The sequence below is a fragment of the Melospiza georgiana genome, chromosome 8 (genome assembly GCF_028018845.1).
Source record: "Melospiza georgiana isolate bMelGeo1 chromosome 8, bMelGeo1.pri, whole genome shotgun sequence".
NCBI lineage: Eukaryota > Metazoa > Chordata > Aves > Passeriformes > Passerellidae > Melospiza > Melospiza georgiana.
In genome coordinates, this window is record NC_080437.1 from 36,859,879 (window position 1) to 36,982,840 (window position 122,962).

At 54.0% G+C, this 122,962-nt stretch overlaps 5 protein-coding genes across 27 annotated transcripts; 4 read left to right on the forward strand and 1 right to left on the reverse strand.

Annotated features, from left to right (window-relative positions):
• The first annotated feature begins 3,958 nt into the window (after window positions 1-3,958).
• On the forward strand, window positions 3,959-26,042 carry PPP2R2D (protein phosphatase 2 regulatory subunit Bdelta). 2 transcript variants are annotated; one of them, XM_058029429.1, is made up of 10 exons: window positions 3,959-4,074; window positions 4,301-4,399; window positions 14,842-14,939; window positions 17,104-17,269; window positions 17,739-17,851; window positions 20,000-20,177; window positions 21,330-21,494; window positions 22,825-22,994; window positions 23,072-23,163; window positions 24,086-26,042. In XM_058029429.1, exons 1-10 carry the CDS (start codon window positions 4,068-4,070, stop codon window positions 24,363-24,365), a joined length of 1,368 nt encoding a protein of 455 aa, XP_057885412.1. In that variant the 5' UTR covers window positions 3,959-4,067; the 3' UTR covers window positions 24,366-26,042. The 2 variants fall into 2 exon arrangements, with proteins under 2 accessions (XP_057885412.1, XP_057885413.1); XM_058029430.1 differs by having other exon boundaries at window positions 4,304-4,399.
• A 1,099-nt stretch (window positions 26,043-27,141) lies between these two features.
• On the reverse strand, window positions 27,142-38,441 carry BNIP3 (BCL2 interacting protein 3). Its single transcript, XM_058029095.1, has 6 exons — window positions 38,347-38,441; window positions 35,508-35,682; window positions 32,375-32,459; window positions 29,107-29,213; window positions 28,860-29,009; window positions 27,142-28,047 (listed from the first exon to the last, which is right to left on the reverse strand). The coding sequence occupies exons 1-6, from the start codon at window positions 38,381-38,383 to the stop codon at window positions 27,996-27,998; spliced, it is 606 nt and encodes a 201-aa protein (XP_057885078.1). The 5' UTR covers window positions 38,384-38,441; the 3' UTR covers window positions 27,142-27,995.
• Window positions 38,442-44,368: 5,927 nt separating this feature from the next.
• On the forward strand, window positions 44,369-93,344 carry JAKMIP3 (Janus kinase and microtubule interacting protein 3). Of its 21 annotated transcripts, none has more exons than XM_058028704.1 (24): window positions 44,369-44,518; window positions 65,619-65,755; window positions 67,145-67,325; window positions 69,434-69,931; window positions 74,283-74,498; window positions 76,051-76,170; window positions 76,993-77,139; window positions 77,544-77,675; window positions 78,157-78,192; window positions 79,534-79,593; window positions 80,616-80,744; window positions 82,583-82,711; window positions 84,418-84,501; window positions 85,121-85,183; window positions 85,843-85,941; window positions 86,173-86,271; window positions 86,356-86,415; window positions 88,042-88,107; window positions 88,443-88,511; window positions 88,588-88,665; window positions 90,523-90,726; window positions 91,307-91,372; window positions 92,221-92,293; window positions 93,030-93,344. In XM_058028704.1, the coding sequence occupies exons 3-23, from the start codon at window positions 67,191-67,193 to the stop codon at window positions 92,269-92,271; spliced, it is 2,541 nt and encodes an 846-aa protein (XP_057884687.1). In that variant the 5' UTR covers window positions 44,369-44,518; window positions 65,619-65,755; window positions 67,145-67,190; the 3' UTR covers window positions 92,272-92,293; window positions 93,030-93,344. The 21 variants fall into 21 exon arrangements, 20 of the variants coding, with proteins under 20 accessions (XP_057884687.1, XP_057884698.1, XP_057884691.1 ...); XM_058028715.1 differs by having other exon boundaries at window positions 90,565-90,726; XM_058028708.1 differs by having other exon boundaries at window positions 86,356-86,409.
• On the forward strand, window positions 93,343-105,051 carry LOC131086033 (uncharacterized). Of its 2 annotated transcripts, XM_058028725.1 has the most exons (4): window positions 94,485-94,635; window positions 94,679-94,753; window positions 102,966-103,845; window positions 103,888-105,051. In XM_058028725.1, the coding sequence occupies exons 3-4, from the start codon at window positions 103,590-103,592 to the stop codon at window positions 104,553-104,555; spliced, it is 924 nt and encodes a 307-aa protein (XP_057884708.1). In that variant the 5' UTR covers window positions 94,485-94,635; window positions 94,679-94,753; window positions 102,966-103,589; the 3' UTR covers window positions 104,556-105,051. The 2 variants fall into 2 exon arrangements, with proteins under 2 accessions (XP_057884709.1, XP_057884708.1); XM_058028726.1 differs by lacking the exons at window positions 94,485-94,635; window positions 94,679-94,753 and adding an exon at window positions 93,343-93,603.
• Window positions 105,052-106,063: 1,012 nt separating this feature from the next.
• DPYSL4 (dihydropyrimidinase like 4) lies at window positions 106,064-119,556 on the forward strand. Its single transcript, XM_058028897.1, has 14 exons — window positions 106,064-106,142; window positions 107,795-107,883; window positions 108,150-108,334; window positions 109,396-109,560; window positions 111,024-111,085; window positions 111,186-111,266; window positions 113,502-113,570; window positions 113,983-114,103; window positions 114,736-114,892; window positions 115,109-115,250; window positions 116,168-116,338; window positions 116,994-117,173; window positions 118,036-118,195; window positions 118,760-119,556. The coding sequence occupies exons 1-14, from the start codon at window positions 106,104-106,106 to the stop codon at window positions 118,849-118,851; spliced, it is 1,713 nt and encodes a 570-aa protein (XP_057884880.1). The 5' UTR covers window positions 106,064-106,103; the 3' UTR covers window positions 118,852-119,556.
• Window positions 119,557-122,962: the final 3,406 nt, after the last annotated feature.

The following is a 122,962-nucleotide window of genomic DNA, read 5'->3' on the forward strand; positions in this document are numbered from 1 at the left end:
TGGTTTTCATTACAGTAACAAGGTGACAAACATTTCGCTCCAAATTTAACCTGAAAGACGACAGTGGCACACCTGGCTCCTTCCAACAGCAATTCCCATTGGGAAGAAGTGCCCAGGACCTCTGCAATGGTGTGACCCAGCCCTGAAGCAAACTGGCAGGGACTGGGCAGAGCAACCAGCCACTCGTGTCAAAGGCAGTGATAACCTGCAAGGCTGTGGCTGCCACAAATCTGACTGGAAACAGGATGGAATTCCCAGCTCTCAGGGAAATAACCAGGGGGTGATCTCCAAAGTCACCCCAGCTCCTGCTCCATGGAACAGTGAGTCAGGCACCAGAGAGATGTGATCCCGGGCTTGGGCCCCAGGAGCAGGCAAAGCCTTCTCCAAATGCACACCAGTGCCACTCAGCCCGGGGCACGGAGCACCCATTGCCAGGATCCTCTGCAGGCAGCAGCATTTCTGACACGACTCCAACAGTGGTTCCTGCACAAGAGCTCCCAGAGTGCGGAGAAGCTGCCTGAAGCGTTGGGTTAGCTCTAGATCTTTCCTTATAAAGCCAGAGAGCAATTACTGGATCACAGCGCGAAGAACACAATAGAACAGACACTTTCTTCAGTCAGGAGGTGATTCAGCTATCAAAGAGGTTCTTTTGTTTCTATTCTGGGGGAAAAAACCCATCACTGCTTTCAGATGTCGAAAGCTGACGTTACCAGGGCTCTTCAGGGCTGTCAGCAGCTGAGAAGGGCTCTGAGATCCCTCCCTGCTCCTCACCCCCCAGCCTCTCTGACAGCCCTGTGGAACACCTGGGAACGCTACCTGAGGGTGAGCAGGACAGAACAGTGACTCACAGGGCACACCGTGCCTCTGCAGCCAGAAATAGAGGGCACAGCACATGGCCTGTCCCTTCCATCCCCTCCCCGCCAGCCAGGACACACACACAGAGCCAGGAAAAGGCTGTGCTGCCCCTTCCTGGAAGAGCTGCCCTCTGCAGGGCCGGGCTCAGCTGCTGCCAGGGCACAGGGACACTCTCTGCAGCCACAGGAGCCCTGCAGGACAGGCTGCTGACAGCCAGGGAGGTGATGGCCCTGCCTGGGACAGCAGAGAGGGAAACGCTGAACCAAAGCTGAGCCACGAGGTTTGGGGCGTTGGCCTGGGGGGGACAAAGGGACTGTCCTGAGGGGCTTGGGCACAAGGGCTCTTTGGAGCAGGAAAAGTGTCAGTGCCATGCACGCCCCGTACAACACCACTATTTCAGGGACAGAGGGGTCTGTGCTCAGCTGTGGGAGCAGGGACTGGGCAGGAGCCACCAGAGGTTAACCAGGACTGAAGCCCAGGGGATCTTCATGTACCATAGAGGTAAATGCAGAGTAAAAAACACCGGCAAAATTACTAAACACAGGGCTCATAAGGCAACCCACCAGCTGCCAAACCACAGCTTTGCTCCAAACTTTGGAACACTGACAAAAATTCCATGGGAAAAAAAATCTGTTGCGCTTCTCACCTAAGAATAATCAGGTGTTTTGCTGTCAATGAGCACATGATGTGCGTGTGGTTTCTATCTCTTACTGAAATCTGACTCCGTGTGCCCACCAGCTGTACTTCCCTTTAGGATAAACGCTCTTTCCACAGCTTGCCCTGTGTTTTCTGAAATCTGCCTTGCAGCAGGCTCTGTGTTCAGATTAGCAGCAGAGCTCTGTTATTCCTACCCAGAGGATGGAAAACGGGCTGAGGGACAGGGCTGCAGCGCTGGCAGCACCTCCACGGCACACGTGGGGGCATGGAGCAGCTGGCCAGCAGGATCTATTTCCAGAGCACATTTGGAAACTTTGCTCTCAGGAGCTTTTCTTGCTCAGAGCGGCCAGGGCAGAACGTCACCTTCCTGAGAGTGCAAGCCCTGAGTACACAGCAGTGACCCAGTGACTGGGAACAGCCGCTGCTGACACCCTGTGCCTCGGTTCTGGGAATTCTGCAAAAGCACCAGAGCCAGCCCTGTCCCCAGCTTGTGCAACACCTCTGCCCAGGCCCCACGCACACCCCGAGCTGAGCAGGGACAGCTTTGCCAGCACCCCCTCCCCAGAACCACCCCTGTGCTCAGCCTGGCAGCAGGAAAGGGGAATTGTGTGCCCAGGTGAGCCCCACCTGCAGAGCCCAGCCCAGGAGGGACCTGCAGCTGCTGCAGAATCCACAGGAGGCACCAAATGCTCAGGGGATGGAGCAGCTCTGCTGGGACACCTGGGGGGGCTCACCTGGACAGGGGAACCCCCTGGGTGACCTCAGAGTGGCCCCACAGCACCTGAAGGAGCCAACAAGAAACCAGAGAGAGATGATTTACAAGGGCCTGGAGTGGCAGGGCACAGGGAAGGACTTCCCACTGCCAAAGGGCAAGGTTTAAAGGCATTCTTTGCCCTTCAGGATGACTTTCCTACAGCTAGAGAGGAGACAGCCAAGAGACTAAGTAAAAAATTATTTTATTTAAACACTTGATGCACAACACACGGCATAAGGAATAAACACAAATCAAGTAATGAATTTATAAATGGGTACAGATGTCATAGCAAGAAATTAAATCTTGAGTCAAACGCATTTCTGTATCTAAATTACCAAGAACAGGCTGCAAGCCCAGAGCAGAAATGTCTCTGAGAGGAACCGTCCTGAACTCAGGCAAGCGCTAGACTTTAGTCCTTCCACAGGAAAATCCCAGAGAACCTCCAGGTAAAATTTCATTCAGTAAAATAAAGACTCCCACCAGAGAGATTTACTTGTCCCTAACAAGACTCTTACTCTGTAAGCTCTTCACTCATCTGGGTTCATGGGTTCAAGATCACAATTAACCACGTCTGTTTACCAACCACTTTCCTTGTGTTTCTTACAACCAAGAGGATTTAGGAAACCACCTCAGACTAAGAAACAACAATGCAGATCTGTCACCTTTCCTAGCACTTAGAGTTCTTTAAGTTGTACCACTTTCCAAGGGACTTAGGGACCAGGAATACATTAACAGAGGGGTTTGGGGGCAAACAGAGAATTCACTTTCATTTCTTTCTGTTCTCTCGGACTTAGGGGCAGAAATTTATCTTGACAACTTCCAGTATCTGTGCTTGGAAAAGAAGCAGATCCGGGCTTAGGCAATGCTGTCACTGAGACACCAGAGCTGAGCCGGGCTTAGGAAATGCTGTCAGAGACACCAGAGCTGAGCCGGGCTTAGGCAATGCTGTCACTGAGACACCAGAGCTGAGCCGGGCTCAGGAAACGCTGTCACTGAGAAGGTGCTCAGGCCTTGGCACTGCCCAGGGAGGGTTCAGTGCCCATCCCTGGAGGTGTCCAGGGAATCCCTGGAGGTGGCAGCCAGAGCTCTGGGCTGGGGACAAGGTGGGCACCGGGCACAGCTGGGACTCGGTGATCCTGGAGGCTTTTCCAGCCCCAGTGACTCTGGGATTCTGTGATAAATCTGTGCAAAATCCCGTAGCAGCGCTGACTCCCTGAGCCCCCGCCACCCTCCCTCCCCTCACCCCGCCTCTGGTGCTCGCTGAAGGCGGAAACGAGTCAGAGGCACGTTTGGGGTTTTTTATTGCTTTTGTTGGTTTTTTTTTCCCCTCATCACAATTAACCCTTCAGGGAGCGAGCAGGAATAAATCAGGAGGCACAGCATTATCTCCCCGCTGTGGCGGTCCCGCCCCGTCCCTTCACGTAAAGCCGCGTTTGGAGCAGCGCGCGTGGAGCCCCCGCTGCCGCCTGGGGAGCGCCTCCACAGCACCAAGACCACTTCATCTTCTTCCTCCTGCTGCTCATGCTCCCGCTCCGCCGCCCTGCTCGCCCCGCCGGGCCGTGCCGCGGCCGGTACCGGTAGCGGCGCTGGTGCCGGTGCCGGTACCGGTAGCGGCCGTGCCGCGATCACCACCCCGCTCGCTGCCCGGCCCGCCCTCCCTGAGGGGAGCCGGCGGTGACGTCACGGCCGGGCCGCCCGGCAATGGGCGCCATTTTGAAACCGCGAACCCTCCCGCGGCTCCGGGCGGCTCCGTCCCGCTCCCGGCCCCGCTCCCGGCCCCGCTCCCGCGGCTCCCCCCGCCATGGCAGGTCTGTGTCCGCGCCCCGCGCTCGGCTCCGCGCTCGGCTCCGCGTTCGCGCCGGGATGGGCCGCGGCTCGGCTCCGTGTGGCCGTGGGAGCCGGCCGCAGGCCGGGCCGCGCCGGGCGGCAGCGGCGGGTGATGCGGGAGCGCGGCGGCCCCGAGGGCTCCGGGCCGGGCTCGGCGCGGGGTCCCCTCTCTCCCTCCCTCTCTCACCGCCCTTTCTCCCTCCGCAGTAGTGGCGAGAGCTGGAGGCGACGGCAGCGGCAGCAACAACGAGGTGCAGTGGTGCTTCTTGCAGGTGAAGGGGGCGATCGACGAGGACGTGGCGGAAGGTGAGGGGAGCCCCTGCACGCCGAGCCCTCCCGGCGGCTGCGGGGCAGCGCCGCAGCATCCCCGGCCGTGCCGGGGGGTGTGGGCCATGACTAAGCGAGCTCCCACCCGTAGAGCATCGCAGAGCAGTCACGGCGCCTTCCTCCGGGTCTTTAGTGTGAATCCCTGAATCTCTGGGTAGTTGAGGTTGGAAGGCACCTCTGGGATCACGCAGCCCAGCCCCTGCCCAGGCAGGGCCACCTGCAGCAGGGACACAGGAGCGTGGCCAGCAGGGTTTGCAATGGCTCTGCAGAGGGAGACCCCAGCCCCTCCCTGGGCAGCTGCTCCAGGGCTCTGCCCCCCCAGGGGGAGAAGTTCTTCCCCACGTTGGGTGGAACTCGCTGTGGTTCAGCTCCTGGCCGGTGCTCCTTGTCCTGGCACCGGCCTCTGGCAGCCCTGGGCAGTCTGGAGGGGTTGGTGGGGTCCCCTCTCAGCCTTCCCTTCTCCAGCCTGGCCAGGCCCAGCTCCCACAGTCTCTCCTCACCTCAGGGATGCTCCATCCCAAAATGACCTCTGTGGCCTCTGCTGGACCCTCTCCTTGACTTTCCTGTCCTGAGGAGCCCAAACTGGGCACAGTTCTGGGCTTAGGATAACTGTCTACAGTTTTGGGCTTAGGATAAAAGGTAACAACAGTGATACGATACAGGGAGAGGAAAAAAAGAAACACCAGTGGAGTCTGTCAGGCTTGTCAAGTTTCGCTCTGACGCACAGAGAGTGCAGCTCTGTCATTTGTGCTGCATTGAAAAGTGCAGTTTAAAGGGTTCCTGCAGCTGTGGAGAGATTTGATTCCCACTTGTTAACGTTTGGGAGCTATAAATAGGGATATTAAGCAGGGAAAAAGGGCACACCTTCACATTTCTCTGAAACTTTCCAGGCGCTTCATGTTTTGGACAGAGTAGAAAACAAGAAATGTTTTAACTGGGAAAAGTGTTTTCTGTGGAGTGCAGAACCTGGGTGGAGTTTTGCTTGACTCTGATGAGAAAGTTCTTTTTTGGCCCCTAAATTTTCTGTGTTCCAGCTGCCCAGGCTGGCAGCACTCCTTTCTAAAGTGTGAATTAACTTGCAGGGCCGTGTGTGCTCAGCTTGGGTTTGGGATTTTATTTTTGTTACTGGATGCAGTAAATATTTTTCCTTGCCGCCTGCTACGGGGAAATTGTGCTGACAGTGTTTTCATTTTCATGCCACTTGTTTGGCATTCCATTTAAAATAATGGCCATTGGAGGGATGGACTGGAAACTGCTCAAGAAACTGGGCTCACTCAGTTGTTTTCTTCGTTTTTCTTCCCTCTGTGTGTTTGTAGCTTGCTCTACAGAAATCTTGTAGAAATGTATTTAAGTAGCTTGTATGTTTTTTAAATGGTTCTTTTCTCTCGGACCTGTCACTGTGTGACTAAAAGTCAGTTCTCCATGAGAAAAGGGTATATTCCTGGGGACATCTGGCTCCTGGGGGCATCTTGCTTCCCAGGTAACTCCTGAGCAGCCTGGATTTGCATAGAGCAGGAAAGCTCCAGGAATCATTCAGCACCTGCTTTTGCAAAACTACCACTAAAGTTTCATTTTCCTGTGGGAATACCAGAACTATTTACAGGCTTTGTTACTTCTTGATTTTTTGTTTTGATTTGTGGCCTTTCTCCTCCAGTTACATTTTGCCTTGAAATTGGAATTAAATATAAAAAATGCGCTATTTATTTGCTAATTACAGCCCAAATTTAATTTCCTAGTAAGAGTACAAATACGTAGCTAGATTCTGGGCTTCAGTTAGGGACATGTTTACTCATTACCATCTTTTACATCCTCTCTTTCCAAACTGCACATCTAAACCTGCTTGATGGACAGCTGTTGCCTTGAAATAGCCTTCGAATTGCACATAAATTTTTGTGATGTTGCAAACTTGCTACTGCTGTCAATTTTTGGTCTATTCTGTGAAAAATCAGCTCTCTAGAGGAGGACACCATGAGTTGCTGTCCAGCCTATTCCATGCAGAGTATTTTGCTGGATTTTCTTAGAGGTTTATTCAGGAGTCAGCCAGGCAACTTTACCAGAACATCCCTTCTTTTGCAGTGCAATTCTGCCATAGTTGTTTCTCAGGTGTCTGGCTTCATCACAAACCCGGGGACAAGTGGCTGTATCAGAGTGGCAGCTGGATTTTCCTGACTGGGGCATTAATACAGAAAATCACTGTCTCCTCTTTGTCCTGTCCGTGCCTTGCCTCTCCTCGGTGACTAATCCCTGACCTCTGTTCGGGCTCTGTGTCAGGAAAGAGAAGGGCACTGTTCAGTCTGACCGTTTCTGAGAGACCAGGGTAATCCATCACACACTGAATATGGATTTTGTAAAGGCTTGGATATGACTTTTCTAGAACAGAAAAGTTTAGTTGGACTCGGGAAGGAGGACTGGAGGATTAAACAGATTGAGTGAAAGAATTAATGTTAGGGATGGCAACAATCACAATTTGAAAACAAAGCTAATTAAAGATTGTGTGGTAATTTTGCTGTTAGAGTTAACCACGTGACTCCAGAACTTGCACTGATTGCCCATGGAACTTGTAATTCTTGGGCTGCTTTTTATTGTAGAAAGACCTTTCTAAATAGAGAATACAAATGCTGCCAGAGACTTTATCACTTCCATGATTTTTGTGTTGAATTTATTTTCCATGTTCAAATTTGTCCATTTTGGGAGGTTCTTTTTTTGGGGCAAGTAAAATGTAAATCTGTTTATTAAATGTACAGATATGCCCAAATTCCTGTCGGCCAGATGTTACTGCATCTAATCCATCACCCCTTGTGGATGCAGTGCTGTATCTCCAGTTAATGACCCAAGAAATAAATTTCTTTTTTTTTCTAAATTCTCCAGATAGGGACTGGTACTGATTGACTGTCCTGCCAAACTGAGGCATCCCTTGTTATCGTCACTTCAGCCAACTCTCCTGCTTTTGCTGCCTGTTAGGGGCTGGGTCAGACACCTCAGCAGTTTGCCAGGAAGCAGAACACAAGGAGCAAGGACAAGCACCATCTGATAAAAATATATTAGTCTGTAATCCTGAGTGCAGCTACAAGTGATTTAGAAATGTTCTTTAGAAATTGTTGTTACAAATCAGTGGTTTAAAACGTTCTCATGTGAGGTTCAGGAATTCACTGTGGCTATTCTGTTCTTAAAGGAAATTCAGGCACGGTTTTGTGCTTTAAAAAAAAACCCTTGCAGTAGAGGCGCAGCTCTGTGATGTCTGGTTCAGTTGCATGGAGGGAGGTGCAGAATTGGTTGCAAGCTTTAATGTTGTCTTTTTTCTGTAAGAGCTGGAAGGCAGGGAGCTAGTGACTCCAGAGCCACGTGCTGTGTGCTGTCACCCTGTCACTGGTCATGCCTGGAGGTGACACTTGCTGCAGAGGGGCAGAAGGTGGGCTGTAAGCTGGCTTTGGGCTGGGATTTTCTTCAAAAGCCAGTGCTTTGGCACGAGCAGGACCTCAGGTGCCTCTTTGCCCTCCCTGAGGCCTTCGTTAGATTTTGATGAAATGTGAAGTTTGGTAAGATGTAGCTTGTGAATGGTGAAGAGTTGGAATAAGCAGGGAGTATCAATTGCAGAGTTGTAAGTGGGAATGCACAACAAAGCAATTTGGGTAGTGGGAATACAGGAATGAGTGCAAGCCACTGGATTGGTGCCTGCAGACGGGCAGGCTGCATGCAGAGGGGAAAGCCTAATGAAAAATGACAAAACCCACTATTTTTTTAAAGGATGGAAGGTGGGAAAGCTTCAACTGAAATTTTCTTATCATGTTAAGACTTTTATGAACTCCTGATAGAAGTACACCCAAAACCATCACTATGAGCTACTTAAAAAAAACTAACAATAGCATGAATTAATTAAATACACTTCTAGCAGGAGAGGGCTTACTGGAATTAGTCTTCCAAAGGTTAAAAAATAATACCGAGGCAGTAGATTTGCACAAAGAGTACTGGATTATGTCACGAATCTGAGAAACAGCCTCCAGAATTTCTCATGGCTTGTGGGGAAGGCAGGGCAAGCTCTGCAGGCAGGAAAGGGGCACATCTGTGGAACTGAGCTCTGGCTTTGCTGCTCCTTTCCGTGCCATGCTGGTCTGGCTGTCCCTGCACTGACACAGCTCTGTGCACCCCACACTCAGCAGGCAGCTTTTTGGGGTGCCATGCAGAGACTGGACTCCCATTGTCAGGTCATGGTCTGGTTCCATTGATAGGAAACTCACACTGAGCTGCAGGAGGGGATGGCACTCACATCTGCCATGAGCTCTGGGGTGCTGTGCCATCCCTGGGGGCGCTGGCAGCCCCTGAGCAGGGTGCTGCTGGCTGTCTGTCTGTCCACGCTGTGCTCAGCATATCCCTTAGGGTGCCTGCAGCCCCTGAGCAGGGTGCTGCTGTCTGTCTGTCTGTCCACGCTGTGCTCAGCATATCCCTTAGGGTGCCTGCAGCCCCTGAGCAGGGTGCTGCTGTCTGTCTGTCTGTCTGTCCACGCTGTGTTCAGCATATCCCTGGGGGCGCTGGCAGCCCCTGAGCAGGGTGCTGCTGTCTGTCTGTCTGTCCACGCTGTGCTCAGCATATCCCTGGGGGTGCTGGCAGCCCCTGAGCAGGGTGCTGCTGTCTGTCTGTCTGTCCACGCTGTGTTCAGCACATCCCTGGGGGTGCTGGCAGCCCCTGAGCAGGGTGCTGCTGCTGGCTGCCTGTCTGTCTGTCCATCCACGCTCTGCTCCCAGCGGAGCAGCCTGCGTGCTCCTCCAGGAGCCAGGTGGCTCAGCTCCAGGCATCCAGGACGCCCAGGAGCTGGCAGGCTTTCCCACCCAGCTCCAAACAAGATGTTTGAAGTCTGCCATGGCCTGTCAGCAGCAGCACTGACCTCACAGAGCTTCTGCTTCCCGGCTGCCCGGTGCCCTGCTCTTGCTTTACCTTCAGTCTGTTCAAGGATTTCAGTTAGTCCCAAAAGCAGAGTTATTTTGGTTTAAGTTAAGCACTGCCAGGTGCCTCAAGGCAATTCAAGCCAATTTCACAAGTGAGGTGAGTATTAGGGCATAAAAAATTAGTTAGTCCTTACAAATACTTCAGGTTGGCAGAGTGTTTAGCGATGTAAGCTGAGGGAAGTTTGGTCTGAGCAAAACTATACCCCTTTGGCTTATTCTCCTGATTTCTGGTACACCTCAGTCCTGTGGTAACTCTTCAAAGAAATCCTGCAAGTGGAAGTGTACAAATTGAGTATATAAGGAGACATATTCCGATAACTTGGATGTGTGTGTATATTGTCAGGTGGTTATTGGCAGCTGTAGAGCTTGGCTGGTGTTTCAGTACAATTGTGATTTCCATCAGCTGTTAGGAAACAGCACTTGAGGAGCACTGACAGCAGGTCCCTCCCCACACAGGGTGGCCCCTCTGTTCCTCTGGCTGTCCTGGCTGCAGGGCACAGCCCTCCTTCACCTGGCAGCGAGTCAGTGACACCTCAGGGGCAGAGGTGGCTGCAATGGCAGCACTGCCCGCCTGCCCAGCACCAGGGTGCTGCCAGCAGCCATCCCAGCTGCAGAGCTGTCTGACCTCACACCCTGCTTCCCTCTGCCCACCCCAGAGCCCTCAGTGCAGCTGCACATCCCCGGGAGTGTTTGGGAAGTGCAGTTACTGCACATCAGTGACAAGCACTTCTGAGGCCCTGTGTGTCTGCAGCTTGTTAAGCTCCAATAGGATTTTGGTTTTTAAACGTTTTTGCTATGATTTGCTCTTTAGCAGCTGCTGGTCTCTACATTGCTTCATTTTCTTTGATAATCTCTTCCCTCTAAAGGGGCTCTTTTTTTTTTGACTGATCTTATTTGCTCCTATTATATTTTTTATTTGAAGAGTCTTTCCTGAGTTGCTCTGAAGTGGTGGCTCCTTGCTGTTCTCACTGCCCGTGTTTGTCACCTGTGGTCCCTCAGAATGGTCTGTTGTCCCTGTCTGCTGCAAAGAGAGTTGTGTTCCTTCTGATGTCGTGTCACACAGTTCAGCACAGTGTTCCAGGGGGATCCCAGTGCCTGCTCTCTGAGTTGGTGTAGGAGCACATAACCTGTGCTGATCCCTTCTGCACTCTGCTTGCTTCCCATTTGCTGTGGGAGACCACACAGTGCCTCCCACAGCCACAGATAACTCCAGCTTTGTAGGATAGCAGTGTTGGAGGGAAAGGTGTGTCACCTCTGAGCCTGATCACAGCCACAGAAATATTCCCTCTGTCCCCTGGCAGTCCAGGCCAGCCATTTCCTCTCAAAGCAGGAGCCTCTGCAGAGGTTTCCCTGGGCCTTACAGAAGTTCCTGCCTTGGTCCCAGGATGGGCCATGGGAAATGGGGCTGTGCATTGAGACTCCTCTCCGGGGAGCAGGACAGGAGCCAGGTGTGCAGGCAGGCATTGTTCAGGCTTTGTGCTGAAGTGGTATGTTGTCCATTACATATTTGGAAAATTCTAGGTTAGAATGCCCTGGAAGCTGGAACAGCCTCCTTTTCAGGTGCTGTTAGAGAGCTGTGAGTGTTTGGTTCCTTTTCACTCCATGTCTGAGGAGTGGGTTTGTGACAAAAGGCTCTGAGCAGCTCGGGAGGATGAGAGGCACTGGTGCTGACCATGTCTCATTAGTGTTGGTCCTGAGTGCAAGCTGCAGCTGCAAATTCCTTCTCTCCTGTGTGAGCCATCAGGTAATTCCATGTTTTCAGGTTTGGGTTTTAACCAGAGCAGCCATGCACAGGCAGCTTAGAGAGGAAAAGTTCACAGGAGCTAATTTTAGGCACCTGATGTAGATGTTGTGGATCTCTTTGCATTCTCCATTACCTCAGCTGAGAGCCCGGGCGTTGATAGCGGTGTCAGAAATACCCGGGATGAATCCTGGGGGGATTAAGTTAGTTTGCAGGTATAAGCTTGCTGTCATCTCCAAATCCTAACAAAAGCTGGTCTCTGCCACCCCAGCTCCCTGCTCCCAGCAGAGCTTGCCCAGGAGGCTCTGGAGGCTGTCAGCTCCCCCAGAATTCTGGCAGGAGTTGTTTATAGGGAGGTTTGCACTCAACAGGGATGGTGAAAGGCTCAGAGCACTCAAACTGAGCTTTGTCACATCTGTCAGGGCTTGCAGGGCTGTCCTGAGGCAGGCAGTGGGCTCCACCACATTACTGCAGAGCTGGATTTGTGGCCTCTGATGTGTTGGGATGGTGTTTCCTACCCATGGAAGTGATCAGTGCTCTTGTTTGGGGGTACAGAATCACGGTGTAGTTGCCAGCAATCCTTTTAATACACACTGTGAAAACAGCTCAGAGGTTCTCCTCTGGCTGCAGTGTAACCAAGTTGGAACTCATTTCCAGAAGTGAGGCTAAATGTGAATTTTTCTTGTCTGGAAAGAAACATGGCCAGCCTTGTATGTGAAGTCCCAGGGATTGCTGCCCTCCCTCTCTGGGTACATGAGGAGGATTTACATGGGTGCAGAGCAAGTCCCAGCCCCACAGGGACAGAACTGGAGGGACAGCTGGACAAACCTCTGTTTCTAGAAAAGCAGGACCTGGGAAGAGCCTTGGTGTGCTGTCCATGAGCAAATATCACACTGCTTTGGCTTTGCTCACCCTTCCCCACATTCCACTGGGAGTTACTCTGCTGGCATGGAGAAGAGGCTGAAGGTAAGGCAGGGGGATAAGACTGGTCCTTGTATACCTGAGAAGAAGTTATGACATCTAATAAAAAATCCTAGAAATCCCAGAGTTAATGCAATGATGAAGAGCCTGCAGAGGTTTGCTTTGTTCTTTCCTAAAAGTTTTAAGGTGACTTGGAAGTGAGGAGCAAATGTAGGTGGGTGAAGTGTTGAGCAGAACAGGAATGGTTTGGAATTCATTCTGTGCTTTACTTGGAGTCTTGGAATTTTTTTTTTTTTTTTATTTCACCTGCTTTGAGATGTTAGAGTGCTGAGGATAGTGGGTGGAATGATTTGGGAGATTGATCTGCTTCAATTAAACGTGCCAATAGGGAAAACTTTATAATTCATACATTTATGGATAAAACAAGTACAGGACTATTAAAGCAGGTATTTGCTCATTTTCCTAATTTTGTAACTTAGAAAATATTTGAAGGAAGCTTCTCTATTTTTGTCCTGCTGTGCCCCCCCAGTTCCCTGTTCCCTAGAGCATGTTGGTGACAGACTATTTCAGTGCATCTTCTTTCCCCTCCTCTCCCTGCATTTCTTGTTTCAAGCCATGGAATTTGGGTAGTGTCTGTGTTTTGGTGCGTTTCCAGCCAGGATTCTGTTTGTCTGGGTAGCACTGCTGGGGAATAATGGCTGTGGCAGCAGCTGGTTTGGGCATTTTTGGGAAACAAAAATGGTACACAGATCATTTTGACCAAATAATTGTGTGAATACTCCAGTAGAAAATGGGAGAAGCTAATAATAACTTCTTCTTTTTCTAAAATAAAATGGAAAAGTAGCTTTTGTGACTTTGAAAGAATTGTATGTGCCAAGGAGGCATTTATTCCTGCTGTTCATCCTGAATCTCCAAGGGTAAAAGGGATCCTTGCTAGAAGGGCTTGCAGGTGAGGGTAGTAGTGGAATATTAGTTTTGCTATTAATAAACTGCCATAACTCAAGGGCTTCTTCCTATCTGAGTACTGAAAATGTCATAAAATTCTCAGTGAAGTCACTTCACTGATTGTTTACCTTCTCAGTTTGTTTCTTTTTCCTTGGTTTCCTGCTTCTCCAGGGTGTCTTCTAAAATCCCTGTGTATAATTAATAATAACTGATAATTGACTAGTAATTCCTTTTAAAGAAAGGTGACTATAAAACTGGATGTGTCCAAAAGCTGGTTAGTAATGTGATATTGAAGGCTGGCATAAATCTGGCATATAATCTGTAGAAAGATTATATTTACTCATTTATTTAGTTGTTCTAAATATTTTTAATCCAGAAGGTAAATCATTATCTCTCCATACTAGGAAAAAACTTTTAAGGGCATCATTGATAAAAGATGAAAAATGAATTTATGTTGAGAAAACTTGTTAGTGTTTCTAATCTCCTTCCTCGTGAGAGTGGGGCATTATTGAAAGGAATTTCAAAGATAGCACATCAAGATCAATACAGGAAAGGAGTTTCCAGGGAGTCTCCAATTGCACACTCTGGAACTAATTGATATGATACACTTCAAACCTCAGAATTTTGCTATCTGCATCATAAATGCAATATTTGATGTGAGCAGGAGCAGTGTTTGCTGAGTGCTTTGTCGGGTTTGTTACCATCTGCCCCAGCCCCAGGACAGACATTTCCAGCTCCTTATCTCACCTCCCCTTGGCTGGGGTTGTTCAGCGGCAATGATTTCTTTACTGCCACCTCCCAGAGGGGCTGGGGCTGCTCTGGGGGATAGCACTGGCCTCTCTCCAGCCCCAGGGGGTTTTTTCCTTTGCCCTCCTGCTTCCATGTGTCCTGGCTGGTGCTTCTGCCGGGAGCCGGTTCAGGAAGCTCAGCTGAACAATTTTGTTTCTATTTTCCACCTTTGGCCAAGCAAAGCTGCCTGTTCCGGGCCCCTGAAGTTACTAACTCCCTGAGTGCTTGGCTTGGGAAGGCAGGTGTGCCTCAGCCTCACGTGGATCGGGGCACGCTGCAGGTGGGAGCAGCATGCACACACCTGGCAGGATGCACACACCAGGGTGGGATCCCTGAGGGGGCTCGGGGCAGGGATGTCCCCATGGACACTGCCCAGGGCAGCACACACACCTTGGGGAGCTCTGGGCAGGGATATCCCCATGGATAAAGCTCAGGGGGAGCACACACACCTTGGGGAGCTCAGGGCACGGATATCCCCATGGATAAAGCTCAGGGGGAGCACACACACCTTGGGGAGCTCAGGGGCAGGGATATCCCCATGGATAAAGCTCAGGGGCAGGGATATCCCCATGGATAAAGCTCAGGGCAGGGATATCCCCATGGATAAAGCTCAGGGCACGGATATCCCCATGGATAAAGCTCAGGGGGAGCACACACACCTGGGGGAGCTCAGGGCAGGCATATCCCCATGGATAAAGCTCAGGGCAGGCATATCCCCATGGATAAAGCTCAGGGGCAGGCATATCCCCATGGATAAAGCTCAGGGCACGGATATCCCCATGGATAAAGCTCAGGGGCAGGGATATCCCCATGGACACTGCCCACAGGCAGCACACACACCTTGGGTTCCTAAGCCAGTGTACTTCAGGTGACTAAAGGCCTGCACTGAGGAATGAGTAAGTGTTTTAGCTTGTCAGTAAAAGTGTGTCAGGCTTTGAAACGTGGCTACATTTGGGGATGTAAATGAAGAATTTTGTCCTTGCATTAATACAAGTTGTAATGCTTTTTTTTTTGTGCTCAAGTCTTGGAACTCCTTGATTTGCTTTCCACATTACAGTGCTGGTTTATTTCTGTTCTCTTTACAGCTGATATAATTTCAACAGTTGAATTTAATTACACTGGTGATCTTCTTGCAACAGGAGACAAAGGTGGCAGAGTGGTTATATTTCAAAGGGAACAAGAGGTCAGTGACTCAAAAAACAAAAGTGTTATTACTACACTGTTCTTGTGTTGCACAGTCTCACTTCATCTGTTCATGCCCCGATATTTAAATGGAGAGTTTTCTCAGAAAACCCCAAGTTAGACACTTTTGTAAGTATCTGCCCTGTGCTGTACTTGGTAAGTTGGTTTCGTGAGGGTTCCCCTCCCTCCTTCCAAAAAAAAAGTCCCCAAAATCCAAGTGAGCTCTTGATATTTACCTGGTGTCCTCAGTGTCGCTTTGCAGAATTTGGACTTTCTCCTGAATTTTTCCACTGGGTCAAGCTGACCTAAGATAAATCACAATGCTTTGGGAGAGAATGTAAAAGAAGTTGAGGAAATAAGCTGCAAGAACTACAGGATAAGGTAGTTAAAATTTGTTTGAGGATTTAAAAGCAGTGGAAACAGCCACTTCTCCAGAAACGCTTGAGCATTTCCCATCAGAGAGGGGGAGCACTGTCCCTCCTGCACTTCCACAGCTCCTCTTCATGAGTTCAGCTGTGTGACAGTGCTGTAATGTTCCTGTGTGTTCATCCTGAGCTGGGATATCCCGAGCAGCAGTGGGGATGGAAATGTACCCCAAGTGCTGAAAAGTAATTGTCATCTCTGGGAGGAGTCTGGGATTGTGTTCTTTAAAAAGTCAGTATTCCACATGGCAGTTCTCACCAAAGTGTCTGCATATTCTGTCCTTTGAGGAGTTGAAGGGAATTTGAGGGTTTGAGCATCTTCCTGGGTCAGAAATACCAGAATTAATAAAGGAATTTTAATTCAGCTTGTCCGTACATGAATATTAGAGATCTCCGGGTGCTGTGGGATTTCTCCAGCAGAACCCCTCTTCTCCCGGTGGGGCTCAGATGATGTTCTGTTAATGAACACCTGGCCAGTGTTGTGCTCAGTGTGCTGCTGGTCCCAGGCTGTCCCACAGGTGCCTCTCTGGTTGTTGTGGGAGGCTCTGGAGCAGTGAGGTGCCAGCAGCACTGAAATGTTACCTGGCTGCACCCACACGGCCCCAGGCTCATTCATCATTTACTGGGGTGGCCAGAGGCTTAACTAGGGCCAGAGATAAGGTCAGAGGTGCCTCAGGCACACCCTGCACTTCTCAGGACCTTGGCCTTGCCTGATCTGGAGGGGGGCTGTTATGGGTTGGCTCTCAGTTGTTCCGTAAGGCAAAACCTGCCTGTCGTGGCACTTCTCAGAGAGGGGAAAACAAAGCCCAGGTCAGGCTGTTCACACAGGAATGTTCAGCTGTCTCCCAGGGATCACAGGGAAACACACATGGAAACTGAGGAAGAGTTGGGAATGAGGGACGTTTCTTTTGTACTGTGCAAAACTGCAGGAAAGAATCTACAACAAGTGTATAAGGCTGGAACCTTAAAATAATAACCATATATTTTCCCCAGTTTGTATTTAAGATTCGGTTCACTAGGTGAGTGACAGCTAAGGGTGGTTGTACAGCTCCCCAGACACTTGGGATTTGGGAAAGCACCCTGGAATGCTCTGCATCATGCCCTGGGCTCATAGGGCTTGACTTCACTTGCCAGCAGCAGTTACTCCAGCCAAACGTGTGAGTAGAGAGGGAAAGCACCGGTGCCGAGGCAGCTCACCCTGAGTGCAGGGAACTTCTGGAGGGGGTCAGGTGAGAGGAACCTGCCCAAATTCTTACAAGTCAATGATGCATGGGGAGTAAAATCATGTAAAGTCTGAGAGTTCAGTGAGAGTGTGGAAACTCCACAGCTGTGAGACACTGCAGGGCAAACTGCACCCCTGGGGCTGTTCTGCACCACAAACCACTGACACCAACCTACTCAGAAAGCCTGATAACAGATTGCCTCAAACCTGATAATGCAAATCCGGGGAACCTTGGGACTTTGCTCTCTGTTCCTTGCTCCCACACCCACCACATGAGACTAGCAAAGCCTGAAGGGTGCACAGGTATTTATTTATACATAAACCTACATTTCTAAAGAGGAAGGGCTGTGTGCACTGTATTGATGCTAAACTGGGTACAATACCACAGACTGAAGATTCAAAATTCAAGAGCTGTTGTAAAAGCTGACATTCTGATTGACGGTTTCTAGTGGTTGTTTTGTGTGGGCCATTTCTGAGGGACCCAGTGCCACCAGCCTCAAGAAATGCTCTTTTTCTTGCAGACTAAAAGCCGTCCTCTCTCTCGGGGAGAATACAATGTTTACAGTACCTTCCAGAGTCATGAGCCTGAGTTTGACTACTTGAAAAGTCTAGAAATTGAGGAAAAAATTAATAAAATTAGGTGGTTACCACAACAGAATGCTGCTCACTTCCTGCTGTCTACAAATGGTAAGGGCCCTTTATTTTGCACAAAGAACTTTGTCTTTGGGATATTGTCTCACCTGTCATACACTTGGGGTTTTTTTCTGACATATTTTGGTGTTGTTTTAATGTCTTCTCTAATTACATGCAAAATATGTCTTGATTGTAATGTTGGCTTTGTGAATATTGGGTCTGTTTAGTTTTGGGGCATCATGGAGCATGTGTAAATGAAATTGTACAACTGGGTACATGGGTTAGTGGGAACAGTTAGACTCATGTCTTAAAGGTATTTTCCAGCCTAAACTATTCTGTGGCACAAACTGGGATCTTATTCAAACTGCACCTCACCTTGTGGGTAAAGAACTCGGTCAGGGTCCTTGTGCTGCAGGCAGGGGAAATGCAGACAGGTCACTCATGTCCTCTCTGCTGAGTGCACGTTTACTGATTTGATTTTGTATTCAATCTGTTCTCAAGCATGTGAATTTTCTGGTTTTAGATAAAACTATTAAACTATGGAAAATAAGTGAAAGGGATAAACGAGCTGAAGGTTATAATTTAAAAGATGAAGATGGAAGACTTAGGGAGCCTTGCCGAGTCACAGAACTACGGGTAGGTCTCTGCTCTTTGACTTTGTGTATCTCTCTGCATGCTCTTCTCTGTCTTTGTGCTACCAAACTGAAATGTGCAAATCACAAATGGTGTTTGTGTCAGGCTCATTGAAACCTTCAGAAAAAATGGAGACACTTCATGTTATTCTTATATAAAAACTATTTTAAAAAGTTCCTCTGGGAAGCTTGAGGAAAACTTCCATCATTATAATACTGTATTTCTAAGAGGATGAGTCAAAAATTGGAATAGGTTATTCTGTGACTGGATGAAGGTCTGTTTGTTAGAGCAAGTTCCAGGCATTTGTGTAACCTAATGTGCATTGGAATAGTCTTGGACATGCTGTAGTGGTAGGGTTGGGATCATTTGGAGCAGGAGCCCAAGAAATGAAAGGTGGGGTTGGAGGTTTTCCTGGGGTTTCATGTTGTTCCACCATCAGCAGGGGCAGAACTGAGGCTCTCGATGCTCTCAAAGCCCCCCTCCATGGTAGAGACTTCAGCTGGAGGCATTTCTTGAGGTTTGTCTTGCTTTTGCCAAAGCTGAATGTTGAGCAGAAGCTTTGGGTGTACAAAATGCATTGGGAAAGGATTTCCATTGCCTCAGTGTGTGCAAGCCAGGGTTGGATTGAGTGTTCCATGAGAGCAGCTACATCCCCTAGGATCCAGTGGTAGAAGGAGGTCCCAGTGGAGGTTTGGGTTCTGCTGCCTTGCCCTGCTGGAGCAGGCACCAGCTGGGGCTCTGGAGAGGCATTTTGGGCTCCTTAAGGCACTGTCCTGCACGGGGGGAGCAGCAGCAGCAGCAGAACCTCTCTGTCAGTCCCCTGCCCTTGCTGCTGCTCTGGCCTGCAGCCCTTGCAGCCTAGGAGAAGGGCTGATGGATGAGCCACATCTGAACAAGAGCTGGCTGGAGGAAAAACCTCACCTGGAGGTACCTTCATGTGTTAAAGTGCTCAGGGTTTGGAGAGCCGGAGTGTGCAGAGCTCTGGGGCTCTCTTGGCAGGTTTTGTTACAGAAACACAGTGCCCATGTTCATGGGGACGTGGCCATGGAGGAGAAGCAGCACTTCACACAGAGACCATGGCATTTCCAAGTCCCATTCCTGATCTTTCCCATTGGTGCACCTGTGCTGTCACAGCCAGGCTGGGAGCACTCTGCTGAGATAGGACAGTGGCCTGATAAAAAGTAATGGATTAATTGTAGTTGTCAGTTGGTGTAAACAGGCTGGGAGATACAGGCCAGGAAGGCAGGGAGGCAGCTCTGGGCTGGATCAGTCCTTGTTCCAGGAGCACAGGTTACCTTAGGCACCCCTGAGCTCAGCTGGCTGTGGGAGCAGGACATCCAGCTGTGCCTGAATTCCTGCTGACTGTTCATGAGCAAATTGGGAGTTTTCTTGGAGACTGCTCTTGCCAGTTTCCTGAGCAGCCATCCAAGGTCTGGGGACATTTCTAAGGGTTTGTTTACAAACACAGCCCATGTGCTGTTGGGTGAGGCACCAAGGGCTGGCTTTGGCGGGGAGGTTTCCTGTTGGCAGTGTCCAAAGTCAGCATCCATGTGCTCTCTCCGTATTTTTTGTGCTCAGTGGATTTCAGAAGTGTTTAGTCACCAAATCAATACAGAAATCTCTGCAGTGCAATTAATTAATTGCCATCAAACAAGCTGTGGGGTTCAGGGCTCAGTGTTGGCGCCAGTTCTGTTTAAGGTCTTTATTGATGACCTGGCTGAGGAGATCGAGGGCGGCCGCTGAGTTGACAGAGGATGGAACGTGAGTGGGATGTGCATCTGCTGGGGGGCAGGAAGCTCTGCAGGGGAAACTGGACAGGCTGGATTTGTGGGCCAGGGCAGAGGGGTAAAATCCCCATCTCTGGAGGGGTTTCACAGCTGTCTGTGGCACTTGGGACAGGGGATGGTGGCGGCCTCAGCTGGGCTGGGGGAATGGACTCAATCTGGAGGGTCCTTTCTAAGGCACTGACCCTGTGCTGGGTGATGTGAGGGGATCAGCAGTGACCCTGTGCTGGGTGATGTCTGGGGGTCAGCAGTGGCCCCATGGGGATCAGCAGTGACCCTGTGCTGGGTGATGTGTGGGGGTCAGCAGTGACCCCGTGGGGATCAGCAGTGACCCTGTGCCCAGCCCCTGTGCTCTGTGCCCGCCCAGGTGCCAACGCTGAAGCCCATGGACCTGATGGTGGAGGCCAGCCCACGCAGGACCTTCGCCAACGCCCACACCTACCACATCAACTCCATCTCTGTCAACAGCGACTACGCCACGTACCTGTCTGCCGACGACCTCCGCATCAACCTCTGGCACCTGGAGGTCACCAACAGGAGCTTCAGTATCCTTTGGTGCCCCCTGCACGGCAGGTGCAGCTCAGCTGCCTGTGATTGAGAATCACCTCACTGGTACTAATTAGAGTGGGTGTTTGAAGCCAGGGCTTCAAAGAGAATTTCTGAAGTCTGGAGGTGTAATGCAGTGAAAGCAGGCTCTGGGATGCTCAGTCTTTGCTGAGGGCAAGCATGCCTCCAGTGGAAAGCTGTCAGTAGAAACATCAGAGAGGGTTTGATTTCTAAGGAGAAATTGAGGAATTGTGGGAGCATCCCTAACTTGTGAAGTTCAGTCAGGTTAAATAACAGTTTTTGGATATGAACAGTAGATCCTCTGTTACTGTGAATACTTCCTTCAAAGTTTGTGGTTTCTTAACCAAGTGACTTCTCTTGAAACCAAATCTCAATATTTTTTCATGTCAAATGATACCATTAACTGCAGAAGTAATTTTCAGATCTTTCTGCAAACCTCTGCAACTAAAACTAACAGAGTGCTTTACATTGACAAATCTGCAGTAAAATAAAAGTTGCAGGAGTACTGATGCCTAAACAGATCAATTTCCAAAGTTTTAAATCAGGTTTTCCAAAGCTTTAGGTAAAGCGATGAGGTTTATTTGGTGTGCAATAGGAAGCATTAAGAAGGAGGCTTAGGGAGGCTTGCTGGACTTTGATTCTTGTGAGATTTTCTTTCACGCCAGGAGTCTGAAACTGCCCAGCATCTGTGGATTTGAGATGGAGAAAGCACTTTTTAAAAAGTGGAGAGGCACTCTTTTAAAAGAGTATGTAATGACAGGCCAAAGGGGAATGGCTTCCCAGAGCCAGAGGGCAGGGTTAGATGGGATATTGGGAATTGGGAATTGTTCCCTGGCAGGGTAGGCAGCCCTGGCACAGGTGCCCAGAGCAGCTGGGGCTGCCCCTGGATCCCTGGCAGTGCCCAAGGCCAGGCTGGACACTGGGGCTGGAGCAGCCTGGTCCCTTCCACCCCAGACCATTCTGGGATTCTGTGACCTGTCAAATGCAATTCTCCGGGCTGTTCCCCACTCTTGTACCTTACGCAGGGTGGAAAGGAAGCTCTTGCCCCGGTTTCCTGGGTGGCATTGTTAAGCTCTGTCACCGATGAGCTGCCGGTGTGAAGCGTTGCAGGCCTTGACCAGCTGTGGCAGACATCGTGGACATCAAGCCGGCCAACATGGAGGAGCTGACGGAGGTGATCACGGCGGCCGAGTTCCACCCGCACCACTGCAACGTGTTTGTGTACAGCAGCAGCAAGGGCACCATCCGCCTGTGCGACATGCGCTCGTCAGCGCTGTGCGACCAGCACTCCAAGTGTGAGTGCCCCCCTTCCTGCCTTCCTGCCCTTTCCTGCCCTTCCTCCCCTTCCTCCCCTCCAGCCCCGGGGGACCCGATCTCCCTGGGGAGCTCCAGAGCAGCAGTGCTGGGCATGTCTCAGTTGTCCTGTTCTTGCCACCCCTGGGCACACGTGTAGCATGAGGCACCTACCTGGCTGCTCTTTGCCTGTTTGTGCCTCATAAACTGATGGGGATGAGTGCTTTGGGCACAGTGAGGCCTGTCTGCTGGCCACACTCAGGCTGGCTGCCTCTCAAGGCATCTGCTCTCCCCGTGCCACTTCAGGGCAGCTCTTGCACCTCTGTGCATTGCAAACTGGGCTGCCAGAATCCCTGTCCCCTGTGACCAGTGCAGCTGCTAGGATAGGATAGGATGAATCCCTAGGAATACTTGATGCCCTAGGAATATGCCCTGGAAGTTTCCAGGGATGCAGGGTGGCTGCTCCCCTGGCTGCCGAGCCACCAAAGCATGAGCAGGTGAGGAAAGAAAGCTTTGCTATGGAAGCCATGAGGATCCTGCCCAGGCCTTGCACACAGGCACGTATTCCTGTTCCCTGCTGGCAGAGCTGAGCTCTAGCATTGCCCAGGCCAGCTTCCTGCAGTGCAGAGAGGGCTTTCTTGGGCTAAAAGGAAATACTTGTGCAATGGGAAGTGACTAATGCAAGGCCACCCCACTGATCTGGTTCAGTGTTGCATTAAATCACTTAAATGCACTTTATTTTTAACTGCTTGTGACTGAATCACATCCTGCTACAAGGGTTCTTTCAAAAATGAGTGAGATCTGGGTAGCCTGGATCAGGAATCTCTGATTTCAGAGGTTGACTTGTGGATTTAAACAACACATGTTGATCTGCTCTCTAAAGTCACACAAACCGTGTTGCAAATGTAGCTGCTCACATTTCAGGGTTTGTTTAGTACAGCTGCGGTTCAGAGCTAAAGGAAGGACATGGTCCAGTGGTCTCCTGGTGTTGGGGTCCCTGCTGTTCCCACCTGCTGCTGTTGTGGCTGATGTGTAGATCAGGTGTGATGGTTACAGTACCCACTGCAGTTTGCTGCTCTGGTTGATCCCCAAGACTGTGAGTTGTGGTTTGCTGGTGCTGTGCTCTGGTTGAGTGTTGGAGATGGACATCTGGCATTCTGGTGCCCCAGAGCACAACAGTGCTAAAAAAGAGATTATTTCTGAGAAGTGTCTGACAGCGACTTCCTTCAAAAAGAAACTAGTGACTGATTTAAAATTCTCCAGTACTGAAAACACGGAGGCCATGTAAGAGCCGGCGTTGGTTTCATGTGGAACTGTGTGTTCTCTCTGCAGTTTTTGAGGAACCTGAAGATCCTAGCAGCAGATCATTTTTTTCAGAAATAATATCCTCGATATCTGATGTGAAATTCAGCCACAGCGGGCGATACATGATGACAAGAGACTACCTGTCTGTCAAGGTGTGGGACCTCAACATGGAGAACAGGCCCGTGGAGACCTACCAGGTAGAGCAGGACGCGTGCCGAGCCGTCCCCTGTGTCCCCGTGGCCGCGTGCGCGTCCAACGCGTGTCCCTTCCCCAGGTGCACGAGTACCTGCGCAGCAAGCTGTGCTCCCTCTACGAGAACGACTGCATCTTCGACAAGTTCGAGTGCTGCTGGAACGGCTCCGACAGGTGAGCCTGAGGGCTGGGGGTGCGGGAGGGGCTCAGCCTGGCCAGGGCGCACCAACAGCATTGCCAGGGCTGCTCCTGGTGATCCCCAACCACAGAGCCCAGCACAGGAGGGACCTGCAGCTGCTGGGGAGAATCCAGAGGAGGCACCAGATGATCAGAGGATGGAGCAGCTCTGCTGGGAGGAAAGGCTGGGAGAGCCTATTCAGGCTCTTCCTGAAAGGCTGTTCACCTGGAGAGGGGAAGCTCCAGGGTGGCCTCACAGTACCTGAAGGAGGCAAGAAGCTGGAGAGTGTTTACAAGGGCCTGGAGTGCTGGGACACAGGGAATGGCTCCCAGTGCCAGAGGGCAGGGATGGATGGGACATTGGGAATTGGGAATTGTTCCCTGCAGGGCTGGATGGGAGATTGGGAATTGGGAATTGTTCCCTGGCAGGGTGGGCAGCCCTGGCACAGGTGCCCAGAGCAGCTGTGGCTGCCCCTGGATCCCTGGTAGTGCCCAGGGCCAGGCTGGACATTGGGGCTGGAGCACCTGGGACAGTGGGAGGTGTCCCTGCCATGGCTGGGGTGGCACTGGGGGGGATTTGGGGTCCCTTTTAGGCAAACCAGTCTGACTTCTGTTGTCAAGGGACAAAGGGATAGAGGAGCACCAGGAAAGCCTGCTTTGCTCACGTGCAGCTGAACCAAGTGTCACTGCAGCTGAGTGCCAGTGGCAGGAGGGGACAGCAGGGCAGCACCTGCTGAAAGTGAAGTGCTGCACTGGAAGCAGTGCTCAAGCCCCAAGGAATGGAGCAGGTGTCCAGTGGAGAGGAGAGCACTGGAATGCCGTGGCCTGGTGATGAGCATGGTCTGACGGTCACGTGTGAGACTGAGGAGGGGGTGGATTTTATCTCTTACGAGGTGTGCCTTCCTTTTCCTTGAACCAGTACAATCATGACTGGATCTTACAACAACTTCTTCCGGACGTTTGAGCGGAGCACGCAGCGGGACACCACCCTGGAGGCGTCCCGGGAGAGCAGCAAGCCTCGTGCCATCCTAAAGCCGCGCAAAGTGTGCACCACGGGCAAGAGGAAGAAGGACGAAATTACCGTTGACAGTCTGGACTTCAACAAGAAGATTCTGCACACGGCATGGCACCCCGCGGAGAACATCATCGCTGTAGCTGCCACCAATAACTTGTATTTATTCCAGGAAAAGATTAACTAAGGATGGCTGCCCGCGGACAGAGTCTCGTCTCACATAGTTCAGCTCAGTTGTTTATCTGTAACAGAAGGCCTTGTTGTCCTATCAGTGAGGATCATTGATGCACTTACTTCCCTTGAGCTATCGGAGAGCATCTGGCCTGGCTTTGAGTTCCTGGCGTGGTTCTGCCTTCGGTGGGGTGGGAGCATCCACGCGCCTTTCGGGGAGGACCCTCCGAGGCAGAACTGGTGGACGGTGCTCAATGAGGCCAACACTCAAAACAAATGTATTTATTGATGTCTGAGCCTTCCTTTCCAGTTTATAGACCAAAAAAATTTAACACCTGAGAAGAAAAAGTTGTCATAAAAGTGTAATTTCTCTCTCTCGCTCTCTGCTGTAAAATTTGGGCCTTTCAGAACATTTCTCGTGCTTGATGCCTGTCCATTCCTCCTCGGGCCCGGCCAGGGCCTGACCTCAGAGCACAGTGGCAGGGCTTGAGCTGGGGTCTAGGCAGGTGTCCATGGCTATTTACTCACCAACTGTACCTATAACCACACCTTCTGGTGGAAACCACTTAATAAATAACAGCCTATCAAACGTGTTCTTAGAGCTGGAGGGATGTATTCAGTCTTCTTTTTGTATTGCATGTCCTGAGCTGGTGCAGAACAGTTCTGGTGGCACCTCTGACAGGGTTTGCCCCAAAACACCGAGTTTTTGGCAGACTAATACAAACTTTTTTGTGTAGTATTTCAGATTCTGAATTTAGAGTTTCCATGGCATTGTCATAGAGTTGGAGTTGCACTGGATTTGTTGTCAAAGGCTCTGTGTGTGCCAATTAGGAGATGGAAAGGGTCCTAGAAACATCCACAGCCTTAACCAAGTGTCGGCCTTGCACGGAGGGAACCAAAACATCGACACCTTCTCTGCTCTGAGGATAAACATGCAGCTTCCCGGTGCATCTCACCCTCAGCCAGAGACAGACCTGACGTGCGTTAATGGTTTTTAACCTTTTTAGTATTTGTCACAAAGGGAACAGTTTATTTTAAGTATTTGGCGTAGAATCTTGCATTTCCCACTGCAGTTCCAGAGCCACTCTGGGCTGTGCTGCAGCAGGGCCGGGCTGGGCTGCCCAGGGTGAGCCCCGGCTGGCGGGACAGCAGCTGCTGGAGCTCTCTTGCTCACTTGTTTTAAGCCTTAGGTACTGTTTCTTTCTTTGTTCTTTTTTTCTTCCAAAGAGGCCTAAATCACATCCCCTTCCCCCGGATGAGCCCGGGGCCACGTCCAGCAGCCCTCAGCAGCCAGAGGCTGCGCTCTGCCAGGTGCCTGCAGCCTGGGAACTCCTTCCCAGAGCCCCAAGCTTTCCCCAGCCAGCCCCAAGTGTGGTTACACTCCGTTTTCCCTGGAACGAGGGCTTGTTCCAGCCCCAAGAGCAAACCGTGGCCGTCCCGCCCCTCCCGGTACCGCCCCCGAGCCGCTGGGTCCCAGCAAGGTGGGAAGGACAAAGCCTGAGGTTGTCCCGGGAAAGGCTCGGGCCTGTAGTTGGTTGTGACACTTTGGAACTCTGGAGATGTGGAACTGGGGGGTCGCTGAAGCGTTGATCCAACCGCGTTCCCAACGCCTGCTCGAGCCGATCCGTGGGGTTGTACATAATTGTTCAGTTCTTTTGACCAAAAAGTTTAATAAATTTTAAATGTTTACCTGGCCGTGCTCCCTGTGTTTTGCAACATTTCCTTCTGTGTGGGAGGGAGTTGGCTGGATGGGCCAGCCCAGGGGGTGTTTCCAGCTGGGATGGTTGGAGTGGCCTGGGCTGCTGGTTGTGGATCTGCTTTCTCAGCAAACACGAATGGAATATCCTATTCTGCAGTCCTGTTTGCTTGTACCACTTACAATTAGCTTTTGACTATTCTCATGGAATTTTTATCCTTTTATCTAAAGCCAGATTTTAGTGTCAAGTTTGGTAAAACTGCTGCCTAGTGGAGCACCTGGTCTAGTGAAAGGTTTTACCACCATGGCCAGGGGTGGAACTGGATGGGGCAGAGCTGGGTGGGCTTTCAGGTCCCTCCCAGCCCAAAGCCCTCTGGGCCTGTTCCTGCCCCAGGGCTTTGGGCAGGCCCACAGGGAAGCAGCCCCTGCAGGCCAAGGCTGTGGCTCGGCGAGCCCCTGGTGATGGCCATGCCATGAAATTGGGACTGAGGTCCCTGCAGTGAGGGGTGGGTGAACATTGCAGTGCCTCACTGGGACAGCCAGCACTGCCCCGGGGTGTCAGCTTTGGGGGCAGGAGCTGGGGGACAGTGGCAGTGAAAAAGGGACACCCTGGTTTAACCCCTTCCCTTCTCCAGCCAGAGCCCAGCCCTGTGCTCAGCAGGGACCTGCTGCTCCCAGTCCCACAGGAAAGGGAAACAGCACCAGGGCATTCAGAGCTTTGCTCTTGAGGGGGTAGGAAAAGTTCCTTCCTGGAAAGGGCTGCCCGGCCCTGGCACAGCTGCCCGGGGCAGGGCTGGAGCCCCCATCCCTGGGGTATTTCACAGCCCTGTGGATGTGGGGCAGTGCTGGCCATGGTGGGACTCCATGGGCTCACAGGGCTTTTCCAGCCTCACCCTTGCATGGTTTCCAGCTCCTCAGGAGCATCACACCCTGTGTGGGCACTGAGTGCAGGTTACCAGGGCCTGGCTGAGCTTTGCTTGATGCTGCTTCCAGGGAAACATCTCCATTCCGTGTCAGGAAGCGACCAGTGGGAAAGGGGCAGGCAGAGGCCAAGAGCCTCCCCAGCCCCTGGAGGAAAAGGAATGAGGAAACTGAGTTCACCAGGAACCTTTTTATTTAAATATATAAAACATGGTATTTTGGCAAACATTCATTTTCTCATTAAATAAGGTAAAATCACGGAAGGGAAAGGCATTGCATCAGTAAAAACCAAGGAGAAGCCCCCCTGTGGTTCATGTGCCCAGGGCTGGGGTCAGGTGCAGATTGAGGTGGGGCAGGAAAAGCCTGTAAGCGACAGCCTGCGGTAAGTACAGCAGAGAACCTGGAGTAACTGCTGGGGTTAAATAAATGTCCTGGCAAAAGCAGCGGTTAGTAGGCACTAAATCCAAATTCTACCTCTGAACTAGGACAAACTGACGGAGTTTTACCCACGTGCTCATCTCTTCCCACTGTGACTCCACACCTTACACTCCCACCGAGGTGAACTAAGCCACACCTACCAAGGAAAGGCTGCCCGGGGCTGTGAGAGCCCCCGGGATTCCCGGATCATCCCTAAGGCCGCTCCAGTCTGGGCTCGTCCCTCCTGTGCGGGCTGCAGAGCAGGGACATTGCCACCACAGGCACGGGAGGGCGGGATGGACACGGCCCAGCACAGGGGCTGCAGAAAGCTGGGGCTGATGGAAACACGGAGCTGCTCTAATGCTCAGGTACTTCACTACAAGCACTAAGGGACGTCACAGCATCTGCACGTGCTCGTGGGGTTATCCAGCGGGGATTGATCCAGAAGGCTCTATGTGACACGGGAGCTCCAGCGTCTCCCTTCCCATTTTTAGACTAAACTAAAACAGGACACGGACAGGACACACACACGACGGCCACGACCAGCTCCCCTCCTCGCACCTCCTGCGCTCCAGCTGCGGCTGCTCCGCTCCAGCTCCACCCCCGGTGCCTCTAGAAGGTGCTGCTGGAAGCCGTGGTGGTCAGGCGCCTCCCGATGTAAATCCTGCAGCAGGTCAGAGCACACGGTCACAGCCCGGCCGCTTCAGTGCTGGGAATGCCCTCCGTGCCAGGCCCTGCCTCTGCAACTCCCGGCAGGAGCAGCACTGCCAGCGGGAGCCAAGCAGCAGGAACAGAACTGCCCCGGAGCCCAGCCCAGGGACTGCCCCTGCTCTGGGGCCCCTCCACAGCTCCACAGCCCCGGGGACTGCCCCGGTCTGGTGCCCCTCCCAGCCCCAGGGACTGCCCCATGTCTGCCCCTGGTCTGGGGCCCCTCCCAGCCCCAGGGACTGCCCCATGTCTGCCCCTGGTCTGGTGCCCCTCCACAGCTCCACAGCCCCAGCCCCATGACTGCCCCGGTCTGGTGCCCCTCCCAGCCCCAGGGCCCAGCACCTGCCCCACACTCCTGTGGAAAGGAAACATCCCCCATCCCTCCCAGGAGGGAATTAAAACATCTGCTGAGTAATTTAAAATAATATTAAATACTTTTAAATTTATGTCAGTGAAACTTTAAAATCTATTCAATATTAGCTTTTTGCTTTGCTGGTCTCCTAGTTGTGAGATTAGGAGTCTCATCTCCAGTGGTGCTAAGTGTTGTGTGACTACAGTTCCAGTGTACAGAATTCCTCATTTCCCTGCCTCTTAATTGTTCTGAGAAATTCCCAAACAGACAAAATCAGAAACTTCAACCATCCACCAATACCACAGGCAGGAAGCACCTCCTAAATAACCATCTTGGACAAAGAGGGAATTGGGGAACCAAATCAGGCCTCAAATAAAGCAGGTAAAAAAAATCTTTTTTTTTCAATTGAACCTTACCCTAGTCCAATGGCCAGCAGGTGAGAGAGCAGCAGGGATGGGAGGAAAACCTTCAGGAACTCTGCAGAGAATATCCCCCCTTTCTTCATGACACTGGTGTTCCTCATGCTGAGCGTGGCTGTGCGCCGGGGGTGCTTGAAGAGGAACTCCCTGGGTGTGGGGAAGGAAGGTGAGGGAAGGTGAGCTGTGTGCTCAGGCAGCAGCAGGAGAAGCTGCAGCAGCTCTCAGCAGCTGGGGCAGCACTCACTTGGGCGGGATGTTCTCGGGCCGGCTGGACCAGTCCCAGATCCAATCCGCGTTCTTCCTCAGCAGCCGCTCCACCTCCCTCCTCCTCTCCAGGAAATCCTCCTCGGACTGCAACCGAGACCAGCAGCACTGAGCGGGGCAGCAGGGAGCTGCCAGAGCTCTGCCCGCAGCCAGCAGCACTGCCCAGCACTGAGCAGGGCAGCAGGGAGCTGCCAGAGCTCTGCCTGCACCCAGCACTGAGCAGGGCAGCTGGAGCTGCCAGAGCTCCTGCTCCAGCCAGCACCACTGCCCAGCACTGAGCAGGGCAGCAGGGAGCTGCCAGAGCTGCCAGAGCTCTGCCTGCAGCCAGCACCACTGCCCAGCACTGAGCAGGGCAGCAGGGAGCTGCCAGAGCCCCTGCTCCAGCCAGCAGCACTGCCCAGCACTGAGCAGGGCAGCAGGGAGCTGCCAGAGCCCCTGCTCCAGCCAGCAGCACTGCCCAGCACTGAGCAGGGCAGCTGGAGCTGCCAGAGCTGCCAGAGCTCCTGCTCCAGCCAGCACCACTGCCCAGCCCTGAGCAGGGCAGCAGGGAGCTGCCAGAGCTCTGCCTGCAGCCAGCACCACTGCCAGGCCAGCACTGACACTGAGCGGGGCAGCAGGGAGCTGCCAGAGCTGCCAGAGCCCCTGCTCCAGCCAGCAGCACTGCCCAACAATGAGCAGGGCAGCAGGGAGCTGCCAGAGCTGCCAGAGCTCTGCCTGCAGCCAGCACCACTGCCCAGCCCTGGCACCCCCCTTCCCAGCCCTTTCCATGCCCCTTCCAGGGAGTGTTCACATCCCAGACCAACAGCGGGAGCAGGGAGATCCATCCTCAGAGCGGGGTGAGAATGGCAAAGACCATATCCCATATCCAATATCCCATATCCAATATCCCATATCCAATATCCCATATGTGCCCGAGACAAGACTGCCCTGGCAGGGAAATCCCAGAGCCAAGCATTTCATCCTTAGGCACAGTCCCAAAATATCCCCAGTTCCCAGCCCTGATGGGCACTGGCACAGGGATTGCTGCCCTGTCCCTGATGGACACTGGCACAGGGATTGCTGCCCTGTCCCAGCCCTGATGGGCACTGGCACAGGGATTGGACACTGGCACAGGGATTGCTGCCCTACCCTATCCCCGATGGACACTGGCACAGGATTGCTGCCCTACCCCACCCTGATGGGCACTGGCACAGGGATTGCTGCCCTGTCCCAGCCCTGATGGACACTGGCACAGGGATTGCTGCCCTGTCCCCGATGGACACTGGCACAGGGATTGCTGCCCTATCCCAGCTCCCAGCCCCGATGGACACTGGCACAGGATTGCTGCCCTACCCCAGCCCTGATGGGCACTGGCACAGGGATTGGACACTGGCACAGGATTGCTGCCCTGTCCCCGATGGACACTGGCACAGGGATTGCTGCCCTATCCCAGCTCCCAGCCCCGATGGACACTGGCACAGGATTGCTGCCCTGTCCCAGCTCCGATGGACACTGGCACAGGATTGCTGCCCTGTCCCTGATGGACACTGGCACAGGGATTGCTGCCCTACCCCAGCCCTGATGGACACTGGCACAGGGATTGCTGCCCTGTCCCCAATGGACACTGGCACAGGGATTGCTGCCCTGTCCCCGATGGACACTGGCACAGGATTGCTGCCCTGTCCCAGCCCTGATGGACACTGGCACAGGGATTGCTGCCCTACCCCAGCCCCGATGGACACTGGCACAGGATTGCTGCCCTGTCCCTGATGGACACTGGCACAGGACTGCTGCCCTTCCCCAGCCCTGATGGACACTGGCACAGGGATTGCTGCCCTACCCCAGCCCCGATGGACACTGGCACAGGGATTGCTGCCCTGTCCCCAATGGACACTGGCACAGGGATTGCTGCCCTGTCCCCGATGGACACTGGCACAGGATTGCTGCCCTGTCCCCGATGGACACTGGCACAGGGATTGCTGCCCTACCCCAGCCCTGATGGGCACTGGCACAGGGATTGGACACTGGCACAGGGATTAGACACTGGCACAGGATTGCTGCCCTGTCCCCGATGGACACTGGCACAGGATTGCTGCCCTGTCCCAGCCCCGATGGACACTGGCACAGGATTGCTGGCAGGCTCAGAGCTGGCAGATGTCCCTGGCAGCCCTTGCCCAGCCCCTGGCAGGCAGCACTCCCATCCCTGGCCATGGTGGCAGGCCGGTGAGCCTGGCCAGGTGTGTGCTCACAGCAGAAGCCCCCCAGCCCCAGCTGTGGTGCAGTTACAGCACCAGTGCTGAGTCAGGGCAGAGCTCCTGGCTCAGCTCGGCTCCACTCCACACAGCCCAGGCCCTGGATAAAAATAGATCCTGCTCCCAGAATTCCAACAGCTCTGGATGCACCACACACGCAGGATGGAAATAAAACTGTCCAGGCAGCTGGAATTCTGATGGCTTTCTAACTTGGGGTTATTTGTTCTCAAAGTCTACATAATGATCTTTAAACAGCTGAAGGGTGTTTCTGACAATATAAAATAATCATTTCCACTAATAATTAACTTGCAGTACCACATTTACCTAACCTAAAGCTGAGTCCTTAGAGTCTGGCAGGAGTTGTAGAAATGATGCAGAAAAATTCACTTCCTTGAAATACTTCCTTCCTCAAAATGTTTTGTGAGTCATTTTTTTAATATTAAAAGCTAATTTATTACACTGGAGACTTCAGATTTCAGCCTGTCATCCTGCAATAAGCCCTGTATTGATTAAATATGGTCAATGTACATCATTTCCCCCACTCCTGTTGCAAATGTGTTTATTCATTTTCCTTGCAAGGTAAACAAACCTACAAAGTGAAATCAGAACAGGGAGTTTTCCAAAGCAGCACATATTCAGGTTTGGTATTAATTCTTAAAATACCTGGAATCAAAGCTATGTCAGGGCTTGGAAATTGTGTCTTTTTGGCTGCCATATTTAAGTGACTCTAGAAATTCTTGCTGCTGCCAAAATATCTTTTAAAATTCCTACTGAATTAGCGGAGGTGCATTTCAGCATTGGTGGGGGATGTAGGAAATGCACCCCATCAGCAGCCAAAGGGAGAGGGCAAATCCTTCTGAAAAATCTCAGTACAGATTGGAAAGACCAAACCAAAACATGCCCACGTGTCAGGAACAAACACAGCCAGGCTGGATCTGCCAGGGTTGCTGTGAGCTGTGCAAGCCTCTGCTTCAGCAGCTTCTGCTGCCCTCTGCCCCAGCACGGTGAGGACCTTACCTGGAAGCTGTTCTTCTCCCCACTGCTGTGGCTCTCTATCTCCAGAGCTCTGTGGCTGTCCTGGGGGGTCTGCGAGCGAGGAGGGCTGCACAGGACAGAGGCACCAGGAAAGGAGGAGGTGAGGCGTTCTGTGACCCCTGGCAGCTGGGCACGCTGCCCAGGAGTGCCCCAGGGGCTGCATGGGGCACTGCTGCCACCCCAGGCACTGCTCTGACCCCAGCCCTCTGCCCACGCCGCTGGGGAGCCCTGGCACTTGCACAGAAACAACAGGCAGCAAACGAGGAGCAGCAGCAGGGCTTGGTTTGAACCCCCACCTGCCAGGCCACGTCCTGCTGTGGAGCTGAGGCCTGGAGTTTGGGCTTTTCCAAACACCACTTAGGCTGGAGAGCTCACGGCCCATCCAAATGCAGCACACGCACTGATGGCACTGCCTGAGCACCTGGCTCAGGGCTGGGCTGCTCTGTGACCCCCTGGACACCTGCCCTGGCTTCCAGGCACACATGCACACACGTGTTCATGTGGCAGCACAGACCAAACACCCCCTGTGCACACCTGTGTTCACACAAAACACACCCCTGTGCACACCTGTGTTCATACGAAACACACCCCTGTGCACACCTGTGTTCATACAAAACACACCCTGTGCACACCCGTGTTCATACAAAACACAAACCCCCTGTGTTCATACAAAACACCCCCATGCACACCTGTGTTCATACAAAACACCCCCTGTGCACACCTGTGTTCATACAAAACACACACCCTGTGCACACCCGTGTTCATACAAAACACCCCCCTGTGCACCCCTGTGTTCATACAAAACACACCCCTGTGCACACCTGTGTTCATACCAAACACCCCCTGTGCACACCCGTGTTCATACAAAACACACCCTGTACACACCTGTGTTCATACCAAACACCCCCTGTGCACACCCGTGTTCATACAAAACACACCCTGTACACACCTGTGTTCATACCAAACACCCCCTGTGCACACCTGTGTTCATACAAAACACCCCCTGTGCACACCTGTGTTCATACAAAACACCCCCTGTGCACACCTGTGTTCATACAAAACACACCCTGTGCACACCCGTGTTCATACAAAACACCCCCCTGTGCACCCCTGTGTTCATACAAAACACACCCCTGTGCACACCCGTGTTCATACAAAACACACCCTGTACACACCTGTGTTCATGCAAAACACACCCTGTGCACACCTGTGTTCATACCAAACACCCCCTGTGCACACCTGTGTTCATACAAAACACCCCCTGTGCACACCTGTGTTCATACAAAACACACCCTGTGCACACCTGTGTTCATACAAAACACACCCTGTGCACACCCGTGTTCATACCAAACACCCCCTGTGCACACCCGTGTTCATACAAAACACACCCCCTGTGCACACCTGTGTTCATACAAAACACCCCCCTGTGCACACCTGTGTTCATACAAAACACACCCTGTGCACACCTGTGTTCATACAAAACACACACCCGTGTGCACACCCGTGTTCATACAAAACACACCCCTGTGCACACCTGTGTTCATACCAAACACACCCTGTGCACACCCGTGTTCATGCAAAACACACCCCTGTGTTGATACAAAACACACCCTGTGCACACCCGTGTTCATACAAAACACCCCCCTGTGCACCCCTGTGTTCATACAAAACACACCCCTGTGCACACCTGTGTTCATACCAAACACCCCCTGTGCACACCCGTGTTCATACAAAACACACCCTGTACACACCTGTGTTCATACCAAACACCCCCTGTGCACACCTGTGTTCATACAAAACACCCCCTGTGCACACCTGTGTTCATGCAAAACACACCCTGTGCACACCCGTGTTCATACAAAACACACCCCTGTGCACACCTGTGTTCATACAAAACACACACCCTGTGCACACCCGTGTTCATACAAAACACCCCCCTGTGCACCCCTGTGTTCATACAAAACACACCCCTGTGCACACCTGTGTTCATACCAAACACCCCCTGTGCACACCCGTGTTCATACAAAACACACCCTGTACACACCTGTGTTCATACCAAACACCCCCTGTGCACACCCGTGTTCATACAAAACACACCCTGTACACACCTGTGTTCATACCAAACACCCCCTGTGCACACCTGTGTTCATACAAAACACCCCCTGTGCACACCTGTGTTCATACAAAACACCCCCTGTGCACACCTGTGTTCATACAAAACACACCCTGTGCACACCCGTGTTCATACAAAACACCCCCCTGTGCACCCCTGTGTTCATACAAAACACACCCCTGTGCACACCTGTGTTCATACCAAACACCCCCTGTGCACACCCGTGTTCATACAAAACACACCCTGTACACACCTGTGTTCATACCAAACACCCCCTGTGCACACCCGTGTTCATACAAAACACACCCTGTACACACCTGTGTTCATACCAAACACCCCCTGTGCACACCCGTGTTCATACAAAACACCCCCTGTGCACACCTGTGTTCATGCAAAACACACCCTGTGCACACCTGTGTTCATACCAAACACCCCCTGTGCACACCTGTGTTCATACAAAACACCCCCTGTGCACACCTGTGTTCATACAAAACACACCCTGTGCACACCTGTGTTCATACAAAACACACCCTGTGCACACCCGTGTTCATACCAAACACCCCCTGTGCACACCCGTGTTCATACAAAACACACCCCCTGTGCACACCTGTGTTCATACAAAACACCCCCCTGTGCACACCTGTGTTCATACAAAACACACCCTGTGCACACCTGTGTTCATACAAAACACACACCCGTGTGCACACCCGTGTTCATACAAAACACACCCCTGTGCACACCTGTGTTCATACAAAACACACCCCCTGTGCACACCTGTGTTCATACCAAACACACCCTGTGCACACCCGTGTTCATGCAAAACACACCCCTGTGTTGATACAAAACACACCCTGTGCACACCCGTGTTCATACCAAACACCCCCTGTGCACACCCGTGCTCACACAAACAGCACATGACACTCACACAGCCATGCAGCGCTCCTGTCCCTGCCTCTGGCACACCCTGGGGAGCCCGTGGTGACCCGGCACAGCCCTGCTCACCTGTCGCAGTGGGAGCTCTCCCTGGAGCTGCTCCTGCCCGACTCGTGCTGGGCGTCCAGCAGGATCTTCTCCATGTCCCCGTTGTGGATGGACAGCGAGGCCGGCACCTGCTCCTGGCTGCCCGAGGACACGGAGCTGCCGCTGCCATTGCTGAAGTGCAGCTCCACCCAGGACCCTGCGGGCACAGAGCGGCGCTGAGCACGCGGCCCGGGGCTGCCAGTGACACTGCGGGGACACGGCCAGCCCTGCTGCCCAGCAATAAACAGCCCGGAATGCAAAGGGCAGGCAGCTGGGCCGGGAGGGCTCACGGGGCTGGGAGGCAGCTGCTCAGCAGTACGCTGTGTTTGTTTCTCTCTGCACACACACATCTTGGAGGGTATGTTCAAGTTTTATTGTTCAACATAGGTGGCAGTCAGGATAATCACAAGGACTTTTGCTGCCAAAGTTCAGTTGTTCGTTTGTTGAAATGACTTTGGGCTCAGGGACTGCTCAGTGCAGCCCTTCTCCAGTGCCATTTGTAGGTGCTGCTGTTAAGCAACTGCGGGAGTGTGGCAAGGCTGTCATGGGTTTGCTGCTAGCAGTATATTTAACACGGTCACATGGCCTTTGTTTTCCTAAGGGAGGCAATAACAACTCCCTCCCGGGCAGGGACGGCTCACTGCAGGGCCGGGAGCTGCTCCCTCCCTATGGAATCCTGCAATGCTTTGGGTGGGAGGGTCCCCAAATCCCCCACAGTGCCACCCTGCCATGGCAGGGACACCTCCCACTGTCCCAGGGTGCCCCAATGTCCAGCCTGGCCTTGGGCACTGCCAGGGATCCAGGGGCAGCCACAGCTGCTCTGGGCACCTGTGCCAGGGCTGCCCACCCTGCCAGGGAACAATTCCCAATTCCCAATATCCCATCCAGCCCTGCAGGGAACAATTCCCAATTCCCAATATCCCACCCAGCCCTGCCAGGGAACAATTCCCAATTCCCAATATCCCACCCAGCCCTGCCAGGGAACAATTCCTCATTCCCAATCTCCCACCCAGCCCTGCCAGGGAACAATTCCCAATTCCCAATCTCCCACCCAGCCCTGCCAGGGAACAATTCCCAATTCCCAATATCCCACCCAGCCCTACCAGGGAACAATTCCCAATTCCCAATCTCCCATCCATCCCTGCCAGGGAACAACTCCCAATATCCCACCCAGCCCTGCCTGGGAACAATTCCCCATTCCCAATCTCCCATCCAGCCCTGCCAGGGAACAATTCCCCATTCCCAATATCCCACCCAGCCCTGCCAGGGAACAATTCCCAATTCCCAATATCCCATCCAGCCCTGCCCTCTGGCAGTGGGGTGTCCTGTCCCTCCAGCCCCCCAGGAATGAGCTCAGGGAACAGAAAATTCCCCAGTTACACCAGAGGAACCCCAGTGTGGAGCAGATGTGGCCCAGCCCCAGCAGTGCCCAGGGAGCAGAGCAGCGAGGACAGGAGCAGGAGGGCAGTGGGAATTCCCTGGATTCCGGGCAGGGATGTCTAGGGAATCAGCAGGGAAAGGAGAGACAGGGCCAGAGGCGCTCGGGCTGCCCAGGGAACAAAGCAGAGCAGGAGCAGCTGGAGCTGCAGGCTCCCTTCCCAGGCACCCAGCAGCACAGGAACCAGGCGGGGAGAAGCCAGAGCAGGGGTTCAGTGTGGAGCAGGAACGCCAGACCAGCAAAGATATCCCAGATATCCTGGCTGGGAGGAGACCCAGGGCTCCAAAACCAAATGGAACAGCACAAAGCCAAACTGCCTCATGTGCATCAACAACACGAGTATCTCCATCCCAAATACACACACCTCCATCTGGACAGCTGAAGTACCACAAAACCTGCTGGATACAAACATTCCAGCCCACCGAGTTTGGAAGAGATGCTTTTCTTCTAATCCTCTTTTCCTTCACAGCTGGTTTGTGGTTGTTTGGGAATTTTCCCCTCCACGTGACAGTGCCTGGCATGTGGCAGGGAGCGTGTTCCCCTCCCTACCCTTTCCCCCGAAACCTGGGGAAGCCCAAGTTGTTACCAAAGAACCATCACAACCACTAGAGCTCAGATTAAGACTTTATCTGCTGAACTCTTACTGGGTACAGCCCTGGGAATGCGGGATAAAGCAGGGAGAGGATTGGGATTGCAGCACCAGGGACAGAATACGTGGTTTACAATTTTCCCCTCCTTTCCCTCTCCCTTCTTTTCTTTCCCCTCCTGAGAGAGGGGCTGTGCTGGAGCACATGAAACAGGCTGTGATATCACCAGTTAAAGATAAAAGCAGCTGTGTTTTTATGAGGCTGGAAACACAAACAGACCGAAGCCCAGGAGAGGCGAAGCAGCCCGGCCAGACAAGTCTCGGGGATGGCCTCGGGACAGAGGGGTCTGTCACGATATCCCAGCCCAGGACACATGTGCGAGCACAGACCAGCACCGCAAAGCACAGGATCAGCGCTGGGAAGCGTAATTTTCTTAAGATACAGCTTTCAACGCGGGGAATTAAGAAGCAGAATTCCGCAGAGCGATGAGGATGGCCCCTAAATCGCTACACCCCCGTGCCAGCCGCACTGTGTGTGGGATTTTCCCTTTCCCGGCCAATCCGGGGCTATCCAACACCCGATCCCCGCGACTGACCCAGCCCTGCTCACAGGCACCCCCACCGGGCCCGTTCCCCGGGACGATGGACACGCACTGCGGCGCGCACATCGGCCACGGCAATCACCCAATATCGCGACACGGAAGGGCCGCGCGCGGGCCCGCCCGCAGCGCCCGGGCAGTGCCCCCCACAGCCCGCAGTGCGGGGCCAGCCCTGCGCGGCGCTGCCCGCGGCCTTACCCTGCAGGTTCTCCTCCTGAGGGCTCTGTCGCGACATGGCTGGCGGGCGGCCGGGCACGCACTGACCGCGCGCCGCCCGCCTCAGCGCACGGCGACCGCCCCGCTGACGTCAGCGCCGCGCCGCCCGCCCATTGGCCAGCGCGGCGGGGCGGGACGGGGCGGGGCAGAGATGGAGCTGGGGCCGCGCGCTCCTTCAGCGCCCTCCGGGCCGCCATGATGGCGGGGAGGGAGCGGGGCCGGGCGGGGAAACGGGAGAGCGGGGATGGTTCCCGTGGGACATCGTCCCTCAGAATATCATCATCCCGCCAGACATCATCCCTCGTGGCTCCCGCTCTCTGCCTGCTGAGCGCTCCGCACGGCCCGCGGGCCTCTCGCACAGCGCTTCAGAGTCACACGGGGAAGGCGGACACGGGGGGGTTTCAAAAGATACACGGAGACATATCGAAGGATACACGGAGCGAGTTTCAAAGGATTCACGGAGGGGATTTCAAAGGATTCACGGAGGGGGTTTCAAAGCAGACACGTCTACTTGCAAAGTCACAGCTTGCGGCCGCTAAGCCAGCCCCGACGGCGAATGATACATGGCCCTAAAGTAGGTAATAGTCACAGAGTGGTTGGGTTGGAAAGGACCCACAAGCGTCATCGAGTGCAACTCTTAGGCCTGCACAAAACAGCCCCAAGAAAATTAATAAATAATAATAAATAAATAATAGATAATGAATCTTTTGGTCTTTAATTGACGTGATGCCATCAGGGCTCTCGACAGCGGGAACCACTGAACTCGTGTTGTTATTTGAAAGCAGATACTGATTTACTGCTGGGACGTTGTAAAGACAAACGCATAAAACCTGATTTTATTTAGCCAAAGTATTAACTCAATTAAAGCATGCAGGCTTTTCTGCCTCGTCTGGAATTGTTTTCACCTGCGCCTTTCTGCAGCCGAGTCCCAAAGCCCCAGTGAAATACATCAGAAATTGCGTGTGAGTTGTAAATATTGCCTTATAACCGTCCCAGAAGGACAAGGCTGGGTGTCAGGGGTGTGGGCACGGCACTCTGTGTAGCCGGTGGATAAGGAGGGGCAGTGGAGCGGTTCTGTTCCAGCAGGGAAGAGCGGTCCGTGGTAGGAGCAAAGGCCAGGTTTAACCGGATAACGAGGGCCGGGATCCCGGTGCCGGCGCTCGGGGCCGCTCCCGCTCCTCCCGCGGAGCTCTGCTGCTCCCTGCTGCCGGCAGCCTCGGGCACGGGGCACCGGGCCGGGCACGGCAGCCTCCCTCCCTGGGCACGGGTACCGGGCAAGGCAGCCGCTCCTCGGGAAGGAGGTTCTGCCTCTGGGACCAGCTCCTCTCCTGCAGCCAGCCCTGCCTCGGCTGTGAGGAACGGGAGGCGCAGCAAGTTCTGGCTCCAGGATCTGCCCCTCTCCTGCAGGCAGCACTGCCTGGAACGGGGGGGCACAGCAGGTTCTGCCTCTGGGACCGGCTCCTCTCCGGCAGCCAGCCCTGCCTCGGCTGTGAGGAACAGGGAGCTCAGCACTGCAGGCACACAGCAAGGGCTGCCTGCCTGCCTGCCTCGGGAGGGGTATGGGAATCACAGAATCCCAGAAGGGTTTGGGTTGGGAGGGACCCTAACTCAGTGCCACCCCTGCCGTGGCAGGGACACCTCCCACTGTCCCGGGTGCTCCCAGCCCCAATGTCCAGCCTGGCCTTGGTTGGCACTGCCGGGGATCCAGGGGCAGCCACAGCTGCTCTTTCATTGGTCATTGGGCAAATGCTTTTATTTTCATGTATAATTTGATGGCAGAAATTTTTGGGTTATTGGCAGAGACACACTGTGCTGTCATCAGGAGAAATTGTGAATTTTCCTGTTGTTGGATGAAGTCTTTGAAAGGTTATTGGTTTGTTGCACTGCGATCCTCTGCACAGCTGGGACTCGCCCTAATCTTATTTACTTGCATGTCACAGACCAATCATGTATTGACTAATTCCCTTCAAGCCACAAACAGTGACCATCTCCTCCACAGAATAACAAAGGCATTGATTTGGGTATGGAGTCACACTTGCTGCTCAGACAGCTTCAACTTTGTGTTTGGTTTTCAGCCTCTGGGCTGGGCCTGAAACGAGGGCTCAGCCCAGCTGTGAGGGATGGGTATTTCAGGCATTGCTTGTAAGAAGTTGCTTGTAATCCCAAACCCGTGATACACTTGCATTAGTTTAGAAATGGATAATATTTGCTGACATTTCTTTGGTTTCTTATTAATAAAAATCAAAGTAATCCACCCACTTCCTAGCAGTACAATGTGAGACAGTGGGAATTTCAGGACTGATTTGGGAAAATGTGCCTACAGCTCCTGCCAGGAGGGCACAGCTGAGGGGGTCGGGCTGTGCTCCAGGGAACAGGGACAGGAGCAGAGGGAACGGCCCCAGGCTGGGCCAGGGCAGCTCAGGGCGGGCACAGCAGGAATTGCCCCATGGAAAGGGGGCTCAGGCCCTGCCCAGGGAGGGTTGGAATGCCCATCTCTGCAGGTGGCACCTGGAGCTGGCACTCAGGGCTGGGGACAGGGCGGGGATGGGCACAGCTGGGACTCCAGGGCTGGGAGGGCTTTTCCAACCCAAATGATTTGGTGATTTCGTGACTGTTGCTGTCCTGTGCAGACACAGGCTCAAACCCCACTGGAATCTGAGCACTCCCCGTCTGCATCCCACCGAGGGTTGGTCATTAACCTCCCTGGCGGCCTCTGGAAATCCAGCCGTGTGTGTTTCATGCTGAGCATTTCTTGGAACCAGGTTCATCATTAACCACACAGCTGCTCTTGCATCCTTTCCAGCCCACTGCTGCTCACCCAGGCTGCTGATGTGGGACAGTGCAAGGTGTCCCTGCCCACCACGGGTGGAACACCATGAGCCTTAAGGTCCCTTGCAGCCCAAACCCTTGTGAGATTTGCTGGTTCTCTGATTTCATTCTATTTGGAGAGTTAATAAAAGCCTGTGTGTGGTGTGGCCGCTGCTGTGGCAGGGCTGTGCTGTGTCCTGGGCCATGTCTGTCACACTCCTCAGCAATCCCCACATGCTCTGTGTGACCGTGTTCACAGGGATCTGAGGATGAGGGGAGAGACGAGGATCTGGCTCCATGTTTCACAAGGCTGATTTCTTATTTTATGATATATATTACATTAAAACTATACGAAAAGAATAGAAGAAAAGGTTTCATCAGAAGGCTGGCTAAGAATGGAATAGCAAAGAATGATAACAAAGGTTTGTGGCTCAGCTCTCTGTCCGAGCCAGCTGACTGTGATTGGCCATTAATTAGAAACAACCCCATGAGACCAATCCCAGATGCACCTGTTGCATCCCACAGCAGCAGATAACCATTGTTTGCATTTTGTTCCTGAGGCCTCCCAGCTTCCCAGGAGGAAAACTCCTAAGGAAAGGATTTTCCATACAAGACGTGTGTGACACTCTGTGCCGTTCTGTGGTGGCTGCAGAGGGGCATTGATGCTGCTTGACCTGAGCTCGGTGTCACAGGGAGCTCACAACCTGTGCTGGCACAGCTGGACAGGGCACAAACCAGGGCTCAAACCAAGCCCAGAGCGCTGCTGGTTTGCTTTCAGTCTCACAATGGAAGAAACTGACCACTTCCAGCGTGAATCAGAAAAGCAGAGCATGAAAATGCCTTCAGCTCTTCTTTACTTCCTAACTTCAGGTTTTCAAAGCCCGTTCCCGTTTGTGTGCAGCTCAGCCCATGGAAGCTGCCGGAGGAATGCTCCTCCTGAGCGCTTGCCAGCTGAAAAACAAACCCCCATTCTGTGAGTGATGCAAGCCGCTGCTGGGCTCCTGTGCAGGTCACTTACAGCGCTGCCTGCGACGTGACTTGTTTTGCTTACAAACTCCCACAAAGTGTTGCAATTCAGCTCTGAAAATAGAAACCCGTTTCATTTGTCCCAGAGCCGTTGTTGTCACAGCTCCCAGAGGCACAGCCAGCCCTGCTGTCTCCAAGTGCCACTGCGTGTCCCTTTGGCAAAGGGTAATTGAACCACCGAGAGGGAACAGGCAGGGGAACACAGCGCTGGGATCCACAAAAACAGCAACAAGTTTCTAAGGAATCTGGTCAGCAGTCATGTGTTTGTTGTCCTGCACAGTTGTGAGCTTTGGATGGAGGGAAAATGAAGATTTTCCATGCAAAGTTCCAGATACACAGCTGTTGTTAAAGAGAGGAAAAACCCCAGACCCTCCTTTCTAAGACAGAAACTGTGTTCCCGGGTAGTTTTCTGCTTCCCAGCCCTGCACTCAGGTCACTCTGTCATTCCTGTCAGCAGGTCATGGACATGCACTGGAACAGCTCCCAGTCTTCTTCCCAGTCTTCACTATTTCTCATGTCAGGAAAACACAAAACCAAACAAATATATCCTATATCCTATTTGCTTGTAGAGAAATTTGTGGTGTGGGGCTGTTGGAAGTATCTTGTACCCAAAGGCATTTCCTTTATGCATATTTGTGATTAGTTTCTGATGGAAAGGGGAATTTCCAGTGAGTTACTATTGACTATGGATATTTCCTCAGGTATGAGGAGCAGTGGGATACAGCACACTGGGGGTTCCAGACCTGCTTTATATCCGTGTGTTTTAGTCCTCAGATCAAACCTTGCAACAACACCTGCCTTTTCCACCCTCCAGCACTGCCGGCTCACTGCAGAGCACGCTGGCACCCAGGAATGCCGTTCCTGTAGGGGATACACCCAGTTCCTGCCCTGCACTTCCACAGGGGTGGGCATCCATGGGACATGGACTGAGTCCAGAGTCCTCTGCCCTGGAGCCAGCCTGGGACACCTGGGGGGCTCACCTGGGCAGGAGCAGCTCCAGGGAGAGCTCAGAGCCCCTGGCAGGGCCTGGAGGGGCTCCAGGAGAGCTGGAGAGGAACTGGGGACAGGGATGGAGAGACAGGACACAGGGAATGGCTCCCAGTGCCAGGGGACAGGGATGGGTGGGAGATTGGGAATTGGGAATTGTTCCCTGGCAGGGATGGGTGGGAGATTGGGAATTGGGAATTGTTCCCTGGCAGGGTGGGCAGCCCTGGCACAGGTGCCCAGAGCAGCTGTGGCTGCCCCTGGATCCCTGGCAGTGCCCAGGGCCAGGCTGGACACTGGGGCTGGGAGCACCTGGGACAGTGGGAGGTGTCCCTGCCATGGCAGAGGTGGCACTGGGGGGGATTTGGGGTCCCTTCCAACCCAGAAGAGCCCATGATTCCATGAGTCTAGAACTTGATCCCACCTCTATTGCCAGGAGCAAGTACAAAGCCTGGCAGCTGTTTTTAAATCCAAGTGTCCTTCAATCCCCCCCTGCCCTTTCCAGCATGGCAGGAGGAGCAGCTCCGTGTGGGCTCCAGCTGTGCTGGATGCAGAGCTTTGGCTTCCTCATGGGGCTGGGAGTGCCGATGCTGGCCAGAGCATGGGGCCTGTTTGGGACAGCAGCCTCGGCTGGCTGGGAAGGGACAGCCACGGAACGGGGGAACGGAGGGAACGGGGGGAACGGAGGGTCTGGAGCGGGAGCGGGGCTGATCTGGGCATGGGAGGGCTCTGGAGCTGATCTCGGAGGCAGGGATGGATGGGATGGGAGGGCTCTGGAGCAGCAGCGCTGCTGATCTCGGGATGGGAGGGCTCTGGAGCTGATCCCGGCAGGCAGGGATGGATGGGATGGGAGGGCTCTGGAGCTGATCTCGGGATGGGAGGGCTCTGGAGCTGATCTCGGGATGGGAGGGCTCTGGAGCTGATCTCGCAGGCAGGCAGGGATGGGAGGGCTCTGGAGCTGATCTCGGGATGGGAGGGCTCTGGAGCTGATCTCGGGATGGGAGGGCTCTGGAGCTGATCTCGGGATGGGAGGGCTCTGGAGCTGATCTCGCAGGCAGGCAGGGATGGGAGGGCTCTGGAGCTGATCTCGGGATGGGAGGGCTCTGGAGCTGATCTCGCAGGCAGGGATAGATGGGGTGGGAGGGCTCTGGAGCTGATCTCGCAGGCAGGCAGGCAGGGATGGGAGGGCTCCGGAGCAGCCGCGATGCTGACGTGCTGCCGGAGCTGCAGTGACTCCGCAATGGCTGAGCCTGCCGGCGCTGAGCGCATCCCGCAGCCTGCCGGGGAAACCTGTCCTTAACTCCTCCGACTGCTCGCATCCGCGCTCGGCTACCTGGTGAGCACATTTCACTCTACGCTCGGGGGATTTGTAGCATTTTTTGGTTTATTTTCCTTCTCCGTCCTCTCGGTGCTTCCCTGGACCAGTCGATGCATCACTCCTCATCTGGTCCCACTGTTTAGAGGACAGAGAGGGAAAATAGAAGCATCAGCAGCAGGGATGGGTTATTTTTTTTTTTTAGCCTTTTGCAGTGGGAATCGTAAAAATCTCTTTAAATGTGACAGCACGAGCAGCCTACAGGTTTTATCTGGAGTGCACTGCAGGCAGGGACTCCCTCGGTGTGCAGCTACTGAGGTTTCTGCCTACCTGTGCTCCTTAATTAGCATCTACCTGTGCTCACTAATGAGTGCCTAACTATGCTCCTTAATTAGTGCCTGCCTGTGGTTATTAATCAGTGCTTACCTGTGTAATGTATCTGCAAATATGGACATAAAGTGTGATAGACAGACTGATAAATAGACAGATTTGCTGCACATGACCCATCTGCTGCCTGAAGGCTTTGCGGGCTCCATTTTCAGGTGTGCTGTTTGGCATTGTGTCTGAGGCTGTTTGCCGTGCTCCCTCCAGGGTGGTGGTACCATGGCTGTGATGTGCAGAGCTGTGTGATAACCATGGCTGTGATAACCACGGCTCTGATGTGCAGAGCTGTGTGATAACCATGGCTCCGATGTGCAGAGCTGTGTGTGATAACCATGGCTGTGATAACCATGGCTCCGATGTGCAGAGCTGTGCTCTGGGTGCCAGGAGGGGATGGCTCTGCCTGGCACTGGGGCCCAGCTGCACCTTCCTGCTCCGTCTGCTCCTCAGCATCCTATGGAGCCTCTGTCCGTGTGATGCAGTTGAAATGCCAGGCTCAGAGATTGCTGCTGAGCCTCCTGTGCAGCTGGAGGTGTTGGTGTTTGGGGTAATACACGCCCTGGTGAATTGCTGTGACAATAATCTGTGTCTGTGCTCGCCCAGGAGCTGATTCGGGCATTTCCTGTTAGCTGAACTCTGTGCACGGCGTGTCTCAGAACTGCTTCCATGGCAATGCTGTGCTCAGAGGAGAGCGGGCTCCCCATCCCTGGCAGTGCCCAAACTCCTTCCCATGGCAATCCTGTCCATAGGAGAGCAGGCTCCCCATCCCTGGCAGTGCCCAAACTCCCTCCCATGGCAATCCTGTCCATAGGAGAGCAGGCTCCCCATCCCTGCTTCCCATGGCAATGCTGTGCTCAGAGGAGAGCGGGCTCCCCATCCCTGGCAGTGCCCAAACTCCCTCCCATGGCAATCCTGTCCATAGGAGAGCAGGCTCCCCATCCCTGGCAGTGCCCAAACTCCTTCCCATGGCAATCCTGTCCATAGGAGAGCAGGCTCCCCATCCCTGGCAGTGCCCAAACTCCCTCCCATGGCAATCCTGTCCATAGGAGAGCAGGCTCCCCATCCCTGCTTCCCATGGCAATGCTGTGCTCAGAGGAGAGCGGGCTCCCCATCCCTGGCAGTGCCCAAACTCCCTCCCATGGCAATCCTGTCCTCATAGGAGAGAGGGCTCCCCATCCCTGGCAGTGCCCAAACTCCCTCCCATGGCAATCCTGTCCATAGGAGAGCAGGCTCCCCATCCCTGGCAGTGCCCAAACTCCCTCCCATGGCAATCCTGTCCATAGGAGAGCAGGCTCCCCATCCCTGGCATTGCCCAAACTCCCTCCCATGGCAATCCTGTCCATAGGAGAGCAGGCTCCCCATCCCTGGCAGTGCCCGAGGCCAGGCTGGCAGGGCCCTGACACAGCGTGACATTGGTGTCCCTGTCCATGGTAGGAGTGCTTTAAGGTCCCTCACAACCCAAACCATTCTGGACTTTTGATTCTGTTCTGTGCTATTTAATCTAACAAAAAGAACGGTCTTTTATTTTTCTTCCCAGCTGCTTGCTCTCTCAGTCATTTTAAATGAGATTTATCTCATCCAGATTCCTTTTCCTTTCAGTTCATGGGATGCCTCTAGTGACAATGCTAAAAATGGAGGCAGAGATTAGAAAACACATTGGAGTCCCGTTGACTTTTGCCTGTTATTTCACACATTGTGTGTGATACAGCCACAGAAATGTGTGTAGCACAAAATAATAATTTCTTGGCAGGAAAGACTCACAGCTGCCAGCCTGGGCCCTCTCTCTGGACATGCAGCATCCTTAACCTGCCACCCCTCTGCACCTGGGCTCCTCTCTCTGTGTAAGGGCTCACTGGGTGCTTAACACGTGCTCAAAACTGAACGTTTCTCAGGGCAGATTACTTTACCTTGCAGTGCGATTTCTGCCTGGTTTGCGTTGGCTCTTGGCGGCCTCCTGACCCATAACCCCTCGTTCTTCACGTGCAGATGCCAGACTGGTGGGAGTTTTGGTGTCTGCAGTGGTGATTAGGAGGACAGTGGGACCAGTAGGAGGCCACAGGAAAGTGCATTTGTCACCAGGGCCCTGATGGAGAAAATAACACCCCACTTGAATAGGCTTTAAAGAATGTGCTGAAGGCTCACGGGTTGTCTTGACAAATACCAGTCTGGGATGTATTTGTGGAACTGTGTGCCTGTAAATCCCTCCCTTGGTATGTGCTCGCTTGTCAACACCTCCCACGTGGTGAAGTTTCACCAAGTTTCCCAGTGCACTGTCAGTTTACATGAAGAGTAAAACTTTGGTTTTTTTCCCTTAAAGCGCATCTCTAAAATATTACTTTTTATTGCAGATGGCTTGAATTCAAAGTAGCATCAGCAAATGCATGTTAACAAGTGAAGGCCTTTAAATAATGATCTTTAACATTTTCCCCTAAAACTTGTGTTCTCAGCTTGTCACCTTCTGTGCTTCAGCTCTTCATGTATGATCAGGAACAGAGGCTTGGCTTAAATGGAAAAATGATTTCAAAAGCAAGTCCTAAAAATTTTACACATCCTGATTGACTGGGATGTAGGATTTGAACCCATCCAAGCACTCTGGGAGCGAGACTCTAACAGCACTGAGCAATTTTAAGACACATAAAAACATTTATATGAGTATATTTTATGGTAAAAGCAGACAAATACCAGCCAATACTTCAGCAATCCAAACAAAATCACTCATGGGATCCTGTTTGTTTGCCCACAGCGGGCCAGGAGCAGGCACCTGCATGCAGAGAGAAGTGAGCTCCCTTCTCCCAGAGCACTGGGTGCTGGCTGCTGTAGTGGCAAAGTGCTGATCCATTTCCAGCATCATTTCACTGGAAAGATAATTCCTGATTTTCCTTTGCCACCACAGCCCAACGTGCCGTGCCCAAACAGCGCCCCAAAGGTCTCAGAGTTGAACAGAATTCTGTAGAAGTGACCCTAATGGGGAATGACACGGTGGCAGATTTTTGAGAATCCCCTCATTGCTGTGCAGACCCGCAGCTCCTTGCAGGCACACGTGAGCAGGGTCTGTTATTCACTGCTGCTGTGCAATCCAGATGAGGGCTCCATGGGTTTCATGTGTGGAGCACAGGCACTGCCTGAGGACACGCAGCTGGGAGAGGCTTGGGAGCTGTCTGGGGGTGAGTGGGTGTCCTCAAACACACAGCCAGCAGCAGGGTGTGCAGCCCTGGCTGTCCTTAAATCCAGCAGAGATGCTGGAGCTATGGCATGGCTGCTGTGGTCGCTGACCTTGACAAGGTCAGTGCCACCAGGGACTCTTCCAAGGGTCACTTTAGGCTGCAGAAAGTGGCTTTGCTGTCCCCTCAGCTCACGTTCCAGGCTGTGCTGTCCCTGTTGGTGGCTCCAGCTCGGCTGCCCCAGCCCGCAGCCCCTCCCTGGGCGCTGGAAGGGAATCCCATCAGGTGTTATTCCCTCAGGACATGCTCAGGTGTAGCCGGAGTTAAAGGAACTGCTGCGTGCTGGTGCCCCTTGTTACCTGTCACTCACCCAGCACCTGACCTGCTTCCAGCCTCAGGGAGCTCTGCCAGCCAGCACTGCCCAGACAAAGGCCATTTTTTGCTTTCTTTGGTCAGGATTTTTTTTTTCTAAATTTCCCTCTTGCTAAAATATCAGTGTGTGCCCTAGGACTGACATGGCTTTGGCCTGATGAGGTTTTACAACCACAAATCGAGTAACAAAACGTAGTGGAGAAGCAAGGGATGCAGCAAATAGGATATATTGTGGGTATGAAGAGGAATGCAAAGCCAGGAATGCTTCAAGCCTTCCTAGAGCTGTGCTGCAGGAATAAGAGGTGGGAATGGATGCTGAGACAGGAGAAGCAGGGGCACAGGGATGCAGACAGTCGCCAAGGCTGCTGTCAGAGTTAGCATCAGGAGCAGGAGCAGACAAAGATAAACATGGTCTTTCCCCTCAAAGCTGTTTTTGGTGGTTTGGGAGTCTGGGGGGAGTGGGGTGGGTGGTTTACTGTGGGAGCAGTAACAGTTCCACGAGGGAAATGAGTTGTTGCTTAACTCGGTGTTCTGCACAAACACGTGAGACCAAGAGAAATAAATGCTCTGCTGAAAATATTGTTGCTGTTGTTTAAAAATAAGCCAGTCAACAACTGAATTTGAGAGTGAGGAGCATTACCCGGGCAGGAACATCTCCTCTCCTGCTTGTGTTCCCGTGTCAGTCAGCACAGGGCATCGGGGAGGGAGCAGACGTAGCTGCAGGCAGGGATGTCTGCACAGGCAGGGATGTACTCACACATCCCTGGGGTTATTAATTGAGGTGGTGCTGTTGTGAGGGCCTCCAGCACCCAGTGAGAGATGAGAATTGACCCCAAGTTCTCAGAAGGACTACATTAATTATATTTTATTATGTTATGTTTGTTATGTTATGTTTGTTATGTTATGTTTGTTATGTTAAGTTTGTTGTGTTATATTCTAAGACTATGCTAAAGGAAGTGAAAGGATACATCAGAAGGCTAGATAAGAATGATAAAATAAACTCATGACAGATGCAGAGAACCCAACACAGCTGGCTGTGATTGGTCATTAATTAAAAACAATTCACATGCTGGGTAAACAATTCTCCAAATCACATTCTAGAGGAGAAAATCATGGAGAAGCTGAAGCTTCCCACCTTCCCAGGAGAAGAAATCCTGGCAAAGGGATTTTTCAGAAAATATCACAGTGACATGTTCCCAAACTGGGAGTGAAGGGCAGGCAGCAAAGAGCCAGGGGCTTGTTAAAACAACAGCTTTGGGATGGAGTTTGGGGTGCTGTTGTACACCTGCACTCAGAGGCTCTGGTGAGCCCTGGCTGTGGGCAGGTGCAGCTTTGGGACAGGGTTTGGGGTGCTGTTGTACACCTGCACTCAGAGGCTCTGGTGGTTCAGTCCCTGGTGAGCCCTGGCTGTGGGCAGGGTGCTCTCCCCGAGGGGTGCTGTACTTGTGGCTTCAGGAACGTTATTCCATGGCTGCTTATTCCATATTAATGACACTCATCTGTCTAAAGTAACATGTGTGCCAACTCACGGCCTTCCACTTTCCCTGCAGTTCTGAATTCCGAGCTTGCCTCACAGAGTAAAATTTTCTGAGATGTTTTTTCATGTTCTTTATCACCCAGATCAGCTTTGTTACATCTAAACTGGGGCCATCAGCCATGCAGCCTGGCAGGAGCCATTTGTTGGGCCAGCTGTTATTTCATTGCTGCTGTGCTCCCATGCCCAAGCCCAGAGCTGGGTCTGCCCTGTGTCCTGCCCACTGCTGCCAGTGAAGTGCCCTGAGCCTCAGGAAGGTGCAGTGCACACCTGGCAGGGCCAAGCTTTCCCCTGGGGACCACAGCCCTGTGCCATTGGCTCTGCAGCCCCCCAGGTCCCTGAGTCCCACCCTGCCTTAGTGCAGTGAGCTCTGGAGCCAGCCTGCCCTCAGAAATGTGCCACTGCCAATGTGTCACTGTCTCAGTTGTTGTCTCCTCGTGAGCAGAGGGCTGGGAGGGTGCTCAGAGAGAAAATCTCTCTGTGAAATGCCACATTTGGCATCCCTGCAGCACCTCTTCAGAAAGCCTCATTTGGATCCTGAAATATTGGTAATATTCTTGCTGGGATATGGGATTTGTTTTGGTTTTTTTAAAAAAAACTGCAACACATCGACTTTGAAGATGAAGCATAAAAATTATTTTTAGCATTTGATGCTAAGTCATCAGAGATGATAAAGGAGAAAGAGCAACATTTATAGCTCCCTTCTCTTTGGCAACAGCAGAGAAACCCCATCCTCCTTCCTGGCTGAGTAAGGAGCTTCCCTCAAAACTGACCCCAAATCCCCCCAGTGCCACCCCTGCCATGGCAGGGACACCTCCCACTGTCCCAGGGTGTCCCAGTGTCCAGCCTGGCCTTGGGCACTGCCAGGGATCCAGGGGCAGCCACAGCTGCTCTGGGCACCTGTGCCAGGGCTGCCCACCCTGCCAGGGAACAATTCCCAATTCCCAATATCCCATCCAGCCCTGCCAGGGAACAATTCCCAATTCCCAATCTCCTATCCAGCCCTGCAGGGAACAATTCCCAATTCCCAATCTCCCACCCAGCCCTGCCAGGGAACAATTCCCAATTCCCAATATCCCACCCATCCCTGCCCTCTGGCACTGGGAGCCATTCCCTGTGTCCTGTCCCTCCATCCTTGTCCCCAGTCCCTCTCCAGCTCTCCTGGAGCCCCTTCAGGCCCTGCCAGGGGCTCTGAGCTCTCCCTGGAGCTGCTCCTGCCCAGGTGAGCACCCCAGGTGTCCCAGCCTGGCTCCAGAGGGGCTCCAGTCGCAAAACAGGGCTTTAAAATTCTTGATTTTATTAAACACAAGTGCTTCTAAAAATTCAAATGCCACTCTGAAACATTTCAGTTTCATTTTTGACAGCATCTCAATTTCTCATCTTCATGTTTCGACTAAAATGACTGAGAAATAAATCCATCACCAAAAAATGCTCCGGGCAGCAAAGTCCACCCCAGCAGCTGTGTGGGGTGGTGGGGTCCCCATCCCTGGAGGTGTCCCAGGAACGCTGGAGGTGACACCCAGAGCTCTGGGCTGGGGACAAGGTGGGCACAGCTGGGGCTCCGTGGGTTGGGACTCGTTTTGCAGGCTGAACAGTCCTGTGATGCTGTGTGTGAGACAGTGCCCTGTGCCTGCAGCCCGTGGGCTCGCTGTGGGCTCAGGCCCTGCTCTGCAGCAGTTATTGCCCTTTGCTCGCAGGAAGGCAAAGGGCAGAGGAGCAGCAGCTTCGGCCTCCATGGCAACATCGGCGGCTCCAGCCGTGCCCGGGCAAGCTGCTCCTGAGCACGGCTTGTTTTCAAAACCTGCTTGGCACCAGCCCGTGTGCCAGCAGAGCAAGCCGTGTTTCCAGCAATGCAGTGAGGAGAGGGACGTGTTCAGCCCCAAACAGGGCATTTCACTTCCATTCTCTCTGGTTTATTTCCTGCAGTAAACGGGCACAGGGCAGGGCAGACTGAGCACTGAAATCCCCAGCTCAGCCCCAAACAGGGCATTTCACTTCCATCCCCTCTGGTTTATGTCTTGCACTAAAGGGAGCAGGGCAGGGCAGACTCTGAGCACTGAAATCCCCAGCTCAGCCCCAAAAAGGGCATTTCACTTCCATCCCCTCCAGTTTATTTCCTACTCTGCTGGAAGGTCCCCAGCCCATGGCATGGGTTGGAAGTGCCCAAGGGCAGGTTGGACGTTCTGCCCGTGATGGTGGAGCTGTCCCTGCCATGGTGGGTGGGGTGAGAGGAGCTTTGAGCTCCTTTTCAACCCAAACCAGCCTGGGATTTTAAGGGTATAACACACACAGGGCTCAGACTGCTGAAGGAAATGGCTGAGTTTGAGATGGAGAGGCTACAGCCTTTCTGGGGGGAGACAGTCTCCCCCTCCCAGAGGTGTGTAATGAGGGGCAGCCTCCCCCCCAGGTGCTGGTGTGTCTGGGGCAGTAATTACAGGTCTGTAATTAGGGGCAGTGTGCAGGATTCTGGCCTGGGGGGTCGGGGCTGGTGCCCCCTTCCCTTTGAAGCCAGGCCAGTGCAGCAGGAGCACAGCCAGCCCTGCTCTGCTGGGGCTTTGGAGGCTCTTTTAAATTGGGATTCTCTTGTGCTTCGGGCTAATATTGATTTTTTTTCTTTTCTGGTTTTATTATTTTTTATTGAAGTTCACCTCATGTCTCCTGCATGACATGAAAATTTCATTCTTCTGCTTTCTTACTCATTCACTCATTGAATCCATTCTAAAACTATCAAGTGCACCTTGTATTTCTCTTTTTAAAGAAGATGCTGTTCATAGGGTCACACCTGAAAACTGTACCTGATGGTGACTAATATTTTAGTGGTTTGAACAGATTTATTTCTGCAGAGGTGTCAGAATTCTCTCTGTATCTCTTCTATATGTATGTCTTCTGTATCTCTTCTGCACCAACCTTTGGCTGCTGCTGGAGCCCCCTGTATCTCAAACCCTGGTGTTTAGAAGCTTTGTAACCTCGAGGACTTTGTTAAATCCATGGAAATGTGCAGGATGTGTTTGGGATTCCGTGGTGCCAGCACAGGAAGGAAAACAAGACAGTCCTTTTATGTAAATGGCATCTGCATTCTTGCTTCTAATTAAAAAATCGAAGGGAAAAGCTTTCTGTAATTAAAGGGTGTGTTTGCTAATTTGTCACAGGCTGCACTCTGAGCCGTTCTGGTTGGAATTGGATCATTCTGGAAGTAACTTGCAGCTCCCCTCTCCAGAGGAGCAGGCTGAGCATTCACCTTTCTCTGCTCACAAATGCCAGGGGCAGGGCAGGGCTGAGCAGGGACAGGACAGTGTCCGTGTGTCCGACAGGGCTGGGGCCTGCAGCTCTGTCCCTCCTGCAGACACCTGCCCAGGTGTGGGGCTGTGCCAGGGCTGGGATACCCTGCAGGGCTGGGCGTTTATGGGCTGTGCCAGCTGCTGCTGGGCTGTGCCAGGGCTGGGATACCCTGCAGGGCTGGGGGTTTATGGGCTGTGCCAGCTGCTGGGCTGCTGGGGCTGGGGCTGTGCCAGAGGCAGACACAGGTCACCCAGCTGGGCCATGCCCGGCTCCTGCCCACCAGGCAGGCTCAGCCTGGGGCACACAGGGATCCCAGCCTGGGGCAGACGGGTATGTCAGCCTGGGGCAGACGGGGATCTCAGCCTGGGGCAGACGGGGATCCCAGCCTGGGGCAGATGGGGATCCCAGCCTGGGGCAGATGGGGATCTCAGCCTGGGGCAGTCGGGGATCCCAGCCTGGGGCAGATGGGGATCCCAGCCTGGGGCAGATGGGGATCCCAGCCTGGGGCAGATGGGGATCTCAGCCTGGGGCAGACGGGATCCCAGCCTGGGGCAGGTGGGGATCCCAGCCTGGGGCACACAGGGATCTCAGCCTGGGGCAGACGGGATCCCAGCCTGGGGCAGATGGGATCCCAGCCTGGGGCACACAGGGATCCCAGCCTGGGGCACACAGGGATCCCAGCCTGGGGCAGATGGGGATCCCAGCCTGGGGCAGACGGGATCCCAGCCTGGGGCAGATGGGATCCCAGCCTGGGGCAGATGGGGATCTCAGTCTGGGGCAGATGGGGATCCCAGCCTGGGGCAGACGGGGATCCCAGCCTGGGGCAGACGGGGATCCCAGCCTGGGGCAGACGGGGATCCCAGCCTGGGGCAGACGGGGATCCCAGCCTGGGGCAGATGGGGATCTCAGCCTGGGGCACACAGGGATCCCAGCCTGGGGCAGATGGGGATCCCAGCCTGGGGCAGATGGGGATCCCAGCCGTTCCCAGCCCCCCTGAGACCCCGCTCAGGGACCCCCGGGCTGTCCCTCCCTGCTGTGGGCAGTGCAGAGCTCTGGGGCATGGTGGGCTCTGGCCCATGGCTCAGGGCTATGGCTGGGGTGAGCAGCTCTTGCCCTGCCTGGTCCCATCCAGGGGGATCCTGCAGCCTGTGGAAGGGCCTCAGGGATCCTCCCGGAGCCAGCCTCGCTCGTGGGGCACTTGCCATCGCTGCCAGCCTGCTGGGGCTCCTCGGGCAGGGGCTCCCTTCCCATCCCCGTTCCTGTTCCCTTCCCCTTCCCCATCCCCATCCCATCCCATCCCCATCCCCATCCCCATCCCCGTCCCCGTCCCCATCCCCGTTCCCGTCCGGCACGGGAACCCGCAGCTCCGGGCTGTCTGTCTGTCTGTCTGTCCGGCTCGCTCAGCCCCGGTCCCGGCTGGCAGTGACACACACACCTCCTTTGCTTTCCCCCCGCCGCAGGTAGAGCCTGGCAGTGACACAGATGCCACCTTTGCCTTTCCCCCGCCGCAGGTGGAGCCTGGCAGTGACACAGATGCCACCTTTGCGTTTCCCCCCGCCGCAGGTGGAGCCTGGCAGTGACACACACACCTCCTTTGCTTTCCCCCGCCGCAGGTGGAGCCTGGCAGTGACACACACACCTCCTTTGCTTTCCCCCGCCGCAGGTGGAGCCTGGCAGTCTCTCCCTGCTCGCTCGGCCCCGGTTCCCAGGCAGGCTTTGCATTTGATTTTTTTCCCCCAAGAAAGCGTTTCCTGTTGTCGTAACGTGGCCAGATGGGGAGGGTTCAGTGGAAATACCTCGGGAGAGGCTGGCAGAGCGGTGGATGCAGGAAGCAGATCCTCCCCGTAACGCTGGCACGGTTTGGTAAGTTCCATCTGAAAAATCCAAAGCGGCTCCTTTGCTGAGTCACAGCCCCTCGGAGCGGGAGCCGCCGCTGGAGCCGGGCTGCGGTGAGCGGGGGCTCCGGGATCCCGCCCGTGCTTTTCCGCCTGCAACGGGGCTCCAAGCTCAGTCAAGGGCCCCGTGAGCTGAACGCGTCCGCGGGAACGCGCGGCGGCCCTGGGGGCCCGCACGGTGGGGGTGGCACGGCTGTGCCGGGCAGATGCGGGGACAGCCCGGGGACAGCCTGGGGACAGCCCGGGGACATCCCGGGGACAGCCCGGGGACAGCCCGGCCACATCCCGGGGACATCCCGGGGACAGCCCGGGGACAGCCCGGCCACATTCCGGGGACATCTCGGCCACATCCCGGGGACAGCCCGGGGACATCCCGGGCTCATCCCGGCCACATCCCGGGGACATCTCGGCCACATCCCGGGGACAGCCCGGGGACATCCCGGGCTCATCCCGGCCACATCCCGGGGACAGCCCGGGGACAGCCCGGGGACAGCCCGGCCATATCCCGGGGACAGCCCGGGCAGCCCGGCCGGGCACGGGATGCGCGTCCCGGGCAGGACCGAGCCCTGTCCCGGGCTGGCAGCTCCCGGAGGGACCGGAGGGCCGTGCCCGGTGCCGCGGGCAGCTGTGCCGTGCCGTGCCGTGCCGTGCCGTGCCGCCCCGTGCCGTGCCGCGCCGTGCCGTGCCGTGCCGTGCCGCCCCGTGCCGCCCCGTGCCGTGCCGTGCCGTGCCGCCCCGTGCCGTGCCGTGCCGTGCCGCGCCGTGCCGTGCCGTGCCGCCCCGTGCCGCGCCGTGCCGTGCCGTGCCGTGCCGCCCCGTGCCGTGCCGCGCCGTGCCGTGCCGCGCCGTGCCGTGCCGTGCCGTGCCGCCCCGCCCCGTGCCGCCCCGTGCCGTGCCGCGCCGTGCCGTGCCGCGCCGTGCCGTGGCGGGGCAATCGGAGCTCCTCTCGCAGCCGTGCCGAGGCTGTGCCGGAGCCGCTGTCCCGTTCCGGGCTGTCCTCGCCGGACCAAGCCCTGCTCAGCCGGGGCCCGGGGCCGCTCCGGCCCTGCCTGGCACCGGGCTCTGGGTGCTGCGGGCTCGCGGCTCCGCCCGTGCCCCGGGCCGGTACCGGGGTGCCGATGCACGGTCCGGGGATGCCGATGCACGGTACCAGGTGTTTGTTTCCTGGAGTTTTTTCATCTCCTCGAGCCCACAGAACTGGGTGTCAAATCCAGAGGGATTTATTCAGGGAGGAGGGAGCTGGGATTGCTGAAGGAAAGACAGGAGGCTTCCCTTACAGCAGAGAACCTGCAGGTAGGACAGGGACACAGGAGCATTTCCCGAGCACCAGTGAAATGTGGCATCTGACGCTTGAAAGTAATTCTAGTTCTGTTGAAATGCTGCCAGGATATTATTACCTAGACAGAAAAATGCTCTCAGGCTGCTATTTCCAGCGTATCTGTGGTCATTTCAATCGCAGATTTGGTTTTTTAAAGTTGTTGTTATTGTTAGACATGTTTTCCTTGTACTTTTGAATAAGCTTTTAGAAGTTTTTAAAAGCTCAGCACCTTCAGGAGCTGTGGTGTTGCTGATCCGTGGGTGATCAGCCCACCTCCAGCTGCTGAGCACTGCAGGTCACCGTGGCCTGAGCTGGCATCCCAAGGGATGGAGCAGAATCATGGAATCATAGAGTCACAGAATTTATAAGGTTGAAAAAACCCTTGGTGATCATCAAATCCAGCTATTGACCCACGCCACCACCGTGTTCACCTCTAAGCCACATCCCCAAGTGCCACATCTGCATGTTTGGAACGCTTCCAGGGATGGTGACTCCATCACTGCCCTTGGCAGGACTGGACAACCCTTTCTGAGCAGAAATTTTCCCTGATCTCCAAGCTGAACCTCCCCTGGTGCAGCTTGAGGCTGCTGGCTCTCATCCTGAGGAATGGAGCTGGGGCCTCTCCTCCTGGCCCCTTGCCCCATTCCTGAGCTCTGGCCTCTCCCCTCTCCTCCTGGCCAGCAGGGCTCTCCCCAGGACTCTGTCCTGTTCCACCTTGCGCCAGGCAAGGGCAAAGCTGGAGCTGTGGTTTCAGCACAGGAACAATTAAATGAGGAGGACCATGCTCTCCCCCAGGGGCAGAGAGCAGGCACCAGGGTAGGCTGGGATGGGCTGGGATGGGATGGGATGGGATGGGATGGGATGGGATGGGATGGGCTGGGATGGGATGGGATGGGATGGGATGGGATGGGGTGGGATGGGATGGGATGGGATGGGATGGATGGGATGGGATGGGATGGGATGGGATGGGATGGGATGGGATGGGATGGGATGGGATGGGATGGGATGGGATGGGATGGGATGGGATGGGATGGGATGGGGTGGGATGGGATGGGATGGGATGGGATGGGATGGGATGGGATGGGATGGGGTGGGATGGGATGGGATGGATGGATGGGATGGGATGGGGTGGGATGGGATGGATGGATGGGATGGGATGGGATGGGATGGGATGGCATGGGATGGGATGGCATGGGATGGGATGGAAAGGCTGGGTTGGGCTGGAAGGGCTGGACTGGACTGGACTGGACTGGACTGGACTGGACTGGACTGGACTGGACTGGACTGGACTGGACTGGACTGGAAGGGCTGGGCTGACCTGACCCAACCTGCCCTGTGGTGGCTGCTCTGGTGCCAGCTCCAGGGACAGCTCCTGCCTTGTCCTGCCCAGGGATGGTTCGGCCCCAGCAGCAGCAGGACCATGGACAGCTGCTCCCAGGCTTTGTGGTGTGTGATCCCATCTTGCCACCGGATAAATAATTTCATTTCCTGCCAGTGCCCACAGGGTGGTTTCTTGTTCTTGCATTAGTACAGAAAAGTAGCTGAAGCATCCTTTTCCCCTACACAGTATCAATCATCCAATAACTTCCTGTTCAATGTCCTTCCAAAAATTCACAGAGCCTCACTCTTCTATTACCTGGTCACACCTATTATGTTTCATTTAGGAGAGTCTGAGTGGATTAATGAGCACCTGCCATTTAGCTTTCTGCAGCATCATAACGCTTTTCCTCTGATTTCACATCTCCTGCCTCTGTAAAACCTTATTTACATTGCTGTATGCACAGCAGATGTCCTCAGTGATGACTTGATCTTTTCCTCCTAAATCTCTGTGTGCGGGATATGTCAAATTGTATTTTTAAATGTAGATTATCTTGTACTTTCACAGATAGAATTTTGTGTTGCTAAGTTACCTATTTTTTCTACTTTGAGTTTATTGTTGTTTTTTTTTTTTTTTTCCTTTTGCCTGCCTTGTCCTCTTTCCTGATTGACCCACATAATCCTCTGTTATCAGCAGGTTTTCCTGCCCTGCCCTGTACCAGGTCAGCAGCACAGCCGGCAGTGCCAGCCCCAGCTGTGGGCTCCCAGCTGGAATCTCCTCCCTGGAGCAGCAGCCCCTGTGTTTGTGTGCCCCGTGCCTGCAGTTTGTCACACATCAGTCCCAGTGCTCAGGCTGGGCCAGGGGCTGGGCCCAGGGGTCCCTGTGCGCCACATCCAGCTCAGATATTCTGTGACAGCTCCTGAGCAGCTCCTCTCAGCAGTGTCTGACCCTGGAGTGTCCTTGTGCAACTGAGACCCAGATTTCCACCCTCGCCTCCCATCACCTTTGGGCTCCAGCGCTCACTGAGGCCACTGCTGCCCCAGCACAGCCCGGGTTCCTCAGCCCCTCTGCCTGCCCACGGGCTTCCCCCTGGATGTAATGAGCTGTAGGAATTTGCATCGTTTGGGTTAAAAACCTCCCCGGCTCCCCCGGAGCAGAGCAGGCACAGCCACTGCTGCTCCCAATGCTGCCCCTGCGGGTGCCCAGAGCTCTGCAGAGCCTCGGTGCTCGGGGGGCACAGGCTGGGCTGGGGGGACACATCCAGCAGGGAGCATCCCCTCGGAACTGGAGGCACACATTCCCTCGGGGCAGGGGGACACATCCAACAGGGAGCATCCCCTGTGGCATCCCCTCCGGGCTGGGGACACATCCAGCAGGGAGCATCCCCTCGGAACTGGAGGCACACATTCCCTCGGGGCAGGGGGACACATCCAGCAGGGAGCTTCCCCTGTGGCATCCCCCTGGGGCAGGGGGGACACATCCAGCAGGGAGCATCCCCTGGGGGCAGGGGGACACGGAGCATCCCCTCGGTGCTGAGGGGACACGGAGCATCCCCTGGGGGCTGAGGGGACACGGAGCATCCCCTGGGGGCAGGGGACACGGAGCATCCCCTGGGGGCAGGGGACTCGGAGCATCCCCTGGGGCCGCAGCCCGGCGGGGCCGAGCCCGGCGCTGCCGCTGCCGCTCCCGGAGCACGGTCAGAGCCGGCGCGCTCAGCAGCCGGACGGGCACAGCCCCTCCTCGGCGAGGATCGGCGCAGTGCCAGAGGCCACTTTCCCCCAGGGAGTGAATGCAGAAGGCCGAGAGAACTGCAGCCTCCAATCCCGGATTAGCCAGCTGCCACACTGACCCAGTGCAGGGAAGGGCTGCTCTGCAGCTCCTGCAGCCTGGAACTCTTCATGGGAATGCTTCCCTGCCCATGATGGAGCACATTGCACACCGGTGCTCTTCCTCATCATCTGCACTTCTGAGGGGAGATTCCTGCAGGGGAGGGTTCCCCAGAGGAGGCATCAGCCAGGAGAGGTGAACTGCAGCAGGTCACTTTAGTGACCCAGTGGAGAGCACAAGCAGAGGCAGCTGTTGAAGTTCCTCTTTTCCTTTTTTTTTTTTTTTTTTTGTTAGTCTTGGTAAAGAAAAGGTTATAGAGTCCCTGTGTTGAAAATAAGATTTTTCCCAGAGAAATGGATCAGAGAATCCCAGAACGGTTTGGGTGGGAAGGGACCCCAAATCCCCCCCAGTGCCACCCCAGCCATGTGGGACCCCTTCTCCTGTCCCAGGTGCCCCCAGCCCCAGGGTCCAGCCTGGCCTTGGGCACTTGGATGGGGCAGCCACAGCCCCATTCTGGCTGCACCACAGCACCACAGCCTGGGGTGCTTGCACTGGAAATGTCCAATGAGGATGAAGCCTTTTCTTCCCCGGGCTCTGGGTCTGCCAGGGTGCAGGGAGCCCTCACTCCCTCCTGCTGATTTATTCAGTGAAGCTGCAGGGCAGAGCTATCTGCACGCCAGGCAAGCTCACTCCAGCGGCCCCTGCAGCATTTCAGATCAAATCAGCTTTGAGCAATCAGATTAAAGCTGCAAAGTCCCCAGCCTGTGCAGGTGGTGCGTGCAGAGCCCTGCTGGCAGAGCTGCCCTGGCCAAGGGGGCAGCGCGGGGTCCCCTCTGGGCCCGGGGGGCTGGGGGGCTGGGGGCTATGCCTCCATCCATTCCCCCATGGGCACAGGCTTTGGCTGATGCCACACCAGTGCTTCCCACTGCTCTGAGCTCTTCCCGTGGGCCTGCAGCCTCTCCTTCCCACCTGTTGCTCAGTCCCTCCTCTGGAAACGGGAGCTGTGCTCTGCCAGGTTGGGCAGGGCTCCTGGCTCAGCAGCTGGGAGGACATTCTGCTTCCAGGGTTTTATTCAGTCATCTTCCAGGGGCTGCTTTTGGTATAAAATCCTTTTAATAACGGAACTTTTCTGTAGAGGTGGAAATGTTTATTTAGCCAGTGCCTAAAGGGGCTCCGAGAGAGCTGGAGAGGGACTTTGGACTGGAGAAGGGGGAATGGCTCCCCCAGCCACGCTGGGATGCTCCTGCTCTCCCCCTAAAGCACTGTTTGTGTTTATTCATGCTGTTCTGTTTGTGTTTATTCATGCTGTTGTTGCTCCGTGTTTACTGTTGTATTTCTGGGCTGAGTCAGTAACAGGGCAGAGAGGGGCTGGCATCGGGAGGAGACTGGCAGCAAGTGTCACACAAAGGTCATTTAAACCAGGATATTTAATAATGAAAAATCAGGTTTGAAATAATCTGATCCTCAGTTTTCCAGGCTGCAGGAACAGCTTTCCACTGATGGACATCTCCCAGCTGTTTGCATTTGGGAGATTAATCAACTTTCCATTCAAATTCTTATCTGTTGCTGGGAAATGTCAATTTTTATCTTGATTTAGAGCTGGGCACACACCTACTGAGGAGTAAAACACACTGTCAAATAGAAATGTAATTTTTGGATAGTCTGGGTCAGCCTAAAGAAAGGTTCCTACTCCCATCAGTGTCTTGTTCTGCTGCCCAGTTCCTCACAGCTGAATTGAATGATGATGAATCAGTCTGGAAATTAACCTTAATTCTGAAACCCAAAGCACAGTGGTTTTGTTGCCACTGTTGAGTCTGTTATTTTTCAAGCTCATTTATAAATTGAGTAAATCCAAGAACTGAAAATCTTTTATAAGAGTGTAGCAATTAAATACTGCCTTTTCCATCCCCAAATCCAGCTGTGTTGTGTGTTGGTGCCGAAGAGGGTTGGAGAGGTAGCATTAAATAGTTATTTAGGGATGTTAATAACATGCTTAAAATGTTTCCATCAAGTGCCTTTGGATGGTGCGATGCCATCTGTGTTACAGTTGATTTAGTTAATTACACAGGCATGGATTCCTCGGGAGAAGGGATGGCAGTGCTCTAACAGCTTGTTTGTGAGCAAGAGGAGGCAGTGACACGCTATTAAACTCGTGGAATTGGGTCTGAAATATATTCCTCACTAACAGCCCTCCCCAAATGACTGCTGCAGCTCAACAGATCGTTTGGATGGGTGTGTTATTGGAGCTAATTGCAGGAACTCCAACGGGTTTTTGTACCTTAAATATTGGGGGTTATCTGGGAGAAAGGGGAAATTGCTTTCCTGCCTAGTCACCTGTTTTAATTAATTATTGCTCTTTCTGCAAATTAGCCCTAAGAGCTGTACAACTGAGCAGGTGTCCTGCTCTAAAATGTACCTGCTGGGATTTACAGCAGCTGTGTCTGCCAGTGCTGTGTTCAGAGACTGAGCTGGGACCCTCAGGATCACCCAGTGCAGCCCCGGCCCTGCCCAGACACCCCAAACCCCACCTGGGCACACCTGGAGTGCTGTCCAAGCTCTCCTGGAGCTCTGGCAGCCCCTGGGCTGTGCCCATTCTCTGGGGATGAACCTTTCCCCAAAATCCATCCAAACCCCCTGGCACAGCTCCAGCTGCTCCCTGTGAACCATAATCAGCTTCATAATTGGCACCCACCTGTGGTTTGCACTGGGAACAAAACCCAAAAAGCTGTGTGAGGGTTATGCTGAGGAACCAGAGGGTGGGATTCCCATCCCTGGGTGTGGCACAAACAGGTAATCTCACACACAAGGAGAGGCTGCTCACAAAGGACACGATCCACCCATCAAGGAGTTAAAGCCAACAGCGGTGCGAGGATTAATCTTTGAGGAAAAATCCAGGTCAGGGGGGATTTGACATGTGTCTGTTGCAGCTGCTGCTGGAATCGATCTAATCCTCAGCCAAACTTTGGCCGGACCTCCATCTGCAGGGGTGGCAGGCCTGGGGGCGAGGGCAGGGTTATCTTCAATTTAAAGGAGATGTTATTTCATGAAAGATGGGTTTCAGAGCCCGCTTCACACTGGGAAGCGTTGGTTGGTGATTTATTTCCCCTCTGGAAATGGAGACTTGCTCCACAGCAGGCAGCTGTGGGTACCAGGGTGTGTTACCCTGGTGTGTGGGGAGCCTGCAGCTCTCTCAGCAGCCAGATGGGCCTCTGTGCAGGTCTGGCTCGGGTCACCAAAAATAATTTTAAAACTTATTTTAAATTTAAAATAACTTAAAAAATAATTCTATCGAATTAGTTTCAATCTAAACAGCACAGAGAAAGAAATCCTCATAGAATGTCCAGGGAAGGGAATGGAGCTGGGATCTGCATGTGAAGGAAATGCACAACAGAGCCCTCCCTGTGTGCAGGACAGGTCCTGTCTTGGTGTGCTCACTCCTTTTGCCATGAAATCCCAGCAGGTTTCCTTCTCACCTTGAGCTGAGTGAGTGATGCACTGGTTATATGGATAAATGACAAGTGTTTATATGGATATATGACAAATGTTTATGTGGATATATGACAAATGTTTACGTGGTTATATGATAAATGTTTAAATGGATACATGACAAATGTTTATATGGATAAAGCCCAAAGCACAGCTCCAGCATGGGGCAGGATTACATGGCTTAGCATGAAATTCCTTTTCAGAGGAAAACTCATTTTCTTGCGTTTGGATCTCTAGGCTGGTGCAATCCTAAATGGAACGTGGATATTACTCATATGAAAAATTGGGAACTCAACCATTACATTTTTCTATCATATATTTCAAGGTGCACCAGAGGCTCAAAAAGGTTTGTTTAAACTAATAAATCAGAACAATTTGTCAGGAACAGAGAACACCAGTGCTCACAGGGCTGAGCAGACGTTGGAAATGTTCCATATTTGTAAGAACAGTGTTCTGCTTTCAAATATTGGTGCCCTGGGTAGGGATTAATTCACTTATTTTTAAGCATGGTGAAACATTCATTTCTGCAACTACTACCTAGAAAACACATTTCCCAATTAGTCTTGATGTCTGAATTGCCAGTCAGGAGGCAAAGGGAGCGCTGAGCCCTGCTCAAGGCAGCTCTGATGCATTATTGATGCTGTTTTCAATATCAAACATGCCAGGAATCAGATGCATCATCTATTCTCCCAGCATCAGAAATATCATGGCCTTTCTGTTCTGTTTAGGTGATGTGTCTGATAGCTGCCCCTTCTATGTAACTCACTGGAAAAATGAAGGGAAAGTGTTGCTATAGGACACCAAAGAACACAAGCTCACACTGCTGCTCTCAAGGTGAAGAAAAGGGAAGTTTATTTTCTGACTCCAACATTTATAGATTTCCAAAAGTGACCCTGGATTGGAGGGTGACAGTGCCACCTCTCCAGTGACACTGGGCAAACCAACAGCCCATCAGATTTCTCCTCCTCCATAAAGGAGCCTCCTCCTGCCTGCTTGTGGCTCAGCGCAGTGCTGCTGGATTGGAAACCTTTCTGTGGCGTGTTTTTCTCCAGGATTTGTGATAAATACTGGCCTGGCAGCTGCCCTGGGTCCCAGCTGGTCCCTGTGCCCAGGGCCACACTGGTGGGAGCACAGGCCATCACTGTTGTGGCCCTGACAATGGCACTTGTCCCCCTGCACACACACACACACACACACACACACACACACACATATATATATATATCAATATAACACATACATATATATCAATATATAAAATATATAAAAATATATAAATAAATAAATATATGAAATAAATATATATATATATACACACACACACGCACACCTGGCTGCAGCGTCGCACCTGGGCTCTGCCATCCTTCACCACATCCCCACTGCTGTGCACACAGGGAAGGCTCCACCATCACCTCCTCGGGGCTGGACACTTGTGACATTTGTGACATTTGTGACATTTGTGACATTTGTGACATTTGTGACATTTGTGACAAGGTTTTGTGGGCACAGTGCTCGTTCCTGGGCTGCCCTGTGCAGGGCCAGCAGTTGCAGTTCAATGATCTGAGCAGCTGCTTGTCATGAAGTGTGTCAATTCACGCCATTAAACCTTCATAACATTTTAAAGAAAATTTAAAAGCTGCAACACTGTAAGTGTGAGGATCTGCGCTCTACAAATTGACCTCAGACACAATTCCCACCCAGCAAACTCTGCTCCCTGGTAGCAGCTCCTGAGTTTCTTTTCTGTAAGCACACAGATGTAAATTCTCACAGCTCTGTCAAAGGAATCCTGTTAGCAATTACTCTCTCAAATCCCTGTACCATTCAAATGATGATTTGTCTGCCATTCATGTGGAAGCAGTTTAGGCTTGTTGGTTGCTAACCTGGCTCACTCTGCCTCTGCCTTTGGAGGGAATCCTCTAAGAAAATAATTGTAATGTGCACAAAGGGCTCATTTGCTGCAGCAGGTACAGCTCTGTGCCTGTGGCTACAGGCTGCCCCATTTTTTATCAGTAAAGAAAGGGGGCTTTAAATCTCCATTGGGGTGTTGTGTCTGCTTTCACAAAGCAGCACGAATCTTAAATGCAAAGAGCATGTACTCATATTACAGATTTCTCAGGCAATATCTTTAAAATTTAATTAAATTCTATTTCTTTGCCCAATCAAGCATGTTTCTCTTTATAGAAACTTCCAGGCTACAAAGTCAGGCACCAGGCTGAGAAACAGCAGAACTGAGATGGTTTGTGCCACCTTGGTTTGGACAGTTAATACCAGGAGTGTTATTTCATTTCCCACTTGTGTCTCTAGGTCTCATCCTCCATCCTCCCCTCTGACCCAATGTCCTACACGATTTCTCTGGCTCTGCCCTCTCCCAGCCTTGTATCCCATTTTTGTAGCCCCAGAGCAGCTGCTTCTCTTGGCTCTTTTCTCCCTGGCAAATTCAGGATTTTGCTCCTAGAGTTCAAACCAGGCTTTTTAAAATTATGCTGTTGTTTGGAGGTTGGTTCTGTTGCTGCTTTGCTGCTGTAATTGATGGTTCCTCTCTCGTTGCAGGTGCCCTGCCCTGCTGAGCCTGCACAGGGACAGGGACAGTGCCTCTGCTGTGGCTGGACCATGAGGGACAGAGCGAGGCACTGAGGGTCACCAGCCAGGAGCACTGCCACCCACCTTAACAGGATTGCTTTCAAAAGGTTGGAGATGTTTTCCCAAATATGAGCACGTTTTGTGGTATGACCATCCCGTGGTTCCACGGTTCCGTGAAAATAGAATAGAAGTAAAATCTTCCCAGTGGTGGCTGCCTCTGAGCTGTGGCAGGGCCGGGGACTGGTGGGTGGATGTCCCTCCTGAATTCCACAGCCTCTGTGCTGTGTGGGTTCCACATCCTCTCCACTTTCTGAATTCCACGTCCTCTGTGCTGTGTGGGTTCCATATCCTCTCCACTTTCTGAATTCCACGTCCTCTGTGCTGTGTGGGTTCCACATCCTCTCCACTTTCTGAATTCCACATCCTCTGTGCTGTGTGGGTTCCATATCCTTTCCACTTTCTGAATTCCATGTCCTCTGTGCTGTGTGGGTTCCATATCCTTTCCACTTTCTGAATTCCACATCCCCTGCTCTGTGTGGGTTCCCTCTGCCCTGCGTGGGTTCCACATTCTCTGCTCTGTGTGTGGGTTCCCTCTGCTCTCTGTGGGTTCCCCTTTCTTTGCACTGTCTGAATTTCACATCCTCTGCTCTGTATCCATTCCACATCCTGTGCCCTGTCTGAATTCCCCATCCTGTGCCCTGTGTGGGCTCCCTGTGCCCTGTGTGGGTTCCCTGTGCCCTGTGTGGGCTCCAGGACAATAACTGTCCAGATGAAGGACCAGGACACTGCCTGGCACAGGCCCTGCTCCCAGGGCACAGGGATGGATGGGCCGAGGGGCTGCAGCAGAGCAGGTGCAGCCTGGATATTGGGCACACTGCTCCATGGAAGGGCTGTCCAGTCCAGATGGGATGGGATCCCTGGAGGGAGGTAAAGGCCGTGTAAAGGATGTGGCACCTGGGGACATGGGCGTTGGACTGAATGGTCTTAGAGGACTGTTCCACCCCAGCAAAGCCGTGATTGCACACTCACTCAGCCTGAGCAAAGCCGTGATTGCACGCTCAGCCTGAGCAAAGCTGTGATTGCACACTCATCCCGTGATTGCACGCTCAGCCCATGATTGCACGCTCATCCCGTGATTGCACACTCACCCCGTGATTGCACACTCATCCCGTGATTGCACGCTCAGCCCATGATTGCACGCTCAGCCCATGATTGCACGCTCATCCCGTGATTGCACGCTCATCCCGTGATTGCACGCTCAGCCCATGATTGCACGCTCAGCCCGTGATTGCACGCTCAGCCCATGATTGCACGCTCATCCCATGATTGCACGCTCATCCCGTGATTGCACACTCATCCCGTGATTGCACACTCATCCCGTGATTGCACGCTCAGCCCATGATTGCCCTCTCGTGCCAGGGACGCAGCCCCCCGGTGTCCCTGGGTGTGCTGGGCGCTGTGTCCCTGGCTGGCAGTGACCGCTGTCCCTCCTGCAGGCCCCAGAAGATGTGAGCAGCGAGCAGCAGCGAGGGCCCCCTCAGCATGGCCAAGAGGGGCTCCAGCAGCCGCGCCAGGGGGGACAAGCCCGACGCCCTGGCTGCCCTGCAGGCTGCCAACGAGGAGCTGCGGGCCAAGCTCACCGACATCCAGATCGAGCTCCAGCAGGAGAAGAGCAAGGTGGGCAGCTCCCCTCCCTGTGAGTGCATTCTGTGTGTCCAGAGGGGCCAGGGGTGCCGGGATCCTCCCTGCTGGTTCTTCTCTGTGACAGTGGTCACAGGGCTCTGAGGAAGGGAGGAGGATCTGACTCCATGTTTCACAAGGCTGGTTTATTATTTTATGATATATATTACATTAAAACTATACTAAAAGAATAGAAGAAAAGGATTTCATCAGAAGGCTGGCTAAGAATAGAATAGAATAGCAAAGAATGATAACAAAGGCAGTTGTCTCAGACTCTCTGTCCCAGCCAGCTGTGGTTGGCCATTAATTAGAAACAACCCCATGAGACCAATCCCAGATGCACCTGTTGCATCCCACAGCAGCAGATAACCATTGTTTTCATTTTGTTCCTGAGGCCTCGCAGCTTCCCAGGAAGAAAAAACCCCAAAGAAAAGATTTTCATAAAAAGATGTCTGCGACACTTCTCTTTCCCTTTTACACTCATTTCATTTGGGGTTTGCACTCAAGCTCCTCCAGACCCAGTGCTCACCCAGATGTGCAGTACTAACCCTCAGCTGTGCCCCCTGTGCTAATTCCCAGATTCCAGGCAGGCACAGCTTCTCCCTCAGCCTTTGGGAGAGGGACAGCAATGGGGCTGGAGCCTCAGCTCCAAGAGCTTCCAGCTGCTGCCCTCAGATCACTTCTCAGCAAGAGCATGGAACGTTCATTTGCTTTTCCCCAGTTCTCCAAATCAGTTTCCACTGATAGACTTTGGGGGTTTCAGTTCCAGAATAGAAATGTGTTACCGTGCAGGAACAAAATGATAATTTGAAATTTTCCATGAATTTGCATCACTATTAGGCATTTTAGACCATGAACCTGACACACAGATATAAATAAGTAGAACACCTATTGATCCTTTTGCTGTGCCACAGCATTTGCAGCTTTAAGGCTGAGGACTTTGTTTTCCTTCTCCCTGTCTGTGGGATCTCAGCACCTCAGGATGAGGGTGCAGAACGACCAAGACCACCCTTGGGGGGCTCGGGAGTCCTGGAATGTTGCCAGAAGTGTCTGGTGGCTGGACTTTGATCCTACACAGGAGATAACATCTGTATGAGGACTGGGAGGATTTCACTGGGGTGAATGGTGAAGGGATAAGTTAGTTAGAGTATAATACACAGGATTTAGGATTTCTGTACAGGGGGGTCTAGAGAAGTAAGATGGAGGAATTGGGGCGTGTCCTGTCCTTCTTCTTCTTCTTCTTGGCCTCCATCTTCTGTGGTGATGGTGGCACTTTGGGATTGGTCTTTACTAAAAGTGCACCGGTTAATAAGGGTAGAAGGTATTGGGGAAAAATCATAAATATTGTACACGTAACTTTAGGTATAAAGATAAGTGACCGCCCCGGGGGCTCTCAGTGTGCTCATGGCTGGCTGCTGTGCAGACCTCTGTTGGGCTGAAAGAAAATCTTTTAGATAAACAATTAATAAACACTGAGACCGAAACAAGATCAGAAGTCTCTCCTCGTCCTTTGAAGCGCCGGGCTGCCCAAGGTCACTCTGGGCCTTTCCAGGCCACCTAAACAGCCGAGAAACCGACACCTGTCCTTCACAGCCACTTCTGGCCATGGCCTCTCTAGAGTTTATGGCATGGTTTTAAATTGAAACATCACTTGAGCCTTGTGTGGTCAGGTACAGTCAGTTATTTCTGCTGAATAATGCATCACTTAAAAAAGCCATCTGGTAAAATGCAGCTGTTTGGGGCTTCACAGGAGCTTGCACAGAGATTTTTGTGCCCTGCCTGTGCATGGGCAGGTTTGGCCTGCCTGCCAGAGTGATGGCCTGGGCATCTGGTTTTTCCCTTATTTTGGGAGTAATGTGCTGTGAGAGCTTCTGCAGAATAAAGTAAGGAGTCAGACTGGCTCAGAAGGTACTGTCTGATTCCTGAATGTGTATTAAACATGAACCTGCAGTGAAAGGAAGGTCTTTGCTACCACCAGTTTGTAGGCACAGACATACCAGCACTGAGGTGTAATACTGTAAAGTCATCTGTACCATTTTTAAATAACATCATGATATCATGTTTGGTTGATTGAAAATACTATACTTTTTTGATTTTCCCTATAGGTCAGCAAGTTGGAAAGGGAGAAAAATCAGGAAGTGAAGCAGATCAAGGAGCACGAGCAGCATAAAAGCACAGTGGTGGTCACAGAGCTCAAAGTCAAACTCCACGAAGACAAAATGAAAGAGCTCCAGGCTGTCCGAGAAACTCTCCTGAGGCAGCACGAAGCCGAGCTGCTCAGAGTGATCAAAATCAAGGACAACGAGATCCAGAGGCTGCAGACCCTGCTGAACGCCGTGCGCGACGGGGCCCCCGACAAGGTGAAGACCGTGCTGCTGAGCGAGGCCAAGGAGGAGGCCAAGAAGGGCTTCGAGGTGGAGAAAATCAAAATGCAGCAGGAGATCTCCGAGCTGAAGGGCGCCAAGAAGCAGGTGGAGGAGGCCCTGACCATGGTGATCCAGGCTGACAAGATGAAGGCAGCAGAGATCCGGAGCGTGTACCACCTGCACCAGGAGGAGATCACGCGCATCAAGAGGGAGTGCGAGCGCGAGATCCGCAGGCTGGTACGTGCTGCTCCCTGCTCCTTTCCTCATGCTGCTGGGGGAATGATCATAGCTGGCCTCTCTGGGCGGCTGTGGGGGCTCTGGGCTTGCTCCAGGTCTGTTTGCATTTACTAGCAAAGGGCAAAGTGGTTTTTAAAAGTGTTAGGATGTTTTGTGAGAAACTTCTTTATCCGTGTGAGAGCCCGTGGATGTGTTCACATTAAAGGTTAGCAGGAAGAGCCCTCAGGCTCCTGGCTGGGCAGGGAAATGCTACAACGGCAATGTGTCTTGGGTTATGCCTCTATTTCCTCACCAAGCCTTCCCTCCTGATCCACCTTGGTCCCTCCCTTTCCCTGCCTTTGCTGGTTCCCATGAACATCCCATAGCGAGGCTCACACAACCCCAAATGCTCCTTTTCTGCACCCCTGGGTGCTGTCCACGCAGCAGGGCGTGCAGGGGCAGTTCTCTCCATGCCCACCATGGGAGGAGTTCTCTCCATGCCACCATGGTGGTTTTCCCCAGGACAGGGCTGGCTCTGCTCCTGTGTGGCTCCCACCTGAGCCGGTGGCTGGATCTCACCTGGCCCTGCTCACCTGGCCCTGCTCACCTGGCCCTGCTCACCTGGCCCTCGGGGACCATCTGTGTGTGGCTGCTCAGCCTGCCCTCTCTAACCCAGTGCCTCACCCTCAGCTGCAGCAGCTCCACTCTCAAGGGCAGCAGCGTCACCCCTGTGGCTTTGGGGATTTCTGCTGTGGGACCTGGCTGGGGAGGATGGAGGGGTGCTGGTGCTTGGGAAAGGGGGAAATCCCCGTGGGAAGGAGGGAGGGAGGGAGGTGTGTGACCCACACCTGAGCCCTGAGGGTGCTCCTTGCCCCTGGGGACACAGCCATGCCCTCAGGATGTGTGTTTGGGTCTTGTCTCAGTCTCTGTGTGGTGTCACCATCGTTCTGTGTCTGCCATGCTGCTTCACAGCCTCAGTGTCCCGGCACAGACCCATCCAGGCCTCTTCTAAGTCATCAGCTGTTACCCAAACCCCAAATAAATTCAAAATGCCCAGCCTGGCCCCAGATGAAGGGCTGGCAGTGTGACCAGGCTGCAGAGACCCCCGCGGGACCCCTGCCCTGGGGATGTGCACAGCATCACCTGAGCCCTGAGCCCCACAGGGCCTGGCAGGGACTGGCATGCCAGCCCTGCAGTGTCCCCTGCCTTTATTGAGCCTCCTCTTCTCTCAGACTTTGGGCTGTTAAGGCTTTTCAATAGAATATTTTATTTTTATGAAGAGGATATTGAAAATAATTTACAACCAACTGCTCTATTGATGCTGTTCAAATATCCTGCAGGGTAAGTAAATTCTCCTCCAGCCATGCCTCACTGGTGCATTGATTTCACCCAGCACAGTGAATGGGGAGCTAATGCACATCCTAAATAAACTTGCTGCATCACGTGGGAAGTCCCCACTAATGGCCTTTAATGTAGAAGCTGTTAAATAAATGTGGTCTTAGTTACAGGGAACAGAGTGGTTTAACAGGGTGTTATCTAAACTGCCTTTGAAAATCAAACTTTATAAAGTTCCTGCTTGAAGGAATCAGATTGGCTCACTGCACCAATGAAATGACCTGTTCCCATGGAGCAGGGCTGACAGCTCCCAGCTCTGCAGGCAGCACAGGAAGGCAGCTGGGTGGTTCTGGGGGTTTCTGGGTATTTCTGGTGGGTTTTGGGTGTGCCCAGGCTGCTCTGGCCCCAGTGCTGTGCTGGCCCTGTGGCTGCCGCTCTCTGTGCCTGGCTCAGCTGGCCCTGGCTCTCAGCCTCAGCAGTGGTGCAGGGAGATGAAATCCCCTGCGAAGGCCATTTTTGACAGCACCAGTCAGCTTGCAGGGCCCCAGGAAGATGGCAGGGACAGATGCCCCAGCCAGGACCCTCAGCCTGGGTCGGAACAGGATGGCAATAACAACTTCAATAACAGAGCCATGGCTCAAAGCCTGGAGCTGCGGGAGCAGCAGCGCAGCTCCCTGAGCACGGTGCTGCTGCTCTGTAATTGGCACCAGCTGTGCCGGGGCTGCCTCCAGCAGCAGACACATAAATATTCATCACTATTCCTGCAGCTCCGAGCGCAGCGGGCGCCTGCAGGTGCTGGGTGGGTGTGTGGGTGGGTGGGTGCTCCTGCGCTGCCGCCCCTTCCCCGCTCGGAGCACCAGGGTGGGAGCAGGGGCAGGAGCCAGAGCCTGGTCCAGCACCAGCACAGCCCAGCAGAGCCCAGCACAGCACCAGCAGAGCCCAGCATGAGGCCAGGCTGGCCCTGCCCAAGGGCAGCGTGCCCACGGACCCGCAGCACTGCCAGTGAGTTCTGGGCACCCCTTGCCCTGCCTTTCCTTCCTCTCCCCCCGTGCTGAGGCACACCTTCCCCTCCCATCCGTGCTGTCTCTGTCTGTCAGGGGCTGCAGGCACAAACTTGGGCGTGTGTCACGTATGGGGATTCGCTCAGGTGAGGGAAGATGTCAATGCTGAGGTTTGCTTGTGGTCTATGAAGGTTATGTTTAGGGATTTCTTTTTTTCTGGAAAACAAGGCATTAGTGAAATGCTGTGAAATGTTTTGTGTTTTCTCATCTCTTTGTTCCTCCCAATTTCATGTGTTGCCTTTGTTGTAATATGTCTTTGTTTCTATATGAATAAGAATCGACTACCCAATATGCTGCTTATTTTAAACAAATAATCATTCGATGATGTGTTATCTTTTCACCTGTGCATCCATGTAGATTTCTCCTCATGAGGCATTTAGCAGAAAGACCTCAGGTGCTCTGGAGCACCTCTGTTTTTGTTTCATTCAAAGTCAGCAGATGCAGCCTTCACTGACATTGTTGAAAGGGTTGTGAGTCAATGGCCCCCAAAATCCCTTTCATTTGCTCCATTTTGCTTTCCTGGTACCTGTCTGACCTGCCAGCACCTGCCCTGGGTGAGCTACATTGGCAATTACTGCAAGCAAAGTCCTTGCAGTGACTGTTGATCCCTGTGTCATTTTTTTCCAGGTTTATAGACAAAGCAGGGATAAAATTATTATCACAGCTCATGCAAGGCAAAATGTTCTTATTTGAAATTAGATGTCTGAAATCTCAAAAACTGATGGCAAAAATCTTGTGTTTCTGGAGTCTGAAAAAGCCTGAGGGATGGGGATGGGTGTGATTGCTGCCTTTCTGTGGAACCCCTGCCAGTCGGGCTGTGACTGGGGGGGTCCAGAGTGGGCAGCCCTCCTACCCAGCTGGGCCAGGATCAGAGATTTCCCTCACTGAGCCAGGATCAGGGATTCCCTCACTGGGCCAGGATCAGGGATTTCCCTCACTGAGCCGGGATCAGGGATTCCCTCACTGGGCCAGGATCAGGGATTCCCTCACTGGGCCGGGATCAGGGATTTCCCTCACTGGTCTGGGATCAGGGATTCCTTCACTGGACCCGGGATCAGGGATTTCCTTCACTGGGCTGGGATCAGGGATTCCTTCACTGGGCCGGGATCAGGGATTTCCCTCACTGGACTGGGATCAGGGATTCCCTTCACTGGGCTGGGATCAGGGATTCCTTCACTGGGCTGGGATCAGGGATTCCCTCACTGGGCTGGGATCAGGTGAGCTGGGATCAGGGATTCCCTCACTGGGCTGGGATCAGCTGGGCTGGGATCAGTGATTCCTTCACTGGCAGGACCCAGCTGCCCTGGTGAACTCCGGCCAGACCCCAGGGTTGGGATCCTGGCTGATCCCATGGGATGTGCACAGCCCCTTGGCACACGCAAACAGGGAAGGAGAGCGTTAGAGGTCACTGGGCATTTGTCATTTTAGCACTTTGTGATTTTGCATAATGTTTATTATGTGTAAAAAATCCTCTCATGGAAAAGGAATTGCTCACAAGGGAGACTTTTGATTAAAAAAAATTTTAAAACTCATATTTCTTCTAGGAATTTTCAAAATTTAAAGGATAGAGAGGTTTCAATATTTTTCTTTAAAAATTATTAATCCACATTTTCCAGAGGTGACATCTAAGCAAAATGCTGCAGAATCTTTAAAGTGTTTGAGTGAAGCAATCCAAGTGTGATGAGAATGTTTAATTTTGTTAAGATATTCTGATAGGATTTCAGGCTGTTTCCCAATATTTCACTGCCAGCTGCCTGCTGAAGGAGGGGTTTCCTGCTGGGTGGCCCTGGAGAGGGGCAGTGCTGTATCCCTGTCCCTGTGGTGGCGGGGCAGCAGTGCTGTGCCACCCTGGGGTGCTCATTGTCACTATGGGTAGCAGGGCAGTGTGCTGTGCCCAGTGCTCACTGCCACCGTGCCACCCTGGGGTGCTCGGGTGCCGCCGAGCCCTGTGTGACTGTGTTCTGTTCTCCTTGTAGATGGAGGAGATTAAGTTTAAGGACAGAGCAGTCTTCGTGCTGGAGAGAGAGTTAGGGGTGCGAGCCGGGCATGCTCAGAGACTGCAGCTCCAAAAGGAGGCTTTAGATGAACAACTGTCCCAGCTCAAAGAGTCTGACCGGCATCTGAGCAGCCCCAAGCGGGAACTTCCTTATGCAAGTGGTGCAGGAGACGCTTCAGATCATTCGGGAAGCCCCGTAAGCACTTCCACGTGGTTTCACCTAAACGAGCGGCAGAATCTTGATGAGTGCACCCTGGAGCAAGAGCTGTCCCATGGCTGTGCAGGGCTCCCGAGGCACCTGCTCGTGCTCTGGCTTTTGTGTGCCCAAACCCTTGAGATTTCCAATCTGTCCTCGCCATGGGAGAGCATTTGCTTTCTGTCCTTTTGTTTCCCGGTCGGTTTGGTTTGGTTTGGTTTTGTCAGCAGGGTGGAATTGCTCTGTCCTTTCTCTCCTTTTCCTCACTGTGCCATGCTCAGCCACCCGCCTTAGTTTGACAGTTTGACACGACTGTGCCAACAAACGATGCAAATGCATTTCTCACCAAGTGCTGTTTGTGTGCGAGCTCTCGGAGGCGCTGGGGCTTGGGGAGCAGATGTACGAGGCCAGTTCCAGAGGGGATGGAGGCACTGCAGGGCAGCAGTGCCACTGCCAGCAGGACACAAAGTGAGCCAAACACCTCCTAGCCTGTCCTCTGCTGTTTGTCCTCTGCAACGGCCAGAGCATTGGATTGGAATCACCCCTCAAAGTGGCTTTTGCAGTGTAACTCTGGCCCCTCCTGCTGGGGCCCCCTTTGCCCAGAAGAGCCCTCGGGTAACTGCCCTCGTGCCTCTGACGTGTGCAGGTCGTCCTCATTGCTGATCCTCATCAAGATTTCTTTTGCGACAGCCTCGATTGTCTCAGTACAAGTGTAAAACTTATACCTGAGCAAACCAATCTGTTTTATTCTTTGGGCCAAGCCTCTCCTGCACCTGTTGAATGAGGAACCCTAGAACTCCCAAAAGTGCCACCAGCACTTTTTTGTGGGCACTAATTTGCCTCTCTCTAGTTGTACTCAACTTCTGCCAAAGACCAGAACAAGTCTTAGAGAAGGGGAAAAGTCTGTCACGTTTGTCAGTAGCTGTAACTCCTCTGATTCTGAACGAGGACACATCTACCTACATCTCTATTAATTTCTAATTTGATTGAAGCATTTTCACTCAATAAAGTGCTACACCTGTAGCCTTACGAGTGACCCTTCAGGACCCCATAAGGGCCACAGCTTTCTGGAAGAAGAGCTTATTCAATGCACAATTGCGTGGATTTTCCCCATTCAGTAATTTTAATACCAGTTTCTTATGACCAAGTCCTCAGAGTGGGCAATATGTCTGAAGCTCTCAGTTCAACAGTGGCACCATTGGAACACGGCCTTCAGTTTTGATATTTTCTGTTGTTTCCAAGTTTACCATTTGTAAACTTTGTGTTTGCACATTTGTATTGTCACATTTGTGACCTTGAATTTGCATATGCATATCCACATACATATGCATATACACGCCTCTGCATTTGCATTCTTTGTTACATTTCCACTCCTGACTTTCCGTCGGTCTCACCCTGCAGCTTTCCATGGTCACTTGGGTTCCATGGGTTACACTCTGCGCAATAACGTTTTGAAGTGTTTGGATTCGGGATTAGGAAAAGTTTGAGCTTTGCCAACGTGCTCTTGCGTGCGCACTTACGAGCAGTTATTTGCAGTTGATCTTTGTTTTAGGAACAGCAGTTGGATGAAAAGGACGCGCGGCGCTTCCAGCTGAAAATCGCGGAGCTGAGCGGGATCATCCGCAAGCTGGAGGACAGGAACGCGCTGCTGTCGGAGGAGAGGAACGAGCTGGTGAGTGCAGCAGGGCCAGGGACGTGTGCCCTGCCCCAGGAACGCCCTGGGTTTGCTCCTGTGCTGCCTGGAAACGAGGGGCTGCCTCCTGCTGCCCCCGGCTCAGCTCGCTGCCCGGGCTGGGCTGTGTCACTCCCCTCTTGGCTTGTGCAGCAATGCATTTTTAAGATGTCATTAGCTGGAATTATATGTATTTCTTTTTAAAAACAAGTACATTCCCCACATTGAATGTTTGCTACACAGGCAGAATATCTCATTGTAGCCACAGCTCTCTTCACAGAGAGCAGCAGGCACAACTTTCCCAAGGATTTCTCCGAGGGAAAGGCAGAGAGAAACCTCAGAGAAAATAACTCTTATCTCTACTTGCTGCTCCTGTTGTTTGACACATGTGGAATGTGTTGCGGAGATTGTTTACCAAAAGTGATTCGTTAATTGGACTCTGGTGATGGTTGTTTAGATTGATTAGCCAATTAGGTCAAAGCTGTGTTGTGACTGTCTGGAGACAGTCACGAGTTTTTCTTTAGTAGCTTTTCAGTACAGTTTTAATATATAGTATTGGTGTAATATAATAAGGCTTAATAAAGCATTTGTTCAGCTTTCTAGAATCATTAGAGTCAAAGCATTTTATTCACACATTGGGGGCTCCCTACAACAATATCTTCTCGTGTGAGAATGCTCTCTTCCCAACGAAAAATCCCGAGAGTTTTTGATCAATTCTGCTTTGCATCAGGAGAAAATACTTCTAGCGTGACAGTTACAGAAAGTAGTTAATATATTTGATGAAAAAGCTCCAGAGGTGTTATTTTTCTCTTTATCTTTCAGCTGAAACGTCTCAGAGAAGCAGAAAGTCAGTATAAGCCCATTTTGGACAAAAACAAACGCCTCAGTAGGAAGAATGAGGAGTTGTCACACGCCTTACGTCGAATGGAAAACAAACTGAAATTTGTGACGCAGGAAAACATCGCCATGGTGAGTGCCTGTGCCCCTGGGAGAAGCTGGGGCGTGGTGGGGCTGGGGGAGTCAGGCGCTGGCCCACCCTCGCAGGTTCCATGGGAAGCTCTTCCATTCTGGCCACGTCCCTTCCAGCCCAAACTCACCTGGCACTCGATGGCTCACCTTCGCCTTTCCTGCCAGAATCACCTCACAGTCCCTGGGAATCTGCCCCTGTGACCCTGCCCCTTTCCAGCTGCAGGGGCAGCACCCTCTGGCACGTTTGGAGCTGGATGTGAGGCTCAGCAGAAAGGGAGCAGGAGAGCTGCCAGGGCAACCATTAGAGAGATGTTTTCTACTTGCTGTAAAGGGCAGGGCCAGACAAGTCCCTGGCAAAGCCTCCTGATCATTTCCTCCTCTGCCCTGTGGCTTTTGGGTTCTAGAGGCAAAGAAGTGGAGCAATAAGGAGACCAAGCTCCCTAAATGACCTCGACCACAGCCAGGAAGAAAGGGAAGTGGATTTCCTGAGACTACAAGTCATTGAGCAGCAGAACATCATTGATGAGCTCTCCAAGGTAAGATGGAAGGTGCTGCTCTCATGTGAGAGTGCCCAAGGGCAGAGCACAGGAAACCCAAGGAAGGGGTGCCTGAGGTTCTGGGAGTTGGTGGGCACAGGGGGCAGCAGGGGAACCTGGCAGGCATTTCTGTGCTTAGTAGTAATAGAAATTATCTGTGGTGTGGTGTTTGGGAAAACCCTTCCAGTCTGCACTGGCCTGGCCTGACAGAACCATGTCCTTGCATGTGCTGGTGGCCAGGTCTGGGAGGGAAACTGTCCGAGCTCCTTCAGCTGGACACACCACTAGGGCTGAAGATTCCTGTGTACAGGGAGGGGTCTGCAACCCTGGGCTGGGGGGTTGCTTCCTTCTTAATGTGCTCTGTGTCCTTGGAAACAGAAAACACCAAAGTCATGATACTCCTCTTGAAAATAACTTTTGTTTCTTCCCTTTCTTTTTAAGCCTGTCCAGTTACTGATATTATTTCATTCTCTTTCATTAGACCCTGGAGACTGCTGGCTATGTGAAGAGTGTCATGGTAAGAGTGACATTAGCTTCCTCCTCATCTACATATGCTTTAAATTGCTGTTCATGGAAAGCAGGCAGGGTACAATAATATTTATTCTCCTTTCCATCTGTGTTCAGCAGTGAGCTGACCCAGGAGTTTCCTCAGAGCAGATTTTTTATCAGCAGTTGTTCACCAGAGAAAAGCACAGTGATGGTGGGGAGGAAAGCTTTAATCCCACCACCTGCCAAGGTGGCCAAGGGCAAGTGTCCCCATCTCCAGGGCAGCTCTGTCCCCTTGGAATGGCATTGTTTCACTCTGGCTGCCCCTGGCTTTGTGTGACCCACAGCAGGGTGTGCTCAGCCCTGCCCTCACCCCATCCCTGTGCTGTGCTGGGCAGGGATGTTTGGGGTTCCAAACGGAAATGTTTGGGGCTCCCCACTGATGGGTATTGATGGGATGTGCTGTTCCCATTGCCAGGCAGCGAGAGTTCGATTGTCCCTGCCTGGGAGTGGCCACCAGGCTGAGCAGCAGCCGTGTCACTGTCCCCAAGGTCACCTCATCCCTGTGCCCAGGGAAATGGAGCAGCCGAGGGTTCCCCTGTGGAGCTTCCCTCTCTCCACTCCTGGGCTTTGCAAGAACAGAGACTTTTTGCTGAGTACTGTAAAAAATCAACCCAATACCACAAAGAGGAAGAAATCCTTCCCTGGCAGGGTGGGCAGCCCTGGCACAGGTGCCCAGAGCAGCTGTGGCTGCCCCTGGATCCCTGGCAGTGCCCAGGGCCAGGCTGGACACTGGGGCTGGAGCACCTGGGACAGTGGGAGGGGTCCCTGCCATGGCTGGGGTGAAAGGAGGTGACATTTAAGGTCCCTCCAACCTGGAATTTGATTATTCTGTTATTTCCTCCGATTGGAAAATTGTTGGCAGCAGTAAGGGCTCAAACCTTGCTCCAGAGGCAGAGGGAGCCTGCAGATCCCGAGGGAAGGAGCTGAGCCTGGCAGTGCACAGTTCCAAGGGGCCCTGCAGTGTGTGCAGCGTGTCGGGTGTGTGTCCCTTCCAGAGGCACCACAGGCACAGGGCTGCAGGGCCATGGTCACCCAGGGAGCAGCTCCACAGGGACACCCAAACTCTCAGCATAGAGCTTATCACCAGCTTTATTTTAGCTTGATTTCCATGGACAGAAAGAGCAATTTCCACTTGTCTGTGGCAAAGCTGAACGAGGTTGGAGTACATAACCCAGGCCTGGTGATGGTGTGGGACAGTGGCCAGCAGGGACATCCTGTCTGTTGTTTCCCCAGTGTCCCCTTGTACTGCCATGGGTAATTTCAGTAATTGCTCTCTGCAAACAGCTAACAGTGTCTCTGACTCCTGCAGGAACGTGATAAGCTGCTACGGTTCAGGAAGCAAAGGAAAAAAATGACAAGAATTCCTAAGGTAAAAAACAAACCCTTCCACGGTGACATGCTGATGGACAGGGTGCTCAGAGCACCCCAGGGCCATGGCAGTGCTCTCCTCAAGGGTCTGCAAATGGGTCCTGAACCTCAGTTTGGGTGATGTAGCTCAAGGACATGGACAGACTGCATTGGGATATTCAAGGGGACCTGTTTGCATCGAGCATTCTGAGCCTTTTCATGCTCTGCATTCACTGTATGGGACTCTGGTGGGATGTGGTTGTCTTAACAGCAGACAAATTTTATGAATTAACACATCTCCAAATGATCTTCTAATGGTGCTGCCTGAAAACATGTGTACGCAGTAAATAATTCATGATGAACTTTAGTAACATGCGGAAATTGCTGGTTGGGGAAGCAATGGTTAGAGCTCAGGGAAAAGGAGATGTTGGTTAATGAGGGCTTGGCAGGGTGTTAATGTAAATATTAACACTAAAATGTCAGAGGAAGGTTTAATGTCAGGGCTGCCAGTGTGCTGTGATCCACAGATGAACAATTAGAGTGAGGCTGGAGCTAATGAACCTATGAATAACTAATTGAGGTCGATGGGAGATAACTCCTGTCATCCTGAATAGCACATCCAGGCGTTCCAGGGAGGCACATTCTGTCTGAAAGCTGGGTGGGGCTGGAGGGACAGCACAAGGGAATGGCTCCCAGTGCCAGGGGCTGGGATGTATGGGATACTGGGAATTGGGAATTGTTCCCTGGCAGGGATGGATGGGATATTGGGAATTGGGAATTGTTCCCTGGCAGGGCTGGGTGGGATATTGGGAATTGGGAATTGTTCCCTGGCAGGGATGTATGGGATACTGGGAATTGGGAATTGTTCCCTGGCAGGGCTGGGTGGGATACTGGGAATTGGGAATTGTTCCCTGGCAGGGTGGGCAGCCCTGGCACAGGGTGCCCAGAGCAGCTGTGGCTGCCCCTGGATCCCTGGCAGTCTGTCCGGGTGCAGGGGCAGTCTGTCTGGCTGCCAGGGCACTCCCTGACCCTGCTCTCTGTCAGAAGCCAGTGGTGGAGACGTTCTATGGCTATGATGAGGAGGCGTCCCTGGAGTCTGATGGTTCCTCCATCTCCTACCAAACGGACCGGACCGACCAGACCCCCTGCACGCCCGAGGACGACCTGGAAGAGGTGCTCCTCAAAAACTCCTCCTGCCTTGCTTGGCGCTGGTGTTTAATGAAATCCCTGCTCTGTTCCATCACTTCTGTCCATCATTGCTGCTCTCTCGTAGCTGTTCTATCACTCTGTCACCTCAGACCACAAAATGAAGCACTTCTGTTAAATTTGGTACTGTGCATGGTGGTCAGTATCTCTAAATCCGGAATGAGACTGCATCAGGTCTTCAGTAACTTCATAACTTCCAAGCTGGAAATCTCATTATCCTAAGAATATTGAATTTATGGCAGGTTGTCAGGTCTAAAACACTGAGAAATTGGACTGGCCCTGGGAGGTGTGTTCACTCTGAGCCTGGCTGCAGATTTTGGCAGGTGCAGTTTGGGCCAGCCAGGCTCAGTGAGGTCTGTGTTGGTGGAGGGAGAGGGAGTGAATGCTCCCCTGAAGCTCTGGGCTCCAGGGAAGGGCTGCTTCCTGGCTGGGTTCCGGAGGCTCTGAGAGCACAGCACACAATGTCACACAAATTAAAGGGATTGCTCCTTGGATTTGCCGGGGCTTCCCCACAAATGCAGTCCCCAGTGTGTGTCAGATCACTGGCCCGTCACACAGCTCTGGGCTCAACATGACTCTTGTAATAAACAAGAATTGCCCCTGATGGTGTGCAGCCTTTTCACAGTGTGCTGGCTGCAGGTGTGTAATTCAGCCTGCAGAATTCCTCACTCCATCATGAGCAATACCTGATGGGTACCAGGCTGCCCTGCAGGAAATCTGAATGTATTTGTGTATGCACGAGCCTGTTTATTTTCCATTCCTGTATTGACATCTTCCCCCGTTCAGCCTGTGGAATTGATGCATGCACCCAGCAATGTAATTCCATTTCATGTTGAGTGAAATATTCCGGTCAGACATGAAAGCACTCCATACTGGATATTGTAAGCAGGGTGAAGAAGATGAAGGGCTCCTTTCATGTTGGCTGTCACCACTTCTACAACTATTAACTCTGGATTCATGTTTTAATAATTGAGTGAGTCTGTCAGGCTTGGTTTCCTTTCCAAATTGAAACCTTTTGTTGTTAAAGAAAGCTGCATTTTCACCTTTAATGTGATGATTTTCCCTGTTCCAGTAGGAAAGGGTGGTGCAGTCATTAGTGTGCTATATGGAAGGCAAGCTTTTATCTTTCCAAGGCAGGGATTATCTTTTTATTTCTGTATTGCACTTCCTGGAGGTAAGAGCATGCAAGGGATGTGCAGGGGACAGAGGGGAAGCAGCTTGAGGGCCCTTGAGGCAGAGTGGAAATTTTCCAGGGTAGAAATCCATTTTGATTTAGGTGAAATGTACATTTTTGAGTTGAGTCTGTGGTTAGCAAACATGGCTATGTAGCCTGACTGCAAGGCCTAGGCTCAGAGAAACTGCCCCAGTGAAGGACAGAGATAAGGGGGGAGACAGAGAGTGATAGAGAGAGACAGAGACTGCTGTGACAGCCAGCCAGCCTGACCTAGGAATTCTTCCTGATAAAGAAGAACTAGCGGCAAATGTCACCTGAAATTGGTAAAAATGAATATGTATGAACCTATTGTGGAATTGTATGCATATGTATCTGAGAGGGGGATAAAAAGGGACCTGAAGTTCCCAGAGGTACGCATGTCTTTTAAGGAGAGAAATCTCCACATGTGTCCGGTGCTGTAATAAACATCCCGGCTTTACAACTTTCATAAATTGTGGAGTTCTGATTATCTCCGCAAAACACACTTAACCAAGATATTTTGTACCACGGTTCCAAATTGCGTTTCACAAGGGACAACTGTGTCAGTTTTAAGGGAGAGCAGAGCTAACCCCCCCCTTCTGTGTGCTGGCAGGGCATGGCCAAGGAGGAGACGGAGCTGCGGTTCCGGCAGCTGACCATGGAGTACCAGGCGCTGCAGCGCGCCTACGCCCTGCTGCAGGAGCAGGTCGGGGGCACCCTGGATGCCGAGCGGGAAGTCAAGGTCTGCAGGGCCTGCGTGCCGTGGGAATGGGGCTGTGGAGCGGGCAGGGCAGCTGGGGGACTCACCTGGCCGGGCTCAGGCTGCTCTCCAGCTCACCTGAGGGCTCCGGGCACTCTGAGTGCTGCCAGCCCCCTGGGAGGGCTGCTGAGCATCCAGCCCTGCTGCAGCTCGGGCTTCTCACCTCTGCTCTGCTCAAGGGAAAGCCAGGGAGGGCTTTTCATGGGAAATCCTTGAAAGTAAGCTCTTTTTCTAGAAAGAACTAGGACAGATAGCCTTAAATATGTAATGCGTGGTCTTTAATTCCTTCTGGGCTCTGAGAGATTACATGACTCCTCATGAAATGTTTAGAAGGCTTATAGCTGAGATTTTTCTGTTAATTAAATTGCAAAGTGCCCTGTGCCACTCTGCCTGTGTGCCTCTGGACAGCGTTCCTGTGGCTCTGGACAGCTGGCCTGAGGTGCTGCTTTTGTTGGGAGCAGGGTGGGCAGCCCTGGCACAGGAGCCCAGAGCAGCTGTGGCTGCCCCTGGATCCCTGGCAGTGCCCAAGGCCAGGCTGGACACTGGGGCTGGAGCACCTGGGACAGTGGGAGGTGTCCCTGCCATGCAGGGGTGGCACTGGGGAGGATTTGGGGTCCCTCCATCCCAAACCATTCCCTGACTCCCTGAAGGGCTGGCTGGATGGGTCATGCCCAGCCTGCAAGGGTGGGTGCAGTCAGGAAAGGGGCAAACTTGCTGTTTAACAGGAGAAATGTGCCTGCAGAGCCCTAATTTGTTCCTGTGGAGGTGTTATCCAGGAACACTGGGAGTGGGTCAAGGTGTAATGCATGAAAACTGACATTCCCAGAATGAACATCTGCTCTGAAACACCAGGGATTGCACCTGGAAGGGAATTCCCAGTGAGCCCAGGCATGCCCCGCTGTGAGAGTGACTGGATTCTGGAGTTTAGTCTTTTCACAGTGGCCAAAGGAGGCGCCAGTGCAGGTCATGCAAACAAAATCACTTTCAGTGTAAATAACCAGATAAATAGCAGAGAAATGGCTCAAGGAAATAAATGCTCTGTGAAAGTATGTAACAAATACAGCAACTAGCAATAATTACATTTGTCCTCCAGAAAACATGTGCAGGAATGTGGTGTCTACTTAAATAAGCAGGAAGCTACAAATACAGTAAAAAATGAGAGATGGGTATGAAATAGATATGGCGCTAAATCATAGATAAGTTATAGATAAGGCACCAAAGGCACAAAGGTCAATGAAATTTGCCCATTTGTAATGTGGGCTCTGCTCTGAGTGTTTAACATGCCCCAGATTTAAGGGAGCCAGGTGTGCCCAGAATTGTGCCATAGTAATTTTCTTTTGTTTTCCTGGAGAAAGGGAGGCTCTGGCTGCAGCCTGCCATGAGCAGCTGTGAGGGCCAGCTCTACTTCGCCATTTTGTTAATCTTGAGATAAATCTCAAAATCAGTAATCCTATCTCCCAGACTTGATTTGATTACATTTGATTATTTGATACTCTGTGCTCAGCTGCAAATTTCTTCTGCCAGGGAACTTTCAAAATAATTTGTTAAAAGTCTTTGGGGTTTTAAATATTTTCTGTAACTGCATTAGGGTTGGTCTTTTGGAGAAAGTTTGATTATTTTAAAATTTCTTTTTAAATTATTCTTTATCAATTTTGGGGTTTTTTTTGTTTCTCTCTCTAATGCCACAGACGCGTGAGCAGCTCCAAGCAGAAATTCACCGGTCCCAGGCTCAGATAGAAGACCTGGAGAAGGCTCTGGCTGAGCAGGGACAGGTAATGCTGGCTCCAGCCCTTCCCCACCTCTCTGCTGGGGCACCAGAAGGGTTCCCAGGCTGGTTACAGATTGTGCACCACTTCTGCTGATAAAAAACCAACAACCAAACAAAGAAAAAAAACCAAAACAACAACAGCAGTAAACAGAAAATGGTTTTGAGAACAATTAAATATTAAATAATTCCATCATTGCCTTCCCAGCTTAACCTCTTCGTGTTGTTCTTGCTGATAAATGATGTTCTGGGTTTGTGGGTTTTATATATTCCTCAGACTAAGAGATTACCTTTCAGATAAAATTTAGTTTGCCTGATCTGCAGAAATATGTAATTTGTATTTAGCAAAATAGAAATGTGGTAGTAAACACATAGTTGGGAATATCCCTTTTAATGCAAACCAGATTTTTTTCTGAAAGAGGTTTTTAATCACTGGAATTTTTTATTCCATTTGTGAACTACAGAGCTGTTAAAAGTGCATTTAGCTTAGGGAGTTATTTTAGGAAGTAGTGGGCTTACAGTTTCACAGCTCTCACTGTTGTGTCCCTCTGCATTCATGAAATACTTGCACCTTGCTGTTGCAAATGCTGCAGCCTCACCTGCAGTGCTGTTCATTCCTCCCCAAGGACATGAAGTGGATTGAGGAGAAGCAGGCGTTGTACAGAAGGAATCAGGAGCTGGTAGAAAAGGTATTTAACGTTTCTATTTCCATTATTCCAATAGCATTTGTGTCCTGAGGGATGCAGAAGGGGCAGTGTTCCAATCTGCATGGCACTGCCCTGCTGGCAATAACTCATGTTTAGAGGAGCTCCTCATAAAGCTGCTGGAGAAGCGGGGCTCTGGCATTGCCCGTGTGTGTCCTGTGCATGGGGACAGTGGCCCTGGGGCTGGCCCTGTGTGCCCCTGGCCCGGGGTGGCTCAGCCCTGCCCTGGGCTGGGTGTGCCTGCCCACCTGGGCTGGCTGTGCCTGCCCACCTGGGCTGGGTGTGCCTGCCCCCCGGCTCAGGACAGGTGCCCCGGGCTGGCTGTGCCTGCCCACCTGGCCCAGGTGCCCTGGGTGTTCCTGCCCACTTGGCTCAGGCAGTGCCCAGGGCTGTCTCAGCCATGCCCCTGGCTCAGGTGCCCTGTGCTGGGTGTTCCTGCCCACCTGGCTCAGGCAGTGCCCAGGGCTGTCTCAGCCATGCCCCTGGCTCAGGTGCCCTGTGCTGGGTGTTCCTGCCCCCTGGCTCAGGTGCCCTGTGCTGGGTGTTCCTGCCCCCTGGCTCAGGTGCCCTGGGTGTTCCTGCCCCCTGGCTCAGGTGCCCTGGGTGTTCCTGCCCCCCGGCTCAGGTGCCCTGTGCTTTGGCAGATCAGGCAGATGGAGGCAGAGGAGGCACGGCTCAAGCACGACGTGCAGGACGCCAAGGACCAGAACGAGCTGCTGGAGTTCAGGATCCTGGAGCTGGAGGTGAGCCCCAGCCCTGCGGGTGTGGGGCAGTGCAGAGGGGCACTCTGAGCAGGGTCTGCTCAAAGAGGGGAACCACAAACAGCACAAACTCCACAAACAGCACCGGTGTGGTTGGCAGGCTGTCGTGGCAGGAGGGTGGTGGGATGAGCTTCAGGGGCCCTGCCAAGCCCGACCATTGGCGGTGCTGTGGTGTGGCACAGCAGGGCTAACGCAGGACTCCTGTCCTTTCAGGAGAGGGAGCGGCGGTCCCCGGCCATCACCTTCCACCACGGCCCCTTCACGGAGGGGAAGAGCCCCCTGCAGGTGTACTGCGAGGCTGAAGGTGTAACAGTAAGGGATGCTCCTTTCCTGTCCCCTCCTGGCGAAGCCAGGTGCCCCGTGCTGACTCCTGCCTCTCCATCTCTCTCTTGCCAGGACATTGTAGTGGCAGAGCTGATGAAAAAGTTGGACATTTTAGGGGATAACGCCGTAAGTGTATGTTCCTTTAATAAATTGTGCATGCTTTGGGGAACACCTGTCCTCGTGTGGAGTGAGCAGAGCTGCCTGCTTTGGTGCTGCACAGCCTGTCCTGCCTCTGGTCTGGGCTGCAAGCAAAGCATTTGCTGCCATTCCGAGGTTTTGCTGCCACTGAGGAGTGAAGTTTGCAGGTTCGCAGGGCTCGTGTCACCACACTGCTCCCAGATCCCTGTTACTCAGAGTTGTGTTGGTGTTTGGGGCTTTCTGATCTCTGCTCACACACGGTTTCTTGGTTTGCTTGCTCTGCACTTGCTTTGCTTTGGCATTTCAACAGCTGAGTGCTTTGACTTTGCCCAATAACCCATTAGCCCTTGATACTAACCAGGATATTAAACAAGAAACCAAAACAACAGCATGAAAAGGAGAAGCAAATAAGCAGAAAGGTGTGAGTGCTTCTCCTTCAGCCGGTGGCAGTGAATGACTGCACAGTTATGCACGTGGAGGGCACACACGTGGTCCTGTGGGTCTCCACCTGTGCTCTCCCCTGTCAGCAGAGCCCCAGGGCTGGAGGGGCCAAGGAGAGCTGAGCCCCTCAAGGTCTCACAGAGCCCTCAGCACCTCCAGGGCCCTCCTGGGACCCCCACCCCAGCACTGGGGCTGCAGGAGGGTCCCACTGTTCCCACAGCTCTGCACCAGGGCTGCCCCAGCTCTCCCTCTGGAGCCAGGCTGGCACCAGGGCTGCCCCAGCTCTCCTCTGGACAGGCTGGATAGCAGCAAAGTGCCATCCCCAGGACTATGGCACAGCCTGGAGTACCAGAACTGTAAATACCTGAGGGTGGGCAGCCCTGGCACAGGTGCCCAGAGCAGCTGTGGCTGCCCCTGGATCCCTGGCAGTGCCCAGGGCCAGGCTGGACAGTGGGGCTGGAGCACCCTGGGACAGTGGGAGGTGTCCCTGCCATGGCTGGGGTGGCACTGGGGGGGATTTGGGGTCCCTTCCCACCCAGAGCACGCCAGGATTCCCTGGTTCAGTCCCTGCAGGGCAGCACTGCCCTGTCCCAGAGTGCCTGAGGCTGAAGCTCTCCAGAGTCCCCCTGCCCAGCAGCTGCCCTGGCTCTGGCCCAGGGTCCCACACAGCCAGGCCCTTCTCCTGCTGTACCTGTGGGCACACCGAAGCTTGGGATGGAATGCAAAGCACAGTTCCAGTACTTTGATATTTTGGAGAAAGCCACAGAAGATGGATGGAATGGCCAACATCTCAACAAATGCTTCCCAAAATCATCACCTGGCTGCACAAAGTGGGGATGGTGCATGGGATGAGCACTGCATCTCTTCTCCCCATGGCTCTTCATGCTGAGCTTGGTCTTGTCATGTGTAAATGTGTGTTTATTCCCTGTTGGGTACACATAGATCCAGTCCCTGCTCTTGTTGGTAAATATGAGAATTTTGGAAGAATTATGTATGACAAGGGTTGGTAATGAATAGTGACAATGGCTTTTACAATGACTTTGCATTACAATATTAATTTTCTCTGCCTCAGTTCATTGTTCCTCAGACATATTTAATTCCAGAAACAGCAGTGGCCCAAGCAGTGGGTTTAGTACAAGAACTGGGATCTGTTGTAATTGTGCTCTGCTTTTGGTGCAGAATCTGACCAACGAGGAGCAGGTGGTCATCATCCAGGCCAGGACTGTCCTCACGCTGGCTGAGAAGGTGAGAGCACAGCTGGGGAGGTGAGGGGGCTGGGAGGGTGAGGAGCACAGGTGGGAGGGTGAGGAGCACAGGTGGGATGGTGAGGGAGCTGGGAAGGTGAGGAGCAGAGGATGGGCAGGTGAGGAGCACAGGTGGGAAGGTGAGGAGCAGAGGTGGGAAGGTGAGGAGCAGAGGTGGAAGGTGAGGAGCACGGGCTGGGAAGGTGAGCAGCCTTTGAAATGCAGCCTTTCAGAGAAGAGCAGCGCAGGGCTGGTTGTGCTGTGCCGTTTGGGTGGTGCCTGCCTGCTGGCTCGTGCCCAGCCCAGGGCCCTGCTCAGGCCCTGTCTGTCCCACAGTGGCTCCAGCAGATCGAGGTGACCGAGTCTGCGCTGCAGCAGAAGATGCTGGACCTGGAGAACGAGAAGGTACCGGGGAGGGGCAGCAGGGCTGGGGCTGGGGCTGGGCCCGGGGGGTCACTGACAGCCCTGCCTCGCTCCCCAGGAGCTGTTCAGCAAGCAGAAGGGGTACCTGGACGATGAGCTGGACTTCAGGAAACAGTCCCTGGACCAGGCTCACAAGGTGAGGGCTGCCACAGGGGCTGGCTTGGGACACCTGGGTGAGCCCGTGGGCTCTGCCACGGGCAGTGCTGCTGTGGGGTGCCCCGAGGGCTGCACGGGATCACAGTCCAGCAAATCCTCTGCACCCTGAGCTGACCAGGATTGCCTCGTGAGCACCACTCCTGGGTCTGAGTGGCCCCTGCAGGGTTAGCACCTGAACGTTGACTTGATCAACACCAGTTGTCATTCAGCCAAAGCTTCAGTAAAGGACTGATAAGGAAATTAGGTTTTCAGTAATTTGTCTTATATTTTAAAAAAATATATTTTGGCCTGCACGTTTCCTTGGATTTTGGATTGCACCCTCTGTCACCAGAGCAGCTGGAGGTATTCTGGGATGTGTAAATCTGAAATGGAACTGCTTTTAAGTCAGGTTCATCATTAGCTGATCCTAAGGCATTTCACCCATCTTTTCAGTCATCAGTCTTGTTTCCATCAATGAGAGAAAGGTTATACAATTATCCACAAAAGGCATAAAGTTTCCTGTCAGTTTATCTCATTTTCCAAGTTCTACACAAACCTAGAGCACAGTTACACTTTCTGAGGAGCAGTGAGTGTTTATGCCTCTGTTTCTGCCTCCTGATGTCTACTTGTGTCTTGGACCATTTGGGGGAGCCTTTGCTCCATGCATTTTCTGTCCCGTGGGTGATCTTTAGGACTGATTTTGCCTCGTTCTGAGCTGCATCTGGAGCCAAGGCACAATGCAAACCTTGCAGAGCACACAGGCCCCTCGGCTGTGGCTCCAGCCCTATAACCCCTTGCAGTGGAATTTCCCTGCCCATGGCATGGGATGGAACAAGGCAGCCTTTGGGACTCTGTGGTTCCATCCTCTGCTGTCCTGAGCACAGTTTGTGCAGCTGAGGGCTGACGCTGCCAATGGAAGCAGTGAGTGCAGGAGTGGCAGCCCCTGCAGAGGGGGCTGAGGGTTATTTGCGTTTCCCTCTATTTCCTGAAGGCAGCACACGCGTGTCCCAGGCACTGCTTTGTTCCAGGGCACAAACGCAGCCTGAAAGCAGCAAAGGAAGCTTTGTGCTGCCCTGGAATTCGAGTGGAAAAAGCTCTTCTGCTTTGTAAAATTCGCTTCGCTTCCATGTTTCCTTTGTGCCCTGGAGATGAGGAGCAGCTAATCATGATGCCCCTGAAGCAGAGCCAACAGGATTAGCAGGCAAAGCCCTGAGCCTGGATGCTGCAGGGTCCTGCTCCAGGCAGCACTTGGCTGACCCTGCTGCTGCTCTGGGGGCCAGGAGGGGCCCCTGCCCCTCTCCTGCCCAGGCCAGGTCTCCAGACAGGGCTGGGGCTGTGTCCATGAGGCTGGGGCACAGCAGAAATACAGGTATCAAACAGCAGCATTTTGCTGGGACGAGGTTGTGTCCTCTGCTGGGCAGTGAGAGAGCTGGGAAAGGGCAACCAAGGGATGGCAAAATACATGTAAAAATATCTGTAGCTCACAAAATGAGTCTTTATGAACCTCTTTCCTTTTCCCTGTTTACATTTTCCCTTCTCCCTTTTCCCTCTCCCTTTCCCCCTTCCTTTACCTTTTCTCCTTCTCCTGCTCTCCCCACGGTGCCATCCCCAGGAAGGAGCAGCTGCCTCCCCATGCCTGTGGGGCAGAGCAGGCTGGATCCAGGGGCTGTGCTCGGAGCCCCTCGGGATGGGCTGTTCTCCCTGTGGATGGAGTTCTCAGTGCTGCCCTGTGGGGGCTCAGCACGCAGCCCCCGCTCCGCTCCCGTTGCCTTTCAGGGTCGGACGCTCCGCTCCCCACAACCTCCTCACCCCGGCGGGGACAAGGCCGAGCTGACAGCTTTATATTGTTTTTGATTAGCAAATTCTGGAATTAGAAGCCATGCTCTATGATGCCCTGCAGCAAGAAGCTGGAGCCAAAATTTCCGAACTTCTTTCAGAAGAGGAGAAGGAGAAGCTGAAGAGCGCCGTGGAGCAGTGGAAGCGGCAGGTGATGAGCGAGCTCCGCGAGAGGGACGCCCAGATCCTGCGCGAGAGGATGGAGCTCGTCCAGCACGCCCAGCAGGTGGGTCTGGGGCTGGGAGCTCGGGAGGGACAGCCCTGGGAGCTGTCAGAGCTGGGACAGGCTTTGCTCGGCCTGGATACCCCTGCAGACAGGGCAGTGTGCAGTTCCTGCCTCTGTCACACACGGTGACAATCACACAGCACTCACCTGCAGCCTGATCCCTGTCCCTGTAGGACACCAAGGAACACACAAGCTCACACCACTGTTCTCAAGGTGAAGAAAAAAGGGAAGTTTATTTTTTGACTCCAACATTTATAGTTTTCCAAAAGCAGTGGATTGGAGGGTGACAGTGCCACCTCTCCAATGACACTGGACAAACCAACAGCCTATCAACTTTCTCCTCCTCCATAAAAGAAAGCAAAACAATGAGTTATTAACAGAAAGCGTGTGAGGAAGTTTACTGCAAGAATGTCAACATCAGAAGGCTTAGAAAATCTTAGAAAACCAGGGTGACATAATACCCAATCTGGCTTTGGGAGAAGCACAGCACATACAATCTATGTCCCCCAAACTAATGCATCTTCCGGGTACGTCTGTATTTGGTTGGTTAATAAATATTTTTTTATTTGAAATCTGACAGAGAATTAAAGAGCTAGAAGAAAGAATTGAAGGCCAAAAAAGACAAATAAAAGAGTTAGAGGAAAAGGTAAGGTCATGCAGATGGAACAGCTATGTGTGTGCACATGACCATTCTCCATTTCACCTGGGCCAAGGAAACCACCCTAGAGAGGGCTTGTGTGTGTAGCGCAGTGAGAAAGGGGCACAGCTCCAGGAAAACAGCTTGCATTTGCACCAGCCCCTCCGAGGAGGGCGGGTGAGCTGGTTGAACTGAGTCCTTGCTCCCTGTCGCCCTTCGGGGCAGCCTGACGCCGGGCAGAGCCAAGGGCCCAGCAGCAGGAGCACAGGTGGGATGGTGAGGAGCTCTGGGGAAGGGGCTGCTGCTCCCTGCTTCCCTCCCATCCACGGCAGCCCCTGGGAAGGCAGTGCATGGAGCAGCCTTTTCCTGCAGGAACGGGGGCTTTGCTCTCCTCCCTGCCTGCAGCCACAGTCTGTGTCACAGAGCACTCTGCAGCCAGCCCAAACTGGTGTGTTTGAGCCCAGAACGGCCTCAGCTGAGCCCTGCCCTGCCCAGGGGTGCTCAGGTACAGCAGGGCTGAGCTGGGCCAGCCCCTGAGCCCAGAGCCCAGCAGGGCCAGGCTCGGGGTGTTTCAGGGGTCAGAGCTCAGCTGCTGTTCCCCATTTCCCCTGAGCCCATGGCTGGGGCTGGCTGGGCTCACAGGGGTCACTGTCACCAGCCCAGGGGACACAGGAGCTCTCCTGAGCCAAGCTGAGCCCCCAGCACTCTGACTTCACTTCACACTCCATGCTCCTCCTCACCTGAGAGTTTTGTTGTGCTCTGTCTGTAACCACAGCTTATTTCTCAGCCAAACACACTGTAAGCTCTTAATCTCTTTCTTCTCTTCCATTTTTTCCTCTCTTCTCTCCCCTTTTCAGTTTTTATTTTTGTTTTTATTTTTCTCTTTAGCTTTCATTCTTTGGTCATAGTCCTTCAGGCCACATGCACAAGGTAAGCCCTTGGGTCTGCTCTGCTCTCTGCTCTTCTCCTCCTAGAGCATCTCTATTTTCCCATAGAGAAAAGAGCTTCCTTTTGCTGTGTCAGCAGGATTGAAGGGTCTCTTGGGCATGCCAGAGAACCGAAAAATGGAAATCTCCAAATCCTTTAAATAAAATGTGAAGCCTGGACTCCGGCAGGCAAAAACTTGTCAAACAGAATTTCCTTCTTTAGAGGGAAGGACAAGGAAAAATTAAGCAGGCTTAAAAGCAAGGAAAGCTCTGTCAAGCCAGGGCAAACCCCCAGTCTGGGGTGACTCCTCTGAGTGCATCAGGGGCAGCTCCACTGATCTGTGCTGGAAGCCCATGGAACCCTCAGCCCCTCTCCTTTCCTGCCTCCAGGGCAGCAGCCAGGTGGGTTTGGGGCAGCGTGGCATTTACTGGGGTGTTTTCCTCCAGGCATTGTGCTATGGGGCCCCAGGGACCCCCTGGATCCCCTTTTCCTGTGTAAATAAGGGATAAATTGCCCTATTTCTGTGTGTGCTGCCAGAAATGACCACAGCAGGGATGGCATGGAGGGAAACGCTCCCCACTAACAACAGAAACCGAATAGATGGAATAGATCACAAATCCTTTTTTATCAGTTGTACAGTTCAGCAGATAATTATAAACAGGACCTCTCAGAAGTTCTGTGAATGTTATTTCTGCCCAGTGGGCTTTCCTTTGATTGCTGTTCTCCTGTCCTGTTTCAGCCCCTGAGGCCGCTGCAGCTGCTCCTGCTGTTCCTGCCTGAGGGACAGCCCTGCTTCCCCAGACCCACACAGAGACTTTGCCCCTTCCACCCTTGGATCTGTCTCGTCGTGTGCTGCTGGCCAGGGCAGCTGCAGCCTGTGGGACTTGCACGGGGCTGAGCTGGGCTGGGGGGAGTCCCTGCACCCCTAAAACCCCCGAGGAGCCTTTGGAGAGGACAGGACTGAGCCCACCAAGGAAACCAAGAACTCCGAGAACTCTGCTGCTGCCTCAGAACTGAGCCCGCCAAGGAAACCAAGAGCTCTGCTGCTGCCTCTCTGCAGGGCCAGGCTCCGACAGCAGCACCATCTCTGATTCAGATACACTGAATTTATCCCGGTTCCCTGCTAAGCAGGTGGCAAATTGCTTCTGTGCAGAAGTGCCCCTGTCCTGTCTGTGTGCCACACGCTCGTGTTTGTTCCACAGTTCTTCAAAAATCTGTCTTGCAAGAAGTGTTCCAGAGGGAGTAGCTCATGAAAACATGGATGTGAATGAAAATGAAGTGGTTTGTTCCAAGGAATTTCTCCGTTGCACAGGGTATGTCCCATGCTTTGCTGAATATCCCACAAGCCCAGTTTTAGGGAAAATGTAAAGCTATGTTCAGGAAACCAAGCTCTAATTATTTTTTGAGTTGTCAGTAAACCATGATGAGAAAAATTATGCAATAATTTATAATTGGCTGTCCCTGAACAATGACAAAAGACTTAACATTGTTCCAGCAAAAAATTCAGCCTGGAAAAGACTGAACTAAACCAGATTATCCCTGATCCATGTGCACTGGGCTGGGAGAGGGAACAGAAGATGTCCTCAGCTGGAAGGTGTCCTCACCTCAGCGAAAGGGAGCCTAAGTCCCACAGAGCCCGAGCCTGGGAGGCTGGCACAGGAAACAGGAAGGCAAAAGAATCCTCTAGAAAAACAGGAGAAGAGGGGAAAACCCAGAAGAAATTCCAGAGTGTGATTGACCACGTTGGATCCACAGCCGAGCACAGAAATGCAGAGCTGTGGGGCAAGGCCAGGGATGAGGAGCAAGGCCAGGACCAAGGCCAGGGATGAAGACGAAGCCAAGACCAAGGCCAGAGATGAAGGTCAAAGCCAGGACCAAGGCCAGGGATGAAGGATGAAGCCAAGACCAAGGCCAGAGATGAAGGTCAAAGCCAGGACCAAGGTCAGGGATGAGGAACAAGGCCAGGACCAAGGCCAGGGATGAAGACGAAGCCAAGACCAAGGCCAGGGATGAAGGTCAAAGCCAGGACCAAGGCCAGGGATGAAGGATGAAGCCAAGACCAAGGCCAGAGATGAAGGTCAAAGCCAGGACCAAGGCCAGGGATGAGGAACAAGGCCAGGGATGAGGAACAAGGCCAGGGATGAGGAACAAGGCCAGGGATGAGGAACAAGGCCAGAGATGAAGGTCAAAGCCAGGACCAAGGCCAGGGATGAGGACCAAGGCCAGGGATGCGGAACAAGGCCAGGACCAAGGCCAGGGATGAAGGACGAAGCCAATAACAAGGCCAGGGATGAGGAACAAGGCCAGGACCAAGGCCGGGGATGAGGACCAAGGCCAGGACCAAGGTCAGGGATGAAGAACAAAGCCAGGACCAAGGCCAGGAGCGAGGTGCTGCCACCAGCCAGGGTCCCATGTGCCCATCCCCTGGGAGCACGGGCAGGAAGGGATCAGAGCTCTGGACAGGTAAGATGGGCTGAGCAGCTGGAAACCCCTTTGTCCTGGGATTCTGGGGAACTCCCTCCCCTGCTGGTCTCTCTCACTTGGGTTAATAATTACAGGTGTTATTAATCTGTTATTTCTATTCTCCTAAGGTGATAACAGAGGAAATGCTGAATTTGGCATTGAAGTTACCAGAGTCTTTATCTAAACATTATTTAATTACTGCTAATAATTTAGGTGTTAAATTTCAGTGTGATATAATAACAAATTCTGGGTTTATGTTTTAGATCAGTGGTCACTCCTAACACAGAGTTATTGGGAGGTAATTAAATGCACTGTCAGATTTGTATGGACAGCAAGCAGTCACACTGCTTTTAAAAATACATTTTAAATGCAGGAGATGAAAATATTTTTCATTTTGCAGAGAAAAGACAAATACTAATCAGAAAGTATTTTAATTCACAATTTCCCTCACTTTTTTTGAAATTTGTGCTGATAAGGAGTTACTTGGAGCATAAACATGATGGGGAGAGCAGCAGAGAAAGCTGCAGCGGCACAGGCTTTACAGAAGTGTTATTTACATGCAAGATTTATGTATTAATTATTGAATTGTAATTGCACTGTGAAATGAAGCTCTCCTGGGTCAAAGAGGGCAGTGCCCAGGTAGGGGTGGTGGGCACCCAGGGGTGCCCCTCAGCAGAGACGCCATCAATGGGCCCCAGTGCGGGGGGCTGCAGCCAGGGGAAACTGGGAGCTGTGTGTCCTGGAGGAGAGGATTCTGCTTTGCAGGCCGTGTGACTGTCCCAGGCAGGTTTAGGATGGTGTTTCAGTTATTTTTAGTGTCTCTTTAACTTTGGAGCCTGGAGGCTCACAGGGGTGGGTCGCACTTGCCTGTGTACAAATAAATAAACTGACACTTACCTAAGAGAAATTTTTATTAGATATTAACTCTTACATTTATAGAAGAGGCTTGAGCATCCATATTTTTTGCCCTGATTATCTTAATTTAATTAAAACCCCCTGCCTTTATTATAGCTCCATTTGATATTTGTTCATTCAAAGGAAGCAACGTGTGGAATGTGCTTGAACAAATAACATTAAAATATTGTTTTCAATTTTCCAGTGATAGAAGAATGGGGAAAGCACCATGGCAGAGGGCTGGAGCTCCATGGTCTCTGCAGTCCCCTCCTACCCAAGCCAGTCTGTATTCATGTTTCTAAAAGCAGCTTGCTGTGTTTAACTGGTCTGTGGAGCTGGGCATCATGGGGAGATGCCAGCCATGGGCACCAGCAGCAAGCCAGCTTTAGGTTCATGGTGGACCCACCTGTTTTCAGATGCTCCTCTAACCCTTGCATTTCTTACAACAATATAAATTCTCTTTAGAAATGGCCCTCAATATTTTTAATTAAGAATAGATAATGTATTTCCTAGGGAACAATCGGAAATACCGGTTTCAGGAGTTGAGAGCTTGATGGTTCTATTTAACCACGGGTGGGGACATTTCCCCAGGGGGAGCCTCCTGCACCCCCAGAGCAGGACGTGTCCCTGTGAGCCTCTCAGTTCTGTGGATAATTCCTTCTCTTTAAATGGCTTTGCACACTGATCAGTCGAACAGCAGCAGGTGGTTCTGTGTTCCTGGCGTACCCGCTGTCAGCAGAGCGTGGGTTTGGGGTGTTGGGTTTTGCCTCCCTTTCAGAAGGGATGCCAGGGCAGGTGAGGGGCTGCTGGGGCTGGCAGCCCTGTGCGAGTGCTCAGGCTCTCTGGAATGACTCCTTCAGGGCCACTAATGAGCTCCAGCCTCAGCACGCTAATTGGCCACTCTGCTGTGACCCCAGACATCCTTGTTTGAAGTGAAGTGTGGGGAAATTGAGGCCGGCAAGGAGACTCCCATTGAGCAAAGGCATTGACTCAGAAGCTTTTATTCCTTTTGCTGCGCTGCAAACCTTGCGGGTTCCTCTCTCGGAGACAGGATTGGCTCGGCGACGGAGGCGATTTCCAGTGGGTTAATAACTGTCAATTTGTGTCAGAGCAGGGGCTGTCTCTGGCAGGGTTTCTGCTCCGCTGTCTCGGGGCTGCTGCGCGCTGAAGAGCGCAGAGATGACAATGTCAGCCTGAATTTGTGGCTGAGGCGGGGATGGAGGCCCTGGGGCAGGAGCTGGGGCTGAGGGGGGCTGCAGCCAGGGCTGGGCAGGGCTGGGAGCTCCTCAGCCCTGCTCACCCCAGACATCTCTGCTGTGCAGGGCTGCTCCTCCACGGCTCTGCCAAATCCCAGGGGAATGCACTTTGTCACTGGCCAGCTCGGGGTTTCCTTCTGAGCAAAACACCTGGATTATTGCACAGGAACCTTTTGTTGTGCTTGTGTGACGTGGGACCAGCCTTTCGTTTATCCTCTCTACAGCTAAAACCTCCCACTCCTGTGTTGCTGTAGGGGATCACACGCAGCACAGAATCCCAGAATGGTCTGTGTTGGGAGGCACTTGCAGGGTCATCCCTGCCCATCCTACCCCAGGTTGCTCCAAGCCCCATCCAGCCTTCCTCTGAGTCATTTGCTGGGGTGTTCCTCTTGCTGTGGGAAGTAGAGAAGAGCTTTTTTGGAGTGTGAATTAGTGCACCAGCAGCAATTTGGTGTCCTGTGTGCTTCTCCCTCAAAACCACAGCGCCTTCCACCCTCAGCTTGCTCTCCAGAATGAAACCTCCACCTAACTCTGTACAGAGCTGGGACTGGCAGCCTGCTCCACCAAGCTGGTTTTAAAGATAATCATTCATTTCACCTTTCATTCCCCAAAGCACTCCTGGGCAGAGCAGCTTCAGTTCTCATCACAGCTGAAGGGTTCTCCCCCTCAATCTGGGTCTTGCTGAGCTCTTGCAAATAATGAGAACATGGATCCCACTGAACTGTGCCTGCTGAGCTGTCCCTGAACTGTGCCTGCTGAACCAATCCCTCTGAACAGATCCCACTGAACTGTCCCTAAGCTGATCCCACTGAACTGTCCCTGAACTGTCCCTGAACTGTACCTGCTGAACCGATCCCTCTGAACAGATCCCACTGAACTGTCCCTGAGCTGATCCCACTGAACTGTGCCTGCTGAGCTGTCCCTGAACTGTGCCTGCTGAACCAATCCCTCTGAACAGATCCCACTGAACTGTCCCTGAGCTGATCCCACTGAACTGTCCTGTCCCCTCTGAACTGATCCTACTGAACTGAAAATCCAACGTGGAAAGAAAATGCTGGGGGTTTCTATGCACATATTTATCTCTCTGTGTGTGTGTGTGTGTGTGTGTGTATGTGTGTGTGTGTAAAATGAGTCGTACCAAGATTTTATCACAGATAAATGATTTGTAATGGAAGGCAACAGCTTTTTAAACCACTGCTATTATGCCTAGAGGGAGCAGCCCTGTTTTCTGCTCTAGCAGAAGCAGTTTGCAGCAGGTCTGTGTCAGAATCCCCCCATGTCCGTGGGGCATTGCCTGACTGTGGGGCCAGAGCTGCCTGGTTCCACTTTCAGCACAGGAGGTGATGGCAGTGCCAGAGCTCAGCCCTGTCTGGGATGGCTCCTGGCATGAGGCTGTGCAGGAAGAGAACAGGAATGAACAGGAATGGCTGAAATCCCCTGTGCTGATGTTCCTGCAGTCCTGTCTGGGGTGGCTCATGGCATGAGGCTGCAGGGAATGAATAGGAATGGCTGGAACCCCCTGTGCTGATGTTCCTGCAGTCCTGGTTTGGATGGCTCTGGCATGAGGCTGCAGGGAATGAACAGGAATGGCTGGAATCCCCTGTGCTGGCTGCTCCTGCAGCCCTGTCTGGGGTGGCTCATGGCATGAGGCTGTGCAGGGAGTGAACAGAATGGCTGAAATCAGCTGTGCTGATGTTCCTGCAGTCCTGGTTTGGGTGGCTCCTGGCATGAGGCTGCAGGGAATGAACAGGAATGGCTGGAACCCCTTGTGCTGATGTTCCTGCAGTCCTGTCTGGGGTGGCTCATGGCATGAGGCTGCAGGGAATGAACAGGAATGGCTGGAATCCCCTGTGCTGGCTGCTCCTGCAGTCCTGCCTGGCCAAGCAGGGCTGGCACTGATGGGCACCCTGATGCCCGGTACCCCCAGCACAGCCCCATCCTCTCCCCGGCTCCTGGAGCTGCTGGAAGGCATCAGGGGCCCGGGAACAGCGTTTCAGATTCCAGTCTGTGAATATTGATGAGGTGAAATGCTTTTATGCCCGTGGGTAATTCTCTGCTCTTGTGCACTCCCAGCATTTGTCAGCACAAATGGATACGGGCAGGAATGCTCCTGCCTTGGTCAGTTGGACTGGAAAACCCCAGAATCTTCCAAGTCAGTATACACAGAAACAAAATACACCATGGACGTGTTCACTGGTCCTGTGAAACAGTGCGTTGAATTTTAAATTGAAAATGAGGAATTAAGTAAGAAATTAAGTGGAGAGTGAGGGGCCGCTGATAGTTGAGATTCTCAGGGCTAGAGGCCCATCCTCCAGCCACAAAAACCATGGGACTGTGGCCTGAAATGCAACCAAGAATCTGAATTTTTGCAGAGACTCTGTAGTGAATTGCCCAAGTGTGTTTACCCTGTCACCCTGCTCACAAAGGCAGGTGTTAAAAAATAGCATCTTAAAAAAGAAGGCGCACGTTGTCAAAGCTGGGGGTGCAACAGATTTATGTGAGTTCATTTGTGTAATCCATTAACTGTTATTACCCTGATCTTTGGCTGCTTCATTGCAGCCAGCAGGTTCCTCTTTCTCACCAGGAAAAAGGGGAAAAGAAAAAAGAGCTTCCTCTTCCTCCCAGGGACCTGTCCCATCCTCTTCCCTGACATCAAATGTTCCCCTTTCTGTGGAACCTGTTGGAACTAAATGGCCACCGTTTTTAGATGGTTAAATAACTCCCCTCTGCATTTTATTCTGTTGATGATTTCTCATCTTCCTGTTCTCTGGGAACCCCTCTCTGCCCTGCAGTACATCCCCATGGGTTATTTGCATTTTTATTCATGTGCTCAGGAGGGGTTGAATGTGCCATAAATGCCCTCGTGTGAATCCAGTGGGAGAGGAAGGGGAAAAGGCAAGGAAGCCAAGTCTAGCCCATTGTTCTTTCCATGGACATGAAATTCCACCTGTTTATTCTCAGCGTGGGCCATGAGTGGGAAGAGGAGCGATTCTGCATTCCCAGCTCCTGGGGGCTTGTGAGCCCAGGTGAGGATGGGGTGCAGCCCCCAGGGCCACAGTGTTGGTGCAGGGGCTCTCTGATGCCCTCCTTCCCACTGCACGGGTCCCAGAGGGATCCATGATTTACTGGCACCTCACAGGCAGCAGCGGGGTCCCACGGTGTGTCCCGGGATGGATTCAGCTTTAGCAGGGATGAAGAGCCTCAGGCTCCTCCAGGCAGACTCTGCTTTGGGAGAGAGGGCTGAGCTGCCCTAGAGCCACCTGCAGCATCCCTTCACCTGCTTGGTAACTCTGCTTAGGGGGCTCAGAGAGGCATTGCCTTGGCCAAGTGCTGCCTGATGGCTCTGGTGCCTTTTCCTTACTCCCAAACGTGTCCCAGCTTTTCCCAGCAGCCCAGGATGCTGTCAGTGCCTCCCTCGGCCATATGGTCCCGTGTGATGTATATAAATAAACATATGTATATATAAATAAGCATGTAAATATGTATCCATAGATAAAGATGAATGTGTAAATACATATCTCCTTCCATTGCAGCCTTGGTAGGAGGCTGTGCTGATGAAGGTGATCATTCTTCTTCAGAAACTGTCGTGACAGGACAAGGAGAATGGGGTCAAACTAAATCAGGGGAAATTTAGCTTAGATACATGGAAGAAACTCTTCCTTGGCAGGGTGGGCAGCCCTGGCACAGCTGTGGCTGCCCCTGGATCCCTGGCAGTGCCCAAGGCCAGGCTGGATGGGGCTGGGAGCACCTGGGACAGTGGGAGGTGTCCCTGCCATGGCAGGGGTGGGATGGGGGGGGAGATGTTCCCTTCCCACCCAAACCAGTCTGGGGTTTTGTGATTCCTTCCTCACATGAAATTTAATCCTTGATCTTTGAGGAGCTGCATTCCTGCATTGTTCTCTTCAGCAAAGCTGCTGTTTTCCACAAGCCGCGAGTGCTCAGAGGCACAAACACCGTCCGTTCCCATCTTTCACATGCTGCTGTCGCAGTTTCACAGCTCTGGAACCATTCCGTGTGTTCGGCGGGAGGCGGGGGCGAGGCGCGGGTGACTGTGCCGTGTGCGGGGCCCCGGGGGCAGCGGTGCGGGAGGGACCGGCGGGGGCAGCGCTATGCCGAGCGCGCTGTGACGGCCCCGACGGGCTGGAGCACAGCAAAGGGCGTCTGGAACACCCCGTCAGCCGCCCTCCTTCCTTTCTGTCCTTTACTTTTCAGGAATTGCTTCTGAAACCCTTAGGATGCTGTTGTCACCTGCGAGCGGCATCCCTGTCCCAAGGCTCGGGGGGACAGGGGAGCCGGCAGGACCTGCTCTGGTGCAGGGGGTCCCTGCGGCAGGGCTGGGGCAGAGGAGCCCAGGGAGCCCGGCACTGCCTGCCCTGCCGGCCGGGCTGCCAAGGGTTAACCCTTTACCGCTCGGTGGCTGCGCCAGGGAGGGCATTCAGCCGCTGCTGGGGCTCGGGGAGAGGAGACAGGGAACGGGGATGGAGAGGGACAGGGAACGGGGATGGAGAAGGGACAGGGAATGGAGATGGAGAAGGGACAGGGAATGGAGATGGAGAAGGGACAGGGAATGGAGATGGAGAAGGGACAGGGAATGGGGATGGAGAAGGGACAGGGAATGGAGATGGAGAAGGGACAGGGAACAGGGAATGGAGAAGGGTCATGGAACAGGGGATGGAGAAGGGACAGGGAACGGGGGATGGAGAAGGGACAGGGAATGGAGATGGAGAAGGGACAGGGAATGGGGATGGAGAAGGGACAGGGAATGGGGATGGAGAAGGGACAGGGAATGGAGATGGAGAAGGGACAGGGAATGGAGATGGAGAAGGGACAGGGAACAGGGAATGGAGAAGGGTCATGGAACAGGGGATGGAGAAGGGACAGGGAACGGGGGATGGAGAAGGGACAGGGAAAGGAGGATGGAGAAGGGACAGGGAACGGGGGATGGAGAAGGGACAGGGAACGGGGGATGGAGAAGGGACAGGGAACAGGGAATGGAGAAGGGACAGGGAATGGGGGATGGAGAAGGGACATGGAGAAGGGACAGGGAACGGGGATGGAGAAGGGACAGGGAACGGGGGATGGAGAAGGGACAGGGAACGGGGGATGGAGAAGGGACAGGGAACGGGGGATGGAGAAGAGACGTGGAAAGGAGGATGGAGAAGGGACAGAGAACAGGGGATGGAGAAGGGACAGGGAACGGGGGATGGAGAAGGGACAGGGAACGGGGGATGGAGAAGAGACGTGGAAAGGAGGATGGAGAAGGGACAGGGAACAGGGGATGGAGAAGGGACAGGGAACAGGGAATGGAGAAGGGACATGGAGAAGGGACAGGGAACAGGGGATGGAGAAGGGACATGGAACAGGGGATGGAGAAGGGACAGGGAACAGGGGATGGAGAGGGACAGGGAACGGGGGATGGAGAAGGGTCATGGAGAAGGGACAGGGAATGGGGGATTCTCTCCCTTCTGGCCACTGGCAGGGCTGTTCTCTTCCCACGTGTGTTCCTTCCCCAGGCATTCCCCGTCCGGCTGGCTCAGCTCTCCTGGCTGGGTGGGACATGGGAGCAGGGACACGGTGCCAAGGAGGGGGCACGGGAGGGTCAGGGCTGCTGCAGCCCCCTGCCACCTACGGGCACCACGTCCTTCCTTCCTTCATGCCGCCTCTCCTCCTCTGGGGAGGGGGAATTTGGCTCCCTGGTTATTAACTCGTCCTCTCAGAGTTTGTCAGATGAGGCAAATTTTAAATTCATCACGACCATCGCCACATTCTGAGTGTTACCCAAAGCTGTTAGGGGAGTACTGCTTAAGGAAAATGAATTATTTGATGTGCAGCACAGCCTGGAGAAAACAGTACATTTAACATTTAATAAATTATCTCTTGTTTTTTAGGGAAAAAAACAGTAACTGGCTAAGCCCACTCCAACTCAGACTTAACTGAGAGCTGCTTAACACAACCCAGCACAACCTATGGAATGGAAATGTTGTAGATTTTGGGATTAAAAATCCCATGTGGAGGAGAGGACCGCAGCTGTGGTTAAACCTTGTGTTTATTTTATTCTGTAGGTACCTGCGCTGCTGGAGTTTGTAAAGCTATGAAGAAAACCCCTGGATACTGAAATTCTTCAGCCTCTTCCTGCGCTTGTACATCGACAGTGCTTTAACCCAGCACTGGGAGCTCAGCTGCAGAAACACAAGGAAGGGATTTGGTCAGAGAAGTGTGGTATTTGAACCAGAGGGATGCAATGTTTTAAGGCCAAGGTTGTGGATGTTGATATCAGCATACAATTCTATCATGGAATTGATTTAACAAGCTCCGATTCTACCAGATACCAATGCCAGTGCTGGCATTCTGGGATGAGCTGCATTTTTGCTTCTGCATTTCAAGACTAAACGAGTTCATTTTGAGTTCCACTGAAATACTTCATGTCTTAAAATACTGTATTCACTGCAGGAAGCCCTGCAGGTGGTGGCTGAGGTGACAAAGGGCACGTTAGGAAGGGGCTTGAGTCCATCTCATGGCTCTTCACTGGGGATGTGCTCTTGCCCGGTGTGTCCGTGTGTCTCAAATACCGGTTCTGTTTTCCCATTAACTTCCTTGATCCTGGGGGTTTTACGTACAAAGCCAAATGTACAGGACAGGCCTGTGTGTAAATAAGGGATTGCGCTTATCTATATGTCACTATAAATATGTATGAAGTTCTGTACATAGGAAAGAGAAAACGGCTCAAAGAATGTTTTCAGAACTGTGTCCTCCGTTTAAATGCACAGACAGGACATTGCCATCCGTGTGCTCCCTCACTCTCCGGGAAGGGATCCTGCTGGTTCTGCTTGCTGTCTGCATCCCACCGGCTCTGTGAGGAGTTTGTGGTGGCCCTGAGCAGGGCTGGGCTCCGTGTGAGGAGATTTTGTCAACCCGGAGCAGGGCTGGGCTCTGTGTCAGGAGGTTTTTGGTAGCCCGGAGCCAGGCTGGGCTCTGTGTGAGGAGTTTTTGGTAGCCCGGAGCCAGGCTGGGCTCTGTGTCAGGAGGTGTTTGGTAGCCCGGAGCCAGGCTGGGCTCTGTGTCAGGAGGTTTTTGGTACCCCGGGGCCAGGCTGGGCTCTGTGTCAGGAGGTGTTTGGTAGCCCGGAGCCAGGCTGGGCTCTGTGTCAGGAGGTGTTTGGTAGCCCAGAGCAGGGCTGGGCTCTGTGTCAGGAGGTGTTTGGTAGCCCGGGCCGGGCTGGGCTCTGTGTCAGGAGGTTTTTGGTAGCCCAGGGCCAAGCTGGGCTCTGTGTCAGGAGGTGTTTGGTAGCCCAGAGCAGGGCTGGGCTCTGTGTGAGGAGGTTTTTGGTACCCCGGGGCCGGGCTGGGCTCTGTGTCAGGAGGTTTTTGGTACCCCGGGGCCGGGCTGAGCCGTGCCGGGTCTCGGCCGCTCCTCCTCACTCTGGCCCCGGTGCATCCCTTGCCAACACCGTCTCCAAGCCCCGGCCCGGGGCGCTCCCGCGGTCCCTCGGTGCCCGGTGCGGGGGCAGCAGCCGGAGCAGGGGGTGCCGGGGCCGCCCCCGCCCCAAACCCGCTGCTGTCTGTGTGTGTGCCAGGCGTGGACTGCTTGTTCCAGCTGCGGAGGATGCGGCTGTTATTTCCAGTATTCTGCTCTATATCTGTAGCCTTCAGTGATTCCTTGAGTGCCTTACGTGGCTTGTGGACAGAATTCCTGACCAGGAGGAGGAAATGCCCCTGGACCGCCGCCGGCTCCTTCGCACCCTGTGCCCCTGGCCGGCAGCGTGCACGGGAAGAGATTTAGCTTCGACTCAGGAAATCGCCGTGTGAATATGTGTATTAAACCCTGTATGATGTGCTGTACAGTTTATTAAAAGGGACTGCTGTAAACTTATGCAAAACGTAACACAGAGAAGATGGAGGTTTTTGGTGCACCGGCTGGAGTGCCGTGACCCGTGTCCTCTAATCCTACTCCAGAATCATATCCCAAATACAGAACGCTGGGTTCAGTGCTGCGACAGCAACCGACAGCCCGAAAGCAGGGGCTGGAGAGACCGACTAGAGAATTTTACAGATATTTTTGTATTGTGATTCCTATGATATATATCGAGAGACTTTCTATTCCTTTGTAAAATACATAAATTATTGTCAATTTTAATTAAAAAGATCTGTTTTAAACCTTCAAACTAGATGAGCTGGTTTGAGTTTGAGGGGATGGGGGAGCTGGGCAGTGTCACCGGCCGAGTGGGGCACCGGGAGATGCCCGGGAGGGCTCGGGGGGGCGTTCACCGATCCCCGCGCAGCCAACCCCGCGCTGTCTCTGCCGTCGCAGACGCTGCTGGAGATGTCACCTCGCGGTCGTACGCTGGGCCGGGCACGGGTGGATGGGCACCGGGCGGGGCGGGGGTCCCTGGGCGGCTCTTAACGCGGCGCGGGGCTCTCCTCGCCAGGCGAGCGGCGGCGGGAGCGCTGCGGGAGCGCGGAGTGCGGGGCCATGGCGGGGCGGCAGGAGGAGGCTCTGCCCGCCTGCTTTGCGGGGCTGGGCGCGGGCAGCCCGCGGCCGCGGCAGAAGCGCGGCGGGATGTTCTGCAGCGTGGAGGACGCCTTCGACAACAAGACGCTGAACTTCGCCTCGCTCGCTGCCTCCGGAACGGCAACACCCGTCGGGGGGCACCGCCGCGACACCCAGCCGGGACCGAGCCCCGACGCGGGACCGAGCCCCGATGCGGGATCGAGCCCCGGCCCCGGCCCTGACCCCGGCCCCGGCCCCGGCCCCGCCGCGGCCGCGCTGCCCCCGAGAGCTCCGGCTGCGCTGCCCGACGGCTGCCGGCAGGTAACGGGACTGCGCCGGGACAGCGGCCGGGAGCCTGGCCGAGACCGCGGCGGGAGGGCGAGCGGGGGCCCGTCCGGCTGTCCTGCTGCCGTCCCGTCCCGTCGCGTCCGGCCCCGTCCCGTCCCGTGCGGTTCCGCGGAGCTGGCTCCGGGAGCGGGCTCTAGGCCCATGCCCGCGGCGCGGGCTCGAGCCGGGCACGGTGCGGGGCCACCGAGCGGCCGCCCTTCCCTCGCGCTCGGCCCCGCTCGGCCCCGCTCGGCCCCGCCGGACCGGCTCTGCCCGCGGCCGGGCGCGCGGCGGGGCGGGCGGGGGCGCGCACGCAGGCGGGGGCGCGCGGCGGCGGGCGCGGGCACGCGGGACAGCCCCGCACACACGCGGCGGAGGCGGCGGCGATGTCGCAGCCGGGCAGGAGGAGCGGGAGCCGCGGCAAGGTGAGGGCTCGCTCCCCGCGGGGCGAGGGCTGCGGGGCTGCGGGGCTGCGGCCGGGCCGGGGTGGCTCGGCCGGCGGGGATGGAGCGGGGAGCGGGCCGGGCGGGCTCGCACAGCCGGGGGGCTCTGGGGGCTCCTGCCCGCCCCGGGGGGAACGCCGGCGGGGCCGTTGCCGGCGGGGCCGTTGCCGCCGGGCCGTTGCCGGCGGTGCCGGTGCCGCGGGGCCGAGCCCTGCCCCGGCCGCCCCTCGCAGCCTGCCCGCTCCGCTCCGCTCCGCTCCTTTGTTGCGCGGCCCGGCCGGAGCCCGGCGGTCCCGGCGCTTTGTCCCGGGGCCGCCCCGGGGCACAAAGGCGGGCGGGCTCCCTGCCCCGCCGTGCCCCGGCCCCCCGTGCCCCCGGAGCCGGAGATGTGCCCCGGGCACGCTCTCAGCGCGGGGTGTGCTCGGCGCTGTGAGGGCATCCCGCAGCCGAGCGCCGCCTCCCCCGGCAGCCCGGGGTCCCCCCGCGGCTCCCCCGGCGCCGGCCGCGCTGCGTGCGAGGGGATTCCCTGCTCCCGGCGCTTCCCGGCCGCGGCCGGGACACATCCCGCGACTGCCGTGCTCCGCGTTTTGTTTGTTCTCTCTTGCTGCCTCGTGGCAGAACTCCCTCGGGGAAAACCCGGTGGGTGCGGGAGCCAGGGACCAGCGCCGTCCCTGGGATGCGGGAGCGGATCCCGGGTGTGGGGCCCTGCCGCCGCGGTGGGGACGGGGTCAGGATGAGGGTGAGGATGGGGTCAGGATGGGCATGGGGTGAAGATGGGCCCCACAAGGGGAGGGGCCGTCAGGCTCTCCCATGGGGCACTAACACTGTGCTTTCTTTTGATTGATGTTATGGGACGAGGGGAAACAATAAAGACAATAAATCCTTGACTGTTAAAAAGAAAAGTAATGCAGTTCTGTAGTTTTCCCTTTATATGCCAGCGATGCTCTTTTAAACAAGCCCCAAACAGTTTCTAGGCAGTTTTGCCTCCGGACCCGGCTCTTTGAGGGGCAGCATCTCCAGGCTGTGCTGCCACGTGCTCAGGCGTCCCTCGGCTGCTTCTGTGCCCAGGCCGTGCTCTTTGTGTTGCCCATCTCAGCACTGGAAATAATTTTTCAAGCAGCACCAGAGAGCAGGAAAGGAATCCTCTGAAATTAGGCTGCAGCTGAATATAGACATCAGTGCTGCTGCTTCCTAAATTTTCTAGTTAAAGATTCTGGGTGAAGATTCTGCAAATCTGAAAACTGTGCCAGTGTCTGGCTTTGAAGTGAGGCAAGTCCTCGAGGCTTTATCTGCCTCAGCCGAGACTGTGAAAACGGATGAATGGCAATAAATTACCAGGTTAATGAGATGCATTGAGAAGCCTGGAGCTGAGGCAGCAGCACGGCTGGCTCAGCCCTCGGAGCTGGGGGTGCCCAGCCCTGCCTCCTGCCACCCTTCAGGGGGCTGGGCCCCTCCAAACGACAATTTCATATGGTTCCCCTTGCAAATGTGGTTTTAGAATAGTCTGGGTAGTCACTGAACTTGAGTGATTGCAGGGAAAATACTAAACCTAGACTTACTTAAAGCTTGGAATGAGTAAGGTGGAATCCAAACAAAAAAATCTTTAAAAACCTGTGGATTTTTTTTCCTGTTAGGGTCACCACATTCTAATCAAAGGAGGAAAAATTGTCAACGATGATCAGTCATTTTACGCAGACATTTATGTGGAGGATGGCCTAATAAAGTAAGTTAAAAATTTATATTTGCTAATGTAATTTCTTAGAACGATGCAGTGCCTTGGGATTTGAACAAGGTTCTTTCCCATCATTTTTTCTTTAGAAAAATAAAGGCAGCCTTTTAGAGCGGTGTCAGGAAAGAGCTGCACTGGTGTAGCTGCAGCTGTAGAGACTGGCAGAGCACTGGCAGCCGGGGAGGAGCCGCAGAGGTTGTTTTGGCATCCTCACCTCAAAGCTGTTGCCAGCTAAGAGGAGATGTCGGTTTCCTTTGCAGACAGATCGGAGAGCACCTGATCGTGCCCAGCGGCACCCGCACCATCGATGCCCACGGGCAGCTGGTGATCCCGGGCGGCATCGACGTGCACACGCGGCTGCAGGCGCCCACCATGGGCATGAACTCGGCCGACGGCTTCTTCCAGGGCACCCGGGCGGCGCTGGCAGGGGGCACCACCATGATCAGTAAGGGGCTGTGCTCTCCTGCAGGGCACACGGGCCTGCAGTCACTGCGGGGATGTTTGTTTGCCTTCACAGCACAGAAATGTCCCTTTCTGCTGGGCAGACCCAAACACCACAGAGCTAATTGAAGGTGTTGTGTACTGTGCAGAACCTCTTTCCCTTGCTGCACGTGGATATTAAAAATATTTATCTGCTCCTGCCTCACCTCATCAGAGAGCAAGACAGAAGAGCACTTTAAACACCTTTTAATATGTTTTTAACAGCTGTGCCAGTGTGGGGCATTTTTGAGTTTCCCAGCTCTAGGCACAGGCTCCATTTCTGTATAATGTAAAATAATTTTGCTCTCTGTTCTGTTCCTACTCTATTCCCAAGAAGCACTGCAGTGTGTGACTGCAGGACCAGTCTCACCAGTCGTGGCACAGCTCCGCAGTGAGCCCCTGGCCCGGGCTGCAGGGAGTGGGAGCACAGCTGAGGGAGGTGACGGGCAGCGGGGGCTGCCGATGGCAGCTGCCCCAGGGCAGAGTGCCCACCAGCACAGTGCTGTGCTGGCTGAGAAACGTGACAGAGCCATGCTTGGGGTTTGCTTGTTCTGCTTGTATCACCTAGCCTGGGAGCTCTGTGTCCCCTGTCCCTCAGCAGCGCTGGGAGTGAGCTGGTACTGCTGTGTCCAGCTGTGTGGCCTGGGTGCAGTGCCCGATGTGTCCCTGTCCCCAACCTGCATGTCCCTGCAGCAGCAGCAGCAGCTGTGTGGCTGGGGCACAGTGCCTAGCATGTCCCTGTCCCCGACGCTGTCCCTGTCCCTGTCCCTGACCTGTCCCTGTCCCTGTCCCTGTCTCTGACTCCCCTGACCCTGACCCTGTCCCTGACCCTGTCCCTGACCCTGTCCCTGACCCTGTCCCTGTCCCTGTCCCTGACCCTGTCCCTGTCTCTGCCCCTGTCTCTGACCCTGACCCTGTCCCTGTCCCTGTCCCTGTCCCTGACCGTGTCCCTGACCCTGTCCCTGACTCCCATGTCTCTGACCCTGTCCCTGCCCCCGACCTGTCCCTGCCCCCGTGTCCCCGCAGTTGACCACGTGTGCCCGGACGCGGGGAGCAGCCTCCTGGCCGCCTACGAGCAGTGGCGCAACCGCGCCGACAGCCAGGCCTGCTGCGACTACAGCCTGAGCATGGACATCCCGCGCTGGCACGAGAGCCTCAGGGAGGAGCTGGAGGCCCTGGTCAAGGACAAGGGTAAGGGCAGAGGGGCCCCGTGGGCTCAGGGCCGCCGCAGGGTCCCGGGGGGCCGTGGCAGCCCTGCTGTCCCCAGCACCCAGCGCTGCACGGACACACGCAGGCGGCCGCGCTCTGCCCGTGGAGCTGGCACCTGCCTGTCCTTGGCCAGCCAGGAGAGAGCTGTGGGTGGGGACACCGGGCTCCTGCCGTGACATCTGGGTCTGTGCCCTCACCTTTGGGCAGCCTGGTCACGGAAAGGGATTTTGGAAGCTGAAGGAGTAGGGCGGGACACCCTGACGGGCTGCCAGATGTACAGAAAATGCATTTAAAGAAAAACCTCTGGGACAGGGCGTAGAGAAGGGAACTGAGCTTTAAGCATTCCACAGTGGTTCCGTTGTGCCTGTAACTCCTGTGCATCCCGAGGTGGCACACGGCTGGCTGGAAAGCAGGAAAGTAGACCACGCGGCAGGGATTCATGCATTCATTAATACCTATTGCCGTGTTTGGAGCTACGCTCTCCTTCAGATATGCTAATGCAGAGCTAAATGTCTTCAGTGTAATTTGTAGTCTTGCAAGCAAGGGTTTAATTGGCCAATTACCATAGAAATTCACGGTGAATTTCCTGTTAAAATGCAGAGTGGCTGAAGTAATGGAGCTGTTCCTTGGAACACAAATGAAATACAGCTGTAATGTGATCATGGTTTGGTGTTGCTTGTTGCCTCTATCCATACAAAATACAGCAGCAATTCATAGAATCATGGAATGGTTTGGATTGGAAAGGACCTGATCCCATTCCCTGCCATGGCAGGGACACCTCCCACTGTCCCAGGTGCTCCAGCCCCAGCGTCCAGCCTGGCCTTGGGCACTGCCAGGGATCCAGGGGCAGCCACAGCTGCTCTGGGCACCTGTGCCAGGGCTGCCCACCCTGCCAGGGAACAATTCCCAATTCCCAATATCCCATCCAGCCCTGCCAGGGAACAATTCCCAATATCCCATCCAGCCCTGCCAGGGAACAATTCCCAATTCCCAATCTCCCATCCAGCCCTGCCAGGGAACAATTCCCAATTCCCAATCTCCCATCCAGCCCTGCCCTCTGGCACTGGGAGCCATTCCCTGTATCCTGTCCCCCCATCCCTTGTCCCAAATTTGAGAATAAGCCATAGACTGAAGCCACCATTGGAGGAAAACCAGCATGGGAGGGAGGCAGCTGAGTGTGCATTTGGAGCAGTCACAAAGGGTACCTAACCCCAAAAAGGGGTTTCATTTTGTGGTTCAAGTGCACCATAACGTAGAGGTTTGTTGTCTTTCACAACTCCCAAGCTTTGGGGTCAGTGGGGACATTTCCCACATCAGCCCTTGGCTTTGCTTTGCTTCCAGTGTAACCCTCTCCAGCACAACCCCCTGGTCCAACACCCCCGCCCAGCCCACACCAGGGCAGCGACAAAGGGACAAAGCCACACGTGTCCTTTTCTTTTCTCAAGGTGTGAACTCCTTCCTGGTGTTCATGGCTTACAAGGACAAGCTGCAGTGCACCGATAGCCAGGTAGGACAGCGGAACGCGGGGAAAGGCAGGGCTGCCTCTGAGCCGGGCGGGAGGAGGGGGGAGGCAGGGCTGAGCTGGCCCCGCTGTGGTGTCTCGGCAGATGTACGAGATCTTCTGCGCCATCCGGGACCTGGGCGCCATCGCGCAGGTGCACGCGGAGAACGGCGACATCATCGAGGAGGTACCGGGGCCGTGGGACCCGGGCTTGGGCAGGGCCCTGGGGGAGAACCCCTGCCCCTGTCCCTGCCCCTGTCCCTGCCCTGTCCCTGTCCTTGTCCCTGCTCTGCCCCTGTCCCTGTCCCTGCTCCTGTCCCTGCTCCTGTCCCTGTCCCTGCCCCTGTCCCTGTCCTGTCCCTGTCCCTGTCCCTGCTCTGCCCCTGTCCCTGTCCCTGTCCCTGTCCCTGCTCTGCCCCTGTCCCTGCTCCTGTCCCTGCCCTGTCCCTGTCCCTGCTCTGCCCCTGTCCCTGTCCCTGTCCCTGTCCCTGTCCCTGTCCCTGTCCCTGTCCCTGTCCCTGTCCCTGCTCCTGTCCCTGCTCCTGTCCCTGTCCCTGTCCCTGCTCCTGTCCCTGTCCCTGTCCCTGTCCCTGTCCCTGCCCCTGTCCCTGTCCCTGTCCCTGCCCTGTCCCTGTCCCTACCCTGTCCCTGTCCCTGTCCCTGTCCTGTCCCTGCCCCTGTCCTGTCCCTGTCCCTGTCCCTGTCCCTGCTCCTGTCCCTGTCCCTGTCCCTGTCCTGTCCCTGCCCCTGTCCTGTCCCTGTCCCTGTCCCTGTCCCCTGTCCCTGCCCTGTCCCTGTCCCTGTCCCTGTCCCTGTCCCTGCTCCTGTCCCTGTCCCTGATCCTGTCCCTGCTCTGTCCCTGTCCCTGTCCCTGTCCCTGCTCTGTCCCTGTTCCTGTCCCTGCTCCTGTCCCTGTCCCCTGTCCCTGCTCCTGTCCCTGCCCTGCCCCTGTCCCCTGTCCCTGTCCCTGTCCCTGTCCCTGCTCCTGTCCCTGTCCCTGCCCTGTCCCTGCCCTGTCCCTGCTCCTGTCCCTGTCCCTGTCCCCTGTCCCTGTCCCTGTCCCTGTCCCTGTCCCTGTCCCTGCTCCTGTCCCTGCCCTGCCCCGGGAGCTGGAGCCCCAAAGCCTTGGAGGGAACGGGTCCCTGTGTAGCAGCAGGAGCATCAGGGTGTCCTGTGGAATCATCAGTGTCCTCATGGATCTTCACATGTGGGTGCTTGGGTTCCCAAAAAGCGCTTTGGGGGTTCCTAAAGGATGACTGGCTGCCTTAAGTGATGCTTTATCCCGTTCTCTGTTGTGTTTATGAGTTTGGATTGCTTGAAAAATTCAGGAAGTTTGAGGCTTTTGCAGTAATGTCTGTGACATTGGCAGCATTTAGCTCCACCATCAGCACTTGGGAATTCCTCGGTGTTGCAGCCTCTGCTCATGGGCCTTATTTTTCCTTTTTACCTGTAGAAAAGAGAGTGTTGGCTCCAGCCTCAGACACACAAGGTGGAGTTAGGCTGGCAGTTCCTCAGGCTCACGGTCACGCCAGTGTTCAGGCTGGTGGGGGAGTCAGGCTGAACTGAAAGCCAGATCCAGTCCTTCAAATGGGTTTATTTGAACAAACAGGGTAAAGGCTGATTCCCACCTCCTGGGATTTTATCTGGAAACCTCAGCTGGCTGTGGAGCCAGGCAGCTCATGGTGCAGCAGTGTTTCTGTCAGCTGCCAGCCTGGTGACACTTGAGCCCTGGGGACAAACCTGGAGATGTGTGACAAGAATACAGACAAACAGGCACGCTCTGAGAGCAGGGGGCTCTAAAGGATCCTGTGGGATCTGCTCCCTGGTGTTGGATTACATCCTTGCCCTAGTGCCAGCTGCCTGGGAGGCTGCATGACACAGAGCAGCAGAGGCACAGGCTGAGCTGTGTGCTGGACACCTGCGTTCAGATGCCACAGGAGGGACCTGGGACAGCCCAGAGCTCATCTCAGCGTCTGTCACTGCGGGCTCCCTTTCCTCTGTGCCACTTGGTGAGGTGCAAAGGGACAGGAACCTTCGGGAGAGGTGGCACTGCTGCACCCCAATGCCAGTCACATCCCCGTGCCCATCCCTGCCGCCTCAGGGGCTCCTGAGCAGCTGCAGCAGGCTTTGGATGCTGGGATCCCTCTCCCTTTGCTGCAGCCGGGGCAGCCTGGCTGTCAGTGCCCTCCTCCAGAACCTTCTGGGGGCTGGGAGGGTCCCGAGGTGCTGCTGGGGCACAGCAGCTGCCATGCAGGAGCATTTCTGCAGCACAGGACAGGTGGCCTGGGGAGTGGCTGTCCCTGGGGAGTGTCCCATGTCCCACCTGCCCTCGGGGGGCTCTGGCCAGGGTGTGCTGTGTCCCACGGTGCCCCCGCAGGCTGTGCCCATCACTGACTGCTCTCTCCTTCCTCCTCACCCCCAGGAGCAGAAGAGGATGCTGGAGCTGGGGATTACAGGCCCAGAGGGGCACGTCCTCAGCCACCCCGAGGAGGTAACGCCACCAGCCCTCGCTCCAAGCTCCAGGCCCGCCGTGCAGAGGGGCTGGGACCCCTGTGATGGGGAACATCTGTGTCCTGGGACCCCTGTGTCTGGGACCCCTGTGTCTGGGACACCTGTGACATGGGACCCCTGTGATGTGGAACATCTGTGTCTGGGACCCCTGTGACATGGGACCTCTGTGTCCTGGGACACCTGTGTCATGGGACACCTGTGTCTGGGACCCCTGTGTCTGGGACCCCTGTGTCTGGGACACCTGTGTCTGGGACCCCTGTGTCTGGGACACCTGTGTCCTGGGACCCCTGTGACATGGGACCTCTGTGTCCTGGGACACCTGTGTCGTATTCTTGTGGGACACCTGTGCCGTGTTCTTGTGGGACACCTGTGCCGTGTTCTTGTGCCCGCAGGTGGAGGCAGAGGCCGTGTTCCGTGCCATCACCATCGCCAGGCAGGCCAACTGCCCCCTCTATGTCACCAAGATCATGAGCAGGGGGGCTGCAGATGTCCTGGCTCAGGCCAAGAGGAAAGGTAACACTGGCCTGCACAGGCAATCAGTGAGCCTCTGAGTCCAGCCAGGAACCTCATTGTGCCTGTGAGCTCTGAGGCGCCCTCATCTCCCGAGTCCCCCTCACCGAGGGCGCTGGGGCTCGTGCTGGTTTCCATGGTAGGCTGTGCCAGAGCTAATTGCTTGGAGCTGGGAGGATTGCATGTGTTGGAAGCTGTGACACTTCCATCTAGGCAGGCACAGCTGAGAAACGGGGAATAATCCACTTGTGATGGTTTGGTGTGAACTGAATGAAAGCAGATGTGGAGCAGCTCCAAATGGTGGCTGGGGGTGGAGTGGGAAGGGCTGGATCAGTCCTGGGGGAGCAGGGTGAGGGAGGGAGCACAGGCACCGCTTCCCCGGCCCGTGGCTGCCAGACAGAGTCAGGCTTGGTTAAAGGAAGGCAGGACAGCCCGTAGGAATGTGTGCCTGGTGCAGGGAGGGGACAGACAGATCCGGGCCCTGCTTTGGCAGTGTCTCCCGGTGAGCTGAGCTGATGTGAGGGATGAGCGGGGCTCCGAGGCGCTGGCGGTGCTGCAGGAGGGAGCGAGCTGCCGTGTGTGGCTGTGGCAGGGCCGTGCCCGTGCCGTGCTGCCCGACAGCCCTCGCTCTGCAGGTGCCGTGGTGTACGGGGAGCCCATCACAGCCAGCCTGGGCACGGATGGCTCCCACTACTGGAGCAGAAACTGGGCCAAAGCCGCCGCCTTCGTCACGTCCCCGCCCGTCAGCCCCGACCCCAGCACGGCCGAGCACCTCAGCACTCTGCTCGCCAGGTGGGTGCCGTGGCACACCTGGGCACACCTGGGCACACCTGCCCTGCCCGGTCTGCATCCTGCCACGCCCACTCGATGCCATTTACAGCACTGGCATGGCTGTGGAGCCCGAGCCCACGAGCCTCTGGGCCCCGCTGGAGGGCCCAGCATTGGGGCTGTGCCAGCCCGGGGTGCCCTCAGTGCCCCCTCCCTGAGCCCTGCCCTGTCCCTTGCCAGCGGGGACCTGCATGTCACGGGCAGTGCCCACTGCACCTTCACCACCGCGCAGAAGGCCGTGGGCAAGGACAACTTCACGCTGATCCCCGAGGGCACCAACGGCGTGGAGGAGAGGATGGCCATCGTGTGGGAGAAGTGCGTGGTACGTGCTGCTGCGGGGAGCTGTGCCAGGCTGTCACTGCCCCGCTAGTGCAGACGAGGCACAGCAGTGACACTGTCTAGACGCTGCTGCAGCTTCAGAGAGCTGCCAGCGACAGGCTGAGACACACAGCTGCCTGCACGGTGTCTTCAAAGGCTGCTGAGCAGGGACCGCCCTCCGCTCCTGCTCAGTCACCAGGGAGTGTCTGCAGCGCTTTCCCCCGAGGGTGGCGGGGTGCTCCTGTCCCTGGGGGTGGATGGGGAGGGGGTGTCCCTCCCGTGGGACGTGGCTGTGGCCACGCTTCCCGCTGCCAGGTGACCCCCGGCCCCAGCAGGCTCCTGTCCCCCCTGTGTGCCCGGCAGCCGGGCTGGGATCCAAGGGTGGGACCAGTCTGTGTCCCTGCAGCATCCCTGGGGAGCTCCGTGCTCCAGCCCACAGAGCAGATGTCCCTGTGCAGCCTGCAGGAGCTTGGGAGCCGAGCCACCCTGAAACCTCTCTGAGATGGGCTTTGTTCAAAGACAAATAGAACTTTTCTTAAGGTGACCAGTGAAGATGGTAAAGAAATGGCACTGGTTGGGTTCACTTCCAGTCTTTCTTCACTGGGCTGTCCTCAGCCCTCCTCAGTGATCCTGAGATGCCTGTGCAGGAGCTGGAGCCAACCAGTGAAGGTCTTGTTTTTCAGAGACTTCAACCTTTGGAGTCCAGGGAAAATAAAACCTCTCTGTCATATCCTTTATCCCACAGGGACAAGGCTCATCCTCACATCCCCTTCCCTGTAGCCACAGCCCTGTGGCAGAGCAGACCCTCACCCACACGGGCACAGGGCTGGGGACAGCGGCTCCTGCCAGGGCACAGCTATGGGGAGGGAGCAGCAGCTCCTGCCCCCAGCCCTTGTTCCCCTGGGATGTTTCCCCTCCCAGGTCCCCGGGAAGATGGATGAGAACGATTTTGTGGCAGTGACCAGCACCAACGCTGCCAAGATCTTCAACTGCTACCCCAGGAAGGGGCGCGTGGCTGTGGGCTCCGACGCTGACCTGGTGCTCTGGAACCCCAAGGCTACGAAAATCATCTCAGCAAAAACACACCACTCGGTAAAAGACGTTTTCAATCAGTTTCTGGGGCTGGTCTTACTGTCAGATCTGGAAAGCAATGCATGTCCTTAGCTAGATCAGATCATTCAGCAGGGGAGGAGTTCTCTGTGTGGGTATACTGATGAAGAACCATGCATTTGCGTTTAAAAATAGTAGGAAAATATCCTTTTATTGCTGTAAGGGTGGGATTGGTACTGAGGGACCACTCCAAGACAGATGACATCTGGTAAGCAAATCTTAAGGTCAGTATTTGCTGTGGACTAGAAAAATGTCAGCGCTGAAATGAAGCATTGAACTAGTGCTGAACTGCATTGTGTATTAGTTGCAGTTTAATACGTATTAAACTATTGCTATAGTTTTATATATAATGGTATTAATCTTAACACAAAATTTAAATATTCCATAAATAATATATAAATACTATAATAATATTTTAATAAAAGTAGTAAACTATTGTTGTAGTTTAATATGATCGGTTTTAAGGTTTATTTTCTCCATTCCAGTTTGCTTCCCATTGGAATCTTGTTATTTGAAATATAGGGGGTTGGTTAGTTCTGACTGATGGTGCACGAGGAGCAATGTACAAAAATGGGGGGCATTTTTGGCCTCCTCTTCAATCCTGCAGGCACTGAATATCAGGGTTTGCTTTTTCCAGAGCGTGGAGTACAACATATTTGAAGGCACTGAGTGCCACGGAGTCCCAACCCTGGTGATAAGTCAGGGAAGAGTTGTCTTTGAGGATGGAAACCTGTGTGTCACCCAGGGCTCAGGTCGCTTCATCCCTAGGAAGACCTTCCCTGACTTCGTTTATAAAAGGATAAAGGCGAGAAACAGGGTAAGGAGAATTTTATTTGCCATAATCCCTTGTTTTGATCACAATCTCTCAGCTGTAGTGTACTGGGGCCGCTGTGCTGGCAAACCTGCAACAGCAGCAGGAGTATTATCAATGCTGTTTCTTTTTGTGTGTAACTGCCTGGATGTAAGTCAAGAAATCTTAGTATTAGAGCTAATAATGACAGTTTTATTAGCCTATTTCAATGTTACAAAGCAAAAATATGACTCCTTTGTATTGATGTAGAGGGAGGAATTCCTCTCTTACCTGTGCTGGAGAGGTTTCTGTTGCTGGTGGTTTCTATAGAGGTTTCTGTTTTCAGTGTCTGCTCTGCAGCCTTTGGAGGGTAAGGGATGTACATCCCATAGGTGCTGGAATACAGTAAGATAAATGCTCCCGTGTGCTGGCACAGCTGTTTAAAGAGACACAAAGGCATGCAAATATGTAAAGAGCTTCTTAGCAGCTCTGTCCTCCTTCCCTTTTCCCTGTGCTATTGCAGACACTGTAATTGTGCATCCTACAGAAAGGCAGAGCAGGAACCGGTAACCCAAATTAACTGCAGAGGCAGGAGCCCCAACTCTGGTGTGCCTCAGGGTGTCTGGGGTGCCTGGAGGGCAGGATGGGGATGTGCCAGCTCCCTGCAGGGTGGGAATGGGACACAGAGAAGGTGCAGATGCCCCATCCCTGGAGGTGTCCAAGGCCAGGCTGAAAGTCCTTTGAAGACCACCATTCTCCCTGGGCTGGGCAGCTGTGCCGGGGCAGCTGTGCCCTCTCCATGGAGGAACGTTCCCGTACCCAGCCCAATGTCCCTGGCAGGCACAGCTGGAGGCGCTGCCCGCCTGTGCTGACGCTGTTCTCCCCGCAGCTGGCCGAGGTGCACGGCGTGCCCCGGGGCATGTACGACGGGCCGGTGCACGAGGTGCCGGCCAGCGTCAGGACCGCGGCCCCGCGTGTCACACCCTGCGCGGGCAAAGCCGCGGCGCCGCCCGTGCGCAACCTGCACCAGTCCGGCTTCAGCCTGTCCGGTACGTGGGGCCAGCAGGGCCGGGCTGGGCGGGGGCAGCTGCAGGGCTGAGCCACGGACACCTCAGCTGTGTGCTGTGGCCGCAGCCCAGGCACCGAGTGCGGCACGGAAAGCGCTGGAGTGTTCCACGGTATTTCTGCCGATGCACAAAGCCTGCTGGGGGCTCTGTTCCCCGGAGCCAGAGCAGGCAGTGATTCAGCACCATTTGTGCTGCAGAAAGCTGCCCGGCAGCTGTTGGGAGCTTGGAAAGCCAATGCTCTGCCCTAAAACCACTTCCATAATGGTTTTTAGCTGGTTGGATCATACGGGTCCCGTATTGTTTGATAAATGTTACCAGTCCCCACATTTTATTATATACAGAATTTATTTCTAGGAAAGCCACTTATAAATCTTCCAGAAAGAAACAATGAAAAATTAAGTTCGGGCAAATATAGCCATTCCAAACTGTGCCGTGCTCCTAGAGTGTCCAAAACGGCCCATAATGCAATTCCTGGTGTTTGCTGAGGAGCTGTTGCGTGGCTGTGGGGTTCAGCAGTGGCACTGCCCCTCTCTCTGCTCTCCGCAGGCTCCCAGGCCGATGACCACATTGCGCGGCGCACGGCGCAGAAGATCATGGCCCCGCCGGGCGGCCGCTCCAACATCACCTCTCTGTCCTGACCCGGCCCCGCGCCGGCCCCGCTGCCGCTGCTGCCAGGCCGGGGCCGCGCTCGCCAGCTGTGCCAGCCCTTCCCGCTAGGTAGAGTAGAGCGATCCCCGAGGCAGCGCTCCCGCTTGCGCTCCCTGCGCGCGTTCCCTCGCTGGCTGCTAGGAAAGCCCTTCCCTCCTGTGCATGCCCGGCCCCAGGGCTGCGGGCCCGCGTGGGCATGAAGGCACATCCCGGCTGGATCACGCTCCTTGCCAGCAGCTCCACTGCCCGCTCCCATCCAAGGACTTACAACAGACGAGCACTGCCGTGGTTTCCAGCCAGAGCCCTCCGCCCTGGCCGAGCCTCCAGAGCCATCCCCAGCCCGTGTGTCCCTCTGCGGTCGCAGCTCAGGGACAAGTGCAGCCCCGTGCCCTGGGACAGAGTGGTGCTGCCCCTCCAGGACCTGGCCATGCCGTGGGCTGATGTCCTTCTGTCAGCCTTGTTTTCTAAAGATCATTTATACGGTTTTTTAAGAACTGAGTGTGAGTCCAATACCAAATACCGGGACTCGTTTGGAGGCCAGGTGCATGCAACACACTTTTTTATAAAGATTATTCTAGCCCAGGTATTACATTTAAAGGTGTGTACACAGAGTGAACCTCGGGCTGCAGAGCCATGCATGTACATCCAGGAATGGCTTTCCGTTCCTGTCTGCTCCTTGCTTGGAATAAACTTGGCTGGAAACCATGAAATGGTGGAAGTGGTTGATTGACCCGAGTCCATTTTGTTGTTTTGTTCCTTTGAGTTTTTCTGGTGAGGCTGGGAGCATCCCATCGTGACGTGCAGGTCGCTGTGCTCCCTTGGGGGGGACAGGCTCGTGGTGGCAGCGTGGGCAGAGTGCCTCCCTTCTCCTCAGCCCTGCTCCCCTGGTTTGCCTCCTGCCCCGTGGTTTGCAGATGAACCCACAGCTCAAAGAGAGGGGCCTGGCTTCCCCTCGGCCCACGCTGGTTCTGGTGCTGGTGAGACCTCATGCCATGTCCATGAGACACCAATCTCCCTGGCACTGCCAGCCTTGGCTCTCCAGCTCTGTCTGAGCCAGGCACGAGAAACAGAGCAGGGCTTGTGGTGGCACAAGCAGAAATCTGATTTATGGGTGGGGGCTGGAGCCACACATGGCAGCTCTAGATACATGAATCCATGAATTAGGAATGAACCACAAATATAAACCAGGGAGGGATTTATTTTTTTGCTGGGGTTTTTTTGATTATCTGATGTGACCTACATTTCACAGCTTAATGCTGCAGTAATTTCTGTGCTAAGCACATGGGAATGTATTTGTTTGGATGTTTTATATTTAATTTAAAATTTAATTTAATTTATTTAACTTGTCAATTTTCTGGTTTTCCCTGAAATTGCACCAAGGCAATTAACATCTAGTGGACGGTATCCCTGCCATGGCAGGGGGTGGAATGAGATGAGATTTAAGGTCCCTTCCAGCCCAAGCTATCTAAGATTCTATGATCTCTTTTTGTCCTGAATAGAGCTTAAGCTACAGCAGTGGGAAATCCATAAGGAATGGGAAAGACAAAAGTCACAGTCTGATGGCAGTGACCTCCCCTCCACCCCAGCATCCATGGGGTGCCAGGGACACCCCAGCACCCTGAGCTTGTAAACCCTTGGCAAAGGAGGTTCTGAGCTCCCTGCGCTGCCCATGTCCCTTTTCCCACAGCTGGCCTGGTTGGTGCCAGCGAGGACCCAGCAGAGTCACTGTCCCTGTCCCACATCACCCAGTTGAGGTCCCTCCACCCTCTGTGGCAGCCCAAGGCTCAAGCCCTGCCAGCCGCTCCCTTGTGCAGGGACGGTTTGCATTCATTCCCTCTGTCAGGGAGCTGCAGAGCCAGCACAGCCGCCCCAGGCTCCTCGCAGTGCAGAGCAGGGCCAGCAGCATCTCTGCAGCTCCCCGGTGCCAGGAGAGGCTGAGCTGGCAGGAACCCCCCCGTGGCACCCACGCCGAGTCTGCCCCTAATTCCTTTGGACAGCTTTCCTGCAGGCTCTGGGTCAGGGACACGGCGAGACGCTCCGTGCCCTTGGCTGGCAGCACAGCCCTGGCTCTGCAGAGCCTCTACAGAGCTTGTGTCTGCTGTGGGGATGGACCCCAAATACCTCAGGACAGCAGTGCTGCTCAGGGATGGACCCCCAGTTCCCTCAGGACAGCAGTGCTGCTCAGGGATGGACCCCAAATACCTCAGGACAGCAGTGCTGCTCAGGGATGGACCCCAAATGCCTCAGCGCAGCAGTGCTGCACAGGGATGGACCCCAAATACCTCAGCGCAGCAGTGCTGCTCAGGGATGGACCCCAATCCCCTCAGGACAGCAGTGCTGCTCAGGGATGGACCCCAATCCCCTCAGGACAGCAGTGCTCCTTAGGGATGGACCCCAAATACCTCAGGACAGCAGTGCTGCTCAGGGATGGACCCCCAGTTCCCTCAGGACAGCAGTGCTGCTCAGGGATGGACCCCAATTCCCTCAGCACAGCAGTGCTGCTCAGGGATGGACCCCAATGCCCTCAGGACAGCAGTGCTGCTCAGGGATGGACCCCAAATACCTCGGGACAGCAGTGCTGCTCAGGGATGGACCCCAATCCCCTCAGGACAGCAGTGCTCCTTAGGAATGGACCCCAAATACCTCAGGACAGCAGTGCTGCTCAGGGATGGACCCCCAGTTCCCTCAGGACAGCAGTGCTGCTCAGGGATGGACCCCCAGTTCCCTCAGGACAGCAGTGCTGCTCAGGGATGGACCCCAATCCCCTCAGGACAGCGGTGCTCCTTAGGAATGGACCCCAAATACCTCAGGACAGCAGGGCTCCTTAGGAATGGACCCCAATCCCCTCAGGACAGCAGTGCTGCTCAGGGATGGACCCCAATCCCCTCAGGACAGCAGTGCTGCTCAGGGATGGACCCCCAGTTCCCTCAGGACAGCAGTGCTGCTCAGGGATGGACCCCAATCCCCTCAGGACAGCAGTGCTCCTTAGGGATGGACCCCAACTCCTTAGGGAGCAAAGGAACTGGCAGGCATGCACTGAACTATCCCCGTACTTATCCCTCGCTTTCCATGCCCACTGTGTCTTTATTTTTATTTTTATTTTGCACAGCTTCCCACTGCCACAGGGCAGGGTCCGGCCCTGGCACAGGTGCCCAGAGCAGCTGTGGCTGCCCCTGGAGCCCTGGCAGTGCCCAAGGCCAGGCTGGACACGGGCTGGGAGCACCTGGGACACTGGAAGGTGTCCCTGCCCATGGCAGGGTGGAACAAGCTTTAATGTCCCTTCTCATGCAGACCACTCTGGAATTCTGTGGTTCTGTGATTTCCCTCATGTCCAGCACCCTGATCAGCAGCAGGATCAATTGCAGCAGGTAGGAAAGACAAGGCTGGTTGATGAGGGTCATTTGTCCCTGGCAAATTCCAGTTGTCACTGTTTAGGGTTTAGGCACAGTAGTGATGGCACAGGGCTGGCAGACACTGAGCTCTCCTGGCTGCTGTGGGCATTTCAGTCTCTTGGTGTCCCCTGCCCTGGATTTCAGGGGTTTTTGGGTTTTTTTTCAGATTTCCCTGTGTGTGGGAAGCTGCCCTCGCTCTGTGGCCCTCACCTTTCCCCCTGCAGTGCACAGCCCAGCTCAGCGGGTGCCCTCGGTGCCTGGGGACACCAGGAGGGCGCAGAAGGGACGAGTCCAGGCTCAGACATGGACTGTCTCAGCCTGCACTGCTCCTTTGAAGTGAGCAGCATCCCTGGGAGCTGTGTCTGTGCTGCCACCAGCGAGCAGCACGGTACAAGCCAGATAAATCATTCCTGCACTGAGGGCATCAAAGAGAGAAAGCGGAGATCTCCTGACACTTCCAGGGCTGCTTTTATTGAGGCTAAGATACAAAATCCGGGGCTGTGTGGGGAAGTACCAAACCCCTGTGAGCCGTGGCTGTGGTGCCCTCCGTGCTGCAGCGAGGTCGGGTCCTGCCCTGTGCCCCCTGCCCCTCTGCACGGATGGCACAGGGCCAGAGCGGGCACAGCTGTCCTGTGATGGTGTTCACAGGGGTCCAGAAGGCTGATTTATTATTTTATGATATAGATTACATTAAAATTATACTAAAGGA

Bases quoted from the DNA above. Each gene is read 5' to 3' on its own strand.
- PPP2R2D (XM_058029429.1), top strand. The intron at 4,400-14,841 runs GTGAGGGGAGCC...TTCTCTTTACAG, and splicing joins CGACGAGGACGTGGCGGAAG to CTGATATAATTTCAACAGTT. The intron at 23,164-24,085 runs GTGAGCCTGAGG...TCCTTGAACCAG, and splicing joins TGCTGGAACGGCTCCGACAG to TACAATCATGACTGGATCTT.
- BNIP3 (XM_058029095.1), bottom strand. From the start codon at position 38,383: ATGTCGCGACAGAGCCCTCAGGAGGAGAACCTGCAGG. The intron at 29,214-32,374 runs GTAAGGTCCTCA...TCTCGGTTGCAG, and splicing joins GGGAGAAGAACAGCTTCCAG to TCCGAGGAGGATTTCCTGGA. The intron at 28,048-28,859 runs GTAAGGTTCAAT...GACCTGCTGCAG, and splicing joins CTGCTGGCCATTGGACTAGG to GATTTACATCGGGAGGCGCC.
- JAKMIP3 (XM_058028704.1), top strand. From the start codon at position 67,191: ATGGCCAAGAGGGGCTCCAGCAGCCGCGCCAGGGGGGACAAGCCCGAC. The intron at 85,942-86,172 runs GTGAGCCCCAGC...CTGTCCTTTCAG, and splicing joins TCAGGATCCTGGAGCTGGAG to GAGAGGGAGCGGCGGTCCCC. The intron at 88,108-88,442 runs GTGAGAGCACAG...TCTGTCCCACAG, and splicing joins TCCTCACGCTGGCTGAGAAG to TGGCTCCAGCAGATCGAGGT.
- LOC131086033 (XM_058028726.1), top strand. From the start codon at position 103,590: ATGTATGAAGTTCTGTACATAGGAAAGAGAAAACGGCTCAAAGAATGT. The intron at 103,846-103,887 runs GTTTTTGGTAGC...CTGTGTGAGGAG, and splicing joins GCTGGGCTCTGTGTCAGGAG to TTTTTGGTAGCCCGGAGCCA.
- DPYSL4 (XM_058028897.1), top strand. From the start codon at position 106,104: ATGTCGCAGCCGGGCAGGAGGAGCGGGAGCCGCGGCAAG. The intron at 113,571-113,982 runs GTAACGCCACCA...TTGTGCCCGCAG, and splicing joins TCCTCAGCCACCCCGAGGAG to GTGGAGGCAGAGGCCGTGTT. The intron at 115,251-116,167 runs GTACGTGCTGCT...TTCCCCTCCCAG, and splicing joins TCGTGTGGGAGAAGTGCGTG to GTCCCCGGGAAGATGGATGA.